The sequence below is a fragment of the Spermophilus citellus genome, assembly GCF_964194105.1.
Source record: "Spermophilus citellus genome assembly, chromosome: 14".
In the NCBI taxonomy this organism is placed as follows: Eukaryota; Metazoa; Chordata; class Mammalia; order Rodentia; family Sciuridae; genus Spermophilus; species Spermophilus citellus.
The window spans coordinates 1-128,058 of record NC_138194.1 but is presented as its reverse complement, the minus strand read 5'-3'; the positions used below and the strand labels follow the sequence as shown (position 1 = coordinate 128,058).

The window sequence follows — 128,058 nt, the reverse complement described above, 5'->3', positions numbered from 1 at the left end:
AGATGAAAGGCAAGAGAAACAATAGTTGGCATTGTTTTGTAGCCTCACAGTGTTTCCTAAGGACCAACAGTTCTGATAGCTTATAAATGTGTACAGGAATTACATAAGCAGGCTTCCTGGTGCTGGAGTAGGAGTTTAGAGATAAGGCAGGGAATGTTTAAATCAGCTTTTCATCTCTGTGACCCAAATACATGACAACAACAACTTGGATGAGCAAAGATGTACTCTGGCTCATAGATTCAGAGGTCTCAGTCTGTGGTCAGCTGGCTCCGTTGCTCTGGGCCTCAGGTGAGGCAGAATGTCATGGCAGAAGGGTATAGTGGAGGAAAGTTGATTCTTTTTCAAGTCTTCTGGTCTTCTATAAATCTTTATTTATGATCTATAGTTTCTCTTTTATTTCTCTTAACTTATTATACATGGTTGATATTCTGTGCCAATAATTGTAGACGTGTGTCCTTCTGGGTCTGAGTTTGCTGTCTTTATTCTTGATTCTGTTTACACTCATGAGAAGCTTCTGAATTTATATTTTGTGTCTGTGAATTTCCATTAGGGTCTGTAAACAAGTCAAGATGGCGCCTGGCATTTTGCCAGGGGGAGTGGTTTGTGAAGTAACGCCAGCGAACCAATAAGTGTGGAGATTCCTTATTGGTTGACTGCTGTATCTAGTTTATGTTAATTAAGATATGCTGTGTGGAATGTATATATACCCCTCCTGTCCTACAATAAACGGCTCCCACTCCTGTTGTATCAATGTACACAAGTTGTTTGTCACCCCCCGGGTTATTTTGCTACAGCCGGACTGCGGCAAATTTCAACTGTCAATTTATGTTTCTTACACCTTTAATTTGAAGTTTTGAGAACCCTTGGTTGAATGAATGTTTTTTAAAAGAGGATGAATATTAGTACCTATGGAGTGTTATGGACTAAATGGTGTCCTCCCCGCCCAAAATTTGTATGTTGAAACCCTAGTCCAATGAGAAATTTGGAAAAAGGGCCCACAGGGAAGTCAAGTTAAATGAGGTTGTAAGGGCAGATTCCTAATCCAATAAGAAGAGGAATAGTGTACATTTTATAGCTTGCAAAAGTGGTCAGAATACTTGTTAAAGTACAAATAATTTAAGTAGGTTTAATTCTTTGTTAAATTAACCTATTGTGAACCGATATGTAAAAAGTCATTACTTTCAGTCAATCGAGACCTAATAATAAAAATACTAATGCATACACACACAAATATTTGATATTTCTTAATTAGATTCTAGATAAAATTTCTTTAAAACATTCAATATCTTTAGAAAACTTTAAACAATGTATTAACCACCATTTCTTTCTTTAGTGACTGAGAGTTTAAGAAATGTAAACGTTTTAATTTGATTTTTCTTATTTTTATTTAAAATTTTTAATTATATGCTATTATCAATTGTAAACCAGTGTTTTATAGCATATAATAGCATGCATATGCTATCTTTTTAACATATTTTTCCTTTGGTATATATGTTATTAATATACTCAACATATAATTCTTAAGGATCTCTCCTCTTTACTATAATAATATTTTAAATAATAATTTACAGCCATTAACAATAATTTAAAATAGCTGTCTCTAATTGTCTATCTATATATTAAGCAGAGAGAATTCTAGGGATAATAAGAAGATATATAAAACATAATTGTAGCCTATTTTCTGTGATGAAATATATTTGACTTCCATTTCACTTCATTTAAGAAAGAAACCAAGTACAATTATTTCATGTGTTACTTTTTAAACTGATTTTCCTAAAATAGAGTCTTCAGACTCTACAAACCCTCAAGAATCATTGCTAGAAGAAACTGCAAATCTTTTAAATGAAAATATTCTCTCAGATGTTCCATCAGGGAAAGACATGGGGCAAGGTGCTGTAGGCCTCCACACCCCAGGTAATGAGGCTAGTTCTCACAGAAGCCAATAAACAGGTAATGACCAAGGAGTTGGAGGTGTCTCTGAAATCAATTGTTTTCCTCTTAAATCCTGTAGACTATTTCTGAACTATGAGCTGAAATACTCAAGGGGAAGAACACCAGGCCCTAAGACTGCTCCTGTCTGTAACTGGCATTCACAAAAGACAGACTCTAACTTCCACATTCTTTCCATTAGCAATTCTTAAAGAATCTGTTATACCATCACTGTGGGACTGGGGAATTGGAGAGAAAATAAAAACTTTTGTTGTTGAAAGAAAACATCCTCCACCCAAAAAAACAACCCCACAAAACTCCATGATTTATCTGGGGTTTTTGTAGTTTTGCTTTGTTTTTAACCCAGAAATTATGAAGGGTGAATCCTAAATTTTCTGTTTTAGTCATAGACAATCCATAAATTTATGATCTTGGGAGGATTTCAAATGGACTGTGAGGAATAACCCAACACTGCCAATATAAAGACAGACTGTAATATTTATAAACCATTTCCTTAAAAAAATTTCCCTAGATATCTACTTAAAAGTTTTCCAAAGTTATCTAAGTAAACTCTGACTTTTGTTCTATTAAGAAGATACTATGGGGCTGGGGATGTGGCTCAAGCGGTAGCGTGCTTGCCTGGCATGTGTGTGGCCCGGGTTCGATTCTCAGCACCACATACACACAAAACTAAAAAAAATAAATAAATATTTAAAAAATTCTCTCTCTTTCTTTCTCTCTCTCTCAAAAAAAAGAAGAAGAAGAAGAAGAAGAAGATGATGATGATGATACTATGCCTAAACAGTTTAAGTTGTATTTCTAAAAATCACTGGGATTATTTATAGTCATTTGTTTTTACTTTTTTCCCCACTAAGGTGAAACATGCAGCCAGCGATTCACACTACTCTTAAGGTAGATACAATGAAGGGTGACACATGTGTACACACATGCATTCACTTAAGTCAAAATATTCTCTACTTTCAGCACCCTGATATGCTCCCTACTTCCCCTTCTCAGTAGATTCCTTTTCCTTAGAGGTAACAAGTAGTCAGACTTCTATCACTTTCAATGAACTTTTTCCTGTTTTTTAACTTCATATGAATAGAATATTTAAACATATACTTTTTGTGACCGGCTTCTTTCCTTTGGTGTTAGGTTTTTTTTTCTTTTTTATTACTGGAAAGTATTGAGTAGATAGTTTACCAGTGGGGTAATTTTAAATCTCAGAGAGAGTTCTTTTTCTTTTCTTTTTCAATTTTAAAATTTAGGTTGCTGAAGTGCTAAATGTTTGTTAGACCTCTGAATCTAAAGTCTCACATAGACTAGCAATCCTATTTCAGGAGATAATTAAGGTGTAAATGACTGTAGTTGTTTGCAGAGTTTTGGTGGACTTTTAGTTGCCAGTTTAACACTTACCTTTAGATTTCTTGAACTTTTTCCCTATTTCATCCCTCAAAAAATAAGGAATTCCCCCATTCCCTTAAAGGATTACTTAATAGGACCGCACCTTCAATATCTGGTGTCTATCCTCTATCAAAGCTCTAGTGTATTTTTGCTTTATCTGTGGTTCCCTCCTTTAAATAAAAATGGCAGGACTAAACAGATAGATATATAAATTTCTCTCTCTCTCTTTATCTCTCTCTATATATACATATATATGTATATATATATGTGTATATATATATATATATATATATATATATATACATATATATGTATATATATATGTGTGTGTATATATATATATATATATATATATATACGTACACAAATATACAAACATATATACATACATATGTGTATGTGTACATATATATATTTATTTTTAAATATTTGTTTTTATTCATAGGTGGACACAATGTATTTTATTTTTATGTGGTGCTGAGGATTGAACTCAGTGCCTCACGCATGCTAGGCGAGCGCTCTACCTCTGAACCTAAACTGTAAATTGGTAATGTGGAGCTCTGTGCTAGGTACAAAACAGGTATTCAAAATACTGAAAGCAGTATGGTAACAAAACCAGATACACTTGAAAAGACTGTAATTTACTTATTTAATGATATTATCTCATTAATTAATGTATGCATATTTGTATTTTTAGATAACTATGGTTACCAAAATCATTACTTTTTAAAAACCCACATTTGCTGCAATGCTATGTTTTCCACAGGAGCATTTTTATGAACATTTCTTTGTATCAGCGAGAAAAGGTTTGAAATTGGAAAGCAAAAGTAATTTTGAAAATGCATTCAACACATTCAATTCTTGAGAGAAAACAATTAACCAAAATTTCAGTTGATTTGCACAGGGCCTGTGCTCTGCAGCTTTGCACCTATTGCTACTGAGGAGGCCTCATTGTTTTTACAAAAGAAAAGATAAATAACAAAATGTAGCCCAGTGTTCTGGTGAGAGCGCCAAGGGTGGATCAGTTAAAGTTATCCTGTGTCTTGTCACAGTCACAGTCAACATGGTGTTAGGGAGTCAGTATCCTGCCTATCCCAATGGTGACTTAGACCTGTCACACTCACATGGCAGAGATGGTCATATTCAACCTGTTGGAGAGGTAAAGGTACCCACTTGCTACTTGACTCATCCGAATTAATCTTCAAGTATTTCCTCAGACAGCCTGTACTATTAAGTCTGTTGAATTCTTGCTAAAATACCCTAGATGAAATTTCTGGAAAGAGGGTCCATGTGGCTAGACATCATTGGAAAGTTATTTCTGAATGTTTTAAAATAATATTTTCTCAATATAAAATATGTACTTAAAGAGTCCCTTTCCTGATCTGAATCCATATGTGTCTTTAAGCTTTGCATTTTAATTAAATCCAGAGAGTGTTAAATGACCTTTAGCTTTGCACCACACACTTTTTCTGGTACTATTACACATACAGCTCAAGCACAGAGCTGCAGGAGATGATTATATTGTTAATGAATGGTGATGGTAGGCGTTTTGCTTGAAAGTGAAATCAGGTAATTTTCCCTCAATGTACTAGTCTTTCATATCTTTCCATTTCAAATCCTTGGGGTTAGGAGAGGAAAAAAAGTAAATTAGTGTCTGATCCCAATTGAAGAGTCAAGAATATATTTCAGTATGTTTTTATATAGGTGCCTTCAGAAACTTACAGAAATATGAGACCATCTTCTTGTTTGAAATCATTTGTAAACCAAGCACTCAATTTCTGATTTCGGCAGCTGAAACAATAGCTACTTTATAAAAATGTGTTTCTTGACATGACAGACTTGCTTTTATTTATTTTCCTCAGTCATTCCTTTCTACACAAGTCAATGTTCAAGGTGCAAGATACACTGAGAAAAGATAGTCATTGAAGATCAGCTCCTGAATCAAACTGAGATTACAGTAGAATAAATGATCTGTTTACAGCACGGTCACTATAGAACCACAACAGGAATACTCATAAGGCATCTTTACCTGCTAATAAAACCATATTCACATAGATCTCAGAAATTTTCACGAATAAGCAGCCACCACTCAGAGACTTAGCTCCCTTTAAAACCCCAAACTGAAACTTCTGACAAGTGAACACATCAGGTACCTCCAGTTCCAAATCACAACCAATTTTCTACAGCATTGAGAAGTTGATTCTTGGACCAGCAGCAGTATCATCCGGAAACTTCACAGAAATGCAAATTCTCAGGCTCCATCTCAGACCTATTCCAATCAAAGACTAGAACTGGGAAAGAGCACCATGTTTTAATAAGTTCTCCAGGGGATTCTGATGCACAGGAAAGTTTGGAGACCACTGTTCAATAGGAACATCGAACTGAAAGAATTTTAAAAATACCTGGAAGAAAATCAGTAGTCAATAACTACACTATATATTAAGCAAAGTCACTAGACTAAATCAATATTATTAAAACTTTCCTGGTTTTCCACCTCTTCTGGGAATAATTGAGGGTCAAATAGATGAGGTTTTATCTTCCAAAGACCTATAAGTATAATAAAATGACATTCATGCAAAGTTGAATCAGTCATTCATGAAGATCTAAAATGTGTGCTAATGTCTATATTCTGGTGCATTAAAGCCACAAAAATGTACACATGTCTCATTTGCATCTCATCATTTTTCCAGGCATTCTCTCCTATTTTACTCTCTGTCTTGTCTTCATTTTTGGCTGCATGTCCAACTCTCATTGCTCTTAGTCTTCTATTTTTCAAATTACTGACTTGAAAACTATGCCCCTTTTGGAAATTGCAATGATTCCAACCTGGAGATGAGACTGTGAAAAAGTTATGCCCACCCAAGAAGCCTTTAAATAGCTTATTTTTTTCTACCTTTCAATAATGGTCCAGACACATTAGCTAGTAGTTGTTTAATCTAGCTAATGTGTCTGGACCATTATTGAAAGGTAGAAAAAAATAAGGCAATATGGATTTCTGCAATTAATATATACAATTAATATACATACCCACTTTTTTAAAAAATGCAATTTCAGTTGTAAACAAACAACAACTTTGTAAAAGACATGGCTTCTCACAGATATAAAGGCAAATGTGTTTAAACCCCAAAGCAAAGTTGCAAGGCAAAATTTGGCAATGATATTTTTTTTGGCAATGATATTTTTGAACTCAAATATTAGACTTAGATTTTTATTTTAGTGCACAGCTGTGGCAAAATGAAAAATAGTGTTAAATTGCAATCTGATAGTCCTAGATGAAAGTAAACGTGAGGACATCAGGCTCTATAGATCATTCATTTGGCTCTGCAGTGGTTTGAATACGGCTTGTTCCCACCAAAATCTGTGATGGGTTTGATCCTTGATGTAATAGTATTGCAGGGCAGGGCCTAGTGGGAAGCTGTTGGGTCATGAAGGTAGAGCCCACATGGATGGACTAAAGCTTTTCTCATGGGACTGGGTCAGTTACCCCAAGAGTGGGTTGTTATAAGCAAGGTTTTCTGTTTATTGCCTCTTCCCCACACATCCTCTTGCCTTCTGCATTCTGCCATGAGTTGAAGCAGATGTAGCAATCTGATCCTAACTTTCCAGCTTCTGGAACTTTGAGCTGAATAAATCCCTTTAAAAAATGCAGTCTCAAATATTCCCTCATGCAACAAACCAGACTAAGACATATTCCAAATTTTCTTTATGCTGTAGAGGAAACAGGTTTGAAGACATTGAACCATGATGCCCCATTAAAAATTAAGGTAGTTGCATATCCTATGCCAGAATGCCAGTGACGATGGCAGAGCCGAGTAATGATGGTCACTGATATCGATTTAAATGGCCATAGCATATACACAGACACAAGGCTCAGCAGCAGAAAAGCCTCTTTTCCCTTGCTCTTCTCTTACCTTGTCAAAATGCTTGACCCAGAGGTTTTTGTTTGTTTTAAGAACTCTGAGAAATCTATTTGCACCACTCAATCCTGTGATATCTAGAGATCTTAATTTCAGTTTCAGTCTATTCATTCTCAGGGGAGATGCCCTCTATACTTGGATCTGCCTGTCTTTGGGAGGTACTTAGATATGCCATTCATCCAGTATTAATCTTACCAAAAAAAAAAAAAGCTCTGCACTTACTAGGTGCAGGTCTGAAACAGGAAGGTATAAGTTCAATTAAAAAGTTCCACATTAAGAACCCAATTGTTGGGCAATAAGTGTGCTGTTTTCTCCAAAAAGCATTATATAAGCAAGACAATCAATATGTTAATTGCCATCTGTCTGATGCCCTCCTGTATTTCTCAGCTGGCTCCACATTCTGGTGAGAGGGAAGAGCTGGAGGGTTGAAAGCATGTTTTGAAGCCCTGTAAAACCCAAACAGGGAAACAGATTCCAACATAACATTGAAGAAAAGTCTCAACCCACCTCAGAGTCCCAATTTCTTTTTTGTCAATCCAGTATCTTTTTTTCCCTGTGTTTATTACAGGATATGTCCTAGATCCTTTTGAGGATATTTATGCCGCCCCCCCGCCCCCCGCATGAAACCATATGTGCCAGTGGAGTCCTCTAATACGCATAATCAGACCCACCTTATCCTTTGGCATGTTCCCATGCTGTGACAACTGAAATCCATTCTTAAGAAGGGAGGGATATACTCTCTAGAATCAGTGCTGGGAGGGCATGAATGGCTGCTGACCACTTGCTGACTGCAAGGAGAAAATGAAACCGGCAAGTGGAAGGGAGGTGAGAGAGAAGAAAGCATCTTAGCGGCATTCAGTCTCAACTTCTCCTGCCCAGGTATGTCCCCTTCCCAACTTGATGGACCAGCAGATCTACCCACCTTTGTCCAAAACAGTGTGGTCACTCACAATGGAAACATTCCCAACTAAAGAAATATTAAATTCTCAACTAATTAAATATCACATAAGATGGACAAAGCAAATAGCAAGTGCTTCAGTTTTTCAAATAAAATCCTTTAAAAATCTAGAATAATATTTGCTAAAATTTTCACAAAGGGGCTATTTGAAGAATAGCACTAATGTCAGTAGCAACATGGGGCAACACGTGAACAATTTCCAAGGAGAAAATGTAAATGGCTAATAAACATAAAATAAAATGAAATGCAAAATGAATTTTAGCTTATGGTCAAATATACAAATATACAAACTCATGTTGCTCTGTGTTGTATCTGACTTGACCAATAAGGCTTGGTATTCACTGTGGCAAAGTGGAGAGAGAGTGTGGATTTGTTTGTTTGTTGGTCCTGGGATCAAACCCAGGGTCTTCTGTGCACTAGGCAAGCACTCTACCACTGATCTATGTCTCCAGACCCAAGGGAATAATAGTTCTTGTGGGATTCTGAGTTAGTTCACTAACGGGAGTAGTTATAAGAACAAGCTGGAAATTCTGCATTACTCTGTGTCCTCCTGACCATGTGATCTCTTGTCCCCACATGTGCTCCTGCCATTATGGTCCCATGTATCATGAGGTCCTCACCAGAGCTGAGCTGAAGCTGGCACCATTTTTTCCTCTACAACTGTGAGCCAAATAGGCCCTTTTTTTTATGCCTCAGAGTAGAGCAGTAGAACCTGTCAAGAGTAACAAAAATGAACTAACACACTTGTGGAATGGGTATTCACATGCTTTTTACAAATATGTAAACTGCAATTTTGAAAGAACTTAGTACTCTTTTCCAAATGACTTTTACCATTTTCATCCCATCTAGCATAACTTCATTTCTAGAAATTTAGTGCAAGAAAATAATTAAAAATTACCAAAAGAATTCTTATGTCTAAAAATATTTGTGAAAGTGATCCAAACGTTTCACAATAGTAATATTGGGGAATAAAACCTGACATACCCATTTGATAAATATTATTTAGCTATTAAAGTGATACTAATGGAGAATTCGTAATTTATGGAATTGCCTTTATTTCCATAAAAAGAATAAAAGTAGAGCATTTTATATATGAAATTTATTTTAATTAAATAAAAATGCCGACCAAAAATGGAAAGAAGCTTAAAATAAAATGGTACTTAACTAAGTCAATTCAAAACAGTGAAATCATATGTGGAATTTCTTTTTTAAGCTTTTAATGCTTTTCTGTATTTTTTCCATACTATTTGCTACCTTCATTTTCAATTGTTTCATGTGAAGAATCAACATTTTTCTAATAGTATTTTCTAAACTTTTGTTTCTGAATTACAGCATTGTCTTTAGTCATTACTCACAGATTATGTTGGTAATCATAGCAAAAATCAGGCTCTTCCCTAGTATTCTTTCTTTTTACTCCTACACACATTTCCTGGGCTGCTAGCTTTGTTGTGCTGTTTTGTGACACAGTATTTTGAGAGAAAAAAATTACATGCAGATACTAAGTGACATTAGTTTATCTCCAACGAGGCAACATAATTGCAAAGAAATTCACAGCTAACCAAAACCCAATAATAACTCCTGCCCACATAAAATAAAATGTCCATTCCACTAATCACATGCTGTCTGGAACATCCTTTCTCCGTGGTAACTACCTGGCTTTCTTAGATAAGCATTTCTGATTCAAGTACACAATCGGCAATCCTGCCCAGTGTGACTGACCTTATTTAGTGTTAAGTTCTTTTGCCTGAATTTTAAATGCTTCCATTTCAACAAAATTTTAAATATATTAATTGAAAGGCATTTCAATGTATGTTTTGGAAATTTAATACTGATTCGCAAAAAAAAAAAATGTTTTTCAGAGTTAGAAATAGCATTGCTAAAATGAGTACAAATGAAGCGTGGAATGGAGAAATGGCATTGTAAAGAAAGAACAATAGGGATGCATTTTAAGCCCATATTAGCACTGTGTTGTTTGGCTGGAGGTCAGAGTGGAATAGCTCAACCATCTAGTAGAAATTCGGGGCTTCAGAGCCTAGCATCATCTCTACTACTCAGACACCTCAAGCCTTCTCTTTCTTCCCTTCTTTTCTTTCTTTCCTTCTTATACCTTTGCAGTATGAGTCTCAGTGTTCATTTCACCTCCTTCTCTTTACCTAACCCTATCCTGCATGACAATTAACAACAAACAATTTGAAATTTAGAATTCCAATGCTTTAAGATTATTAAAGCCTTTTAAAAATTGGGGAAACTTTAAGATCATGATTTGTTTAAGACTAGCCTAGCTCTGACGTGTGCAAAGTGTCTTACTGAGAGTAAGAAGAAAAACATTGACCAGTGTTTATAAAGCAATAGGTTCAAGAAAATTCAGCTGAGATCTCCTTGTCTAATGCACTCAGCTGTACTATTTGCATTTTATAATGGCTTCTATAATATTTCACACTTTTTCTATTTATTTCAAAATAGTACTTGACTCACAAATACCATTTCTGCCCATCTCTTTGATAGGAGAAAATTTCCACAAGAATTGAAAATATTAAATTGCTATTTGTCCTACTCTCTTCCATTATGAAGTCTTCCATGATTTCAGAATAAGTCAGAGGAAAAGGTCACAATTTATATGAAAAGCCAGTACTACAGGAGATGAATACTACTCACTGGGGATATTATTATGTGCAAAAGATATAATTTCTTTCATATAACATACATTGGGTTAATAAATAAATATATTAACCCTATATATATATATATATATATATATATATATATATATATATATATATATATGTAAAAGTCAAGCAATACACATATGTGATATATATGTGGTCATTTTGTAGTCAAAATGAAAACACTTTAAAATAAAAACAAAATAAAATGTTAAGGATGGTTTGTATAGTAAAAACATTGAAATAATAGAAGCAATGCTATAGATTTCAATGAAGTTCGTCCTCTCACATTGTAATCTTTGTTCGTTCAATGACTTCCCCCCAAATCACACTTTTGTTAAGTTTCAAAATTCCTTTGGTAATGTGTCTTGCAAATGGTGTCATTTGAGAAGCTCTATGCAAAATTAGACTGGGAAACAACTCCAGTTGTTTGACCACCAAGATATAACTAGGAAAGACTGATGTTAGGAGCCTTGCCCTTTAGAATTCGTTTCTAGGATTATCCTTGTGAATTTAGACCTCATTGGTGATATAGGAAAGTGAGGGTGCCAAAGTTGTACAAAGTGAAGGGAAAGAGGAGGGGAAAAAACAAAAACAAAAACGAGAATCTCGGACAGTTCAATGTGCAAATCTCAGGATGCCCCACTCTGAACCAATTAAAGATCTTAGAAATATTAAGCTCAGAATGATAATGGTGCTTTCTACAATCTGTAATTAAATATTATTTTAAAAAATTATTAATCATAAATAAATTTAAGAATGACCAACAATATTTTGAATTTTCATGATTTTTTTTCTTTTATTCTTCTCTTATAAAGTATCAAATATACCAGTGGCTTGGAAGGTTGAGGCAGGAAGATTGTGAGTTCAAATCCAGCCTCAGCAACTTATCAAGGCCCTAATGGACTTTTACTGACGATGCCTCTAAATAAAGAAAATAAAATAAAAAGGGCTAGGGATATGCTCAGTGGTTAAATGGCCCCAGGTTCAATCCCTGGTATATAAAAAAAGTAGCAAATACAAAGTTTTATCCAAAAATTATCTGATCTACTGCTTCTCTGGGCCCTAAGAAACAAAGTGTGTGGGTGAATCCATCTCTTCCCCTCTAGCCTATAATTTTCTGGGTTTATAATGGCTAGCTGGTCCCTGAAATTCTTCAGCACATTATTCATATGACAATAATTTCTGATAGCAGAAAATTTTTTTCTAGGCTATAATTAACTTTAAAAAAATTCACAAAATATTGTTTGAATTCAAAATTAAAAATTAAGGAAATTTTTGATTGTATTACTTTTATAAACACAAAACATGAGTGTTTTAAGAAAATGTCTTTCATACTTCACTATTTTAGTAGATGATAAATATAACATACAGACAGTTAAAAGGTAATTACAATCATGATAAAAGTAACTTTGAAAACATCTTCTTCCACCATGCTCTTCTGGAGATGTCCTGATTGCAAAGAATAAAAGAAAACAAAAGGAAAACTTCTAAATATTTTCAATGTTAACCAAATAGAGAGGGGAGATGGGGAACAGCAGAATCAAGTTTCTGCTGCCTTGGCTGATAGGGTTTATTGGGAGGAAAAAGGAATTTAATTCAATTATAGACAAAGGTAAAGCCTAGAAAATTTATTAGAATGAATCTATAGTCCTAGAAATTGAGAAAGCTTTAGTGTAATGATAAGGATTTATATTTATTAATACTTACCATTACCAGGCACTGTGCTTCACATAGATGATGTCATTTTCTCTCCATAACAATTTAGTAATCAACGTGATGGTCAATTTGATGTGTCAATTGATTGGGCCACAGGATACCTAGATAGCTGATTAAACATTATTCATGGGTGTCCTGGAGAGGGTTCCAGAAGATATTATCATTTGAATTGGTGGGCTGAGGAAAAAGCAGATGGTTCTCACCAGTATAAGTAGACATCATGCAATCCATTACGTGGAAGAAAGTTGAATGGTCCTGCCTGACTGCTAGCGGTGGGATAGTGATGTTCTCGCACTCTTGATACTTTTGGCTCCCAGGTCTTCAGAACCAAATGCTAATCAATGCTATTTTATTAGCTTTCCTAGGTTCTAAGGTTACAGAAGGCAGATGGTAAGACTCTCTGTCTCCATAATAGCATGAGTCAATACCTGACTATAATACTACATCACCTATTGGCTCTATTTCCTTGTTGAAACTTGACTAATACACTCATGCAGTTTTACCTTCATTTCCTCAATGAAGATGCTCATGTTTACAGATTTACAGATACTAGCTATAGAGCTACAGTATTCGATTCAAAACTTTTGAGACTAAGTGAACTTTAAAATTCAGAATTTTTTATTTATTTTATTTGGGAAAGCAATATGATACGTGAGCCATAAACTGGATAAGAATATAACCAGATATAGGATGATATTAGCAGCAAAACAGAATTCTTCATACTAAGTGGGTAAGTAAAAACTGTAAGGAGTTTGTGTCAACTCAAAAAGGGTGGGGTATTATGATCACATGGTCTAGGAAAATCATTGAGTTTTCAGAACTTTGTAGACTTAGGATTAGGGACTTAGTTTTGCTTAAAGTTCCATGATTGATCATTTGTGTATTTGAGTCTTGAACACAGTCAAAATAATTTTCAAGTCCATGAATTTCCATGGTTTCAATGAGAAAGAATCTAAGAACCAGAGTGGTCAATTATCATAGAGGTAGTCAGTGGAGAAACTGGAATTTAAACCCCTCTTTGACCCTCCAAAATACTGACTCTAAACCTCTCATTTTAGTTGCTCTGTATATTAATTATCTTGCCTCAGTTCTGCTCAAATACTTTATTATTCTTGTAGTTTATTTGTAAATAAGAATTATTAACCATGAGCTTATCCTTCTGCCCTTCAATTTTCTCAGGACAATACCCAGTTGCATTTTTATTAACCCAACCAGAAGGATACATTTGATTTCACAAAGCTGTAAGTAGTTAATTGTATTTTTTTCCCATACCAGGATTGAACCCAGGGGTGCTTAACCACTGAGCCATACCCTAGTCCTTTTTAATATTTCATTTAGAGACAGGATCTTGCTCAGTTGCTTAGGGTCTCACTAAGTTGCTGAGGCTGGCTTTGAACTTGCAATTCTCTTGCCTTAGCCTCTCAAATCACTGAGATTACAGGCATGCACCACTGCACCCAGCAGTCAATTGTACTTAGAGTGAGAGTAAAGAGAAAAACTGAGGGGTTGGGATTGTGGCTCAGCAGTAGAATGGTAGAGTGCTCATAGCCTAGCACAAGCAAGGCACTGGGGTCAAAACAACTTTAAAAATATTTTTAAAATGTTTTTTTTAAAAAGGAACAAAACTAAAAGCATGTTATATTCACATATGTGAATACATAAATTCCTTTTAATCATTTGATTTTTTCATACACAAGATTCTGATTATTAAGCAGTTTTAGTTAAAAATCAACTTATAAACTAGCTAATCACAAATACTACACATCCTAGAGGTCAATAAGTAATATTGGGAAAATATTTTTAGCATAACTATGAAATTGTTTGCTGTAGTTACATATCATTCAGAGTGAAGAAACTTTGTCACATAATAGAGATTGTGATGAACTAAAAGTCAGAAAACAGAATCCATTTATAGTCTAAAGATATTATGTAACTTTGTGCAAACCATTTATTTTCTTTCCAGTTGTCTTGTTTATAAAGAAAAACCTATTGTGAATTGTACTGCTATAAACATTGATGTGGCTGTGTCCCTGTAGTATACTGTTTTTAAGTCTTTTGGGTATAGTCTGAGAAGAGGAATAGCTGGGTCAAATGGTGGTTCCATACCTAGTTTTCCAAGGAATCTCCATATTGCTTTCCAAATTGGCTGCACCAATTTGCAATCCCACCAGCATATCCTTCAGTAGATGAATGGATAAAAAATGTGGCATATATACACAATGGAATTTTACTCAGCATTAAAAAAGAAAGAAAAAAACATGGCATTTGCAGGAAAATAGATGGTGTTGGAGAAGATAAATCTAAGTGAAATCAGCCAATCCCCAAAAAAACAAACACCGAATGTTTTCTCTGATATAAAGAGGTTGACTCATAGTGGGATTGGGAGGGAGAGTATGGGAGGAATAGATGAATTCTAGATAGGGAAGAGGGGTGGGAGGGAAAGGGAGGGGCCAGGGGATTAGCAAGGATTGTGGAATGTGGTGGACATCATTATACAAAGTACATGTATGAAGACTTGAATTGGGTGTCAACATACTTTATATACAGAGATACAAAAATTGTGGTGTATATGTGTTTTAAGAATTGTAATGCAAAAAAAAAAAAAACAAGAATAGCATTACCTTAGATTAGGTAGAGGGAAGTGAAAGGAGGGGAAGGCAGGGGATATGAGGATAAGAAAGATAGTAGAATGAAACAGATATTATTACTGTATGTATGTAGGTGACTGGCCAATGTGATTCTACAATATGTATACTCAGAGAAATGAGAAATTATATCCCATCTATGTATGATATATCAATGTATATAAGTGCATCTATTATCACATATAACTAACTAAAAAATAAAGAAAACCCTATCTACACTATATAACTGTGACATATTGAAATTATATTTAAAAAGTTGAAATTATATCAAAATTTTATAATATTATAAAATGTTAGAATCTCTTTTTTGAATACAGTAAATTTACACAAGTTGAAAATCTTTTTCTACTGGCTTTTGAAACTGGTAAAAGTGCATTTATGTTAGAAAATGGTCGGCATCATTAAAAACATTAAGGTAGAAAGAAAAGGCTGCAATTGCTAACTTCAGACATATTAATAAAAACAGAAAATGGTTGACTTGTTTGTCCAGAAAAGTGAAGTGCTTACTAATGGCCAGGTTAGAATGGCAAAGTAAAAGATGGCATTCTACATTAAATCTTGCATGAGCAATACTTTTGCTCTAAGATAAGAGAAGGTTTAACTACTTTTTAAACCATCGCATGTCCTCATAATGCATTTAAATTAGGACTTAAAACCTCCCAAATTGCTCAGTGATGATCAATGTGCATATGTACAAATGAAATGTGTTTTTATTTATTTTTTAATGCCAAGTAAGCCTATTAATAAGTAAAGGAAAATTCTGGGAAAATTTATGAGTAATGCACTGTACTCTGTACATAATTCTTATGATTGCATTAAATTTTCAAAGTATACCTTGATGGGTATTGTTACCTCTACTTTAGAGAGGCTGAGAGAGAAGATATTCCTTAATATTACATATTCATCATATAGTGGGGTAAGATTTCAACCCTGAAGTATCAAGTGACAAAGTCCAGTTTCTTCATATTCTACTAAGTTGATATTTTGTGCTTTTCTTGTTCCAGTCAGTGAGACTCTCTTTTTCAAAGGTGATGAAAGATTTGGGAATATCTAATCTTCTCAAGATTTTAATAATTTTAATTTCTACTTTATGCAGATTATATAAGATATAAGAATATTGTGAGAGTTATTCTAGAAAATCATTTATTTTCCCTCCTTGAAACTGTGAGAACTATCTACTAAATAATTAATACAGGCGTGGGAAAATGAGCAAACCAAATGAAAATTGTACGTCTTTTCCAATAATCTTAACCTTCTCTGTTTCCCCTTCTTATAACTGGAGAAAAAAGTAAATACTACCCTCAAGTAATATGTTCTAAAAAATGCACATGTATTTACCAAGAACAAAGTAGTAAACATTGTCTCTATGGGTTGCCAGAAATTACTTATTTCACAGCAACCATATTGCACTCTGAGTTGCCTGATTTCTTCTAAATGAACAATAAAATGGTATTTCTAAAAGGAGTGTTGGGAGCTTGAGCAATAACTGTAAAATTAAGGAGAAGTCAGTGGGACCAGATGTTTGTAATTACAGCTAAACTGCTGCACAGGCATTGGAAAAACCTGGCAGAGAAAAGGGAAGAAGACCTAAAGCTGACCAAAAGGCAGGAGAGAACTTTCCAGACAGTCCTAGGTGAGTTTCTTGGCAGATCGTTATCCTAAATTATACTGATCTTCAAAAAAAAAGGCATTTAGACCATCTACAAAGAGTGAAACAGTACCTTGGAGTGATTAAAAAAAAATAGCCCGTGGATCCACTGGGACTCTACTTTCGTATATTTTTACCTTCTTGAATAGATAACCCTAACAAAACATCCTCAATCTGTTAATAATAATGGCAACTTATCAATACTATATTCTAGTTAATACATCATTTTAATGAACCTCTTACAAATAAATATGTATTGCATACTTACTATGATGCAAAACCTGGGTTCTAAAACATATGTGTTGTTTCATTCAGACAACAGTCCTATGAAAGAGTGCTGCTTCCTATTCCTGTATCTCCTTTTGTAGAGGAGAGGTGGGCGGATAACCCCCACAAAGCCACACAGCTATCAAGTAGCAAAGTTGGGACCTTTGCTACTTGAGTCCATGCTCAGTGATAACTGCATAACCCAGGATAGGTTCCTGGGCAGTTCCTGGGTGTTGGATTCGTTGTCATACACTATCCGCATAATTTCACTTAACTCCTCCCAGCAACCTTCCTAGTAGCTATGTTGATGTTTATTTTACAAATGGAGAAACTGTGCTTCAGAGGATCTAACTATCTCAGTTAAGACCTTCAGCTACTAAGTGGTGAATAGAGACCATAATAAAGACCCAGACCTATCCATCCTGTCTTCTACCATGTTTTGAATATTTTCAGTTACTTCTCTGAAATTTTATATTTCATGATGTTAAATACCAGAATATTTTAAAAACATTCATAATACAAAACTAAAAACAAAAAACAAGCTAGATGTGTCTTCAATAGTTACAATTCACTTAAAATTATCTTGGAAACATGTCTCTGCAATTATACTGCTGTACACTTCATTGCCCTTTGGGTCTGGATTCCCTTCTGAGAAACAATTTTACATATATCTTTCATGTTTCACATCATCTGTCTTTGGTGTACAATTGTTCCTGTGTCTTTATACTCTATAATAGGAATGTTACAAATTGTAAAACACATTTCATCTGTTACACTCAAGAATATTTTCAACAGGATAGCACCCAATGGTATATACACTCAGTTAAATTAAAAATAAAATTTACACAAATTAAAAATAAAATTTAAAATTTGGTGGCATTTCTGCTAAAGGTTTACATACATTTTAAAAAGTACTTGGAAAGATACTTATAATGAAATAATTGCTCAGATGTTTTAGTTTGTCCTTGGTTGCTTTATTTTACAAATGTTTCAATTATTTTTTTTTCTTACTTCAGTTATTGAGCAAGTTTTAATCTGTCTCCTTTTTAAGGATTAACCTGTTACTTAATCCCACTTTCCAAATCTTTCTGATACCCTCTGCAACTGCCACCAAAACCTGCAAAGATTCATGCCTCATACCTTTAATCAGAATATTCCTTTAACCCCACATTTTAATTGAATTCTGGTCTGGGATACCAGTCTCTTGAACATTGGCTGTTTTCTCACCATCTTGTGAAATTCATGGTCAGGAAGAGATTGTCATCCTTCTTGCTCCCCACTAAAGCTCCCACGTGATTGCTTCTCTTTCTGAAACACATGCTATTACATAGAGCACCTTCTCGTTATTAACATCTGCCCACTCGCCCTTTTTCACTGAAGACTGTGGCAGTAGGCTCAAAATCTTTTTCAACCAAATGCTCATATTTATCTCTCTGATGCCAATATTCACCTTAATGATCCATCATCACAATAGAATACCTCACCCAGCCTCACCCAGTATCCTTCTCTCCTGCTCTGCTTTATCCATCTTCCCTGCATCTCTAATAAACTTGCCATCATTTCTAATGACCATACTTCCAATTCCACCTTTATTATACCAACATATATTTTACAACCATTTCTAAAACATAATTGGACTCCCTAGTCCTGTGCTCTTGCTCTTAATGTTTCCTGGTATATCAGACTTCTTTCCTTACTTCTCTTTTCATTAAGCTGGAAATCCAGGTTTTTTTTTAATTTTAATGACATAATTCAGGTGTACCTACATGTCTTTTTGCATTGTGTAGATGAACCATAAGGCTGAATGATCCACACACACCAAATTTCTCTGTGCCTTTAACAAAGCAGCAGAGCACTGCTTGAGAAAGGTTCAAAACTGGTTAGATTTGATCCATCATTAATTAATAATTACCTAACTACAAAGCCTTGAAATACCCCCCTGTAAATCTTATTCTGTTTTTCTGAAAAACTCTCCAATTCGCTATAAATATGCATGACACGAATCACACAAACTGACTTGTATACACACCTATGCTTTGTGTCATCTCTCCCACTGAAGGAGGAGACTAGGAATAACAAGATGGCAGAATATACCAAGATGTCATCCACATCACAGGTCAATGTACCTGTTTCTATGGGAACTTCCACCTGAGCATTGATAGGAACAAGGAAAGTACCACCCCATATGGGTATCCCCTTGGGAAGGCAGATATAAGCTGCTGGGTTCCTGGTTGGGAACCTTGAGCCATTCTCTCCCACTTGGCCCAATCTTTCACTTTCAACAGATCTACATTCTGGCCACTTCTCCTATATGTCTTGCTCAATTCTTTGTTTAAGATGCCAAAAACTTGGACATAGACTTGAGCTTCCTCCAGTAACATTTGGTAAGCCAGCTTCTTAAAGTCCTCTTGGGTCTTAACGTTGTCTTACTGCTTTGCTATGCCTTTATTTCTCTATTGGAATCTTCAATGGTATCATACTGGACTTCAAAGATTGAGTGTATGGTGGGCCAACTCTGTTGCTCTGGGCCCAAGGTATGGCAGGTCATCATGGGGTAATGGTGTGAAGGAGGAGAATTGCTCTGTTCATGGCAGCCAGGAAGCAGAGAGAGAAAGGGGAAGTGGTCACCGGGAAGATGAACCCTTTCCCTGGCATGACCCCAGTGACCCACTTCCTCCAGCCACGCTCCACATGCTTACAAAATACCACTAGAATGGACTGATTAGCTTACAGCTCTCACAATCATATCATTTTACCTCCAAATATTCCTGCATAAACACAGGAACTTTGGGGGGATACATCATATCCAAATCACAAAACTTTGCTTAATTATATATTTGACCTCTTCCTTTCACCTGATTCCTTCCCATCATTTTTTAAAAGGCACAATCTGTGTAAGACAACAACAACAAAAACAAACAAAATTTCATTAAAAACCCTGAATAAAGGAATTAAAAAGTATTGATTCCACATTTTCTCTCCTCAGATTCCAGTTTCCTAAGGAGTTATCTATGCCTACCATCTCTATTTTCTCATCTCCAAATTATGCCAATCTGGCTTCAATTCCTAACATTCCACCGGGATAACAACTCTTGGTAAGGTCTGTGCTAACATTGACATTTCTGAATCCAATAGATAATTCTCATTCTTCTTACTTCTCAGCTGCATTCTACAATGCTGACTCCTTTGTCTTTTTGAAGTGCTTTGTTTTATAAACTTTATGTCACAATCTTCCCATTGCGTTCTAACTGCCCTACTGCTCTTTCTAGGCCTCATTTAGAGCTGCATGCTTCTCTACTCGGCCATGTGAAATTTCCTAGATTTTATTTTAGAGCTTTACATTTTCTCATCTCTCTTTTCAAAAAGCATTTATACTCATAGATTCATGACATATAAATACGTTTACATATACACGCATTATATATGTATATTATATATATACGTGCAACATACATTTGTATTTATATATACGTGTGTGTATGTACACATACATGTATATGTGTACATGTATATATGTACATATACATGTATATATATGTAAACTCAGACCATTCTTTAAAGTGCTCATCACTTATTCAAAGACTAGTAACAGTTTATTTTGGATATTCAAAAGGCCTCAAACAAATAATGACTAACATGAATTTTACTATCTTCCTCACATTCTACCCACGCCTCTTTTCCATCTCTGTTCTTTACTTCTTTATAAAATAAACCAACAGATGGAACTTGATTTACCAAATATAATAATTGTTTGGGTGCACATATAAATCATGTAATAACTAACTCTACCTAATCATTATATGCACTCTCTCACATAGTCATCATTTCTAATAACAGAACTCATTTATCAAACCTAGGGTGGTTTCAAAGCTCTTTCCCTCTCATTTTACTTTTAACTCATTACTAATTTCATAAAGTCAGCTTTATAAATTTCATAAGCATCTACTTCTTTCTATACCCAAACACCATCTGCATGGATTCTAGTCAATGCTATCATCATCTTTTCCTGGGATATTGAAATAGCCTCCTAAGTATTCTATCCACATCTTTTTTTTTTCCACTTCATTCTTTTTAAGACAAGCTGAGCTTTTTAAAATGCAAATATAATGTAACCACACCACCTACCTGTCTAAAATTCCTTACTGTGTTGGGGATAAAAAGAAAGCTCATGAACCAAGCTCCGTCCAGCTTGTTCCTGCCCTACTTCTCCCGCTTCATCTTGAACTGCAATTTACCACCTTCCACTGCTCCAATCTTAATGGTCTTCTAGGCTTTCCTACACACTGTCAGCAAAGGTTCGAGTGAGTATGTCCTTCCACAGGCTTCCTCCTTCTGGGCCACACTTCTGTACCTTCAGATTCAACACAAGTACTTTCTCAAGATAGGCTTATTTTCTTTTATTCATTTATTTTAAGTTTTTACTTTGCATTCACTTTTAGCACAATCACCACTCCTTTCTACCATCTACCAAAATTTTAATTCCATACGTTTGTTTGCATGTTTGGTTATTTTATTAGTGACATTTCTCCAATTAGACCATGAATTCAAGAACCGTGTGTGGCTAACGCCAAGGATAGAGTTGGCAATAGTAGGCATTTAGTAAATATTTGTAGAGCATTAAATCTAAACATAAATCATTTCAGTCGTCCATACTGATAAATCTGTGGAAAAATAAATCATGCATGATGAGGTAAATAAAAAACACCATGAGATAGAAATATTTGAAAGTTCAAAGAATGTAAACTAAAAATCAATAATAAAAATTTGGTTAACAGGATTAAAATGTGCATTAATTCATTTTTAGCTCCCTCTAACTTTTCATTTCTTTCCCAATTTCATTTAGAACTAATTCCACAAATCAAGGAAAAACTGTCTCTTGTGAAACAAAAGACCAGGAAAGTGGAAAATGGAAGCTTCAAATTCTCACATGTCTCACATATTGCAAGGGCTCTGGGAAAGAGTCTCTTTTACTAGCTCAAAAAATAGAGCAACTGAGTTACAGACCCACCTCCATGAGAAAACACCATTTGTGGCTCCAGCATCACAGAACACAAGGTCCTTTGGCCAAACAGAGTATAAGGCAAGTTTCCCCAAACAACTTCACCTCCCCCTATGCCACTGGCAACAGGCTTGCAAGAAAATGTAGGGGGCTATGAGAGTGTCATTAGATATAATGAATGAAAGCAAACTGTATGATTTTTAGGTTACGCCATAATTTTTATTGACTATACTTTTCATTTATTCTTTTTTTAAAACCTCATCCTCATCTTTGAAATTTTTAGATATAAATCATTTGTTATTTGAGTTCTAAGATAGAAACCCAAAGAAATATGTCATTATAAAGGTACATGGGTTTACATTTCTTTTCATGAACACCTACTCTAAGCATTGAGTTACAGAATTTGCTTATTACAAAGAAGACTCACCTATTCTTCTTGTTGAACTTCTATTCTAACATTCACCTGCTCTCTAATTGTTTCTACTCTCTGCCAACATGCACACATAACTGGGGAGATGCAAGATTCATAATTAAAAACACCAATGCTTTCTATTTATTGACCCACTATATAAGATGAAAAAAGAGGTATTAATTTTTAAAACATTTGCTGTGTGTGTGAAAGTCAAAGATATTACTTACATGTCATGGAGTCTGTGACCCCCTTCCTCCGGAAGAGTCAACTTCATGTACAATTCTACCTGAAACATGGAGTCATCTCTAATGCCCTGAAGTCCGCTATAGGATCTGATGGAAAACCCCTGTTACAACAATGGATTCTCAGACTGTAACTACTTAGAGCCCTCCCCTGTTTTTTTATACCTACTCTCACATCTATTTTGCTAACAATGCAGTCTCACTGTATTTTGTTTAATTTTATGCCTCCTGTATTCATATTAATTATAAAACCCTAAGAATTTTAGCCTATCAAAATTCAGAGTAAGGGAATGAATGAAGACTCTTCTTCATACTTCCACCTTAATTTAGATATCTACAAGCACACTGTATCTGACATTGTGTCAGATTGACAATTCCAATTTTAATTGCTTTGCCAGGTACTCTACAAAGACTATCGCACAGTTACCCAGCATGGATGGTGTTACTGTCTTTATGTTACAGATGACGAAGTGGAGTTTAAAACAACTGTTCTGGAACAGGTAGTTGATGTGTGGCAGGATCAAAATCTGCACCCAATTCTAATCAACTCTAAACACCTTGCTCGGTCCACTACTGGAATTCTACCTTATGAAAGATAGAAGGTATACATTAAGATATTGGAGATTAGAAAAGCTATTATCTTTCTAATTAACAGCAAAAACAACTGCCTAGCCAAATCCAGGTTATCATTACATACAAACCATTACTGTTGTCTTAAAAATGGTATCAATGATCGTTAAATTAGTCTTAGATGATTAACTGAGTTGATAATTTTCTATCCAGTTATAATTATCACTACTAGAGCAAAAACATTTATAAAGCAGAGTGATCAAAAGAAGTAATTAAAGTATGCTAAAAGAAACTACCCCAAAGGAAACTCACGATAAGGATAATCAAATAATGTCGAGCCTCTAGGAAAATTATATTTTGTTTTTCTAAATTTAATAAAACCACAATCAATGTACTTAGAGATAAAATATTTTAAAATTATTTTCAAAATTTAGCACTAGAAATTGAGGGAAAGAAATTATAGCCAGCTTAGAGAATATATTATCTTTTTACAGAAATGATAAAAATCTATATAATTCAAGTCTTTGTTTAAAGAATCAGGTTCCAATATCACAGGTATATTAGAAGAGTATACATAACTTGAGGGGATGAGATTACTGAAAGGGCATATAAGCAAATGATCAAATCAAATTAGAATAAATTAGTGCATATAATCCAATTTTAATAATTCTAATAACACCATCACTCAAAGCTTATATGCATATATATATATATATATATATATATATATTTTAAATTATAGTTTTTTAAATATATGTACTCAAATAGAATAGTTTAAAGCTACAGGTTATCTAATTATTTATACCACATCTATCACATCCAGAACACATTTTCCTGTATTACATAATATTTTTATATTAATAACAGGTATCTTTTAGCAACTTTCCCCAGCCCTGGGAGCCATAGGTCTCTTCTTTGCTCTTTGCATTCTTCTGGACTCCTCATATAAGTTTGAATGATGCACACTTGTCCTTCTGGACTGGCCGTTGCATATTGTATGATTTCCTGCTTCTTTACAACTGAAGAATACTCTCTTCTACCTAGGCACTACGTTTTTAAATCCATTCATTTTGCTGTACAACTTTGTGTCTTTATTAAAGGAGCAGACCTTAGGTGTTCTTAATAAAACAAAAAAATTAAAAATATGTATTTCTTTTATATTTGTATATCTTCATATTTTTAAAGGAAGAGGTTTTTATTTCTCCTTTTCTTTTCTTTTCAGAATAGACTCCTTCTGAGGTACGACAATATGTGTTCTCTCTCTCTGTTCCTTTGCTCTCCTATCTTCCCACGCAGGAGCTCCCTCCATTAATGTCTATTTTTTAGCTTTTAAACTTTTGGAGATTTTTTTTATCAAATATGCCTCGGACATTTCTTCAATTTGTCCTTACTAAAGTTCATTCCTCCTTCACAATAAACTTCTAATTTGTCTTTCTGCTTCCAAGTTTATTGTTTCTTCAAAACACATTCTTCACTTGGCTTTCCTCAATTCCCTCCTAATTCCTTATCCCCTATTTTTACCCTATTTACCAATTCTACTTTGTTTTTAGTTATAAACACAGGAATAGCCCTAGACTTTTTCCTTAGCTCTCTTTACTTACACCCATATCAACAGACTCATTGTATTAAATATCATTTAATTGTTTTTGACTCCCAAATGTTCATACTCTGAATTTCTCTCTTGACCTCCAGATGCATATTTTACTATGAAATCTTGACATCTACATTGCAGTGTCTGTTAACTAGCTCAAACAGAATATATCCAAACACAGACTCCCAGTATCAAACCCCCCACACACACACACACAACCTATTCTTTCATAGTTTACCCCTTGTCAGTAAATACCAACAGGGTGAGTATTTCAGTAATTCAAGCCATGATAACTTTTCAAAATACTGAGGATATTGCTAGGTCAGGCCTTTGAACTAACCTTTCTTCAGTCTTGCAGTCCGCTTTCCAATATCAACATTGCTTGCTCTCACCCAGCTATTGTTTTTGCTTAAATGTTCCCTGATTAGGAGACTATCTTCACTGATCCCCTTCTTCAGGAATCATTCTTGCTTCCCTACTTTATTTTTATCCAGTGCCTTGATCAAGATTTTACTTATAAGATTTTGATACTAAATTTTATCACTTATATATTCCTACTAGAATATGAACTCAGGGAGGTTTTGTTCACTGCAAAACCCCATGCTGAGAATAGTGACTAGAACATACTAGACTCTCAATGTGTGTTTTTTGAAAGAATGAATGATGACTACTACTCTATTAAATTTAAAGATTTACTTAGGGAGCACTGGCAAGCAATCATCACTATATTCCTATCCACAGAGTATATTTCCTTATTTAAAAGAGATTATTTTCAATGTTTTCATATGGAGATCTTTCTGATCTTATAATTGATCCTGCTTCTGAAACCTCTGTTCCAGGAAATGCAGTGCCCACATATAGCTTCTTGCCTAAAAAACAGTATTTGGGATTCATCTTATACTTAGCTACAGGCAATACATACAAGAGGGTAAATGAAAAAAGTTAAAATGTTAATGATCTTTCTTCAACTTAGTCTAATTGCTAATGATTTAAATCTATTCCATAAATGTATCTTTGACATCATGATTGTCACGAATTATTTCTAGAGAATTATCCAAACTCTCTAGATTTTGGTTGATTTTGTCCGGTTATACCAAAATCAACTTTGCTTGCTGTTGGCAAGAATTAAGGCATCTCATTTTGAACACTCTGCCTTCAATTCAGTTGGACTTTAACATAATATATTAATAGGATTCTCTGTGCTCCATATTGTGACGGGCACTGAAGGAATGTAGACATGATAGTTCTTACAGAACTATCAGTAGAAAAGCTAGACATACCATAGACAGGTCAAACGAATAATGACATCATAAATATTAATGTAGTAATATAACTAGTAACTCTGAATGTTAATGATTGCTCCAAGAAGATCTTCTATGTGTACCACAAAATAAACTAGATACTATTTTGCCATCCTATGATTCACCACATAATTTTATGACAAATTGGTGAGAACCTCTGTAATGTATATTTCATATTTATTGGTCATAAAGGATATATTCCATAGAAGTATTTCAGAATTATTGAGAGACAACTTGGGTTCAAATCTGACTTTGATTATCAATGAGCAGGGTGACTGACCTTCATAAGTAAGTATGATTCTTAAAATCTTACATTTTTTTCCTCTGTTAATTAATGATTATACTATAGGGCCATGATAAAGATTTGATAAAGTAAGGTAAATAAAATCCCTAGTACACGGAGAATTTCTGTAGCAGTTATTAGTGTTAGTATTAGGACTATTTAATGAAGTCATTCTTAATGCAATCCACCTGTCTCGCCTGATGGCAAACTTTTCATTCAGCCTATTTTATGAATTCGGATATCTTTATTAACATTTGGTCACCTGTCTTATACACATAATCCTTTTTATTTGCCTGTGGCTCTCATTAGATTTACTGCCCGTAGGGTTAGGACCAGCCTTCTTTCTTTTTGCAGCTCCTTAGAGAACCCAAGGCAGTATACTTACTCCACACTGAGAGTTTTAATAAGTTTTCAGCCCCGGGGATATTTTTTCAGTTAAAATTGTTATAGAAAAGCATAGACTGACAAATGGGTTGTGAAGGCCTGGGCAGTAAAGATTTACAGCGGGACTGGCATTGCTCTTCCCAGTAGAGCAATTGCTGTGTGCTATTTCAGATATTCAGGGTTTTGCTAAATTTATGTGAACATCCGAGGCATCCATAATCCCCCCTTTATCCCATCTACTGAAGTAATCATTTCAGGAACTTCAAAATAAACAATACAAACGCAGCTCTGCCTCAAGTGTTTGGCTTCCTTTGTCTTCCTGTCTAAAAGCTCTACTCTTTAAAATTAATATCAAACTCCAAGTCTGGTGGAAAATGGCATTATACGACATCACTTAAGTGAGAAATTCTGCTATAAAACTGCTGGATGAATAGCAAAATGTTGCCAGTGGGGGAACAAACCTTGCTTCCTAGTACTTTTCATATCCCAAATATCTCCTCAAAAGAACAGTGACAAGTCTGTATGATGGGTGGTGACATGCATCAGAAGCATCGTTAGACTCAGCAATATTCTACAACAAGCATTAGGGAAGGAAACATCAAAACAAATCACCATGGTGAATGTCAAGCATCCCTTTAGATCCCACAGGGGTCTCTCAATTTGCTCTAGCAGCTGTAATATGCCTAAATTACCACCAGAGAATGCTCATTTTAAAAATCTAATTAAATATTAGGGAGGCAATACACATCATTTCTAGTGGCTTAATACCATAATGAGAGACAGTGGATCACACAGACCAAGAGAATGCTATCCCTGGCTCGCAGAGCACCTTAAGTGGCATGGAAAGAGTGAGTATATTAAAATGCAGACATGACAGTTTTATACTTAGTGATTGTTGGCCCTTCTGGTAATGAGGAAATCTTTGAGACACAATTTCCATCATAATGTAATTTGCATACATTCATTAAAACCACCTATTGCATCTTTAATTCCTTTTTCCCTCCCTAAAGGAAGATCTTCAGGTAGGAGATACTCAGCGTACTGTCCTAAGAAAGCTTCAATTGTCAGATCCCAGGCTCCCTGACAAGGAGATCATGAAGGACTCTTTCTATCTAGAAGGTTACCAATTTTAATCACAATAAACCAAGACATAACATTATTACCTCTACAAACAAATGCTCTTCCCAGCCACCAAACATTGCATGCCTTAATGATCTACTGTACTTACAGCTAAATTCTCCAAAACTATGGCTGACTGCTCCATCCCTCTATATATAATCTCCTTTCTCCAAAGCTTGCCAGTTTCCCTTTTGCTGTCATCTTCTTCCACCTAGTTCTTTCCAATTTGTCCTTCCAAATATACAGACTATTCCCAATGACCTCCATTTACAGTCCTAATAACTACCAGTTCTTTGAAATAGATCCGAAAGCTAGAAGTCTAAACAAAGCAGTCAAGTCATAACAGAATAAAACATTTTATTGTAAACCAGTGAGCTCCTAGAGTTTAGATTAGGACGTTCTGCAATAATCTTAACTTCTAGATTGAAATTCCAATTAAATAGGCTATTAATGGTACATGACGGAATGAAAGCTTAGATGAGTTAACTGGATGGAATGAATCGGAACTCTAACTTGATTTGGTCTGTCTGCCCTGTCCATTTTGATTCATTTGTTCTACTTAGACATGAAATAAAACTGAGCTATGTCAATTTCTAAGAAAGCCTGACTCTTCCATAACTTCACTCAGGTTGATTAATTCAAGCTAATACCACTAGAAATAAGACTGATACAAGACTTGTAATAGTGTAGCTCATGCATTATATTTCAACATCAATGGAGGTAAATGTGAGGTACCTTGAGAGTAAGACAAGGGACCTGGAATACATTTGTTACATCCCTCTACATTTTCCAACTCAGTTGATGCCATGTAATAGGCTGCATTTCTGAGGCACATATTCAAAAGTTACTACAAGCTGATGCTGTCACTTGGCATGTGTAAGAGACATGTAGTATGATAGCTCATATTATTGGATTACCTTAGCAGTCTAGCTTGGTAATGTCAGGATGAAGAAGTTTAAAGCACAGCCTACTTTTTATTCACAAAAGATCTTAATCAGCAGTTTACATGAAAATTTCCAACCAATTCATCTTGCTATAGATACTGGGTTTCAGTCAACAATATTTGTAATATACCTACGACACGCAAAATGTTTTTTGCTTATATGACTTAAAGATATGAGAGAGAGAGATGTTGATTCATAATTTTCAGAAATTTACAAGTTGATTAAGAAAAATGCATTGCACACTAAAATATACTTTCATAGAGTACATATCAATAAAATTCTGAGTTCATTAAATGCTCAATTCTGTAAAGTGAGTTGTGATTCATGTAGATAGTCCTGAAGGTGAGCAGCTTTGTGTTAGGATTTCTATGTTAAAAATGTAATTTAGACAATGGGAAATCTGAGAAGATAAAGTCCCATATGCTTATTCACAAGGAATAAAAAACAAGCAGTCTTGAAAAGAGAAGTCGATGGATTTCATTTACCTAGAATGAATTCAACCAAATATAAGTCTGTAAACTACAGAATTAATGGTAGAGCCTGGAAGTCTAGTTTGAGCATCATAAAGTCTTCCTGTGAACATCTCCCCCAAAATGTTTCAATTCCAGCCAAGTGTATGCATGTAATGATTCCCTACTGTAAATTGGCAAGATTGGATACCCAGATGATCCTATTCAAAAGTGTCTACTAGTGAACAATGAAGTTATCAGACTATTTGTATTTCAGTAATAAAATCAGGATCCCTGTACAAAAAGATGTGTACCATTTAGCTATTATTATAAAAAATTATCATAAATAAATATGTGGAAGGATGTCCACCACAGATTTTTTTCTTATCATAAACAACATACATATAATATTTGTATTTATATTCCCAGGAGTAAAATTAATGGATTTAAAGGCTACAGACTTTTTTCTTAAATAGCTTTATTAATGCATGCTAAGTAAAGATATATTAGACTATAGAGAAAATACAGAGTATAAAACCAGTGGATCAATAAAGTTTATCTCATTCTGCCAGAATATAACATTAGAGAAAGAAAATCAATAACACACTTCATTATTTTCCCTTTTTTTAACATTAAATTTTTCCCAGTAATGTAGTTTATTGTGGGACTTATAGGCTTAAAATTAATTTAATAAGTGTTAATTGATACACTGCAGTATATATCCTTCTGTAAACAGCCCATCTTGGATTAATTTAATTTAATTTAATTTGCTGAATAATGTAATTAAATTGTTTTCAGGTAGTGGTTACCGTGGAAAACTACCAGCAATAATAGAAACAGTAAGTGTCTGAATGAGAGATGATAATAAACTCTTATAGCACTCCAGGATCCCGATTTTCAAGGCTTAACATTATCTTTCATATGCATAAACATAAGCTTTCTGTCACTGCAAGCCCACAAGTTGTATCCTACTGTGGGAAAAATAAATGATACTTAAAATCATGTTTAATCCATACTCATAATTACTATGGAATGATACCGAATATTTTCAAAGGAAAGAGAAAGAATCCCATGTCTGTAATTGAAAAGGTATGACCTCTGATGGAGTTCAGCAGCCCAGTAGGTAGAAAATGCTTCATACCTAATAATTAAATCTCATTTCTCTTTCTTTAAGCCAGCAATCAAAGTTTTCTTCAGAGTTCTCAGTTAAAAATAAAGGATTATCTTCAACAATCAAATACATTATATTATTGACTGAACTCTGTCTAGAGTTTGAAGAATTAATGAATGTAAATGTCATATAAAATAAAATTGGGTAAACCGGATTAAATTATTTAAGGTTTTTTAAAAATTATGCACTAAGAGAGAGACTATTTGCATAAGTGTATGTAAAAGGCAGATATCTGAGAGTTAACTTGTATTGGATATTAATGAAACTGAGACATGCTACTGACGAAGCAATTAATATGCTGAAAAAATATTTCACTAGCTAGTCTGTAAAATCAATTTGTAAACTATCAACATATTTTTCTCACTAGAGTGCACTGGAAGTAAAATTACTTAATCGTGTCTCAATTGGAACACTGATTCTTAGACTAGTTGAAGAGCTATCTTGTAATTTTCTGATCATAACAAAACATTTTACATATAAGGACCAAATCCTCAGTCTGTGAAGAAATGAAAATTCATTAGTTTATATCTGAATTAATCTATCATGATTTTCTTTGAATAACTAAATTATATATAACCAATTATTCATGATAATTTATCATTAAAAAGGTGAAAGCAAATGGCTAAAAACAAAAGTGTTCCATATGACCCCTTTTTTACTAGATTAGGTTCAACACATATGACCTAATACACGGATATCTAGTACAAGAATATTAGGAGGATATTAGGAGGAATATACTTAATCTAGTACATGGATATTCACAAAAGAAAAACCATGTAGAAAGAGAGAAAATGGACCAGCAAATTTTTTTGCAAGAGTAAATTTCAGAATAGTAAACATTTTAGACACAATAACTTTTATAATAATTCAAATTTGTTGTTTTAGCAAAAAACAGCCACATATATTACATAAATAATACGTCTCAGCAGAACTATGTATAAAAATAGGTAGAAGGCTGGATGAAGCAGACAGGCCCCATTTTGCCAATCTTAGGTCTATGCTTAGAAATAAGCTGCATCCTGAAAAGTACACATCATTTCCCAGGGACTTTAACATCTTCTCAAGGTTATGTTCTCCTCCTGGTGTATTGTGACCTAGTCCTACAGTATGTCATCTGAGGTGTCCCAGATCTTACTGCTTCCCAGTTAGTATTATTCTAGTTTCCTGGTGAAAAATGTCTCTGACAAGGGACAGTTGGAGTAATCAATAATAATTTTGGTAAAGTTAGATGCTACATGTTCAAAACATCCCACATGCAATAAGTTATCAGCCTTTAGCAGTAAATTATATGCAAGATAATATGAAAAAAAATATCAGAAATAACAGCTACATAACAGGTGGTCCATTCAGCATGATAGCACTATTACTGGGGGAAAGATCACTTATCCTGCATCATGTTTCCATGTGGAGAATTTGTAATGAGAGAAAAACCCTATGCACTTCTGTCTCCTTCACTTTAGAGTATGGAGTGACTGAGTAATCTGATCAGTGAATTTGGTAGTGATTGCATAATCTGGTGGGTCTGGGAGAAGAGATTGCAGATGTAGAGATTAGCCCCTTCTGAGTCCAGTCTGTTTCTTGGAACCTGGGAAGGATACTTTGTGTTCTGCTTTTCTGCCATCCATGTTTAGTAGAACAGGATTTCCCTACCGAGGGGAAGTGTGTGCCTGATTCTAGGTAGGAAGTCAGCTTGAATGAGGACAAAGCTATTAGGAAGCCTACGGTGTCAACACATTTAAGCCAGGTCATCTAATGTTCCATCTTTTTATCATTGATTATAGTATTTGGACATTCTTAATCTTGTAAGTAAAAGTGTGTTTGGAGCTGAATTGCATCCCTCCAAACTCTCATGAAGTTTGTTAGTCAATTTTGTGTCATTATGACAAGGAGACTTATTTTGGCTCAATTTCAGAAGTCTCAGACCATGGTCACTTGGGCCAGTTGCTCTGAGTCTGTGGTAGCACAGTACACCATGTCAGGAGCATGGGACAGAGAAGCTTCTCGCCTTCGAGGGCACTCCACCATTCACCTAGTTTCTTCCCACCAGGCCCCACTGCCTAAAGGTTCCACCCCCATTCCCAATGGCACCCTTGACTGGTGGCCAAGTCTTGAACACACAAGCATTTGTGGGACACTCCTAAACCACAGTAAATGTTAAACCACAATATCTCAGAATATGAGTGTAGTTGGACACAGGGCTTATGAAAGCATTTTAAGGCAAAATAGGTCATACGTGTTGAACCTATTCTAGTAATGACATCTTTATTTATTTATTTTCGTTGTCGATGAACCTTTTTATTTTTATTTATTTATACGTGGTGCTGAGAACTGAACCCAGGGTCTCACACATGCTAGGCAAGGGCTCTACCACTGAGCCACAATCCCCAGCCCTAGTAAGGACATCTTTATAAGAGGAGGAAATTTGTACATGAATAATTCACAAAAGAAAGACCATGTGGAAGAGAGAAAATGACCTTCTATAAACCTAGGAAAGAAACAGGAGAAATCAATCTGTCAATATTTTGATCTCAGACTTGTAGCCTCCAGGAGAGTGAGAACATAAATTTCTGTTATTTAAGCTATCCAATTTGTTATGGTAATCCTAGAAAACTAATACAGAATGTGTTTATTAAGTTATATATATTTGTACTGGGGATTGAATGCAGGGGCACTTAACCACTGAGACACATCCCAAGACTTTTTAAACTTGTTTTCTTTTGAGACAGGGTCGCCCCAAGTTTCTTTGGGCCCTGCTAAGTTGCTGTTCCTGGCTTTGAACTTGTGATCCTCCTGCCTCAGCCTCTTGAGCCACTGACATTACACTCAGGTGCCACCATGCCCAGCTTATTTGTTTTTCTTTTAAGAAACAAAAAAATCTTTAGTCTGGAGTTGATAGCTCAGCATTGTGAAGTCCTTAGGTAGCAAGTTCTTTCCATGTTTTAGCTCCAGGCATCACATTTGCATTCTAGCCATCAGGAAATTAAAACAAGAAACAGGAAAGAAGTGAGCATTCCCTTATACAAGCATTTCTTCTTCCATGGCCATTGGTACAATTTAGATACTACCCACACATAGAATCTTCAAAGGAGGATGGACAATGTAGTCATTATTTTGGGAAGTCATATGCCCAGCTAAAGTCAGTGGTTACCTTAAAATGGGGAGAACAGATATTTACAAAGAACTGTGATTTGGCCCTGAACCAAGGAAAGGAAGAAAGAAGTGCTATATGATTATCTCCCAAAGTGACCTCAATTTCTAAACATAGATCACCCAGAGTACCGTAAGTAGTTCTGTGAAAAGGGGAAGAAGGAACATTTAGGACTACCTTCAAAAGACAGATGTGATTGGAAAAAAAATTTTCATAAAAAATTGAAATCTACTAGCAAGGCTAATTTGATTGTTTTTACCATTTTCCTGGTTATTACCATTTGCTAGATTCTACTCAATTATGAGGTGATCCATATTGCTCATTAAGACAGTTAAAATTCATTCTTCTTGTTTGTTACAGTTAAATAAGCAAAGCAAAACAAAACAAAACTGTCATATCACCTGACAGCATAAGAGTGATATTTTCAAGATTATCTAGTGGCCTTAGCTCTGGTCTAAACACCATGGAAACCAAAATGTAACACTACATGTATAAGAGAAAATTATTTGGAAGTCACTAGGGATAATTTCATGTGAAATAAAACTATTTGGACAAATATGAAGAGCTATGGAAATTCAAAGATACATTCTTATAAAGTAAGTCACTCCTCAATTTCAAACAAATTATAGAAAGTCTTTTCCAAGATAAATGAAACATTATGAGAATTAAAATGTCTCTATTTGAAGTCAGATGGAAGCTTCCTTGTGGAATTCAAAGAGATTTTCAAAACATTTAGAGTATGTCTTTTTTTTTAATTGTAAAATTATAAGAAGCAGGTAGGTCTTATTTTATACTTCTTCACTGGTCAAAGTGCATCACAGTGAAAACAATCCCTTTCTGCTTTTGTATTTTGTTTGCACACACTTGGAGGGTACTCAACATTAGCTTGAGGGATTGATGTTTAATCTCTAGTTTTGATGATTATGGAGGTCTTGATTAATTTTCTGTGCTCCCAAAGGATTGATTTCTGTTTTAATTTGTGATGAAATGACACTGACCTTTAATATTAGATGTTACCCACATTAACCTTTTCTGCATCCTTATCGTATACATGTCAACAGTCTTTTTCAATGCTGTATTGCAATGTCTGAAACCCTTCCTTAATCAAGGAAACTTTCTGTTTTCTATTTTGCTGATGCACAGTTCTCAAACTTCTACTACCTCTGTAGAATCTTTCATTGCTAGTGGGTGTCAGGAAATTCCTTTAACCTTCATCCACAATTTGCAATAACATCTAGACTCTGTAAGCCCATGCAATGTCAATGTTCAGTATGTTTTTAATAAAGAGGCAGGTAACTGAAGAGAAACAGAGTTTCAACGTGTATGGCCACACTTGTATGCAGCTGGCATAACAATGATACCAATTCTGCATTGTGGACACTGATGGTCTGGTGTTCTTCCTGCTGACATTTCTTAGTGTAACCCATTGTTATGGTCACCACAGCCAAAGTACAAAAACCCAGCATATCTTAGGCATTGATAAATGTTAATTGATTAGACTCTTGACTTTCATTCCACCCTGAACTATATGTTTCTTTACCATGAGCACAGCAGGGGATGTCAGGCTATTAAAGCAGAAATAAGGGTGAGTAATATCAGATCCTGGCAGCAGGGTGATCTCTATTCTTTGATTTGCTCTTTGTATATTCATAGACATAAAAGATCTTTTGACAGTTATTATTCAAGCTTTATGTAATTTAGACAGTGTGTGGAAGCATTTTGATTCTTTTTTTCCATTTATAAGAGAATAGTATAAAAATTTATGAAAATGTCAATTGAAAAGTGACATTTTACAGCCTCATTAAACATCATTTAAATTGTTTTTTAATTATGGACTAATTTTCTTTCCTTTAGCAGACAGTCTAATCCAATTTTTAGTAAAATACTATTTCATGACAGCAGCAATCACTTTTTATGATAAATATAATCATGATAAACCTTTGAGAAAATAGGTTTTTCCCATGTAATTCTGTTCTAGTTATAAGCTAAGGGCTTTTAAACTCTCTGGGATTTACAAAGTTTTCAGAAAAGAATGTGTGATGAGAGAAGATGCCCCAAAATAGAAAACTTTAATCCTCTCTCTATTCACTATTAAATACAAGTTACAAAAGGAGAATTTAACAAAATCATAATTGTTAGGGAATGGAATTTGAAGTGTGGCTGCTTTCCAACACTGAAAAACAAAAACAAAGTGAAAATAATAGATTGTATGGATATTATTATAATTAAGATTAAATTAAGGGAAAATGAGTTTTGTACTTTCTCAAGAGTATACTTGAAACACATGCTAAATATTTATAAAAACATCACTCAGATACTAAACCCTTAAGATTCCTGAAAATATTCCCTAAATCAGAAATTATACAGACAATATTTTTTGACAATAAATTTAAAATAGATTGTAGTTCAAAGACTTTCTTAAAAAATGGTTAAAGAGGCAGCAAAACTTATAGACAGATCATTTAGAAAATCATGACTTGAAAAACTACAATATAACTTAAGGGAACTTATCAAGATATGTTTGGAGGTAAATGTCTTCTTAAAAGTTTTTCATTTAAAATATCTAGGAATTAATATCAATAAATTATTCATTTAAAGAAACTAGGAACAAGTCTAAGGAAGATATGAAAAAAAAGATTAAAAGTTAAAAACAAAGTTAATGAGCTAATAAAAAACTAAACACTTAAGTGCTTTTAACAGTAGAAGTAAAATTTACAAGTCAGGTCATTTCTTTGAGTAGAGGAATTAAATAGAAAATATTCTGCCAGTTACAATGAACAATGTTAAATACTTTCAAATTGTTTTATAACTAGAGTATAATTTTAAGATCAAAATACTAGCATTATGTTTTTGTTTTCTTTGAGAATTTGGTAAGTCTCTAAAACTTATGTGGACAATTGGTAGATAAGAACACCTGTGTTAGGTACAGTGGCGCACATCTGTAATCCCAGCAACTCAGGAGGCTGAGGCAGGAGGATTGCAAGTTCAAAACCAGCCTCAGCAATTTATCGAGGCCCTAATCAACTTAGCAAGATCCACCTCAAAATAAAAAATAAAAAAGGGGCTGGGGATGTGGCTAGTAAGGGACCATTGGGTTCAAACTCCTGTACCAAATTTAAAAAAAAAAAAAAGAACACCCAAGACTTTGGAGGGAACAACGAGGGCTTGGCTGGTAGAGAAAAACTGTTCATAGACTAATCTCGGTGTGTTTTGTGCAGTCTCCAGTCTGTTTTGCAGCTTTTGACAGTTTTTGGTCCATGTAGGTCTGCATTATTCTTTGGAGACTGAGCAACTCCCAGGTAGTTTCAGTGGCTCCTTCCTTGACTACTGCACAATAGCGATATTGACCATGCCACACTTGCTTGTTTTAGGAGCCTCATGGCTGTGGCATAGGAAAGGGTCCCTAATGAGGTGGAGGAGAGGTGGGAGCCGGAGGACTGCAGGTTATTGCAAACTATGATGAGGTCCTTCAATATTTTATTCAAAGAGAAACAGTGTGTTTTGAGGCAGGGGATGGTGATTAAACAGAAATATACTTTTGACTTGTTTAAAGAAAAAAGTGTTTTACTCTTATGTTCATAAGATTAGAATATGAGATGAGAAGATTGAAAGAGGTAGGGAGGAAGAACAGAAATTAAGGGGGGGGACAAAAAGGAATAGATTCTTTCTTAATAGAATGCAATGAGAGAAATGCTTTACCTTTGTGATCCTCCTTGCCAAAACCCATAATCCCAATATGATCGTGAGAAAAATATAAAAGTTTAAATAAAGAAGCATACTACCAGTACTCTTCAAAATGGCCAAGGTCCTGAAAAATGAGAAACCCTGAGAAATTATCATAACCAAAAGACACCTAAGATGACAGACAGCAAGATGGAATGAGGCATCCAGGATGGGATCCCAGTCAGAAAGAGGACATTAGGAAAAACTAAGAAAATCCAAATAAACCATAGGCTTCATTTAATAGTAACGTATCATTAGAGTTTTATTACTTGTATTTAAGTTTCCATATTAATGATAGGGAAAACAGTAGCAGGGAGTGATGTGGAAATTTTCTGTACTATCTATTTTCCACTGATTTATAATGAGTCTAATAATAGAGTGTACTAATAAAAATGAACATAGTTCATTGAACCATATTAACAGAATTGGGAATTGCTGTTAGAACAGCTTCAGGATCCCCTAAATATTCAGGCAGTAGAGTCTGACAGCCTTGGCCTGATTGAGAGTTAGCTGTTCTGTAATATGTGAGAGCTTCATTCGATTTTCTATACCAGTGACTTGACCTCAAACTAATGAAGAATTTTAGGATTGAATGGTTCATGAAGGATAGCAATTCTCCCTGCACCAGGACAAGTAGATCCTCCCACTGAACTCAATAGAGATCTGAGTTGAATCTGTAATAAACAGCCTCGGAGAGGCCATCACAGGGAGGTTGGAACCGTACTGAATGCCAGTGGTCAGCAAGATGATCTGTGTCTCTGGGAAATAATTGTATCAGTACAGATAATTGTGAGCAAATCCAGAGCAGGCAGGAAGAAACAATCATTTTTTGTTATTTGATGTGGGTTTTCCTTTAGTCTTTCAAAAAAGGGATTCTCAAATTTGTTCCAGACCTTATACTACGTTTGTCTTAGAGCTGGGACCTTTTTTACCCATCCTTATGTACCAGGTGATGGAAAGCAGTACCAAAATTGGAGGTGATCCTGCTCTAGCACAATAGATGTCATTCTAAGAAGCATAGCAGGCCAGAATCTGAGACAGGACAGGTGGCAGATGCACAGGTGTGTGAGGCTTGAGGGGGGTACACAATGCAAGCAAGGAATTAAGAGAAATGGCATCGATGAAGATGTGGCTCCACAGGGGCAGACATAAGATCATTGACATGCTCAAGAGTCAGAAATTATCTTGCTAGGCTCTGAGAAGCAGTAATAGAGCCACTGCCACCTAGGACACTTAAAAAAATGATGCTACAGGAGACTTCCCTATGTTAAATATTTTTATAGAATAATTTTTGCTTTGCAGCAAAATCAAGCACAAGGTACCAGAAATTCCCAATATCCTCCTGCTCCACATGTACACACAGTCTCCCCGCACCAGCAATATCCCACACTCGAGTGGTACACTTGTTACCATCAATGAAGCTACTGTAGACAGATCAGTGTCACATAGAGTGAGCACTTTACACCAGCATTCACTCTTGGTATTATACAGTCTATGAGTTTTGACAAATGTGTAATGACATTTATCTACTGAGTAGTCACTGCCTTAAAAATCCTCTGTGTTCCATCTGTGTACCCTTTCCCCAATGGTCCTTTCCCGCCAGCGACCACTGACCATTTTACTGTCCCTGTAGTTTCAGCTTTTCCAGAATGTCAAGTTGTATGTAGGTGGCCTTTTCAGATTGACTTTTTTTCACTTAGTAATAATATGATTTAAGATTGTTCTTTGTCTTAATGCTTTATAGCTCATTTCATTTTAGCACTGAACAAGATTCCATGGCCTGGATGTGCCACGTTTTTTTTTTTTTTTTTTAAATCCATTCGCCTACTGCTGCAGTCTGGCACAAAATCACGAGCCACTCAAGCAGGAACAAACTTTATTTTTGAAACTGCCGCCAATGCCCGTATGCTCCACTCAGTGTTCTCCTGGACCCCCACCAACAGGAAATCCCTCCTCCAGAAGTCCCTCCTACTGCACTTCACCAACCAGTGGGAACTCTCCAAGAGTCCCTAGCAGGCCCAGGTGGACAGCAGGGGTCTAATATTCATATGAATGCAGATCTTAACATAATCATATCATCTCAATGTCTTGCTGGCTTCACCTTTCAACCAAAAATGCCATGCATCATACTACTTGGCTATGACTCTTAACAGCCTACAGAAGGAAATCTTGGCTGTTTCCAAGTTTTAGGAGTTGCAAATAGATGCTATAAATATATGCATACAGATTTTTGTGGAGATAAATTTTCAACTCCTTTGGACAAATATGGAGAAGCTTAATCTCTAGATCACGTGGGAGGTACAGTGTGTTTCCTTTTGTAGAAACAGTTGAATTGTCATTCAACATAGACCATTTTGTCTACCAACAATGTGCCATTTGGCAATCCACCAGTGATGAATGAGAGCTCTGGTTGTTTCACATCCTCTCCAGCATTTGATGTCAGTGTTTTGGATTTTGCCCATTATAACAGGTATGTAGTTGTATCTGATTGTTTTAATTTGCAAAAATTCCCTAATGGCAAACACTGTTGAGCATTCTTGCCTATGCTTATATACCATCTTATTTGAGGTGTCTGTTCAGGTCTTCGGCTCATTTTTAATCAGGTTGTTCATTTCCTATTGTTGGGTTTTAGGAATACTCTTTATATTTTGCATATAATTCTTTTGCCAGATATGTATTTGCAAATATTCTCTCCCAGTCTGTGATTTGTCTCCTCTAATAGCACATGAGTTAGGTTGAGAAATATATTGAGGCACTTCATTGGACAAAAAGGGTATTAAGAAATGTGGCCAAAACATAACAAAAAAACATTGATGATAGAAATCTAGCATGCCTAGATATTGCAGTAAAGATTAAGTGATGAGAAAAATTATTGGTATCTTCAGTGTCATACAACATTATTTCATAAATGTGGGTATGTTTGTCTACTAACATGTATCTAAAGACTTTTTTTCAGGCAATAGTAATTAAAAAGTTTATACCTGGAGCCATTTTTGTTTATTCTTCATTCATTTGCTTAGTTACTTGTTGTGAGGCTTATTTTAACTGTGTGGATTAATCACAAATTATTTTGTTAGAAATCAGCAATGAGGAGTGAAACAATAAGTGCATTATTTTTCCATGAGAAGTTCTATAATAAAAATGAAAATGTTTCTGCATTAATTTGTTTGTGTGTATGTTCTCCTCTGTGTGGCATTGATGTGTGGATGTCTGCTAAGAGTTTGGACTTAATAGATACTCTTTCTTCCTGTAGCACGAATTCACAAGAAATTAAGTTGTTTTTGACATGGAGGTTGTTTTTCACTTTCTCCTACAGAAGATATACTTTGGCAAGGTCATAAACGTTTCTAAAGCAAAAGGTGACTTATTTTTTATTTAAGAAACTATATTGACACACAATCCATGAGATGAGATTGATTTCTTCTTAAGCTTGTGAGTTAAAATCCAGAGAGGTGTCAATGACAAAGATATTATGAGTTAGATTTCATTTGAAGAGCAAATGTTAAAACATTTTTGTTTGCTTAAAATATACTGGAAAAAAATATTGGAAAAAAGATGTTAAGCCTGGCTAGTGTTGCTGAGAGAAAAGAAATGTCCTTAAAGAGGGTGAAAGTAACTATTTTCATCAAGGAGAAGATTAGTAACACAATAGAAAGTGAATATAAATAAGTAATTTGTAGAAAAGGAAATGAAATATGAAACACTTAAAATATTATATAGAAAATTAGAAATTAACTAAAAGGATTAATATTTTACTTATATCATTGAGAAGTATATAAAATTGCAATGCCTTACATTATAAAGTTTACATGTATTTTTTTCTTTATATTTTACTGTATCTCTGCCATATTTTATGTAGTGAATATATTATTTATAAATAGAAATATATAGGATAACTTAATTTTATATTTTAAAACATACTTTAACTTCTATTTTTTATATCATTACACTCAATTATGTAGCTCACATTAACGAATTGTAAATAAAAGGGACATGACTGTTATCTCAAGGCATTAGTTTTTAAAAGAACTTACCAAAATGTTTTAATAAACCAAAATATTCATAAATATATTACCTGTCTCTTGGTATTAGCTACCAGATTTTAGCACTGTGTCTCAAAGGACTTCCATTTCAATGGCATTGACAAGTAAGTGCACAGCATGAGACCCAGAAATCTCCAAGAAAAAATCCATCTTATTCACAAGTAAAAGGAATACAACCCAATTTGAACTAGTCCCCCCACAACTAGCATCTCATCTTGATAAAAAATTAAATTTTCTTGATTGCATTTTTTCATTAAAATGAGTAAAATAAAATTTCATAGGTCGGATTATCAGAATAATTAAATCAAAATGAGATCACCACACATAAAAAAATTAAAACCCATGTAGGATGATATTCAAAAGATAGAAGTACTTGGTAGCTATCTGATTACTTAGGAAATGGTAGATAGTACAGTTAAAAATGATCTGAGGTCATGATCTATTTTCTTTCTCTGCCATACATATGGATTTAATACCATTCATGTTTGAGTTCCAAGATACCATAAATTTGTTACCCTTCTTCCGAAAATTAGTCAAGTCAGAATTCTCCTGTTTGATCAGAATTGCTGGGATAAGTATTGCCATCCTTGACGCTGCTTCTTTGGTCCTTTTCCCTTTTGGTTTTACCTCCAACAATGCCTGATGTCTTTCTAAGTCTTCTGAATTCTACCTTTACTTTGCCATACTGTAGACATTGCAGATTCCTGAAATATGGGGTGGTGTCCTACAGTCCTGACAGTTCTCTGAAGCCAGCTTTCCAGTCCTGTGTTTCTACACTGCTGCTGGAACTCTCTCTGTGGTTGGTCCTGGGAGAGCTCCTGTGCACTATGCTCTCTCTATGCCCTGTGACCCTCAACACTGCCTGGGGTTCAGGTGCTCACAGGAGGCACTTACAGGGTTATGAAGGTCAGAAGATGAAAAGAATTGTTTGTTATAATTCCACATTTTAATTAAAACTTCAAAATTTGTTAAGTAAAATCTGTTATTGAATCTTTTTGCTAAAAAGGTCTTTAGGATAACCATATGTCTATGTTCTCAGGACTTAACAGAACCGTTAAACAGTGTAATCTGAACAATATAAGAACCCCATACAAACCGAAACTCATAAAAAAGTAAAAAGGATTCTATCAAAATTACACCTTGTAAAGCTTCAATGATATAAAATTTAAAAATATAATTTGAAAGATTTGATTTAGCAATTTCAAATTGAATTATATCGGGGTGCTCTTTTCTAAAGACACAGATTCTGAAGGTCTTTGTTTCTACAGAGAGCAAATTAAGGCTAGATCAGTTTAAAACACCAAGTAAGAAAATTACATGAGAAGAAGTTGTTTTTTTAAAAAAAAAGCTTGAAGGAAATATTACTGAATAATACATGATTCTTTTTTTTTAGTGAGAGAGAGAGAGAGAGAGAGAAAATTTTTAATATTTATTTTTTAGTTCTCGGCAGACACAACATCTTCGTTTGTATGTGGTGCTGAGGATCGAACCCGGGTCACACGCATGCCAGGCGAGTGCACTACCGCTTGAGCCACATCCCCAGCCCCTGAATAATACATGATTCTATGAATTGTCATGAAATCTAACTCTGTTCATGTTTGGAAACTCATTCATTTGTGGGTACTTGGGGTTAATCTTGCTTAGGATAAAATTGAAGATCCTCTCAGGGTGTCATACTTAGATTTTTATGAGTCTTTGTTAGGCAGATTTAAGTCTTTTGCTCAGAAGGAAGTAGGTAGATCTAGAAGCTTATATTCATGCTCTATTTTTGCCCTCATTCTAAAAGCAATCTGTGGTGAATTAAAAGAAAAAGGAAAATCATTGTAGTGGTTATAAATGACATTGGTGGTCATAAATTATTTAACTATTACTAGAACCCTCTCACAATGCTCAGAACTGTAACCGAGCTAAGCAAGAATTACAATAGTTTTTTATGAGGTAAGACAAGATTTCAACAAATTTCAGGTACTTTTAGTGGTTGTATATATTTTTTCTCAGACTATTGATGCTGTATTGGATGATAAGACCTAAAAAGTGGTAGATGATAAAGAAAAATATAGATTGATAATTTATCAAATGGTTTAATGCTTGAGAATTCCATGGTTAATTTTTGGAGGGAAATCTATTGCATTATTCTTCTAAATTAGTACACTTTAAAGTTGGGGAAAATTCTTAGGAATCTTGAAATTTGTAAAGGTATTTTATACCTTTATGCCATACAAAAAGAAATGCTGATTTTTTCATTTCACATAAATTTTATGTATTAAACAGAAAATAAGTGTGTTTTGCCTATTATACAGTGAGTCACCCAGAGCTGTTGTACTTTACCAAAACCTCTGGCAATCAGGCTCCTCCTCGTAGCACACAGAAAGACCGTAGAGCACATTTTATTCATCCATCTGCTGTTTGAATACTGCTATTATAATTTGCAATTCCATGAACAATTTGATGACTTAGGTGTTGAATTAATCGTGTTTGGTCTTGCATCATTTGAATTTCAAATGTGTCTCTCTAATGTATTTCTCTAACTATATTAGATAAATAGTTCAGCTAAATAAACCAAGATCCAAGAAGGAATTAATTCTTTCTTAAAGGCCAAATGACACCCATTCGTAAATACTAGTCATTGAGCAAAACAACCATTGGGTTGTTTCCTTCAATAGATACATGACAAATCAAATGCATTTTCCTTCAACAAACATTTTTAGGGCTACTGTAGAGAAAAAATCATCAGCAATAAAGTAAAATTCAACTCTATCAAGTGAATTGCATGAAACTTTTATCTTAGAAAAATCATATACATAAAAGAAACTTCATAAAAGAAACAAGAAATTATTTAAGTACACAGATGTCAGTCTTGTGTCCCCCTCACAGGGTTTGAAAAAAGGTCTACAGAGAAAAGATATTAAAACATATACTTGAATAACACACTAATGGTGATCCAGAATTAGTTAACCACACAATAACGTAATCCTTGGAAAGACATTTTTTTCAGATCACTTGAACTCACTTCTAGTTGCTTTCCTGAAACAAATACTTTGCCTTTAGTCATCAAAATATCTATTCCTTATTCCTCTCTATGTGCACTGCTATGAAATCCATTTTCATAATGAATCATTTAAGGATCATTCTAGAGACATATGCTATCACTTCCTTTTTCTTCTTCCTCTAGGTACTTCTTATTTTTTTTTCTGTATGCTTTTGGTTTTCTCTATGTTTAGAGCACATTAAAAATTGACTTTGCTTTCTTTATAATCCTGTATGGAAAATAAAATATTCAGGAGTTCATATAAGATTTCTTATTAAAATTACCTGTTATTTATCTAAGCTAAGCATTTCCATTTTTATTGCAAACTAGTTATTGTATTTAGAATAAGCAAGGGAGAAAGACACATCTTGTATTCTCTTTGGATCCAGTGAGTGTAAAATCACTATGCTGAATGTCAGAAAGTAAATCTATTAAATCTATTTAAAGGTTCAATGGTGGCAGTACATTTCTTATATTCCTGGGATAAAGTAATTTTTATTTTAATATAAACATTTGTTATAATATTAATCTTTTATAATTATAAAGGTGTTGCACTAGAATTATACAGACTCAACAAAAGTAAAAGAATTTAAATCACTTGCATCCTATAATGCAAACATAAATACTGCCATATCTAAAATGTTTCTTTCAACCTTTTTGCAATAAACAGATCATAACAGATAGATAAATAGATACAGACAGATGAGTTATAAATAGATGGACTACTGTATTATTTTAGAAAATTGGGTCATATTCTTTATAGCATTTTATATCACTTAGTGTTATATCATGAACATTTTGTCATGTCTATAAATATTCTTAGAAAATCTGATTTTTAGAAGCAATATATTTTGTTAAAATGCACTTAAATTGAGCATTCATTAATCTATTTAACAAGTATCTGTTGATCTACTGTGCATATAAATTCTGTTTGATGCATGGAGCCTGGAAAGATTTGCACATCTCCACAGACTGATAGTTCAGGAGATGAAGTACCATATTTAAGAAGCTGTAATACAAAATGGAAAGCACTTAAATGCTGTAAAGGAACATCATGCTTTACAATTTCAGAGGAGGATGAAATTAACATCCTGTTTTAGAGAGTAATCAAAGGAGCCAATGCATTTGAGCTAAGCTTTCAAGGCTGGTTGGACTTTGGACATGTGAATATGAGAAGATCAAGCATTACAAGTAAAGAAAAAGAATGAGCTCAGGAAAAGAAGCAGATGTGCATATAAAATGTGGACAAAATATCTCAGAAAGTGCAGCATAGTACACTCAGGCTTGCAGGTATGTGTCCATAGAAAGAACCATAATGACAGAAAAGACTAAGGTAACAAAGATAAAGGCAATATCAGTGGTGGAGTTTTTGGTGATTTTTCCTTTTACTTACTCATTTTCTTCTCAAATTTTATTTCATGTATAGTGTCAGAAATTCCTTTTATGAAATTGCAGACATAAATTCATTTGATTGCTGCTATGCTTTGGATAAGCATCCACCAAAGGTCCATGTGGAAAGACATGGTTGCCAGCCTGTGGCACTACAGGGTTGAGGTAGAACAATAAAGAGGAGGAGTCTAGTAGGGGGAAGTTAGGTCTCTGAGGGGGAGACTTTGAAAGGGATATTGGGACCCTGGATCCTTTTGCTATTTCACTTCCTGGCTTCCATGAGCTGAGCAACTTCTTCCAACATGCATTACTACCATGATGTGCAACTTCACTATGAGCCCAAAAACACCTAGGCCAACTGACTCTGGACTGAAACCTCAAAAACTGTGAGAAAAATACACCTTTCTTCTTATAAGCTCATTATCTCAGATACTGTGGCACAGTGACAAAAAAATTGAGTAATACAAATATTTCAATAATACTATGAGGTGGATGTAAGTATGAAAGATAAGGAAACTGAGGATACAGAGGATAAGAAACTTGATCAAAGGTACACAGTCAGTAGGTACCATCACTAGAAATCATACCAAAAATTTTGTGCTGCTTTCTGTTTCTTGTTAAAGATTTATACTTAATTAAAAATTGCAATAAATTTGTGGGAAAAAAATCAACCTGCAAAATGATAAATACTTAGAGAAATTTTATTTGTGGAAAGAAATAAAGTTTTCTATGGAAACTTTTTAAAGGAAACTAAATATATATGTTATGGTTTAGATATGAGGTGTTCCCCAAAAGCTTACAGGTGAGACAATGAAGGAAGTTTCAGAGGAGAAATCTCATCAGATTGTGAGCGTCTTAATCCAATCAGTGACTTAATCCCTGATGGGATAAACTGAGTGGTGACTAGAGGCAGGTGGGGTGTGGCTGGAGGAAGTGGTTAATTGGGGACATGGCTATGGTATATATTTTGTATCTGGAGCTGGAATCTCTCTCTGCTGCCTGATGTGAGCTGCTTCCCTCTGCCACACTCTCCTGCCAGGATGCTCAACCTCACCCTGAGCCCCGAGGAACAGAGCTGGCCTTCTTTGGATTAAGACCTCTGAAACCATGAGCCTTCAAATAAACTTTTCCTCCTTACAGTTGTTCTAGTCAGATCCTTTAGTCACAACAGTAAAAAAGCTGACTAAAACAACATGTATTTTCCATAAGTAAATATTATTTATTTTCATCTCATGAACCAATTTAATTTTTGATTCAGCCTCTGGGCACATTAAATACTATGACAATGGCTTATCCTCTTGAACAAAACTCTACAAATTGCAAAATAGGATAGTTTTCCAAGGTCCCAACGTCAAATTTGGGTCCTCTGGGTTCTTGATCTCTAATGGTTTTGACTTGGTCAAATACTGATAAAGACCTTGTCACAGGCAGGGATCAAAGTTGACCAAAGACTGGTGCTTTTGAAATTTGTTTTTATTTACCTATCAATTTGTTTTATATTTATTCTGCGAGGCAAATTCCACTTGAAAGAGTGAAGCTAAGGAATAATAAGAAAAAGTATACAAGATCTTGTTCATACATGAAGCCATTCAGAGTAGAAGCCAGATACATAGTGTTTTTTGGGGGTTCACAGTTGACCTCACTTAGAAAAAGGCCCTTTCTTCCAACATCCCCAGTATTTTGATAACAGAATGTTCTGTGTACTCCTAAGTAGAAATGCTCTGCAATTAGCACCTCTATCTTAACTTTGCTACAGAAATTATCAAGCAATGAAAATAATTCTTCCAAATAAGCCATTGCTACATTACTTCTTCTATTCAACACATGTAAGGTACTTCAAAAAAGTAAGTCAAGGAAGATATGTTCAGAATTTTCTTCAAAATAATTTTCCATGAGGATATGCAATTGTTATCAGTTCAAAGAAGCTCAGAGTAAACTTTAAGAAGCATCTGATAATTTTGTTATGAAAACAGAGAATAGATAACTGTGGTAGAACATAATGAGATGGGTAAGATTGAAGGTTAAGTAGAACTTACTCTACTAAACCAAATCTCTTCAGAGTAACTGTTTATTTGGAGAAAGATAGTTTAATTATTGGTTAATGATGTTCTATTCTACCTACTTGCTAATTAAAAAGATTAGAAATTTGAAATTAATAAATGCATCCCAGCAATGGAGAAAAATTAAAATTTTAATATAAAAATGAAGGTTAGTGATTAAAATATATAAATACTTGCTCAAATTTCACCATCCCCACCCAAGCAGTTGCAAAATATTTTGGTGTTTTTTTGTTGTTTTTTCCAAGTGTGGTATGCAAATAATAACAGCCAAATGTAAACATATTTTATATACTTGTAAATTGAGGTATAACATAAGCAAAGTGGAAAATCTTCATTGTACACCTTGCTGTATATATAACAGGTTAAGATAAATATATAAATAACATATAGTTCAAAATGTAGGACCTCTCATTATCACCTCCCATGAAGGTAACCATTATTCTGACTCAAAGTAACTGTAATTAATTTCCTTTTGTCTGTTTAAACTTTATATAATGGAACCATACAATAATGGAACCATACAATATGTACACTCGAGTGGCTGGATCCCCTCACCTAAAATTCAGTGAGATTCACCCACCTTGTTGTAAGCAGTTACAGTTGCTTTTTTAAAAATTTCTACATTATATAAATGTACTATATATCCACCAGCTGATGATGGATAATTGGATTATTTCCAGTTAAGAACTATTATAAATAAAGCTGCTGTCAGTACTCTTATGTATGCCTTTTAGTGAGCACAGACCCTTTTCCACTGAGCACATACAGAGAAATGGAATTCCTGGCAAAGAGAGTATATACATGTTCACTTTTAGTAATTCTGAGTATTTTCCAGATTGCTTTTTATCAGTTTAAACTTCCATTTAATAGATGAGAATTTCACTTCTACATGTTCAAAAGTACATAGAATTATCAATTTTTAAAAAATGTTTTATATTTTGGTGTGTATGGCTGTAGGACACCATTTGAGATTTAATTTGTATTTTTCTGATACTATAGGAGATCTAGGAGGAGAAGGAAAATTGTTCCAATCAAAATCCAAAACTTGGGCAGGTATAAGTATAAACTGACAGCCCATGAAAATGTCTCCCAAGGGAGATGGCTAATTTTATTATTATTCAGAAAGCTCTAGTAAAATTGAAATGGACAAAATTCTAAAGTAGGATGTGTAGGAAACAGCTAAATACTACTAAAAATAATGAATTTTTGAAAGTCCATGTTGGACATAACCAATGCTAATTTTAAGCTATCAAAATACTGCAATGGGGGCTGGGGATGTGGCTCAAGCGGTAGCACGCTCGCCTAGCGTGCGTGTGGCCCGGGTTCGATCCTCAGCACCACATACAAACAAAGATGTTGTGTCTGCCGAGAACTAAGAAAAAATAAATATTAAAATTCTCTCTATCTGTCCCCCCCTCTCTCTCACTCTCTCTTAAAACTGCAATGGCAATCACCCCCAAATTTAGATAATTATGGATCAAAAAAGAGGTTTCAAATGTTTTTGCAATTTCTTTTTCCAAGAGAAACCCATGTTTGTGCATTCTGTCTTTTGTATAATGAAGATTCACACATTTACTATGTAAATGGGACAGTGCAACTTGATGTAGTTAGTGTTCTCTCCCTAGACGACATCAGTCCCAATTGCCAGTTAGATTCCATGTCTCAGGTAATGCCAAATAAAACAGGTCTAACCAGATTCATAATTCAGGACTTGAGGCTGGGAAGAATTTCAATTTTGAATAAACCTCTGGGGCCACCTTTGTAAGGAAATGGCAAAAACAGTTATAGTCAGTGTAACTAAAATTTAGTGTGTGAGTTTGCAATATTTCAGGCAGCCCACAAATTCATGCATGTGAGAAAAAAAGAGTGAAGAGAGACTGCTTTATTTATATCTATAAATTCATGCAAATTTTAAGACATAGAGGTGTTTGTTTTATATTTTCAAAGTGAATAGGAAATTTTTATATGTAACTTCATTATTCTGAAACTTCATGTTAAATGATGTTAGCAAGTTCAAGAAATAACCATTTCAGTACTACAATGAGAAAGATTGGCTGGTTAGCTTGCAGAGTAATTTTAGAGTGAACTATATACAAAGTTAAAAAATACCATAGGGATTGCCTTCAAGAAAAAGACTGAATAACACCTTGGACTCTTGGTAAAATTTAAAATACATCCTGAGGTTAATGTGAATCCATTTTATAAAGATTCTAAGATGAAAGGTAAAATCAAGCCTATTTTTTTAGAGTAGCATCTTGTTTGAATTTGAACATGTGCACTCATGCACATAGAGACTCATGAGCAAAGGCTTTTGTATAATAATATAAGTATTAAAAATGTTTTCTGTCTTCCAAATGAAGTGTGATAAATAGGAAACAAAGGATGGGCTTTTGCTTTTCCTGTATGTTGTATAAGTTCACCTTTCTCTTTTTATGATTGCTCAATTTTGAATTACAATTTTGATGTTTGAATGGGATATGCATAGTTGACTCATTTGATGAAAATATCAATTAGATGTTCAAGCCCTTGAGGAATCTTCTAGGAAGGAAAGTTCCTTTATCACATTGTTCATTTTTTATATTTGCCATTTCCTTTTATGAATTTTTACTATGTATTATCTGTATTCCAATCTTTCTACGCAGCCCAAGGGATAAAAGAAATAAATATACCAATAGGGTGCCTTTGCCTCAGATGCTAACTTCTCAGTGGCTAAGACAAAACAGAAATATAAGATAAAGCAATATGACAAGTGTTGGAGGAAAGTCAATCAGAGAATTGATGAGAAAGAAGAGCTAGCTGTGTTGGCAGAGGGATCTTACAGCATTTCTGTGGGCTTTGTAATTTTCATAATTCTCTGGTAGCTGGGATTATGATTTATATTTTATTCTTTGAGGAAACCAGGACAGAAAGAACTTCATGGACCTAAAGGGAATCTAAACTGCTTGATCACAACTTCAGAAAGGTGAGTTTTTATATTTTTCAGTTGAAAATTCAGGATAGAAATGAAATTTCAATGATGTTTGTAGCAGTCTTTGAATAAAAACATTAAATTTGATTTAATTTATGGATCAATATTATAAAGACTGAATAAAAGAAAACAATTTGCAAAGTAACAAAATCAAGAAAAATTGCACATGTGGAAAGTGGTAAAAAATACTCTAAGCACTTTAATTTTTTTTAGAGACGAGAGAGAGAGAGAGAGAGAGAGAGAGAGAGAGAGAGAGAGAGAGAGAATTTTTTTAATATTTATTTTTTTTAGTTTTCGGCAGACACAACATCTTTGTATGTGGGGCTGAGGATCAAACCTGGGCTGCATGCATGCCAGGAGAGCGCGCTACCACTTGAGCCACATCCCCAGCCCAGCACTTTAATTTTTAAATTTCCTTTCACTGGGGTTTTTCACTTTTAAGTATAATACAATTAAAATATATTATTGTCTTAATATAGCTTCTAGAAGTTCATTGTTCTAGTATTTCCTGTAGTATACTAATTTAGCTAAAATCACAAAATTTAGAGATTTAAAATTGCCTATAGTTATGTCTCAATTATGGTAAAAACTGTATTAAAATAATCGAATACTTGGTGTTTCGCAGCAACTCATGTGGTGGGAACAGCAGCAGCGGCCAGGCAGCACAGTTTCGGAAGGTTCCTGAGAGCCACTGCCTGCAGCACCTGCATGAGCCTTGTGCTCTCAGCCAGGAAGCTCCAGAGGAAGGTCAGCTCTGAAGAATGTGAGGCTAAGAAGAAGCCCAAGAGGAGGTCTTACAGGCTGTCTGCTCAGACTGCTGCTGCCAAGGCAGATGCCAAACCCAGAAAGGTTTTCTTTCATAGTCAGCAAATGGAAATAGTGATGTGAATGAATAACTGTGATATGAGGTAATAAATGCAGTTTTGCAAATATTTCCAAAATAGAACTGACGGGAAGCAGCAAGTCATCAAGTTGACTGTATAAAGTGTATGTTCACAAAAGGGAGATTTTATAAGGATCCCAAAGAGGAGTTGGATATTTCCAGATGGAGCAGAGTGAGACTGAGAGGTCTGTGAAAAGAAAATAGGATTTCAGGAGGTGCATCATCATCTGCCTAACTAGAAATATATTAGGCAGTTAAGGGAACTGAAAGACTTTAATTTGACTGAAATGCACAATATATTTCTATAACAAAGGGAAAATAGGCAAGAGAGAAATTAGAGAGTACATTGCTTGGTCCTTTAATAAGCAAAGACAGGAATAACATGGGGACGTTTACATTTTAGAATAATCTCATTGGCTTTATTGCTGACGATGGGATAACAGGATGTAAGACCTATGAATGAGGGGCTCAGAGTAGAGCTTACAATATTTTAGCAGAAAGATGATACAAATTTTAATGTCATTATCAGTTACCAGACGATGTTACTTAGAGTCAACAAAATATGATTACATTGAGAAGTAAATTGAGAAGTAAAGTTGATATATGTTTGATTTGATATATTTTGACCTGGAATTTATATATTTTAAAAAACCTTTTATAATTTACACTAAGTGTTTACTGTGCCTCTATCGATGAAAAATTTGAAGGATTTACTGAGTCTGACAATTTTATTGTTTTAGCCTCCTGATTCATTAATATAAAATGTTACATTCTGCATTTGGGGTAAAATTGGGGGTTCATAACCCACTTCAATCTAATGTATGAAGTATGATATGTCAAGAGCTTTGTAATGTTGTGAACAACCAATAAAAAAAATTAAGTAAGGGAAGTATTTTTTGTTTGAATTACTGCTGTCTAAAAAAGATATTTAAATGATTATACCAAACAAGAATTTATTATGTCTGTTTTTATTATTTAATTTTCCTTTTAATGTTTTGTTATGGAAAACAAAAGTTTAGTAATGGAAAATTACATTTATTTTACATAATTTTGGAATAATTTTTAGCTAAGTTATCTAAGGCAAAAAAAGTAAAGTTTTAGAAAGCCTGATATGTGTTAGGAGGTGGAAGAACTAGAGGTGTGCAGAATTTGTGGTTAGAAACTGATCCTTCCCATCTCTTCCAGATGCTTCCCTTACTCTTACCATTTCTCCAAATTTGATATTAATACTCTCTTCTCACCTTTTTCCAAAGAGGCAACTACATTACTTTCTATGATTGCATAAAGTGATGATTACATTATATTAGATTTTGACACTAAATTACACAGTGGTGAGAAAGCCATGCTCTTCATTTGGCTTTTATTTTCACCACTAAGACAATACAAAGGTGACTTGCATTCTGTAGTCACAAGTTACTTCAATATTCCTAGTAAAACATAACAGAAACATATATATGTTTTATTTCATTAAGATCTCCTGAAGGGAGACAATTCTTTGTTGTATACTAGAGCCTTTTTCCCCAAGTTTTGAAAAGCAAAATGTCTCTAGGTATTGTCAACTCTCTCCTAGACTAAGAATATGGGGGAAGAGGCAAAAACTTCCGTGATCCAGATGCAAAAAAAAAATATTAAATGTTTAAAGATATTTCATCTTTTAAATTCTAATGAAATGCCCAAACACAATTCTCTTTTTAAATTTAATGTTTAGTTGTAGTTGGACACATACCTTTATTTTATTTATTTATTTTTATGTGGTGCTTAGGATTGAATGCAGGGCGTCACACATGCTAGGCAAACACTGTATCACTGAGCCACAAGCCCAGCCCCACTAAATACAATTATTGTCTAAAGAAATATGGAAAGAAAAAATCATCACTTTATGTGCCTGTATCTACAAGAGGTTTTGTTATATAATATTTGTATAGAAGAGGAGAATGGAAGATAAAGTTTTCCCATTCAGTTTTCTCAATCTGAATGCTCCTGTACTCTAAGCAAGACTTGTTGATTTTCCTCATAATTAAACATAATCTACATTCTGTTATAGCAACACATTCAATGAGAGAATAAGGTACCAATCATTTACTTGCAGAAAGAAAATTAACAATTTGCTTCATGTTGCTTTGAAATAACCATTTAGGTTTTTAAAAAGTACCCAAGGTTTTCACCCACTTTCTCCTTACATTATTGTCATTGAACATTATAGACAGTTAATAAAAATGTGACCTTATGTGGGGGAGATAGTATTTTCAATCAATCACTCCTTTGGATAAATGTTTTGAGTCATTCAATGGTAACTGAGTCCTTCTGCTCCACTGGCATATATGGGAGACACAATTAGGATTACTGTAATTATCAACTACTTCCTATAAGCAAATACAAATGATAGCTAAATAATCTTTAAGTGAATAATATTAAATATCACAATTATGAAAAAAGTAAAGAATATGAGTTATTTAATATTTTTTTTCGAATTACAACTCACTCTTTTGCCTGGAATTACACTACATTATGTTGAAGTAATTGGTAAACTATACTATTATGAGCGTAAATTTTACAAATATTGAAATTACTGCATTCTGAATAAAATCACAACCTCTTAAAATGGGATATTTAAAGAGGGGAAAACATTAACTAATACAACTATCTAAAAAATTTTATTATACTTTATTGGGCAGAATGCATATATTTTATGTTCTTTTTATGTGATGCTCAGGATCAAACCCAGTGCCTCACACATGCTAGGCAAGCATTCTGCCACTAAGCTACAGCCCCAGCCCCAAGGCATTCTTTTTAAGTATCATTAAGTTTACACATTTTTTTGGAAGGGATTGAGTATTTGTTCATCTATGATCAACACTTTTAGGCTAATTTTCTGTTTTAACTCAAGTTTTTAAAAACCTGCTTTTATTAACATTAAAAACAAACTGCCTGATATGTACTCAATAATTAGATGATGAATAAAGATGTAATTATTCCTATAAGTAGGATGTGGATGCACTGAAGCAAACACCAGCAAGAGTGAGGGCATGCTGCTAAACTGTATCACCTACTTTTATCATGCTGTATCCACTTTAGGGATCCAATTTATGTGGTTAACAATACTTTCAACAAATTCATTTCATCCTCACAACAATTATACAATGGGGAGATCAACTTAATCTTCATTTTACAACTTGGGAAACTGAAGAACAAAAATATCCCATAACTTATATAAAGTGGCATGCCAATAGTGGCACAGCATGGATCTGAACAGTCTTGCTTCAGTAGCAGGATTTTTCCAACCTCAATAGACACATAATTCAGTTAGCAATATTATTAAATTCTGATTCAGACTCAGTACTTCTGGTTAGGGGAAAACAACATTCTGAGTTTTAACAATCACACCTGTGATGCAGATGTTGCTAGTCTGAAGATCACCCTTTAATTAGCAATGTTCTAATCTACACTGAACAATAGTGAGAGATATGGCAACCATCAGAAACAGTTTATCCTCAGAAAATTACTCTTATGTGCAAATTGCCAACTTCTGATTTAGAACTTATGCTACTTCTTTTTCTTTCTTTTAAAAAGGGAAGTTAACAAAATTTGCAAGTATTATAGTATTTACAAGTATTATAGCAGCTGATTTCAGGTTTTGATAGTCAACATATGATTAATATAAACTTGAAACTGTTATATCTACCCCCCATAAGGCCTTCCCCTCATCCAAAAACGATTTACAATTACTCTTGATTATCTTCTTTAACATAGATTCAGCCCAAACCCATTAATATTTAAGAGTACATGTTTGTACTCTCTATACAGGAAAAGAAATTCAAGATTAACTTAGAAATCCAGCACCTTTCTAAACTTTTGCTGTTTACACAAGTGCTGACTATAAGTGGAAAAAGAAACACATCCTTTGATAAATACAACGTCAATGTCAACACATTACTAAACAACTCTCCTCCATAACTTTCTGTAAAACAAAGGGATGTTCATAATAATTTCCCTTCATGCTTACTAGTGAATTGATTTTTATACCCTAATCTAAAATATAGAATGTAAAACGTATAAACGTAAAGCAAAAAACATATATTATTTCCCTGTGTTTAAAATGCATTGGCTCACAGGCCTTCAATACTTAAAACCTAAAATACCATCAAATCATTAGAAATTAAATCTTTATCAACCTTTTTTACTAAAAGAAAAAGAAGTATTCCTATTGACATATAATCAAACACTTTTAAAATCATGCATTTAATTTGACAATGATATCTACCCAAAGGCCATCCTGGATGTGTATATTAGACCTAATTACGTAACTAAAGAATTACTTATTAATTGAAACAAAAGATGGGATTTAAGACAAATCTCCCTAGTACAAGTAATTCTGGTTTTCCTATACCTCATTCAACATTTTCTGAATGTACCCAGATACACTTAACATTTCTTCCCTGAGGGATAATTAACACTGTCACATACTTTGACAAGTTTACACACACACACACACACACACACACACACACACACCCCTTACCAAAAGCCATAATTAAATAATTGCACCTGGAAGTAACAAGCATAAAGTTTCAAAGTCTCATGCAATATTAACCCACAAATTCTAAATGTACTTATGATTGTGGAATCCCATTTTTAATTACAACATAAATTAACAAATCTAAATAATACAACTACCATAAAGCTAAAATTCTCATTTATGCAGCTATGAGTTAAAAGAAATATAATACCAAAATCTATTGCATTTTCTGGCATGGAAGCAAAAACACAATATAAATTTAGGCTTTTCTATCAAAATTACAAGAACTAACCTTCTACCCAGAAGAATCCAAAGACACACAAAAGCATCTGCATTATTTTACATATGAAGTATATGGAAAAAAGTCTCTCCCCAAAGTAGTAAGAAACAACTTCTAATTTCCTAAGAAACTTGTATTTTACATTTGTTTTTTTTCCCTGAATCACTTACACAGCCACAAAGAAACTCAGATATTAAAGAACTATAGAAGTTAAAAGATGTCCTTTTCAATAGCCAACAGTCACCAAAGACTGTGACAAAAGAAAATAGATATAAGTATTCCATGTTACTGTGCACAAGCAAGCCCAAAGTTTTACTGCTTCACTAGTTAAATCACTAAATGTTAAGCATTATTTCATGAACTTAAATGAAATCTGGCATATAAAGAGAAAAAATATGCGATAAGTGAAACTTACTTTCTATTTCACAGAAAGACTTTACTCCATCTAAAATAATCCTGTGACCTTGTGGAAACAGTCCTGGGTTAAACACTTAAAGTACATTCCTTTACCAAATGTACCAGTACATTACTGCTCTGAAAGCATTCAATATGTCCACTATGTTCTCTAGATGTACATTCATACACTGGTTTAAGCCATTTGCAGAAAATCAACAGAAACCCTTAAAAACGTTTGACCTGACATGCAACTTTAAGACATGTGAGTTTTAAATTGACAGATCTTTACATCTTTCATAATGGAAATTATCAGAATATACTCTGAAAGTCAAGTGATTCTTCCACAGAGCAAAGTTAACTTGACCTCCTAAATGGTACAGATTTGACACACCATTTGGAAGGCTAAAAGAAATACTGATTTACTTCTTCTCTAAAGCAATACTGTCCAACAAAATTATAATGCAAGTTACACACGTAATTTTGAATTTTCTAATAACTATGCTAAAATGATAAAAATACAATTTTTAAAACACTTACTAAACATGCCAAATATTATTTCAACATGTAATAAATATCTTTAAAATATTTATTCTTTTACAAATTGTACTAAGTTTTCAAAATCCAGTATGCCTTTCACACTTTCAGCATATCACACTTTCAACTAACCACAACATCCTGGTCCACAGTCAGAATGTGGCAAGTGGCTACACTATTGAGTAGTATACTTTTTAAGTAATATTTTGAGATCTGACATACCACTCTATTTATAATTAGTTCACATTTATGTCTCCTTTTTAAACTGAAATGGCTGTGACTACAAATATGAGCAAAACTGTTAATTCACTGGATAAATCAGGATCAGATCCCCCTTATCTGGGGATCTGGTTAACACACACAATAAGTAGAAAATAGATTATTCCTTATTATGTCTCAAGTAGTCTTCAGAGATGGTGCTGATCAACATGAGCAAACACAATTTGTAGCAAAAACACAGGTTAAACACCAAAACATTTTTATATCAAATCATAACACTGCCTTAATTATAGCATCCCTTCCCCTCTCATTCTTGAGCACATACTTCTATGCAATTTATTTATAATATTGCTCTTTAAATTTGACAAATTTTGTCAACCATACAGTCACCATTCAAAAATAAACAGAACACTATATAAGACACAAATGAAAAAAAAGCAACCAGCTACTTTTAATACAATTTGTCAACCAATCTTAAATTCTGAGTTCCACTGAATTTGATTCTTCTCACAATTCCAATTAATTTACTGCTAAGAATTTTCCCAAGTCATTAGGATATTTGCTTAAAATGTAAATAATTCCAACAATGTGTTTTCTAGAAAATAACAACTACAACCATAGCGTAGCACATAAAATTTGTCCTTTAGGCAAGTTACTAAATAAATCAAACAGAAACAACTATACTCCTGTTTAATGCTTTTACATTTTGTAACACCATATTCAACAATTTCTAAATTTGGAAAATCAGTTCAGATTGCACACAAGCACTAACTTTAAAACTTAAAACCTTACAGGTTTCTACAAAATACTTGTGAATAAATATATTCCACAAAAAAACAACAGAAAAATCAACACCACTCAAACAAATCTCAGCAAGAAGCACAAGATCACTATATTCATAAGTACAGAATATATGATACATGCTAAGAGTATTTTTCTCCTAATTTAATTTAATTCACCTAGGCAATTTTTGTTTAAAGCATTTGCAAAGCTTTAAGGAAACAAACATAGCTAGCTAGCCTCTTCTGCTGCACATACATTCAAGGATAATACATTCATCTCCTGATATTGTTCCACAATTTAGAAATCAAAACAACAAAATTTGTTTCTTACCTGCAGTTAGGAGAGGATTAAGGGTTATTTCAGCTAGATCCTTCTGAATTCTGTTAGTGAAATGGGAACAGACAAAAAGGATTTGAGACAGTCTACAGAATAACCAGAAAATCAGAATGCCCTCTACCATCATGCAGGTAAATGCAAGGCTGGTTTTGCCTTCAGTAATGCTAACATGGCTGCTTCCTCTTTGTTCTTAGAGGCATAACTCAAACTCCTTAACAGAAAATTGCAGCTTTTTTCTCACTTGCTGCTGTAAATAGGTAAGTCATTTACATCTGATTTGAGAAAGTCCTCCACTACTACTCAACAAAAGGATATAAAATCTATTTTAAAACTCTTTTTACCAAAGAAATTCTCTTTTCAAGCTTATATGCAAATGAGACAAAATGCAAGGAGGAAAAGCACTAGAATATTTTTGACAATGACTTCAATCCACTTTTACTGTGGTAAAAATTAGAAAGCTATTGCAAGAGCACACTAATAGTTTTGTCAATATTTTATCTGTTTAAAAAATTTTAAAATTTACAAATACCTTTACCAATGAAAAACTTCCAAGGACTATTTTAGCAATCTTAAATATTTCTTTTCTCTGATCTTAGGTACAGCATGAAAATTTATATTTCATACTCTCGGAGGAAAGAGGGCCTTGAGGTAAGGGGAAAAAGAGCATTTCTCTGATTTTCTTGAAATTTAAAATGTTTTCAAAAGTTGTTTAATGTTCTCTCCACAAGATTACAACACACTGAGAAGAATTTTAAATTATTTCAAAGACTGCTGCTATTCAATATAATATTCTCAAGTTCATCAGTGTTTGATTAATGGTGCAATGACAGTGAAAATGTATAGAAAAATAAGAACATGAATCACTACAAAATGCAATAATTGATCAGTTTTTATATTCTCTTTTTCTTTTAGTTGTGATCAATGAAAAACAACAAAACATCAACATTAGGTAATGCTATAGGTACATTTTATGTTTGATAGAAGAGTTTACTCAATAAAACCACTATCGATGATGGAGTCGCATTGATGGATTTTTTTGCCATCATAGAAAATAAAAGTCAGCAGGAAACAAATAATCTTTCACTTACAACCAACAAAATGTTTTTTCCTGCTGTTGATTTTCACTACTATGTCAAGAACATCCACGAGTTTTAAAGATGTGCAAAGTTTTAACAGCAAAGTGACACCTGAGATTGTTAATGGCTACTTTTCAGTTTTATTTGTTCTCACAAGAAAGGAGGGATAACTACAAAAAAATTATACCTATTATGCAGGATTTAAAGACTTGTTTGTAAAACTATGCAAATTTAAAATCTGCTTTCAAAAAAAGCCAAGGCCTGACATTCAACATTTTTTTAACAAATATAAACTTTTTTGATCATTTCCTTTCATGAAAAGTGACACATTTCCTTTTATGAAGCTGCCACCACAGATGCCTGGACTGACACCCACGTGGACACGTGCTAAATTCACTCAAGAGTATAACTCACAAAAGGAAACATCCCCAATGTACCATCTAATTCAGTTTCACAAATTTTCCTTGCCAACTCCTTAAACTGTCAGAATGAGAATTCAGTCTCTAGGACTCTTGCTGAAATTACCAAAGTACAGAATAAGTTTGCTTAGAAGCATAATTTTAATGAGGATGTTTTCATGCTCCCTAAAGGATGACAATTCATTCAAGTACAAATAAATTGGTCATGAAGTATTTCTGGAGTATTGCTTGGAAGACAACCTGACAATGTTACCTTTTAGCACTAGTGGATAGCTTAGCAGTGGTTTTGCTAGAGAGTTTGGTGCTCTTCTTCCGATGGGTGGCAGAAGGTTCTTTCTTCATGATCTTCAGGCTCTGGAGCAGCAGGGTCTTGCTGGTCCGAATCTGAACTGCCACTGCTGGTGCTGGGGCTGTCATCATCATCGGACATTTGCTTATCACTGGCCATCTTCTTGAAGTTATCACTTGGAAAACTTTTTTAAAGAGAAAATGGAAGAAATGTTAATCTAAGAAATCAATCAACAGCTTTTCCTTATCTTAATATCATTCCCAAATTGTATCTTTATAAAAAGGCTTCAAAAGTGTTCACATTCATTGTATGAAAATGTTACTGGGGATAGGATGAGTCTTACAATGCCAGCTCTCAGGGATTGTCCAAAATCACCCACTCACATTTTTTTTCCATTCCTTGGATAATCTATCAATTGTCTACTTTCTCAGAAGGCATGAAAAAGATTTGCAGGGGAACTTAAGGAAAGAAGTATTAACAACATATGACACACTGTAAGTAACAGATTTTTATGAAAAATGTTAAGTCACTACAGATCTAAATATTCACAGACTGACATGGGTCAGAGCTACCAAATTCCCTTTCCCAGAGGAAAACATTCCCTGGTAACCGCTCATATGCTTATTTAAGGTGAACATTCCTCTTCTATGCACGTAAAACCTTTAAACACAACACTGGGAAATTTAAAACTCAACTAACAAGCTACTCTAGCCTTTTCCACGGCCAGCAGTGAAGATTCATCCAGCCACCACCATGGGAAAAGCAGAATCCAAACTGCACTTTCTGAAAAAAAAAAAATACACACACATCATCAAGGTTCCTTGCTCAATCTTTACATCACAGGGGACATTTTATCCAAAATTAACGAAAAGAAGGGTAAAAGCCCAAGGAAAAACAACAACGCCCCAAGAACTGCAACAAACCTCTGCGCCCTCATAGGCCAGCCGCTGCTGCTGCCGGCGTCCACGCAGCTCCACGGCCCTTTGTGGGGAGGGCCGCCCACGGACAGCTCACGGTCCAGCCGCCAAACAATAGGAGCAGCCAACAGGCCCCACAGCTCGCGGACACCAGTGGCGCGGACGCCCGGCGTGAACGTAGCTGCCGCCGCCGCCGCCCTAACTGCCCACCCCCCAGGACCCCAGCCCCGCCGCCCTACTTTGCCACCTGAAGGAAGCTGCCACCGCTGCCGCCCCTACTGCCCCACACGCGGACCCCAGCCCCGCCGACTTACCTCCCAGCGGGAATGAAGCTGCCGTCGCCACCGCCCAGGCTGAAGCCCACGCGGACACCATCCCTGCTGCCCTACTTCCTGGCGGGAACGAAGCTGACGCCGCCGCTACCACAGTCCTAGCTGCCCCCAAAGACGACCTCAGCGCTGCCACCTTACCTAGCAGCAGAAACGAAGCCGCCACAGTCGCCGCTGCCGCCAACCTGGCTGCCGACCCCCACGCCGCCTTACCTCCCAGCGGGAATGAAGCTGCCGTCGCCACCGCCTCGGCTGAAGCCCATGTCGACACCATCCCTGCTGCCCTACTTCCTGGCCAGAATGAAGCTGCCTAAGCTGCCGCCAAAGCCGACCTCAGCGCCGCCACCTTACCTAGCGGCAGAAACGAAGCCGCCACAGTCGCCGCTGCCGCCAACCTGGCTGCACCCCCTCAGGCCGACCCGCCACGCGCCCCGCCGACCCGCAGTGCGCCCCGCCCGGCCGCGCGCCACGCCAACCCGCCCCGCCCCGCCCCGAGCCACGCCGAGCCGACCCGCCCCGCCCCGCCGCGCGCCACGCCGACCCGACCCTCCGCCGACCCGACCCGCCCCGCCGCGCGCCACGCCGACCCGACCCGCCCCCGCGCGCCACGCCGACCCGACCTGCCTCGCCGCGCGCCCCGCCGACCCGACCCGCCCCGCCGCGCGCCACGCCGACCCGACCCGCCCCCGCGCGCCACGCCGACCCGACCTGCCTCGCCGCGCGCCCGCCGACGCGACCCGACCCGCCGCGCGCCACGCCGACCCGACCCGACCCGCCGCGCGCCACGCCGACCCGACCCGACCCGCCCCCCACCTGCTGCCACGCCGACCCCCCACACCGCCTTACCTTGCGGCCAGAAGGAAGCAGCCGCTGCCACCCAGGGTGACGCCCACCGGACCCCAGCCTCACTACCTTACCTCGCCGCTTGATGGAGGCTGCGGCCACTGCCCAGGCTGCCCCTCACGCGGACCTCAGCCTTCCGCCTCGTGAACTATGCTGCCACGTGAACTACGCTGCCGCAGTCGTTCGCCATCGCCGCTCCAGCTGCCCTCTAAGCGTACCCCAGCCCTGCTTCCTTATCTCGTCGTGTGAGTAGTTTTGCTTGTTGTGTATAACTACCCCACATAGACTTTTGTTATTTAAGAGGGCTACAGGAAATCTTTGCCTGCTCTTATATAATAGTTGATTAAAAAAAAAACACATATCAGAGTGTCTGTTTTTGAAAAAAAAAACTTGTTTGGTGAATTACTAACAATGCATCATGCAATTTTTATCATACCCACCTTTTACCCACATAGTAAGATTGTTAAAATATTCAATAAGTTGTAGCTAAAAACATGAAAAACCACATGACATAATTTACAAATTATATAAATGCTCTTATTATTTCTTCATCCTTTCCAGAAATATTTATCAGGAATTTACTATACACTAATTAAAACTTAGTTTATCCTAATTATTTCAGATATTTCAAAAAAAAAAACTGCAAGACCCCATTTGAAAAGGGCAATATAAATTTCAGAAGTAACTACTGTTTCTCTAGTGAATAATGTGTATAGAAATCTGCTAAGGTCTTGGGGTATGCCAATATATTTGGGATGCATCAGAGAGTGCATATGAAAAAAAAACATACTATTTATCATGGTATATAAATAAATAAAATATCATACCAAAAGGTATAATATTTTATACCTTTTGGTATAAAAAATGGGAAGCTGATGTGTTTGTCCCACATGACTAGCACTCTCTACTTATGGGTAGTAAGGAACAACTAGAAAGTGAACACTGTTCTTATGATTGTGTCTTTCAGTGCTTTCTGACTTCAGATGAGGGAATAGTTTGTAGAGTAGTTAATTCTTCATGCATCCAGCTCAATGAAGGGTGACTTCTTAGTGTAGAACTTCATCCAATCAAATAGTGCATGCATTTCATCTGGGGTCAATAAGTTTCCCTCACTGGTATGTAACCTTGAGCAAGTCTCTTAGGTGCTCCTTGGTTCCTTTATCCTTAGAATTGGGACAGCAATACATTTCTGTGAGGACTTAAATGAACTCAACAGATGTTTGAGGATTTTTGAGCTCAAAGTTAGAGGAAACAAGGGAAAAGGGGAGGAGATATTTATTGACCACCCATTATAGTACATTATATCCATTATTTTATTCAAAATTATCATCTTGCCTTTGCAGAAAGTATTGCTGTCACCTTTTCTAACACTGAGATAACCGATTCTTTGGAAAAACATAATCACTTGTTCCATGTTATTTAGGCAATAAGTGATGGAACTGGGAATCATATTGACATGCAAGCCCCATATGATGCCACATGCTATTTTATAGGACACTTGTTTCCTTCCCCTATACTCCATTTCCTGAGATAAAAAGGCTGGGTATAAGAGTGGGTAATGAGTGCTAACTTTCCTGTTAATAAAATTTATTAACTTTTCTTTTTTTAATAAAAAAACTAGTTATTTTTAGGTATTATGTAATAGAAACCTTCTTAACTAAAGTCCTTCTTTTGAAATTCTGGAACATTTATGGAGGGTGCTGAAAATGTGTTTTAAAATTTGAATGACTTACTCAAAAAGCAGCTACCCATTTTGATGATCTGTCAAAAAATGATTATTAAATATTTTGGGGGGAATAATGACCCATGTACTATGTATCTGACAGGTTTAAGTCAGTTAATCTTGAAGAGTTGATCCAAGTTTACAAAACAATTATCTTTATTTGATCCTTTGTAAGCCTTTGTAATTTCTTTCTCAGATGTTTTAAGTGACTATCTTATTACCATAATATGTTCTAATATCCTTCTCAAATATTATATCATTAAAAATATTGGATTACCACAGTGAGAAACCAAAAGTCATGTGTACAGTGGTCCCAGTGGAGAAGATTATAAATGCTCACAGTTCCAAGTAGGAAATTCATCTTTACAATATAATAGAGGCATTTTATAAAATTGGCTTCAATTATTAAACTAGGATAGAGAATTAAATTCTTAGTTCTTTGTCAAAAGGAGTCATATTTGACAAATAGGTGTCTGTTAAGTAAAAAACAAATGCCCTCCCATTTGCCTTATTTTACAAACTGAACATTAATGAGGTTTTAGAGAGAGCATAGTTTGAGGCTGATGAACCATGTATATTTTGAATGTTACTTTGATTTTTCAGTTTAACAAATGAAGTATGAACATTTCCATGTTTAAACCATTTTATTCTTCCTTTACAGTGGCTCCACCCACACGGTTGAGGTATAATGTCTTATCTCAGGACAGTATACAGATTTCATGGAAGGCTCCAAGAGGGAAATTTGGTGGATACAAACTTCTTGTGACACCAGCTTCAGGTAAAAACAATCAAGGAGAGCATTAGTACCTTCTTTTGTATAGGTAGTTGGAAGTGTTGCTTTAGGGATTATTTGAAAGCTCTTTGTTTTATTTAATCTTTTGAGCTTGAAATCTCACCTTGTAATGAAAGAAATTATGTTCTCCAAAGTATAAAAAGTGATCTTGATCTCTGTGTAATTAATTCTCTTCAGATCAAATTTCCAGACCATGGAAGAATCTCTGTTCAAGTCCAATGGTGCTTCAAATGTATAATACACCTGGGTGTCATGTCTATTTAAATACATTATAATCAATTAACTTGATAGAATGTTATTCAGAAATTATACCTTATTACTGTAAAAGCTAAGTAGACATTGTAAAAATAAGTGATAAATTAAAGCAGGAAAAATATAAGTTGAACAAATTTATCAATCATGAGTATAAAGTAATATGTAAAAAATTTTAATTAAATTTTAGTTGAATTTTTCTTTCTCATATTAATGCTTCTATTATACAAGTATGATAAACTGAAGAGAGGGCATGTGGGGGGATTGCATGGGTGTCATGGAGATGAAGAAGGAATCAACAACTGGACTTTCTAGTTCAAACCCTGGTTTGGTCATTTTTAAGTAGTGTGATTCAGGAGAGGTATTTAATATCTTAGTGCCTCTGTTTCTTCTATGGAATGTGCCAGGTAATGTTAGTGACTTCCTTGTGGAGGTTTCATGAAGGTAGATTACTGTAACACTGGCATGGGAGCTTGTTATGAAATGCTAAAGATTAGGTCTCAACTCCAAACTCCTGAATTGGCATCTGAATTGTCCCTAGGCAATTCCTATTTGTATTAAATCTGAGAAACAAGACAGAGAGCTGAAACACCTCGCTTCTTGCTTGGTCACTAAAAAGGGCATTTTTTAAAATTAAGAAATACTATGCATAGGTTTATTAGAGTGACTTTCAGTTGAATGACAGCAGATGCCAACTTTTCCTGTGGTGGCCTACAGAAGTGACTCACTTGGAGAAAGAAGCTCTTGATTCTCAAGATTGGGTCAGACACTACATTTGGAGGGCGTCCCAATTTTGAATTTCTTTGACTTTTAAAAATAGTTGGTTTAGGGACTGGGGCTGTGGCTCAGCAGTAGTGCACTTGCCTGGCATGTGTGATTCAATTCTCCGCACTGCATATAAATAAATAAAATAAAGGTCTATTAGCAATATATATATATATATATATATATATATATATATATATATATATTTAAAAAATAAGACAGCATGGAAGTTTAAAATTTAAGAGATTCTTGAATACCATTATACCATTATGATTCTATCTAAATGTCAGTATACAAGTTACTAATTTGTGGTACTTTTGAGAATTCCCTATGTCAGATTTTGGAATGTAATGAGGAACCATACAATCTTAGAAGTGATTTGGATGGCTTCTGAGCCCAAATTCAACCTGATCCTTCAATCCCCTCTGAAACTGTGCATCCAAAAATGTGTGTGCCCAGCTCTTACTTACATGTCCACGGTGAAATAAAAATAAAAATATGGATAAAATGAAAATAAAAACTGGGGTGAAAGCAAATTATTTCCTGATGAGTGTTGAGTTTACTTTGCATAGTGTCCTTATTACAGTGCCCCAAGTCAATTGAACAGCTTGACACTCTGGTATCTACTCGACTAGACATAGTAAATAAAACTGCAATAAATAAATCTAGACACATACTGTTTATAGATGTTTTAGTACTTTGAAACATAGTCCAAGTATTGTTTATGCCAGTCTTTCACCATGATATACTGCAAGGATGCTAATAGCCCTTATGCAATCAAATGGTTTAATAGTCAAATAGATTTGGGAAATGCTAGTTTAGACAGAGTTTTAAACTTTTTAATAGAAGGATTCTCAAAGCCTTTAATAAAATAATACATTATGTTACTCTCAACAGAAGACTCTAATAGACAGGGTTTTACACAGAACTTTTTGTTTTTAGGAAAGCACCCATTATGAGAATTTACTTTTGGTGAATTTCATAATGGGTGAATTTTAAATGATAGAAATTTGTGAAACCAGATTTAACATCTTGGATGCAAATGCATTTAAAGAAAGGGGCTTTAGCAAGAGAAAGACCCAACTTTCTGTTCTAGTAGCAGGCAGCATGAAAAGTAACAGCAAAAACACCTTTCAAACTTAATGACATTCATTTTATTAGAATATAATTAAATATAAATAAATATAATTAAAATATATTATAATATATTAGAATATAATTAAAATATATTATAATCTGTGTTACCTTTGATTAATTTGGCAAATTTCAAACCCCTCTTGCTGTTACCGCTAGAGGAACAGAGTTTTAAATTAATTTCCCTTTTCTCAGATGCAGTAATCCGTACCAGAAACTTTTAAGTGGGCAGGCAATGCATGGTATCTTCAGCATCCTGAGCCCGTGGTGGCTAGATTTAAGATAATTCAATTGTTCATGTTTCCAAGATGCTTTTAATTACTTAGAGAGGCCATAGGAAAAATTCAAGTGTGGATAATTATGTTCAGCCTGCTCATAGATCCCTTTTCACTTTTAAGCGGAACTCTTTTCCTTGAAGAGTATATCTGATATTGAGGACCTGCTGTCTTCTGCCTTTGTATCATGGCTTTGCCTAGAGAATACAAGTCATAGTATTTTGTGATGGAAGATTTTCATTAATGTGCTTTTATCTAATTTAGTCAGTTGTCCAAGTTTTCTAGTAAAAAAAGAATTGCTGAAAATGAGAAAGTTGTCTTCCAAGGAAGTGCTATATCCAGGTACTATTTATTATATGCATTTTTATACGCCTTTACCTTTCAGTGTACATCAAAACATTGTGCTGTACACTGTAAAATACAATGAAAATGAATTTTAAAAGTGTCTTAGCCTTTTAAAATCTTGTTTTATTATTTCATAATGCACATAGTTAACCTTATGTAGAACTGTTTATCTTTCTGTTTTATTATAGGAGGAAAAACCAATCAATTGAATCTCCAGAACACTGCAACTAAAGCAATTATTCAAGGTCTTATGCCAGAGCAGAATTACACAGTTCAACTTATTGCATACCATAAAGACAAAGAAAGCAAGCCAGCTCAAGGCCAATTCAGAAGTATGTATTTATAGGTCTTAAAGAACCACTGTGGGGCTCTGTTCCAACACTGTATTTGAATCTGTTGCATATATTCTAAATGCTTACAAATGTAGATTTTTTTTTCTAGATTTGCAGAGATCTTAAAAGAATTCACTCCAACCTTCTATGTATTCCTCCTGCCTTTACCCTTCCATTTCCTTATTGTGGTGAATTCCTCCAATTCTTCAAGTTTTACTTTCCATTTACTTTCCAAATGCTCTCCCTGACATTGTTTCCTGAGTTTTACTTAGACATCTCTCCTATGTACCTTCTCTGGTTGTACTAGCTTCCCCTCGGGTTCAAATGACATCGTATCGCAATGGCCTTTTTATTTCTCTGTGTCCCTGACAAACAAGCCTATAAGGTTTGAGAAGTCAGAGGTTCAATTCCTTCTATTTTTCATTATATTCTAACTGCATATCATATGCATGGCATAATAGGTGCTCAATAAATACTTAAAAACTATATGATGATGCCTGCATCTCCTCTGTAGAATCATTCAGCAAATGTAAGTGTGCAGGGGATATTGTAACCAGGGGAGAAAGCCCTGAAGTTGCCCAATTCAGGTCTGCATAGTTCTATTAGAAAGCTTTTCCTAAAATAGAGTTTAAAATTAGTTCACACAGGCCCTGGTTCTATAACTATCAGGATGCATTCATTTATTTATTCACTCCTTTTTTGATTAAAAATATGTACTACATGTCTACTATGTAGCAGGCCATATTCTCAGTACTAGACACATGTTAAATCATTGCTTCTATGGACTGGGTATTCTAGTTACCAGAGAGGCCCTCTTCCCAGAGGTGATCTTTCAAATGTGAAGGACAAAATTCTTGTATTGTGAGTAAGAACAGAAGAAGTCTATCCTGTTTAACTTTCTGTTACTTCATTGCCAAAGAGCAATTTAAAACATAATATCTCCAAATCAACCAAATGGTACAATAAACCCCTAAGTTTTCATCATCCAGCTTTAGCAATTAGCCACTCATGGTCAGTCTTCTTCCTATATAGGGCCACACTCTCCTTACTGTTTTGATGCAAATCATAGACATTATTTAAAATAGAATCACCTTATATTAAACAACAGCTTTTTCAATTCTGCTGTAAGATTAATCCACACATTCAGGAGGCCACAGAATGTGAAACTCTGTATATCAATGTTCTGTCTGGATTTACTACACCATGTTTCCTATATTCTTCCTTCCCTGAGTAATGTTTTGTGTGAACATTTGGTGACTTTAAAAAAAACCTAAAATGAAATCAAACAAAACTTTGTTAACCTACTACCTCTTGAAACATGTTAACAAAGACATTTGGTATATTCACCTATCAGTGGGATGTACAGATGTTATAAATATTATATTCTTTTGAGACTCTCATTGTCCACAAGCTCTGGAAAAGTTTTTTAATATTATTTTTAGTATAAATAAACCTCTTCTTTTATTCATTTTTTAGCATCTTATATCTCTATATAAGTGAATGAAATAATTTAAAGTCGGTGAGAAGCAGTAAAAGGTGAAATGATTTGTTTAGCTGGAGTCTGAAGGTTTTGCAACTGTATATTTCAAATATCCCACCAACAGAGCAGTAGAAGAAACAAAGGCCCTAAAAAAAAACTTTCTCAGTAGCTACTTATTCAAAGTACTTAAAAAGAAATTCATTTGTTTACAGCTTGATTAGCTCTGAGGAATAATTGTAGCAAAGGTCTAACTGGTTAGCTAGAAAAATTATATGCAGACTTTTTATTAGTTATGTTATTGTTACTGGCAAGAAAGAGGGATTAGTTTGACTTAAATAACAGTTTATAAGAAAGAAATTCAGTTAACTTTTTCTTGGCTTGCTTTCCTTTTTAATGTTGCATGTCAGTTATATTCTTCCTCCATGTAAGATGGAGTTAAAGTCTGGTTTCTATGACTTGAAAAATTTCAAAGTTAGATCCAGGAAAATTGTGGTCAAGACAAAGCTTTGTGGGTATAGGTTTGCAGCTAGTGCAGGGATTTGGATTCTTTATGAGCCATCTTCTTTTGGATATATAGGAAACCTAAGAAATAACCTTTGGATTTTAAAGACAGAAGAGCATGTCCAAATACAGGATATTAGGCGTCCAAATCTGCCACACATGACAATCTCTTCCAGTCTTGGTTTCCTCATCTGCAAATGAGGATGATGGCATGTATGTAATGTTGTGTGGATTAACTTCAGCACATAGTAAGACATAGTAGTTACTGGTATAAACCACTTTGCTCACGACAGTTTTTTAGTTATGTCCTTCCATGAATAGGATAGCAACTAGGTGTGATATATCTGTTGCACCTTCTAGGTGACCCATTGACCCAATTTTCAAAGTGATTTATTTTTCTTTTTTTATCCATAATTGGGGTTATGGTGTGTCATGGCAAACTTTCTTTTCAGTGACCATTTTTCCTTTTTGCAATGCTCTTTTGCTGATCTCTGCCTGCAAAATTCTACCCATGTGACTTAAATGTCACCTTTCCAGTGAAATTTCTTCAAACTCCATCTTTGGAATTATTATTCTTTCCCAGATCTATTTCTACCTCCGGCTGTACTCATCACAATTTTTCTTATATTAAATTTGCCAACATATATTCTTTGAGAAAATATAAGTAATTTGGGGCCAAAGTCCATATGTGGGTGGAGTTGAAGATGTAGATTTGGAAATTATCCATGGGGAAGATGAGAACTTAAATTGTGTGATAATAAAATTACAGGCGGAGTTTACAGAGATGCAAGGCAGCTTTTGCAGATGATCTTTTTTTTTTTCCTGGAATGAAATAGAAAAAGATCCAAAGAATGAGAATATAAAGGAGGGGTTAGCCAGGATAATGCCTTTGGAAAAGCTGAGAAAAAGATTTTTTAAAAAGCTGTTTTAGTCAGTTTTTTCACTGCTCTGACCAAAGGATCTGACAAGAACAATCTCAAAGGAAGAAAAGTTTATTTGAGGGTTCACAGTTTCAGAAGTCTCAATCCACAGATGGCCCATTACCTTCCTTGGGACTTTAGGTGAGGCAGAACGTCATGGTGGAAGTATGTGGGTGGAGAAAAGCAGCTTGGGACATCTGCTCAACAAGGACAAAATATAAACCTCAAGGGCACACCCCCAGGAACCCCCCTCCTTCAGCCACACCTTACCTGCCCACAGTTACTACCTTTTAATCCTATGAGTGAATTAACACATTGTTTAGGTAAATACTCTCATAATCCGATCATTTTACCTCTAAGCTTTCTTGCATTGTCTTGTACATGAGCTTTTGGGGGACAACTTATATCTAAACCATAATAAAAGTGGTGCTCCAAAGGGCCCATGCTTATAAAGAAGCTAGAGAATGAGCTCTAAAGTGAATGTAAAACATTAGTTCAGTAGGACTAGCATGATCAAAGTATCTTACTACTGTTTTTTCTTTTAAATCTTGTAATTTAATTTCTGGGTACCAGAAAGCCAAGGAAGGTTTTCACAGACAGAAACAATAGGGTTGGAGTGAGAATTTCTTGGTGGATGACAGGTCTCAGACTCTTTCGGCAGAGGGATAGAGGCCAGTGGAAAGAAAGAGGTGGAGGCTATGAGAAGGACAGGAGCCTTGGAACCACATCCTGGAGAAGACAGCAAGGAAGGGTGGGAGAGAGCCATTGCTTTCCCCGTGTAGCCTACCCGGTCCTAAATGTGCTGATTCTGTGAGGTGAATGTACAAGTAAATGAAGTTTGTTGCTGTTGGCTTGCTCCTGCATAGTCACAGGGCATTTTGTTTGTGCAGAACTTGCCATTTGGTGGTGGTCTTGAATGACTCCAACTGTTTAAGCTTCCAAGCAACAGCAGGAAAACTGTTGTGGATTTTAAGCAGAGAATACAAACAGAAAGTTAAACTAATGGTGTTAAGTTGGTAGTGTATCAAAGAGCCAAAGATCATTTTTGGTATCTGTTTCCTATTAATGTGACAAAGAAACACTACCCTTTGTTAATAGAGAAACATTTTTTTAAGTTTGAAAGAAAACTGTTATGGGGTTCTCCTGTTGCAGATGGAGTCATTTCAAAGGAAACTATTCATGGCTAATATCTTTCTAGAAAGGGGGTCAAGCTCATAGGCCAAGTCCAGGGACATGAAGATATGGCATATATCCTAGGCCAGCACCCATTGTTTTTATAAGATGTGTTTTGGCCTCCTGGCTTTTTATACCCTTGTGTATGAGATGGGAGTAATATGCTAATTTTGCAGCAGGTATGAAGGAAGAAATTTATTTGATACCTCTGCCCCTAGTCGGTACTCAACGCAAATTCCTTAAGTGCTTTCTGCACCTTCTCCTGAAAAGGTTGAAAAAACTCAGCAGTTCTAATATTTGGGGATGTGCTTGTGCCATGGAACTGATTTCCATTAATATTCTAAGGGTTTTCAGGGGTTTTAGTAAAAACTTATTGAATATTTTTTTCTTTTGGACCTTAACGTATAGCTGTATTTCTACTTTTCTTCCAGTTAAAGATTTGGAAAAAAGAAAGGATCCAACAAAGCCCAGAGCCAAGGTTGTGGATAAAGGAAATGGGACTAAACCCACTGTACCAGGTCAGACTTTCTTTTTTTTTTTTTTTGATTGGCTCACTTTGGGAGTTGGTTGTTTCAATGACGCAGGCTGTACATGCATGCGTGGTTGTTGGTGGCAGCAGAAGAGTATATAATCGACTATAAAAATCACCTTTGGGGCCTTTCCACCCTCTTCCTTCCCCAACCTAATGACAGTCAACACTTGGGCGCATGACCCCCTGGTCACCTCTCTTCACATTCATACATGTGCAGCCTTCCCATTCTGGTCTTTGTTCTGTGCCTTGCTGTTTCCCGTGGGTGCTTTCCCCATCCATCTGTAGAGGAGTCAGGTGGGCAGTGGTAAGTCTCTCAGGCTCTCCCATTACAAGCCTACTGTTGCATTCAGGAGGAAATGGGAGAGCTTGAGTGACCTTATGCTAGTTACCCCAATGATTGTGTCTCTAGTTCCTCATCTGCAAAATAGGAACAGGACACCTCAGAGAATTGTTTGGGATAAATCATGACGATATGCATAAAATAGTCAGAATGCTGCCCACCCTGGAATATGTTAGGTGTTATTATTAGTCTACCTCATTTTTAAAAAAATGGCCAGATAATCTTTGTGGGATAGACTATGAAATGTACTGCTCATTCCCCTATGATTGGGCATTTAAATGTTTTCTAATTCTATCATAAACATACTGCAATGAGCGTATTTCTAACTGTGGCACTGCAGGGCTAAAGGATTTGCAAATTTTGTACTGCCAAATTTAGAGTGTGCTAAATTGTCTTAATTTTTTCTATAATTTGTATTTCTACCAACAACGTATGACAGTGCTTATTTCTATATATTTCTAACATTTGAAATACACAATATTTTGAATTTTTCTCAATAATACTTAATTACTTTAATTTTCATTTCTCTGATTACTAATGAAAGTGAGCATTATTTTTTATCTTAGTAATCATTAATATTTTTTTTCCTGTTCATTTTTGTTTTGTGTTATCATTATTTGGGGGCAGGGGTAACAAGGGATTGAACTCAGGGGGACTTGTCCACTGAGTCACATCCCTAGCCCTATTTTGTATTTTATTTAGAGACAGAATCTCACTGAATTGCTTAGCGCCTGGGCTTTGCTGGTAAGCTGAGGCTGGCTTTGAAGTTGCCATGCTCCTGCCTCAGCCTCCTTACTTGCTGGGATTACAGGCATGCACCACTTCGCATGGCTTATGTAATTGTTTTTTATTAATTTTTTATTAGTGCATTTTATTATACATAGTATTGGGGTTCATTTTGACATAATCATACATGCATAGAATATGATTTGCTCCCTTTCAGTTCCTAGTATTTCACTTTCCCTCTCCTCCTCCCTCTCCCTGTTCCCTTTCCTCTATTCTACTGGTATTTCTTCTACTTATTTATAGTTTTTTTAAAAAAATAGTGCATTATAGACATACATAAAGGTGAAATTCACTGTGGTCTATTCACGTATGTACATAGGAGAGTTTGGTCAATTTCATTCTACCATGCCTCCCTATCTTCTTTCCTCTTCCTTCCTCTTCAATCCCCTTCCTCTTCTCCACTGACTCCCTCCTGTTTTCATGGGATTCCTTTCACTAACACACACACACACACACACACACACACACACACACACACACACCTCTTTCCCCTTATTTTGGAGATAGCTTTTGAATATAAGAGAAAATATTCAACCTTTCACTTTCTGGGTCTGGCTTATTTCACTTAACATGATGCCCTCCAGTTCTATCCATTTACCAGCAAATGCCATGATTTCATTCTTCTTTAAGGCTGTGTAATGCTCTTTTGTGTACATATACCACCACATTCATCTTTTGAAGGGCACTTAGGTTGGTTCCATAATTTGTCTAATTGTGAATTGTGCTGCTATAAACATTGATGTGACCATATCCCTATGTATGCTGATTTTAGATCTTTTGGATATATAACAAGGAGTGGGATAACATTCCTAGTTTTTTTGAGGAATCTCCATACTGCTTTTCAGAGTGGTTGTATTAATTTGCAGTCCTAACAGCAGTGTTTGAGTGTACCTTTCCTCCCACATCCTTGCCAGCATTTCTTATTATTTGTATTCATATTTGTGTTGTCTTTTCAAAATGAATATTTGGTGGCAAAAATATTTGTGATGAGGTACCTTTTAAAATATTTTCTATTTAATACCTGAAGTTCTATATCTAGTATTATTATTTTTTGTCCCTTGTCAATATCTGGAATTGTTTTCTTATTGGTTCTTTTAAATATTATGCATTGCTAATTATCTGTAATGAAATGGAATGTACTTTATTTGGCCTTTTTTTAGAAAAAAATTTATTATGATCACTTAAAAAATGAGTATTTGGAAGATTTCTAAGTATATTGTATATAAAACCCTTTTCTGTTATATTGCTATTTATCTGCAAATATCTTCTCCTGGACTGCCATTGGCTTACAACTTTTGCATCTCTCTTTTCTCTCTCTCTCTCTCTCTCTCTCTCTCTCTCTCTCTCTTTCTTTCTTTTTTTTTTTTTGATGCTAGGGATTGAACCCAGGGTTGCTTTACCATTGAGGTACATTCTCAGTTCTTTATTTTTTTGTTTGTTTGTTTTTTTGGAGACAAGGTCTCAATAAGTTGCTGAGTGTCTTGATAAATTACTGAGGCTGACCTTGAACTTGTGAGGTTCCTGTCTCAGCCTCCTGCATAGCTGGGATTACAGGCATGTGCCACCATGCCTGGCTTGCTTTATTCTTTAATATATTTTCCTTTCCTAACATCATGAACTGGATACTTATCTCATTAATTTTTGGTCTTTCTTCTTTTCTATTATATGTACTTTAAGGCTATAAATGTATAAGTTCTGCTTGAGCTGTATCATATAGATTTTGATATACAGAATTACTGTTATCTAATTATTACTATATTCTTTGATTCACAAATTACTTGAAATATGTTATTAATTTCTAAACATGGAGATATTAAACATATTTATTTGTTATTAATGTCTAACTTCTTTGCACTGTGGTCAGGGAATATGGTGTATAGGGAAATTATTTGAAATTTGTTGAGACATTTTATTACTTAGATGTTGTCAGTTGTTAAAAACATTTTATTATTTAGATGTAGTCAATTTTTAAAACCATTCCACATGTCCTTGAGAAAAATGTGTTTTAGTCTCTATCACTAATATTTATCCATTTACATCTATAACTCTTGCAATCTTGCTTTCAATAATTATAATGATAAATGAATATGCAATAAGAGTTATGTTTTCTTAGTGGATTTTTCTTTTTCTTGTTTTGTAATGATTTCTTTGTTCTTAGAAATTCAATGTTTGCCTCAAAGACTATTTGGTCTAATACTAATGTAGGTGTAACACCTTTATTTTGTTTAGTACTCAAAAAATACATCCATTTTCTGTTCTTGAACTTTCACTCTATTTGTGTTCTCAGGTTTAAGGTGAGTAGTTTTATAAAGAAGATTTAGTGGCATTTAAATATTCTGTCTGACAATCTCTGTGTTTTACTTGATGACTTCAGTTCACTTGGTAGAAGTTACTGATAATTTTTGGGCTTACCATTTATTTTGTGCTACTATCTCACATTTTCCTATCCTTTTTTTTTCTCCTTTATGGTTTACTTAAACTCATTCAAGTTTCTTTTTTCTTTAAATTCTTTTTATCCCTCTATTGACCTGAAAGGTATTTGTGATTTTCATATTTTCTTGTATGATTGTAATCAAAAAGTTAACATGCATATGAAACCTAAGATTAGCCCAAGATTCATCAATATCTTTATAGTTTTCCAACAGTGGAACATTTACAGTGCTTCTCTTATCTATCTTTAGGTCTGTTGTATTGTACATGTATCTTACACCTATATCACATGGTTCATTCTAGCCCATTCTCCTTCCATATTTATAACACCAATTTCAAGAGACGGAGAAACATGGCTCCCAGTATCCTTAATGCATCTCCTTCACACTCATCCATAGCACTAGTTTCAAAATGGTTAATCCACGTACACTGCCAAACTGACAAACCTGTAACTAGAGCTCAATCTTTGCCTTTAGACTGGAGTTTATGAATCTATATTGAAACAGAGCTTGGATAAGTTCTCTTCTTCCCTAGTCACTGTTTTTGTTCTTTATATTTAATATGTTCAGGCTAATTTGTAGATATATAAAACATTAATGTGATTCCAAAAGTAAAAAATTTTAAAAGGGAAATAGAAAGAAGTATTGCTTCCCCTCTTCCTTCTTTCTAGCTTCATGGGCCCTTTCTAAGTAGGCAAACCCATTTCTTCCTTTCTTTTATTTTTTATTTACTTGTTGGCAGTGCTGGGGATTGAACCCAGGATCTTGAGTGTGCTAAGCAATTGCTGTACTATTGAGCAGCACCTCCCCCCAACTCATTAGATTTGGACTTATCTTTTCTGTACTTCTTTTTGTATATAAAGATTTGTTAATAGTCTTCATGTAGGATTGTGTATGTAAATTCTCAGCTGAAGTTTGTATCAGCATTTTTTGCACTCAGTGGAATGGTGATGACTCCCATGAGGTGGGGTAGGGGACAGTGAGGATGTTGAGGGGCCTGGTTGTGTGGGGGGATTGTCTTAAAAAGTGGATTATAAACAGTGACAATCCAGGCCAGCTTAGAGCTCCCAAGGAGTTGAGTGGGGAGCACTAATGGAAGCCATGGAGACCAGGAGACCCTCCCCATGCAGGTCTTTCAAGCAGGATTTAGCATAAATATCCCTCCAAATTGTGTTAGCCTCATGATTCTCTTCTAACTGTGCTGCTCATTGTTTGCCTTACAATCTATAATTTTCTGGTACAAGAGACTACTTTGACAGTGGCTCAGATATAATCAGACATAGTTCACATATTTTAGAATTTTAGTTTAAATGCAAAGAGCTGAGATCCTTAGCAGAAGTTGTGATGCAGTTAGTTACTTGTTTTTAATCTGCTGTACATGTTTCTTCAATAATCTAAAACTAGCTCGCAAACAAAAGCGGAATTTGCCTTTGAGCATAATATTGGCACATTTGCATGATGGCTATTTCTTCATTGTGTCCAAACAGCTTTTTCTAGTTATTTTTGGAGTTTTGCATAAGAACGCAGAACCTGATTAAAAAAGATTATGAGACAGATAGAAGCAGCATGGGGTTTCTTTCTTTCTTTCTCTTAATCACTTTTTCATTTGTGATCACTAATTCTCATTCTCTTTCTGTCTCAAGTTCTCTACAGTACAGAGAAGGGTGGGTCCTACAGCTCTCACTTTTTAGGGGAAAAGTATGAGATGAGTTTGTTATTCTTTCCAGAAGTCAGCAAACTATGGCCTCATGGGCCATGTTCAGTCCTCTATTTTTTTTTTTCAGAAAGATTTTTTGGAACACAGCTCTGCTCATTCCTTTACATATTGTCTATGGCTGCTTTCCCACAATATCAGAGTTGAGAAGTTCCGACAGAGATCATATGGCCTCAAAAGACTAAAATATTTTCTGTCTTGTCCTTTTTAGAACAAGGTTGCTGATTCTTTTCCTTAGAATGTTTAAAACTTTTGAATGTTTTGGAATAGAACCCTTCACTATACTGAGTGATTAATTGCTATTCCAAGGACAGCGTGTCTGTTTTGCTACTTCTAGTAAGAATTGTATAGGATATACTCTCATTTATATACCTTTGAAGGATTCTACTTATATGCTCACATTTCATTTTATTTTATTTTACCTGAAACTAGAGAACTCCCAGGAGTTGGTTGTGAGGATCGAATGAATTAATATATGTAAAGTACTTGGAACATAGTAAATGCCAGATAAGCATATGCTGTTTAGAGTGCATATTCTATATGAGTTGATGCCATCATAGCTAATCTTTCATGTTGATTTAACAATGACTACATAGCTGAGGTTTGATAATTTCCGCCTAGTCCTGAGCATTGAGAGAGTGGCTGGGGAGTAAATGGTGAGCATGGTCACCAAATTCTGCCCTGACAGAGCCTCAGTGGCCCAGTGGCAGCTTAACATATGTACCCAGTGCCTCCTCTTGCTGAAGAGCCAGTTCTGAAGTAGACACAGTCATTATAGTCGAGTGTGACAATCTTTAGAATTTGAGCTGAGCTCATGTGCCTGGAATCCAATTTTGTGTTTGCTTCTGCTAGGAATCCCTGGCTTTAAGCTGTGGACACATGATTATCCTCAAGGTGTATTTTCCACTTACTGGGATCCCATAAAGGCTTAATGGTCCTTGACTCATAGTTCACAGATGGATTTAAAATTTTGTCTCCTTTCCTGCTAGGTATTCTAGGCCTTGGATCTGCTAAACCCAGGGCTGTGAGCTCAGCTTGAACAGATGGAGATTTAAATTTCAGTTAGGCAAAGGTCAGAAGATCAGCTAAAGCACAGGGTATGGATAGGTGGGTTTCACAGGTTAATGCCAGTTAGATCCTGACTCCACTCCTAGAAGCAAGGGGCAAGGGGCTGGTTCTGGTCATAAATGGGACATTGGGGTTAAGCTGTGGGCTGAGATTCATGCAATAAAAGGATTAGAATGATGCCTGGCTCGTTGAGTATCCTCTGGAAGGGATTTTTCCTTCTCCTCCTCCTCTTCCTCATTCTTTCTCTTCCTCTTCTTGTCCTCTCCTATTCTCTCTGTTAATGTAATTACCGTTGTCTAGACACTCCCCACAGCCTTCCAGCTCAACTAGGGTGGGCTAGAACATCGTTGCTAATCAGTTCAGGGGAACAGGAGGAAATTCTGCCTTTGTGCCTGGACCCTGCATTAGGGAAAAGGCCCCGGAGAGTGCATCACCACAGGCCTTGGCCACACACAGTTTCAACATTCAATTATACTCTTCACAAACTCGGGATCCTCCCATTCAAGAAATGAATATAAAAAGTGCTCAGGGCTGCTAAAAGCCATGGGATGCCTGGCAGGAGCAAACAGAAAGTCGGATTTCAGGCACACGAACTCAGCTCAACTTCTAGATTGCTGCAGATATAAAATGAGTGAAGAATTCACAACCAGTATTTCAAATCAAAAAATAAATCATGAGCTGAGTAAGAGTCAGAGGACACATACTGGGTGGTCTCTGGATTCAATGAGTTTCAGTTATGGAACTATTACCTAAAGATTGTATAATAAAGAACAATATTAATAAGTAATAGAAGTATTCAAAACAGAAGAAAGAATAAAAGACTATAACAAAGGATATCGATAAATTTTAAAAGGGACCAAAAAAAAGAGTGTATATTAAAAGATGGTCTCACTCACTACCATGTTATTGAGACTATGGGACACCAAGGACAAAGAGAAGATTTTGAAAGAGGAAAGAGAATCAAGTAGGAAGAAAAGGACTTGTTGAACCCTTTTTTAATTGATGGAGATTTAGTTATATGTGATGATCTGTTCTTCAGTACCTTGAGATGTTGAATAAAACCACTCTTTTTATTTTATTCCTTTATTTATTTTCAGTATCAGGGATTGAACCCAGGGGCACTTAACCACTGAGCTACATACGAAGCCCTTTTTTGTTTTTTTATTGCAATCTTCCTGCCTCAGCTTTCTGAATCCCTGGGATCACAGGCGTGTGCCACCACACCCAGTAAAACTACTGTTTATAAAAAGTAATGTCAGTGACTTACATAAAACCATGATAGCAGAGATAAAAGAGGACAGGAATCCCTTCCAGTGAGAATACTCCTAGTCCATAGCATTTCATGTGTTGTCACCTAAATGGAAGAAGGCAATTGATATAAAACTTGGAATTCACCCTGTTTACACATGGTTCCTCACAGAGCTAATTGAAATCCTTTAAGTTCTCAGGATCTGTGTGAGAACTAAACTTTTCTTCTTTTAGACCTAGTTTCCCTTTTGTTTATGATCTGCCTTCACTGAACAATTCTAGGTGATATATTAGTCAGGAATCTTTTGACTTCAGCTGAAACACATTCCAACTAGTTTAAGCACAAAGCAGTCCATGAAGAGTTACGTCTTGTTTAACTACAGGACACGTTTGGGGAAATGTGTCATTGGGTAATTTGGTCATTGTGCAACCGTCATGGAGTGTACTTACACAGACTAGGTGGCTTGGTGAATGATCCAACCATTTTCAAGTGTTGTATGTACACGTGATTGTACACGTTATGCCTTTGTATGACTGGTGGTGCACTAGGCTTGTTCACACCAGCATTACCAGAGACACATGAGCAATGAGCTGTGCTGTGGCATTATAATGGCTATGATGTCTTAGGAACTTTGCAGCTTCACTATAGTTCCATGGGAGCGCCATCACCTGTGGTCCACTGTCGATGGACATGCTGTTTTGCAGTATATGACTATATATGCAACCTCGTTGGATCTCTATCAGAAATAAATTTTGGTGTAGTCCATCTCTCAGGAATTCTGGAGCTTGTCAATTGTTAACTTCCTTCTTGTTGAAGGATTTTTTATTGAACATCTTGTGTGTATACCTTCAGGGTTGACTGCATCAAATTGAGCAGGTGTTTTGGCTTCAAAAATTGTGAAATTTTACAATCTATTTGTTAATGATTTGGAGTAACAGGGATGACTGAATTGTTGCATTTTGCAGAAAATCACCTAAAATCGCCTAAACAAAAAAAAAGTAGACATATAGTCAAATCATATAGTACTCTATGCAGAACTGCAAATAAATGGAAATGTCATGTGCTGGCTTTTAAAGTGGAGCAAATGTCATTTTAAAATAGAGGTGGTCAGACAATGTAGACAGGTAGATTTTGGAGAGGATATGTAAGAGATGAGGGGGATAGAAATTGAATTGGAAGTCTCAGAGATGGGAATGCTTTTCAGGAAAACAAAGGTAATTATATTGGGACAAAGGGAAAAATAAACATGGATGAGTCAAGTGGAGTTGAATCCAGGAGAGCCTTGAAAAGCACAACACATAGTTCAGGTGTAATTCGGTAGGTGGGGCAGGGAGGAAGTAATCATAAACACCAGTGCTGGAAGTTCCTGTAGCTGAGTCAGTTGAGAGGTCCTGAATCTGAGCATTCCATCAGGGGTGGTCCTGCACCTGCTTTCGTGAGCAGCAATCTCACCGTTTCCCCAAGCAGACATCCTGTCTGTAATTGAGTGGAGATCCGTCTCCTCGTACATGCCTTGTGGGCATACAGAATGTTCCTAATCCCTCTTCCGTATGACAGCCCTTTCAATATTTGAAGACAGCTGTCATGTCTTCCCCATATCCTTACGGTTTAGAGCAGAGAAGAAATGTGATGAATGTGGTGTTTAGTAATTGCCAGTTACTATGAAGAGGGGCTCTGAGTGACAGCCGGAACAGTCTTCCTGCTGTAGTGCAGCCATTCAACTTCACACTCCTGGAGGCTGTCATGGTAGAACTCACTCCAGGTCAAACATAAAACCATGGCTTTGATTTCATTCTGTCTTTAATTCCAAGGCATGGGAAGCTTTCTTTCCCTCTTTCTTTTCTACCTTTTCATCCTCCTTCTCTCCTTTCTTCCTTCTCTCCTTTCTAATGCTTCTCTTTGTTGATAGAACCTAAACAGCACAACAGCTAAACAGTTCAGGCTTTGCAAGTCAGTCCTGGATTTGGATTTGGTGTTTCTACTTCTCAGTGTGTGACAATGGGCACATTTTAATCTCCCTGGTTGCTTAGCCTTTCCTCCTGAATGAAGGGAGAGAACACCTGCCTTATAGGATTGATATTGAGCATAAATGGAAAAGACAGGTAGGTAGAAAGAGGTTTATGATATGGAATTGGATTGCGTGATTATGAAGCTGAGGAGTCACAGCCACAACCTGGAAGCCCAGGGGAGAGCCGAGGTGTCATTTCAGCACACAGAGGTTACTGCGAGTTCCCATTCAAAAGCCAGCAGGCTTGACACGTAGGTCTGCAGGCAAGAGAAGACTGATCTCCCCCCCCCCCCCCGAGGATCAAGGTAGGAGCAGCTCTGGCCCTCTCACCCATCCTTTTTGCCCTGTTGAGCTGAGTTTGTGAGTTGCTCCCACAGCAGAGCAGGCAATCTGCTTTGCTGCTCACCCAGAAACAGCACATTATTGACACATCCAGAATAACGTTTGGTCAAATGCATAGGCACCCGTGGCCCAGTCAAGTCAACACAAGAACTTAATCATCATGCTTAATCATCATGTATATTTCTAGGAAGAAAGAAGTTCTAGGAAGAAAAATAGAAGCAGGTAAAGGAAGAGAATATTGGGGGAGAATTGTTTCACATTAGCATAAGTCATGGATCACAGATGCTTGGAAAGGTACATCTCCACCAAGACTGGGTTAAATGAGCACCAAGCTCACCTTGTTGAAGATGAACTCCAAGTATAGCTGAAATGAGCCCCTGGCTCCACATCCACTAGTCCAATGTTATTTCATATGACAGTGACCATTCATGCTGCCTTGTGAGGACAACTGTGGTAAAGAAAGCATGGTGCATTGGAAAAGGCAGATTGGACCAAACATTTAGAAGACCTGGTGTCCTGTCCTAGCTCGGCTAGTAACCAATGAGTCCATCACCGATCCTCTCTGAATCTCAGTTTCATTTTCCAAAAAATGAGGACAATAGTGGTTCTTTGTGGGAATGATGTGAGAAACAGAATATGCCAATGTATCAGAAAACTCTTAGAACAATTTGAGCTCTTGACAAATAGAAAATGATCTTAACTCTTTTTTTAAAAAAATGTCTCTTCAGTGAGAAGTCTGTAGCCAGTTATGGCTTGGTAACAGTGAGCTTCCAAGAGTTCTACTGCACCAAATTCTTAGGGATTTTCTTTTGCTTTTGGTTAGGAAACTTGAAGTCAACCTCACAGGAGACTTAAGTGAAAAATTGTTCTGCAACCACAGTTTTTTTTTTTTTTTGTTCAAATGTCTTGATTAATGAATGGCCTTGCTAGATAATTTGCTAGTGGCATAGAAAAAATAATTCAAAGCCACTAAATGAATCCTAGACTAGTTGTGGTGAAATAATTATGAGGTTTCCTGACTGTATATTAAGACAGTATGAGTAAAAATAGCACACTTTTGCTTTTCATTCAGCTTAGCCACTAGCATTGGGAAAACATCAAGGAAGATAAGCAACTCTGATAAAACCTCCCTGATCTCTAAATAACTGTAGCCTACTTTCCCAGTGCAGTTGCCTGGCAGGGCAGGAGGAGACACCACATTTAACTGAACTATCATAGTTCATTTCTTTAATGCTTAAATTATGAATTACATGAAAACATAATTTTTTTAAAGAACACAATTCATTTAGTTCACATTCAATGATGTGACAAGAGTTGAGCAGCCCAAAGGGTCTAAAAAGGTAATGCATAAAATTCCTTACTTCTCAAAGTGTTCGAGGTCTAGTCAGGGAGATAGAAATATTTGCAAAATGCAATATTCCATTGTAACAAGTACAGTAACTATATAAAAATGCAAGGAAGGAAATGAGGGTATTTAGAGTCCCATCTGGGGGCAGTGGGAAAAGATTCATGGAGGTAGTGAAGGGTAACCTGGGTTTTGAAGGATGAGTAAGAGTTTACCTGGCAGAAAAAGTCCTGTAACTCCTGTAGTCCTTTTTATTTTTTTGTATTTTTATTAACTTCTATGGGTGAATATTTTTCTCCATAAATACACTGCAATCATTTCTACATAAACCCAAACTAGATCTTTAATCTAAATGCCATTAAGACAAAAGAACTAATGTGGCTTAAAGGGAAGACTTTTAATTTGGTAGTTTTATGCCATTTTCATTAAAAGGGCATCCCCACCCTCACATGTAGTTACTCTTTATAAGATAATAAGATTTTGTTTATTTTTATAGGCCCCTTAACAATCTGAATGTATGTTGTCTTAATATAGTTATTTTATATTACTGGGAATTTAAACTGCCTGTAAGAGGAAATTTGTCACATTCCTTACGTTCCTTGTTCCCTAGAACAGTGCTCTTGGTACTACACAGTTAATATATATATATATATATATATATATATATATATATATATATATATATATATATAAATTTCATCTGGAAAATTAGTTGTACAATCTCAAATTAACAGACACAGATTTAGAATTTTTCATTATGTTAATAACACAATTAAATTAGTATGAAATTATCAGTAAGAGCCACTTTTTACAGGCTACTTTTGCACCAAGTGCATACCTTTAAAGGAGAAAACAGTTCTGGACAGACAGTTGGAGATGCTTGTAGACAGCACATATTAGCTGCAGACACAGCAGGGCAAGCCTATCTATAGAGACACTGCTTTATATTAGAGGCTCCCCCCTCCCTCCCTCCCTCCCTCTCTCCCTCCCTCCCTTCCTTCCTTCCTTCCTTCCTTCCTTCCAAATATTAAACCCAGGGGCACCTTACTACTGAACTACATCCCTAGTCTCTTCTGTTTATTTTGAGATAGGGTCTCACTATGTTGCTGAGGCTGGGCTCAAACTGCGATTCTCCTGTCTCAGCCTCCCAAGTCTCTGGGTTATAGTTGTACACAACCACAACTGTCCCCCCCCACACACTTTCTAAGTGTATATGCTGTAGAGTGCCTTCATGAGATATGGGACATGTTACCTGGGTTCAAATCCACGCTTTGCCACTTAGCTACCTGACACCTTGGGCAAATCACAGAATTCTTATATGACATACTTTTCAGGACTGATAATAATAGTACCTGTCTCATAGTACTATCTATTAAATCAACAGATTGATGTGAAGGGCACACCATTTAATATAATGATGAATGTAGCCTTCAGATATGGAATGGCAGGAAACTGTTAGTTCTCCCAGGCTTCCTCACCTTGCAGCTTTAGAAGGTGCAGAACTGAGAACTGTTCTTTTTCTACTTGTGCAGTTGTTCCTTTTGATTCTATCTGATATCAGACAGCTGTGAGAATTGCAGTCTGCCTCATATATTGAGTGTTGCATTTAGCTGTTAAAGCATATATCTATATTTTTACTCTTTCTGTTTTTTTTTCAGAGTTGTGTTTTTGATAAAGTTCATGTTCTGCCAAAAGCTGAAATAGAATATAATTCAAGGGGTCATTCTCCTTATCCCTTTGCTTAACTTTATTTTTCTTTTTGGTGTATGCAAAAACTTACTGACTAGGATGTTTGTCAAAAAAATTGAAAAAATCCAAAGTGTACAATATTTCTCTATGTTTTAACTGTACATACAATATTGAGGGCAAAAAGGATTTAGTTTATTTAAAAATGAATCACTGAATATTGGTTCTTTTTAGTTGCTGATAAGACATTTGTTTTATTTATTTATTTTTATGCGGTGCTGATAATTGAACACAGTGCCTCACACATGCTAGGCAAGCACTCTACCACTGAGTCACAACCCCAGCCCTGAATATTATTTTAACAATAAGAGTATATTACTTATTCCTCATTAATGCAATTTAAATTATATTTTGCTACATAAATTATATTATGCAATATTAACCTAGTCCCCCAGGCATATGTATTTTTTCCCCTACCATCTGATTCATTTTAAGTCACTTGCGTATTTTCTTTTTGATTGGTCTCTTTCCCTTAATGAATATTGAGATGGATAAGGTGTTTGCCAGTGGAAGGTGATAGTATTTGTCTTCAGTTTTGAAACGGGCTTGTTTTATCATGACAAGAATTTGGGTATATTTCTCAAAATATCTACTAGAGCAGCTAGAATAATGTTTGAGATGTGTAATCATAGAACTTGAACATAACAGCTTTAAAGCTCTTTAAATAGCTTTGGTTAGGAAACTTGAAGTGTCTAGATGCCTCTGGCAAAGATAAACCTGCTGACAGGACAATTGTGACACTTGTCTGTGGGCAGGTCCACCCACACTCACCTGCCTGAAGACCTATGCGCTGCCTTTGTGCTTGTTACAACGGATAATAGCCACTAGGTTTCATTGTGTTTGGATTTATCTTAGAGTAATAACCTGGGTTTAGGACTTTTGGGGAAAAAAGTTTTTATAGTTCCCTTGTGAGTGTGTAGAAAAATCATACTTTGGAATACAGAAACAGTAGTAGATTTTGACATCTAAAGTCCTTGAAAAGAACATCTTTCTGGTGATGTAACAGATGCTAGACTTTAAAATAGGAAACAGGGCACCAGTCTTAATTTCAAATACAATATGCTGAAATTATACCTTGCGTTTAGGATTTTGGGTGCTTGCATTATATGACATAAACATATTTTGGGTGCTTGTATTATATGACATAAGTATTTTCCTAGATAATGTCTTCTGCAAGCCAGGTAGGATTATTTCACTTTTCTTTTAATTAGTTAGTTTGAATATTTGTGTGTGTGGCATAATAAGCAGCCCACCCTTCCTCCTCAAGATCTCAGATCTTGACTACCACCCACATCTATCCACCTGGTGCTGGCACTACCCCAGATCCATGGTCCTCTCACCCAAGCAGTCCACCTTGGATCCTTTCTTTCCTGTTCCCTTGCTGTCCTTTTTACCTAAGTCTACCATCACATTTAAATGTAATGTTCTTGTGCCTACATTTTTTTCAACCACCAAATATTGCTATTTTCCAAATGGCAGTAGGTTGCTGAGATTGCTTCCTACTGCTGTAATTCAGTGAAATAGCTCATTTAATTTTGCTGTTATATTACTTTCCATTCAATGCCATAATTAATGATCCTCTCTCATATTAATGGATTTGAGTTGTTTCCAGCTTTTTACTACTGTGAACAGTGCTACTATTAAATTCCACCTACTTATCTCCCATTGTATGGGTGAAAGAATTTCCCTTGTTGTAGACTCAACAGTGGAATTGCTGAATGATAAGGTTGGTTCAATATTTAACTTTAGAAGGAAATGCCAACAATTGCCTACAATAAAAACAGTGAATTTATAAATGGGTTTACAGTTTTGAATGTTGGACAGGGAGAGAACAGAAGTGGTTAGGATGTGATGATTATAAGGGAGGAGGAGAGAAGATATAAGTAAAAAATAATGAAAGAGTGAAAGAGAGAATAATAAAGATTGACTGTTAACAGCAGAAAAGAGAAAAAGAAAATCAAGGGAAAGAGATATGTGAGTCAAAAAATATATTTAAACATTTTAAAATTAAAAATAAAAATAATAGACTACAAAGCAAAACTGAAATATATGTATCAAACTTCCTAGTCCTCATAAAAAATGATCCATAAAATAATGGCTTCAGAAATGCTAGAAATAATAATAATAATAAAATAAATGTGAATACGTATAAATGGCTCTGAACCATTAAGGTCAATTAAACAGAGAAAAGAAAAAAGGAAAAATCTTGATGAAAAGTTAAAGAATCACCTCTGTTGGAGTTCAAAGGATTTTCAGTTTCCCTCTTAGAAGTGATAGGTGAGGTTGTCTGGAGTGTGATGCTTGCTCTACCCTGGGGGTGGGGGTTTGTTAGAAAAGAGAGGTTATCCTATAGGCAGAATTCCTGGAGGCAGGGTTTAGGCTTAGATATACTCCAGGCTCTTTGCTGACTGCCAATTGGTCTGGAGTTGCTTTTTTTTTTTTTAAGTACCAGGGATTGAACTCAGAGGCATTCAACCACTGAGCTACATCGCTTTGAACACAAGGATATTGCGTTCAGCTCTATTTTGTATTTTATTTAGAGACAGGGTCTTACTGAGTTTTACTTAGCAAGCCTTGCCATTGCTGAGGCTGGTTTTGAACTTGTGATCCTCCCGTCTCAGCCTCCTAAGCTGCTAGGATTACAGGTGTGCACTACCATTCCCAGCTGGTCTGGAGATTTTAAATCTACACACCTCCAGGGCCCAGCAGTTGCAAATGCACACTGGAAGATTGCATCCCAGAGATCACCCCTTGGTTCCACTCATGTGGTGGAGGAGCCAATTCTTAGTCCACTGGATCACTGGCAGCTCCCACATTTTCTGGTCTCAGGTGGGTTCAGTCTCCAAACTCAATCTCTTCCACCCCTGCCCTTTCAAATTCCTGGCCAGGTGCTTTTCTATTTTTCTATTCTGCCATCTTGAAAACCCTCTACATTCGTTTATTGACCATGAATATTTTCTGTTCTCTATAAAATCTGTTCATGTTTCTTAATATAAATTCTTTTTCTTGGTTTAACATATTACACAGGTATTTTTCCAGCTTGTCCTGAAGGCAGCAGGATTAGAGGGAGAGGGGAGAGCCAGATGGGTTTATATGATCAACTGTCTCCTGTGTAAACCTCTCTCCATGTTTGATTTTCTCCTGGTCACTTAGGCACATTCTATGTGTCTGTCGGTTTGCCAGGAATCGGCTCCCCCAGCTGCTGCCCACTGTGCTATGCTTTCAAAATAGTTCCTTCCTCTCTCCTCCACATGCAGGTGGGAGAAATGGGGCTCTCGCTGTCCCCCACACAAGGATATTGTGTTCAGTGTGCCTTTCAGTTTAGTCAGACAGTCTTTGATCTCTAAACTCTCCTTGCCCAGACATGCCTCAGGCCTCCTAAAAATATGGGTTTCTTTAATTCCCTTATCCTTACCCTATGCTCACAGAGGGACTGTTGTGGCTCGTGCCTCTGGCTGCAGTGGCAGCTGTAGCGCTGGGGATTTCTTCCTTATTATACCTAACCTCCTGAGTCCCTAATCTGCTTTAAATATACAGTATTAAATTCCAGTATAACCCCACCCCCACCCCCATTTTTGTTCACCCACCTTGCTGAGGGGCTGCCTATCTGCTTTCTGGGTTTCACACCACAGAGCAGCCAGGAAAATGACCTCCATTCTGCCATCTTGAAAACCCTCTACATTCATTTATTGGCCATGTATATTTTCTATTCTCTATAAAATCTGTTTATGTTTCTTAATATAAATTATTTTTTGGTTTTACATATTACACAGGCATTTTTCCAGTTGAACTTATCTTTTTTTTATTTTAAGGTGTTTTTGATGAACAACTTTTAAAATTTTAATATTATTAAGGTTATCTTTTGTTTTATAGTCAGTTAATTTTATACCTTACTTGGACTAGATCTTATTGATATCTCTAAGTTACTATGACTTCAATGTGCTCAATAAACAGAGCATTCTTAATGGAGATAATTTTTCAAAACATAAAATACCAGTTTTCTTACTCCTCTTCCACATAAACAGAAAGTGTTTCTTTCTAAGAGCTTTTCTGCATTGTTCCTTAACAATTGTGTGAGTATTTCTAGCAGTTTTAGAAGAGAACTACTCTTCATTTGGGAGTAGGCTTTCCCCAGAAAAAAAAAATTAGAGAAATGGGTCCTTAAAGCTTAATCAGACCTCAATTTTCCCTGCTTATGTCCAAAACCCACATCAATTTTTATCCCATGATTCGTGGCAGTATTCCATTTTAGACTTTTCTTGGTTTGTTACAGAAGGGCTGACTCCCAAACACAAAGCTGGTAGCTTTCTTCTATTAAAAAAATGGGAATTTATTGCCAAAAAAATATAAACTATTAACTTTTGGAGTGAGGTGTACTGTTGAGCTCCATAGGAGACTGGAGTGTTTCATTGGCAAATATATTCCCCCCACCATCTGTTAAAAGTATCTAGATGTTCCATGCATATTTATTTCTGGAAAAAAAACACCGAGACCCTTTAAGGCAAAGTGGTGTGGTAGGTGCAAAGGCATATTAAGCTGCCAATGCCAAACATAGTAGTTCAGCTATTTTTCTTTAGGTTATAAACATATTGGTTTTGTTTCTTAACACACCTGTGCTTTGGTTTTCAATATATAAATTATATTTTAAATCTTTTTTTTCATATTACAAATTTAATTAGTTAGCAGGATGTACATGGTAAACAATGCCTTTTAACAACTAAAGTTTGAAATTTGAGAGTAATGCCCATCTTCCAATGGGTATAACCCTAAGTTTTTTTTTATTGGTTCTTTTAGTTATGACAGTACAATCCATTTTGATTTAATTATATGAGCATGGACTGTATGTTATTCTAATTAGGACCCTATTTTTGTGGATGTACACAATGGTGGGATTCACTATGGTGTATTCATATAGGCACATTGAAAAATTATGTCAGATTCATTCCGCTGTCTTTCTTTTTCCTTTCCTCCCTCCTTTCCCTTCATTCCCCTTTGTCTCATCCAATGCGCTTCACTGCCCCCACCCTTATTGTGGGTTAGCTTCCACATATCAGAGAATACATTGGAACTTTGGTTTTTGGGAGACTGGCTTATTTCAGTACAACAGTCTCCAGATCCATTTATTTACTGGCACATTTCATAAAGTCATTTTTTATGGCTGAGTAATATTCTCTAGTGTATATATATATCATATTTTCTTCATCCATTCATCTGTTGAAGGGCCCTTATGTTGGCTCCATAGCTCAGTTATTGTGAATTGAGCTGTTATAAACATTGATGTGGCTATGTCACTGTAGGATGCTGATTTTAAGTCCTTTGGATATATACCAAGGAAACAAACTAAGTAGGGATTTTCTGGGCCTTCAAGAGACAAAGTGGATAAACACATATGCACACACACACACACACACACACACACACACACACACAGCTTTATCTCCTCTCTTAATATGAAATTGCCTCAGAGTCAAGCAGTCCTTTGGAAGCACAGACTAGAGTATGATGCAATGCTCCTAAAGGCACTAAAAATACCATGACGTGTTAAAGGATTTGTAAAACACTTCAAGAGTATTCCCTCATGCTGGCTGTCTGTGAACAGAAGTGGTGGTTTTCAGCTAGTCAAGCAGCCTGCTCCTTATAGCAAAAACATGGCCGGTTACTCTCATCTCCCAGGATTCCTGTGGGTGGGGGACATTCTCTGGTGGTCAAGCTTCGGTCATGCCACTCCAGTCACTGGGCATCCTTTTCTAGATCATTATCTAGAGTCCTCATAGAGCCGTTTAAAAAGTCAATTACTTAGCTGGGCATGGTGGTGCAGGCCTGTAATCCCAGAGGCTCCGGAGGCTGAGGCAGGAGGATCGCGAGTTCAAAGCCAGCTTTAGCAAAAGCAATGGGCTAAGCAACTCAGTGAGACCTAAAGGAAATATAAAATGGGGCTGGGGATATGGCTTAGTGGTTGAGTGCCCCTGAGTTCAATCCCTGGTACCTGCCGCCAAGAAAAGAAAGTCAATTACTTAGATAATTATCAAGGAGAGAATCTTGCATGGATAATATACAATTTTTTTTTTTTGGAATTAGAAGAAATTCTTGGGTTGTATTACAATTTTCTTTCTCCAGAAAACTTTCTACTTTAGCAGAGATCTGTGTACCTTTCTTAGATTAAATGTTTGGCCTCGACTTTTCCTTGAATTTGGGAAAATTTCTCTTTCCTATCACTTCCTCCAGCATAGACTTACCCAGACTAGGAGAGCCACCTTTTGGCTTCCTGGCCATCTTCCCATCTTGGCTGACTGACCTACACTGGTGTTGCTAAGACCTTTCCTGGAAAGAATCTGCAGGCCAGAGCCCAAAGTTGGATGATTTTGTACAGACACTAAAACACTCAGAAGGATGAGTTGCCAGGTTGGCAGGAACCTGCCAGTATTTTGCTAACTATTTCCAGAACACTGACTCTGCTGCCAACCGTTACCACAATTTTTTCCTAGTAAGAATGCATCTAAGGGCAGGGTTGTAAAAAGATGACTGCTTTAATGGGAACTTTATTGTAACCTTAGCACTGTTATTTGAGAGACATTAAAAGAAAGTCTTTTAGAGGTTCCAACAGTAACTAACGTGTGTGCTTTTCTGGTTTTTGCTTCACAGAAGTGAAATTTTTCTGTGAAACTCCAGCGATTGCTGATACTGTGATCTTGGTTGATGGTTCTTGGAGTATTGGAAGATTCAACTTCAGACTGGTTCGGCTTTTCTTGGAAAACCTGGTTACAGCGTTCAATGTGGGCTCAGAGAAGACACGAATTGGTATATATCCTGTTACTGACAATAGTAGTCAACTATCAATATAAAACCACCGGAAAACTCTACAAACTGCCTTTTATTTAGAATTACAGTAGCAACTATACTGATGTTCCTTAAAGTGCATGTTTGGGTCAATAAGTATTTGGATCAATAAGTATTTATTCCTAACTAATTTTTGCTATGGTAATATCATTCAATTAATTATTGAATACATTTTAATTTTCTGAAAAGTCAAAATATTATTAATAACAATAATAAAGTTTTAAAGGTATTGCCTATTTATGATTTTGTCACATAGCAGCTTTTATTTTTTTTTTAAAAAAGATAGCTGAATCCAGGGAAATGTTGAAAAAAAATGGAAATAGTTTTGTTGTACAAGATAATCTTTGCTAAGTTAATGCTAGCCAAGATTAAAAGCAAAAAATTACAAATCTTTGAGTAATATTATAAATAATAAAATAATATATTTTTATAATATAAAGTCTCATATTTAACTTTTAAATAGCAATTGAGGAAAATCATTCCTTTTAGATAGAACATTAACAAATAATTCTAGACCTTTTATCTACATATGTGACCAGGGATTTTTTTTCTTTTGAATGTCAAATACCTAATTAGGTGCTAACTTCTATAGGGTTAGAAAATTTGTACCCTCCTTCTACTACTGCATACATAAACTTAATTTCTTTAATTGATGTCAGGAATTCTTTTTGAAAGTCTATAGTCAAGCCAAGAAAAAGAAAATGTTGTACAAAATTAGGCCCTCACCCCTTCTGATTTCTTGAGTGGTTGGTCTGTGACATTCTTGAGCAACACATCATTGCTTGTGGAATTTCTCATCTTTTCCAGGCCTTGCACAGTATAGTGGTGACCCCAGAATAGAATGGCACTTGAATGCCTTCAACACAAAAGATGAAGTGATTGAAGCTGTCCAGAACCTTCCATACAAGGGAGGGAATACCCTAACAGGTATGTTTCTCTCAGTCCACATTTTAAGCAACATCTCTTTCCAAAGAATAGTTGTATTACCATATTTGGCTACTTTTAAAGACTTAGCATACTGATTTGTTAACCAAAAAGCACCTGTAATTCTTAGGTAGCTCTTTGAACTCAGTGGTAAGAGTTAAACCCCAGACCTCTCATTTGTTCTGCTGTAGGAACTTCATGTCCCTGTAAGGGGTTGATTGGGCTAGAAGAAAATAAAGCAATCACCCAGGCAAGCAGCCTGCTGGCCTTTATTAGTTCATTTTCCTTCCTTTTCCACTCTTTTCATGTATATTCATCCTGACACTTAAATTAAAACAAATTTCTCTCTTATTTTTAAAGAAGGTACTTTTTTTTGCCCTTATTCTGAAATCAGTAGTTATCAAGAAAATATTTATGTATTTTTGGCTCATTAGTATTTTTGAAAAATGATTCATATAATAATATTGACATTATAATTATCCAAAGGGTTTGTGTAGTTTTGTTGTTTATAATTATATTATTATTATTATTATTATTATTATTATTATTATTATTATTATTACTTTTTGTGGGCTGGGACTGAACCCAGGGCCTCATGCATGTTAGGTGAGTGCTGCACCATGGAACTGCATGTACCTCAAGCCCTGTTCTTGTTTATTTTAACCCTAGTACAAGTTATTGCCTAACACATGATATAGATACTCAACTTCCATAATGAAGATTCTCTTATTGACTTTTTGGTAAACCACTGAAATCTTGATAATTCTTTGCTATTTTGATGCAAAATGTAGCAGAATTTTTGTTAATAAAATGGAAGTTTATTAAGCACAAATTCTGTAACAGTATTGCATTATTTCTTATTTCTTTGTGAATGGAATTTGTCTCAGAAGGTAGGAGTTTTATGATTTTAGATATGTTCCCATTACTTGGGGGGGGTGGAGCAGAGAGGAGTGGGAGAAGAGGGGAAGGAAGAAAGGGAGAGAGAAATTTTTGGGTCTTAGAACATCATGAACAAAATTGAAAGTGTAGTGATAATATTTTGGACAGGCACTAATGTGTGGGAGTTATTGTTTCATCATAAGTTTAAAGGTTTGTTTTTCTTGAGCGTAAGCTCTTTTAGCATCTGTTGCCATGAATTCAGTGTCTTTGCATCTACAGTTATGAAGTAAAATATTGTGAAAGCCCACAGTGGCAGGCAGAGGCCAGGAATCTTTCGTATGTATTCCTCTCATCTGGGGGTGAAACCACTGGGACAGTTGATTTCTGTTTATCTTTCCTCGTTTTCCTCTCAGCTCTTGCTTTGAACTACATTTTTGAACATAGCTGTAGACTAACAGCAGGACAGGTGTCACTTTCATTTTTCATTCCTATCATTAGTGCTCGACACAGAACAAGCGTCCAGCAAATTGTTGTGCAATAATTTGATAGACTGAAGGAATTCTAAGATAGCAACAGTACCCTTAGTATTAAAAATCAAAATGCACATGAAAGATACACATAGGAGAGGTATTTTGTTATCATTTGAATAAGTGAAGTGCATTATTCTATGTCGGTACATTCAATTAAGAGTATATAATAGTCTATCTCAAAGATGCACTATTCAATTACTTTATTGCCTTTATTCTGATGGATTTTAGTTTTTCTTCAGGTCTGTCAAGCACAAGGTCATTTTGAAAATGAAGATTCAACATCTAATAAACCTCTTTTAGCTCAGTAAGTTATGCATCTTGTGGTTACATTTTTCAGAATCAGAAGGCTTTTGATTAGAGACAGTAGCTTTGTGTTGATTTTTCCTTGTTTTCCTCCCAGGTCTTGCTTTGAGCTACATTTTTGAAAATAGCTTTAAACCAGAAACAGGATCAAGGACTGGAGTTTCCAAAATTGGCATCTTAATCACAGATGGAAAATCTCAAGATGATATTATTCCGCCATCTAGAAACCTTCATGAGTCTGGTGTAGAACTGTTTGCTATAGGTATGTTTCTTCCGCTGTGGATGGAGACACCCACTGATTCATTTGTTATGCAATGCAAGGGTCAGTTCCTGGAAAGCCATACACCCGAGTGCTTTCTAGTCCTGGTTCTCACAGTCAGCTGTTCTCAGATCCCAACTTCCTTGCATTTAAAATGAGAGTGTTGCAAACTGTCATGTACTGCACAGTGACAGGACCTCTAGATGGGATATTAACCATAACACATGAAAAGCATGAATTGACATAAAAGGTCAGGTGCATGTCTGATACCATTTAATTAGTTAGGACATTCTCTTTAGGATCAGTTTATCTCTTTTCTGATTGTCTAGGGCAAAACCAATTTATTATTTTCAAGGAATTAATGTCCTGCAGCTATTTAAAAAAAGCCTGGAGTTCTAGATATACTGATTTGAAACTAACCCCTTAAAAGGGAGTGTAGATATGACCAAAGCATGATATCCTCAATATGGAAATGTCATGTGAAACCCATTAATTTGTGCAATGAATTCCACTTGGAGTTATATATCAATTAGGACAGACATACTGTGTTTGGTATCTGTTTTTCACTAGTGTCCAGCCAAGAACAGTCTAAGAACAGCTGCAGAAGTTGTAGAAACTGTGTTCTTTCCTCTATTTTTCTTATCTCTATAGCATTTCTAAGCAATGGGTTCCTTATGGGGGAAGATTGCATCTTCTTCATTCCTATCACCTAACCCAGTGCTCGACACAAAATAAATGTTCAGAAAATGCTTATGGAATGATTTGATGGCCCAAGGATTTCTAAAATAGCAATATTACCCTTAGTATTAAAAATCCAAATTCTCATGAAAGATACATGTAAGAGAAGCATATTATTTTTATGCAGATAATTGAGGCATCTTATCCTATAGATTTGGCATGGTTATATTTGCCATTCACAGAACATAGAATAAAAATATCTAGGGGGAAAAGAATGTATTGTGTTCCAACTTTGTTTCAGTAAATTATACGTTTATTACTTTAATGTGTTTGTGTTTTGTGGAGGGGAAGGCAGTGTTGTATCTCAGTGGTCTGCAGGAGCGGCTGAGACCAGTTTGCAAGAACCAATTGTGCACATCTCTTCCTACATCAGTATCCTGTGACCTCACTTGGATAGTTTGAAATAAATCATAGTTACGTGTTTATACTGCAGTGATTGGAAAACATCACAAATCTAGGCAGAAAGAGGGCTGTTAAATATTTACCATATTTACTAGCACACTTATGGAACCTAAGTGGACAATAATCTAAGTGACTTTTAACTATATGATAACTTCAGTCCTTAAAATAAATGAAGAACTTAATTTAAACTTTCTTGGCATTAACATTTATCATTCTGAAGTTACACAATACATCTTTCAGAGTTATCAATGAAAGTAAAAATTCCTTTGACCCATATATTAATGTGTAAATTAATATATGTAAAATACTCAAAGCTGTGGGCATAGTAAACATTCTTCCAAGTGTTAGTGTCCACTGCTCTCTGCCCTTCTCTGTGCCCTGCTATGTTACAGAGACTCAGGATTTTGCTTGGCCTATGATAATGGAATACAGTAGATATTGTGGAAGGACTGGAACTTCCTTTTTGCACAAGGAAAATTTCAGTTGTTATTAGGCAGCAAGTTGTTTTTGAATATGCTAGAAACAAATTCCCCCTAAGCTTTCCCTTGGCTCACTCCTATATAATAATAATTTTAAATGTATGTGATTTTCATTCTAGGAATATCTCTCAATTTAAGTAACCTTATTTCACAGAAATTTAAACCAGAAGCTTTAATAGTATAGAGTCCTGGTTTAATTACTGTTGCTTCTGCAGTATTCATGAAAGCAGAGGTTAGTTTCATTAAATGATCTTCCTGTTAGGATGTACTGAGCAAAATTACTATCTAATCATTTAAAAAAAAGGCTTCGGAAGCTGACTTTTAAATAACAATCTGACATGAAATATGTCTCTTTAAAGTAGCAGATGCTTTTGACCGACTCTAAGCCTGCAAGTCTATCAGCACGGGAAGTGTAACCAGTCGGGACCGGAGATAGGAGTCCCAGTTGCCATTTGTCAGGACACAGGCACATAATAGCTTTCATTTTGTTAACAATCCATATTCTTACTTTGGCCCTTTCTTGTTTATTTTCTTTCTATATACATTCTAGAGAATCAAAGCTATTATTTCCTGTTATGACATAGAAGATTTATATTTTTCATTTTTTTCATGTGTATATTTATTATGTATTTATTTAATCATTCATTTCCTTTGATAAATGTGATTTTTTTTTTTTTTGGCAAGCAGGGATGGCGGGGAGTGGAGTTTTGGAGATCCAACTCAGAGGCACTTGACCACTGAGTCATATCACCAGCCCTATTTGTATTTTATTTAGAGACAGGGTCTCATTGAGTTGCTTAACGCCTCGCTTTTGCTGAGGTTGGCTTTGAACTCCTGATCCTCCTGTCTCAGCTTCTTGAGTCACTGGGATTACAGGCCTGTGCCACCACAGTGGGCTCATCCATCCCTTTGAGATGTGAACTCCCTACATTGTCCAGGCTGGCCTCAAACTCCTGGGCTCAAGAGAATTTTCCACCTCAGCCTCCTGAATAGCAGGGACTGCAGGTGTGCAACACCACACCCAGCATGCACGTGTTTTAATTTAAAATAAAAATTTTCATTATTTATCAAAATGAACAGCCTGGGTCAAGCCAAGCCCCCTGCAGTTGCTCTTTCCAATGAGACATGAAGGTCACCATTGTCCCTGTTGTGCTCCATGCCAGGGGTGAAAAACGCTGACCTGAACGAGCTGCAGGAAATCGCCTCGGAACCGGACAGCATGCACGTGTACAACGTTGCCGAATTCGATCTGATGCACACGGTGGTGGAGAGCCTGACGAGGACCGTGTGTTCCAGGGTGGAAGAACAGGACCGGGAAATTAAAGGCAAGTGGGTGACAGAGCACAGTCCCAGGGATGTGAGTGTCATCAAGCACAAAGTCTATGCCGGACTATAAAAACCCTCACTATTCCTAATTTCAAGGTTCTTAAGGCTCCTTTTGGTCCTAACTCATCAGAGTAGACGAGGAGCATCGTGACAAACGTTGTAGGGCTGATAGAGGGCTGCTTTGACCACTAGATTTCTTTTTTCTCCATAGTGTTCCATTTAGAACACCATGGTTTTAAAATTAATTTTTTTTTTACCATCATGTTTTTAAAATTAAACTTTAAGTCTTGTGATAATTGTGCATTCATATCCAATTGTAAAAAATACTACACAGAGAGTGCATTCTTTACCAGTTTCCCCCAATGGTAGCATCTTACAAAAACTATAGCTCCCATATCACAAGCGGTGGTACAGTCTAGGTACAGAACATTTCCATCACTGCAACTGTGGCTCCTGTTACCCATTTATAACCACCCTGACTAACATCCTTCCCAAACTCTTTCCCCCCAAATTGTTCCCCATCTCTAATTTTCTTTTATTTCAAAAATTATGTGAGTGAAATTATGCAATATATAATCTTTAGGCACATTTTTTCCCCATGCAGAATAATTCCCCAGAAATTCCTCCAAGTCATTACATGTGTCAACAACCCTTTCCTTTTTATTGCAGTGTCATATTCCCTGGTATGGATGTGTCACAATTTGTTTAATCGTTCTCACATTGAAGGATATCTGGATTCTTTCCAGCTTTTGGCTACTGTGAATAAAGCTGCTGTGAATGTTTGTGTATGTGTTTGTGACTCATCCAATCCATGAACACATTGTGTTTGTTTACTTGTGTGTTGGTTTCTCGAATGAATGTAAGTTTTTGTTTCTCTGGAATAATGCCCAGGAGTATGATGGTTGGATCATTTCCTAGTAACATAGTTTTCATTAAGAAACTGCCAAACTATTTCCAGAGTAGCTGTAGCATTTTTCGCTCCCACTAGCAGCATATAAGTGACCCAGTTTCTGTGCATCATCACAACATTTGTTATTGCTACTACTTTTTGAAATTTAGCTCTTCTGACAGGTGTGGAGAGATGCAACACTATGGTTTTAATTTTCATTTCCCTCATGGCTAAAGAACATCTTTTCACATACTTATTTCTTCATGTGTATGTTTTCTTTTTTTTTTGTTTTTTTGTTTTTTTTTTAAGTTTAGTATTCAATTTATTTTTATTTTTTTTATTGGTTGTTCACAACTTTACAAAGCTCTTGACATATCATACTTCATACATTAGATTGAAGTGGGTTATGAACCCCCAATTTTACCCCAAATGCAGATTGCAGAGTCACGTCGGTTACACATCCACAATTTTGCATAATGCCCTATTAGTAATTGTTGTATTCTGCTACCTTTCCTATCCCCTACTATCCCCCCTGCCCTCCCCTCCCTTCTTCTCTCTCTACCCCATCTACTGTAATTCATTTGTTTTCATTGGTAAAATGTTTCTTCATGTCTTTTGTCCATTTTCAAGTTGAATAATTTTTTTTGTGTGTCAGAGATCAGGTAGGAATAATTTATGTGGGTTTATTTCAGAGTTCTCTGGTCTGGTGCACTAAATCTACTTGTCTAACCCTCTTCCAATACCATCTTGAATTATTATTGCTACATAGTAAGTCTTGAAATTGGGTAGAATTGAGTTCTCCTACTTGATTATTCTTTTTAAAAACCATTTTTACTCTTCTGATTCCTTTGCCTTCCCATTAGTTATTAGAATAATCCTTATAAAAATCTTACTGAGATTTTGATAGGAATTACAATAAATCAATAATCAATTATCAAATATCAATTACCAAATATCTATATGGGGAGAAGAATCATTTTTACCTTGTTGAGTCATCTAATCAATGAATACATTTGTGTCTCTTTATTAGACATTCTTGATTTCTTTCATCAGCTTTTTATAATTTTCAGGACTTATGTGTCTCATATACTTATATCCTATACAGGTTTTGTTAGAATTCCACTTAAGTATTTAATTTTATTTGGGTGATTTTGGTTGTATTTTTAAATTTTGTTTTCAGTTGTAGACAGACACAATTCCTTTATTTTATTTATTTGTTTTTATGTGGTGCTGAGGATTGAACCCAGTGCCTCATATGTGCAAGGCAAATGGTCTACCAATTGAGCCACAACCCCAGCCCCTTTGATTGTATTTTTAATTTCAGTGTCCTCATGTTCATTGATTATAAGGAGAAATAAAGTTGATTTTTTTATGCTATGATCTTCTGATTTGTACTTGTTAAGCAGTCTAGAAGATTTTCTCTAGATTTTAGAGAGTTTCTATGTATAATATCATCTGCAAAGATGGAAATTTATTTGCCATAATTTTTATTTCCTTTGATCTCTATAAATTTTATTTCCTTTTCTTGCCTTATTGCATTTGCTATAATTTCTCATACTGATTGAATATAACAGTTGTAAGTAAACACCTTTGCCTGATTCTCAATTGTAGGAAGAAATTTTCTGATTTTCAAAGAGTTAATCCATTTCATCAGGCTTGTAGGATTAATGTGTGTGTTCTTCAGAGTATTCTCTTATTATTACTTTGATGTCTCAAGGTACTATAGTAATTTCTGTTTCCTTTCTTATTTTGATGGTATAGGTGTAGAAACCTTGCCTGTTTTCAAGTCCCTTTATCACCATGTCTGTGTATCATGTAATTGTCTTAAATATTTATGTATATATAGAGAACCACATCGGAAATTTTATATTTTCTGCTTCAACCATCAAACATAATTTAGAAAACCCAAGAGAAGTAAAATGTATCATACTTCCTTATTTTTATACTTTCTGGTATTTTTACTTTCATCGTGAGGATCTAGGTTTTCTTCTTTTTAAATAATTTTCTTTTTGTTTAGACAACTTTCTTTAAGGATATGTCTGGTGGTGATAAATTCTCTTAAATTTCCCCCATATGAGAATGCCTTGGTTTTCCCCTAATTTCAGATATTTTTGCTCAATATAGAGGTCTGGTTGGAAAGTTCTTTTCTCTCAACACGTGAAAAGTGTTGTGCCTCTTCCTTCTGGCTTCTCATGAGAAATCTGTCATTGAAATGGTTCTCCTTTTCTAGGAAAGGTCTCGTTTCTCTCTCATTACTTATAAGATTTTTTTTCTTTGAGTTTAGTTTTTCAAAGTTTTATTATAGTATATCTTAGTATGAGTTTCTGTGTGTCTGTCTTGTTTGGGGGTGATATACTCATTTTCTTGAATCTAGAGTTTGTGTGATTTGTCAAATTAGGGGCCTTGAAGATGCCTTATTTCTTCAAGTGCTTTTTCAGCCCGGACTTCATTCTCTTTTCCTTTGGGAATCTGATATGAGTAGGTATTTCATTATAGTCCCACATCTCTTTAAGGCTCTGTTAATTTTTTAAGTCTACTTTTCTTCTCTTATTCAGATCAGGTAATTCTATCAATCAAGTTTATGCTGCTGTTGAGTTCATTAACTTTTTATAAAAATGTTGGTTGTTACATTTTTTTTATTTCCAAAATTTCAACTTGGTTCCTTTTCATATTATTTACTTTTTACTAAGATTTTCTATTTCTTTGTTGAGAGTTTTAATTTTTTCATGTGTTTCAGCTGTTTGTAATTGTTCATTGAATTGTCCTCTGATGACTGGACTCTGATTTGTCTGGTTTCCTCTGGTACTGCTCTGGCAAGGGAGGTAGGGGCACTGCTTCACTTTTGCTAGGTAGGAGTAGAAGTCCAGGTTCTTGACTAGGTCTCCTTTAACATCTTAGAAGAAGAAGCTATTTACTAGCCTTCCACTAATGCCACCCTAGTAGAGGAGCAGGAGTCCCTCATTATTTGTCCCTGGGTGGCTTCCATCAACACTGCTGTGGAAGTGACCTCCTTACTGCTGAACAGTGGTGAAAGCTCTGAGTCACCACTAGGTCGTCCCTGACACCCTCCCAGAGTGAAGAGGTGGCCCTGGTTAGAAGACGAGGCAGGCTCTTTATGTGGTCTCCACTGATATCACAGGTAGGGGGGTGGTAGAAAGGATTTATTACTCCATGGACCACCTTAACTGGGGTGCGGGGATGAGGTGATGTTGATTATAGCAAAGAAAGGGTAGAAGCACTGACTCCCCATTTAATCTTTGCTGTCATGGATGGTGTGGACACAGCTTTTTCTGTAGTGTTTTCAGGACTAGTTAATGCCTAAAAATTTTCTGTCTTGGGAAGCTGACTTTTTCAGGTCCTCTCACTAGAGAAAGCAGGCTTTGTTGCAACATCTTTCTTTTGTCTTTATCTTTTGATGTTTTGGGGTTGCTAGATACTTTAGTTCCATGTCTGGAATATATGAGCAAAAAAGAAAGCAGGAAACTCACCCTGGGGATATCACTTGAGTCCTGCAATCTCCCTGCCCCCTGCTTCCTACCTTTCCTTTAATTTCAGTGTCTTCTTCTGCTTGTCTCTCATATAATTTTCAGAATTTTAAGTTATACTCAGAAGGAGGAATAGAGAAAATTACATCTGCTTTGTCTTCCCAGGAACAAATTCATCATGGATTTTTAACATTCGCCCATCATGATATCATTGGTCTGCAGGTTGTACCTGGCTTATGTGATCTGGAAGAGGGGCCAATGTTGAAGTCTTATTTTAAGAGTCTGGTTTTGTTTCCTGCCTCTGTTGTATACAGGAATGTGACATGATTCTATTTGGCTCATGTCCTTCTCTTGCCTGTCATCCCCTTTTCTCTGGGCCAGATCTCTTAGGATTGAGTTCGGTATCTAAGCATTAGGATCCTGAACAAACTTCTCTGGGCTTCAGAGTAAGACTACTTTAGATCCCAGCTTCTCATGCACACAAAAGAACTCTACATGTGGTTGATGAGAAAGCATGCGATACAGTTCCTGGTCATAGTTAATGTTCAAAATTTTTGTGATTATTAAAGTCCCTTGGGTAAGTGCTCTTAAAGGTAGAGAAATCCTAAAACTCAAACTTGTTATTCTTGTTTTCACCTTTTATTCTTTCTCCATTTGAATTTTACATGTCCAAAGTCTTTATAGAACTATTTGTTTTAACAGGTATATAACATGCACAAAATGCTTACCTAGTATTTTGACTCAGAGTAAGCATTTGGTATATATTAGTTGCTTTTTCTTCTTTTTAAGTTTTTTTTTAAAGAGAGAGTGAGAGAGGAGAGAAAGAGAGAGAGAATTTTTAATATTTATTTTTTAGTTCTCGGCGGACACAACATCTTTGTTGGTATGTGGTGCTGAGGATCGAACCCGGGCCGCACGCATGCCAGGCGAGCGCGCTACCGCTTGAGCCACATCCCCAGCCCCTTTTTAAGTTTTTATACCAGACATTTCTTTAAGCCTTTATGATTGAGGCTGTATCATCTTATTCTAAAAACCAAATGCTCCAGGAAGCCCAGATACCAATCTGAGCTTTGAGACATACTCCTAGTGAGACCTTCATCAAATTCATTCTTTCTTGTGCCTTGGTTTTCTCACCTACAAAATGTGAATTATATTAGTAACTACTCAGAATGAAATGAGATAATACTTATGAAGAACTCAGAAGGATACCTTTAGATTGCACACATGCTCAATTAATGCTCTTTTTTATTGTTCATTAATAATACTCTTAAATGTCTTTAAGAATATTCCTGGGAGTCAAGGACTATGTCTTATTTAAGTTTGTACCCTCAGAACCTAGCATTGTGCATAGTATCTAATGGATACTAAAATGTTTGAACTATTGCAGACATTAATAATTACATCAACTTATCTAGAGATAAAAAATCTAAGAGGTAGTACAAAAGCAATAGTCATTTCTGACTAATGAAATTTGTTAGGCTTACAAGGATAACTTTGGGAAAATGGTTTATTTGATATATTTCTTTGCTTTAGCCTCAGCCCTCACCACCATTGGGCCACCTACGGAGTTGATTACTTCTGAAGTCACAGCCAGAAGCTTTATGGTTAACTGGACTCATGCCCCAGGAAAAGTGGAAAAATACAGAGTTGTGTATTATCCCACCAGAGGTGGAAAACCACAAGAGGTAAGAAGGAAACAGTATTTTTAAGCTATACTTTTAGTTCTCTGAAGTCTTCTATAATAATGAGAACAAGACCCATGATCTGAAAGATGATTCTGTCACGAATATTTTGAATCCTTTGAAATACATTTCCATGTGTCTACATTGTTCTCCCATCTCTCTGAATTATGGTGGTTCCATCTTCTTCTCTTATCCCTCTATCAAATAACTCTCAGGACTGATCTAACTTAGCTTATTCTTCTTCTTAAAGCTAGTGAGTTCTAAAGTAAAACTTATTAGGGGCCAATTATCAGGCCAGCACCTCTTTTGATATTCATTCATTTTTTTCCTACTTGGGAGTAATGAGATTTCTGTCCTAGTGAAGTCTTTGTGTTTCAAATTATGAGGTGATATGATGGACAAGTCCTCCAGGATTTGGAATTTCCTAAACGTTTGTAGAGATCAGTGCAATTAAAAAGTCATAATAAAACAGCTGTGGCCAGCATTTTTCAGGGGTTGGCCAACACAGAAGAGAGCACCTTTTGCCAGATGATTGGGTCCTTCCCAATCCCTACTTTTGATACTGCTGTTCACAGGGAATTAATTAAAACATGGTGAAATCCCCATTTCCTTTTGTTGTTCTAACCTCTGATTGACCTCGGCAAGTTTCATAATTTTCTTCTGTATTATTATTGTTATGGCAGGATTTGCAATTTTTTTTTTCCTTTCAAGTATTAAAAATAAGAAGTAAATCATTTGGACAAAAAAACAACCAGAGTGCTTCCAATCATTCTATCTTTTTCATGACTAATAAACCTTTCAGATGCTTTCTAAATTTCCAAGGAAAAAAATAATTTGTCTCCTATTATGTAGTGGATATGAGTAGGATAATGATTATCTCAGGAATGACACAATTTCCATTAGATAAGAACTAACAAATGACTTTGGCCACATTCCATAAAAGATGCTTCACTTTATGTGGTAATTTAAGGAGAGTTGGTGGCCATAAGAGTAAGGAGGATGTGTTACAAATAATAAAATAGCCAATGAAATGTTTCTTGCTGGGGAAACTTTTGCCTTTTGGGTTGTAGTTCTGCATGTGAGATATCCCATACTCTCATTCCTTAAACTCTCAAACTGTTCTTCAAACAGGTGGTGGTGGATGGAAGTTTATCTTCCACAGTGTTGAAAAATTTGATGTCTTTGACTGAATATCAAGCAGCGGTATTTGCAATATATGCTCACACTGCTAGTGAAGGCCTGAGAGGAACTGAAACCACACGTATGTATTTAATCCTACACCACTTCTCACTTGGCCAGCACTGCTTAGGTGGACTTCCTACATCAGGCTGCTCAGGTTGCACTGGTATATATCCTAAGGCAAATTCATAGAAAATAGTTCTCATGCCAATTGTGGTACAGGTCCCATGATGTAGCTGCTGATTTTCAGTGCCACATATGGAAATGGGTGTTATAACTCTCTGGAATGTTTAGGAAAGAGCAACCTTGGTGGTAAAGGGTGCAGAAATACTCATTTATTTATTAAACAAATGGCTCTTAAGAACCAGGAACTGTGTTAGAATATGTCAGTAGAAGTAGAGTGAGAGTTCTGTGGCTCTTCTGTCCAGTAGACTACCAAGAAAATTATGTTGCATCTTTCTTTATTGTTCATATCATGGTCATAACCAGATTCTGAATACTATGACCATGATCACACATATAAACAACACACACAAGATACATAACTCATGGGAAGAATGATGGGAAGAGATATTGTTTTTAAAAAGATCAACCATTCTTTTAATAATTTCAAATAATGAATTTCTACTACATGACAGACACTCTGAAAATTTTGTCTAAGAATATCTACCTCTGATGGAGCAATAAGAATTTAAAGAACACAAAGAACAATATTCCAGGCACTATGGTAATCATTCTCTATACATTTTTGGATTTATAGCTGACAAGAATCTATAGGTGGGTGTTATGCCTCAACTTTGCAAAAATATTTGAGTGGCCATCCTTGCTCTCGAGGATGTTTTAGTCTAGTAAGGGGTGGGCATGCAAACCAAGGACATATAAGCACACTGATGCAATGAAGTGCTGTAGACACATCAACAAAAGTTTGCAAGTGTAAGCAAAGTTTTGAGTTTGCCAGCGTGGTGAGAAAAGTAGGCAGGGCCACATTTTGAAGGATATAGAATTATATTTGAAAACAACATTTCATGTTTGTCGTTAGCATTAAGCTAGGAGCTTGCAACTTATCCCGTTCTGCCTCCTGCTTCAACATGGCCAACCTTATTTCTTGGTTATTCCATTTTTCTCAAGGATACTTATAAATAGCTGAACATTAAAATGAATCTCCTCTTGCAGTTGCTTTACCCATGGCTTCTGACCTTGAACTATATGATGTGACCGAAAACAGTTTGCGTGTCAGATGGGATGCAGTTCCTGGGGCCACAGGATACCTGATCCTCTATGCTCCTCTCTCAGAGGGCCTGGCTGGGGATGAAAAAGAGGTAACCTTCTGTGTCCTACTGTAGTCCTAGAGTCTTTGACTTTTTAAAGATATCTATATATCTATTCTATAAATATTGAGTGTATAGAACTTAAAAAATTCAGATTAACAACAAGAAAAAAATTATTTGTAATCCTACTACCTAGAGATAATGATTTATTAACATTTAGCTAACAGTCTTTATAAATGCATTTTTTGGGGGTATCAGAGATTGAATGAAGGGGTGCTTAACCACTGAGCCACATCTACAGCCCCCTTTTGGTATTTTTCCTAGAGGCAGGAGCTCACAGAGTTGTTCAGTTCCCTGGTAAGTTACTGAGGCTGGTTTTGAACTCGTGATCCTACTGCCTCAACCTCCTAAACTGCTGGGATTACAGGAATGTGCCACCACACCTGGCTCAAATGCATTAAAAAAAATTTTTTTTAGTTGTAGTTGGACACGATACCTTTATCTATCTATCTATCTATCTATCTATCTATCTATTTATGTGCTAGGCGAGTGCTCTACTGCTGAGCTACAACCCTAGCCCCACGAATGCATTTTTAATACAACAAATGAAGGCAGTTTTGTAGCTTGCCATTTTCATCTCATTTAATGTGAATATCTGTCTGTACCATTAAAGAATATTTTATGTAGTCATTTTGCATTTATAGTATCCATTGTTGGTTCGTACAGATTGTGTTTATACTCATATTATTGGACATAAGAGATAACTTGTATAAATTATGCTTGACATTCTTAACATTCTTTGCATAATTGTGAATCTTTGCATAATTGCCCAATTATTTCCTTGGGATATATTCCCATAAATGAAGTTTCTTTTTTCATAGGGGCATGCAAATTATTAAAGCTTATCTTAGATATTACCAGATGGTTCTAGAGGAAGTTTGTATAATTTGTCTTACAATATACAGTGGTTATTTCACCCATGAATACTGAATCATTATTATTTTTTTACTAATTTGAGACATAGACAAATATATCTCATTGGTATGAATTTTGCATTTATTCTAAATCATGAATATTTGATTTCTAAATTATTTCTTTCAGTACTCAGGACTCATTTTTAATGTATGAGGGGCGGGGATTGTTAGAATGCAAACATTCATAGAAAAAAGAAGTGTCTTGACCAAGCTGTGGGGTAGAGAAGAGAGGCAATTTGGACATTGGTTCTCTAAGATTGTTTAAAAACCTGCCTCTGCTCGCCGAAATCAGCAACAATTAGTGAAAAATATGGTGAATCTGAGTATCCAGAACAGAGCATTGATGATCTGACTTTTCTTATTACCAAGACTTAAAAAATGTTTTCCATTCAGATGTAAAGTTGATCTTAATTGTTTTGGTAGAAGAAAAAGTTAAAAATGATGCTGGAAAGATGCTTAGCTACACTAGAAAAGAGAAAAATCATAATTAAAGGAGTGATGATTCCAACAGACTAGTGGAGATTTCTTGAGTCTGTAACAGCATGCAGCAGTGAACATGTGCGAGACAATCACTCCTCTACTACTGCAGGTGTGGAAGCTGCTGCAGCCGCTTTGAAGGATATCTTGAAATTTCATCTGTTAAAGATACGTGCTGTCTGGATGTGTATCATAGGGAAGTGTTTTCAATTTTTTTTTTCAGTGAGGCTACTTGGTCAGGACAAAACCTGGCAAGGAACTAATATGACCATGGGTAGAGGAATGGAAAACAGTAATGTAGTTATAGAAAAGACGCTCATAAAAGAATTAATAATGTAAAATCTGTCTCTATGCATCAATGAATCTTGAAACATTATTGACAGAGAAAAAATAACAAATTATAAAAAGATCATGTTGATAGGGTCTCATGTGTTTTGTCAAACATATAGGACCATAGATTGTTATCAGATTCAGACACATATGTACGGAATTAAAAAAAGATTATATATATATATATATATATATATATATATATATATATCGCCAAAAGATTGAGAAAAAACTTCTGTTTTATTTGAATATATTAATTCTTTCTAAAATAAGAACTGAAATCGATATGACAAAGTTTTCATTTTGAATTTAAGGAGGTAAGGGATACACTGGGGTGTATTATATTGTTTTCTATACACTCATGTTATATGATGTAATATTTAAAAGTTTAAAAATCTAATTTGTCAGTAACACTTGTAGTTGTGGGGCTAGAGACAGTTTATGAAGTTTTTTCTTTCATCCTTTTCAAACAAAGTGAATACAATTGGCTCTTGGTTGTTGCACAACTGAGATTATTGGCTAGTTGACCAACTGCAAAGATTAGAAATAGTATCTCAGAATCAAGAAGCAAATTGTTAATTCAGGTATCAAGGTGGGCTTATCATTTCTGAACACTAGAAGGGACCTGCAATCCAACCAGATATGCCTCATATTGAATGGAGTGGTAAAACTAGCCCAACTCAATTGAGCTCCAAGTAAAAACTGGGCATCTGGCCAGAGCACTGGTTAGAATTAGCAAGTAGTGACAGATGCCCACTTAGCCCTGCCTCCAGCATGCTGGCCTGGCTTTTTATCTCTACAGGATATTTCTGATTCAGTTCCACCCACACTCTTCTGGGGCCCAGACGCCCAACATTGTTCTTCTGGTTGGAATTTCCATTTTTCCAGATGCAAAGAGTTATCCTAATACAGGATGCATGGGTATGTTCAATTTTATGTAGTTCCATATTATGTGTTCCCAATATAAAATACAAAACAATTTAAAAAATGATGACTGAAGCCTATTTGATATAGAGGTTGTGAGGAGATACAAAGTCTTACTCCACAAAGCCTCACCTTTGAAAGTTGGATCAGCAGGAATAAACACATTGGGCAAATGATCTAATTACATGTGTTCTTTTCAGATGAAAATTGGAGAGACCCACACAGACATTGAGTTAAGTGGGTTGGTCCCCAATACGGAGTACACAGTCACAGTTTATGCCATGTTTGGGGAAGAGGCCAGTGATCCTGCTACAGGACAAGAAACAACATGTGAGCATTTTAGTCATTTTGATGAAATACTGTCATAAAAGTTCAAATAAATGTTAGGATTGGAAGTACCAGTTTAGGTTGAAATCTTTTAGAAACCTATTGTAATATAGAAAAATGCGTATTTTATCTAGGGGAAAGAAATGCATTTTTTTAAAAAAAGTATATACTTTTTAGTTGTAGATGGACATAATACCATTATTTAGTATTTTTTTTAATGTAGTGCTGGGGAATGAACCCAGTGCTCCACACGTGCTATGCAAACACTCCACCATTGAGTCACAACCCCAGCATGAAAAGGCATTTTTTTCTATCTTGTATTATGAGTGAAATGGATATCAGAACTGAACTTGAACATCCTTCAGATAATTCCACCTGTGTCTCTGACTGAATCCAAATGCTGAATCTGGATGGAGAAAGAAGAGCCCTATAAGGGTTTCGAATCACAGCAGCTGGGATGGGAATTTTAGCTTAGGTCATATTTCAGCTGGGTGACAACGGGCAAGTATTGTAATTATTAAAAGAAGAACAATATCTTACAACAAGTGGTTGATATGAGATTCGATACAGTACTACATGTGAAAGCACTTAGCACATAATTACTCAATATCTGTTTTCCACGCATCAAGACAAATAATTTTTTTTCTAAAAATCTTTGCTATCCTTTTATCTGAGCCTATTATTGTATTTTTTTAATTGACTAAGAAATTTTTGGCAAGGCTAGTCTTGACTTTTTGTTTGGTTGATTTTTGCCATGTTAGGGACCAAACCCTGTACTGCACATGTTAGGCAAGTGTTCTATCACTAAGCTACATGCCCAATCCTATAGCTAATTTTTAGTAAATATATGGACTTTATAATACTTTTAGGAAATGTAGACATTATCTATATTTTAAATATATGTCAATAGTCTGTTTTATGTAACTACCCTGATTTACTAATAAGTCTTCCCATAAACTACTGAAAACATGATTTTATTCATCTTTTGAAACATAGGAAATTTCAGGAGGTCCTGGGTACTTTCCCACAACTCTGAGCCTTGGAAAGGGATGAGAGCAACTTTCTGTAGTGCTTGGAAATTCTACTTGGGAAATACATAACAGAAGTTTAATGCTAAGGAAATATGTTTTCACACCTTCATTCTACGTTAATTAATGCTATGTTCTCACACTTCAGAGAAAGACTAATGCAATTAAAATAGCAAACAAACAAACAAACAAACAAAACAGGGACAGAAGAAAAGAAATGAATTTTACTAGAAAGTATCTAATATGCCACTTGACTTGATTTACAAAAAAAAGAAAGAAAAGAGGTACTAAAGGTGATGTTCTGGGTAACAGTCCCTGAGACTGGCATTTTTCTGTATTAAGGAAACTGGACTTTGTTATGTTGCCAAATACAACTGAATTGCAGAAAAATATAGAGTGAAGTGTTCAGAATGATGCTTATATTGCTTTTCTCTTTCCTATACTTTCTCTCTAGTCCCTTAAGTATCAAGAAGGTCACTGACTCCTATTAAGTTCTTTATTAACAGTAAATCAGTATGTATTACATTCAAGAAAGAATTGGCATTTGAGATAGGGAGTATTACGCCTGTGACTATGGCCTGTAATTCTCAAATTTGTCTTCAAGGTTTTTCTATCAGCACTGTTGGATATTGTGGAGTGTGTGGGTTTTGTGTGTGTGTGTGTGTGTGTGTGTGTGTGTGTGTGTGAGAGAGAGAGAGAGAGAGAGAGAGAGAGAGGGAGGGAGGGAGGAGATTAGCTAGCATACTGGTCAATATCACCAGCTCCTATATCAACTCCCTGGGTTAAATTCTTACTGGTCTTCTGCTCCTAGTAACTGTAATTTTGACCAAGCTACCTCCCTTTAGTTATCAATATAATGGGAATGATTACAACTTCATCCTTGCAGTCTAATGAAAGGTTTAATGGGATAACATGTTATGTGTCACACACACCCATGGAAAGTACTCAATAAATGTTAACAATTATTGATACTATAAATCTATACTTGAAGTCTCATGAAACTCTCAAATATTATGAACAATTTTCAATATGTTGAATCAGAAGAGGCTTCTTGAAGAAGTTAAAAAAAAGCTATGGAGCTAACAGCCAGGAGTCTGCAGAAATATTTCTTCGAATAATTTTAAAGTAAAGCAGAGTAAGAGAGTATTCATTTTTAATTTAGTGTCAAAAAGTCAATATGAGACTCCAGGGTAGGTAATTATTCGTTGATTCCTTGAATATTTATTGAGTATATTCTATATTGGAGACAGAGCTGGGAACAAAATTAAGCCAAATTCTTCAATCCCCTGAGATTTCAATGTGTTTAGGTGTCTGGGGGGTGGAGAGAGGTGGGGGGGGAGGTGGAGATAGCGGGGGAGGGAGAATAAACAAAAAAATGTGCAGAGAAAAGCATAAAATGAGAAAATCGCTAGGGGAGCATCGGGGTGGAAAACCTTAGCACAAAGGTGGTGTGTGTTCAGGCCTGAAGGAGGTAAGGACAGCAGCCATGCAGGTACCTGGGGGAAGAGCCTCATAGCAGACTGGATAGCAAGTGCAGAGGCCTGTGTGAGTGTGCTTGGAGGTTCCTGCACCAGAGGAGTTGCCAGCAAGTGGCATGAGCCAAAGGCAGGATGGTGGGAGAGAGAGCAGCAAGATGCCAGTGGTCCAGTTATGGAGGGGTAGAATGGTCACTGTAAGAACTAGAGAGTTGGGGGCCATTTGGACAGATTTGCCCAGCGGAGCAAACGTGTATGGCATTGGGTTTTACAGGAGCCCACTGGCTGCAGTTAAAGACCATTGAGAACTCTAAGCCAGGTGGGGAGAGTGAGAAGTGGTCACCATCTGGATATTTATTGAAAGCACTGATGGTGGATAAAAAGTGGGTTGTGAGAGAAAAGGAATCCAGGACGACACCAAAGTTCTGGGCCTGAGTGACAGGAAACATAATGTTTTCCATTTGCTTAGAAGGAAAGACTGGGGAAGAAGTTTGGGTCAGTGGGCCAGGTTTTGAAGTTAGTTGGAGATGCCTAGTAGACACCCACGTGGAGATGGCAGACGGCATCTTCCTCATTTTACACACAGAAATCATGGAGCTGAGAGGTAAAGTGGCTTTGCCAGAGTCACATGATAGTCAAGTGAAATAGCTGAGATTTTGTTTCAGTGTCCTTGTTTTTAATCCGTTAGGATTTTTATTTACACTAGGCTATAATGATAGCACTGACCAGAGGAAAAAGGCACAAAATACTACTTAAATCTTATTTATTTCTAGGGATATATATCTTTATTACTATAATTCTTTCTCTATCAGGAAAACTTTTTCTTTGCTAAGTAGACGCCTCACTGTTTATTTTGGATTATAAATTCTTATCCTGGTGACATTTTTCATATGAAATAGTTCAGAAGATAGTGTTTCTTGTCTTTTTTTATATGATTTAAAATTCTAATTATTTTCTATTCCATTTACTGCAAAGTGCCTTTATCTCCACCAAGAAACCTGAGATTCTCCAATATTGGCTCTAACAGTGCTCGATTATCCTGGGACCCTACATCAAGAAAGATCAGTGGTTACCGGATTTTATACACCAGTGCAGATGGGACTGAAATCAATGAGGTAAGGTACAGAATAGGATATGAATTTTTCAGGCCACTGTGTGGAGTTATCAGCTGCATATCCAAAGGCTACTGGCTTAAAGCAATACTAATTATATTCTTTCATCCTTTCTATGGGTCAGAAATTGAGGCTTGCATGTGCAGTTGTAGCTGCAGGGTCACACATGAAGTTAGATATTAGCTGGAGTTGGCATCTTCTCAATGGCTTCTTTTTTCTCATGATTGTTTTTGGTTATGCTTGACAATAGAATTTATTTTGATATAATTATACAAGCATGGAATATATCTTAATTCTAATTAGGACCCCATTGTTGTGGATATACACAATGATGGAATTCACTATGGTGTATTCATATATGTACAAAGAAAAATTATTTCAAATTCCTTCCACTGTCTTTTCCTATCCTCCCGCCCTTCTCTTCATTCTCCTTTGTCTAATCTACTGAATCTCTATACTTCCCTTCTACCCCTTATTGTGGGTTAGCTTCTACATATCAGCAAAAAACATTTTACCTTTGGCTTTTTGGGACTGGCTTATTTCACTTAGCACAATAGTCTCCAGATCCATCCATTCACTGGCAAATTTCATAGTCATTCTTCTATGTGGCTGAGTAATACTCCATTGTGTATCTGTACCACGTTTTCTTTATCCATTCGTCTGTCCAAGGGTACCTAGGTTGGCTCCCTAGCTAGCTATTGTGAATTTGTATGTCTGGTACTTGCTCTGAGAAGACTGGAACAGATGGAGTAAGTCTCTAAGTAGAGTTTTCACATGATGCTTCTGGCATGCAGCTTTAGGGGAGTTGGCACAGGAGTCCACAACACATGTCTAGGGAGAGAGAGTACAAAGTGGAAGTTACAATGACAGGGCTCAGAAGTCATTTGATATTTCCTCCACCACATTCCATCACTAGGAGATGTCTCAAGCCCCTGCCTGTATAGAAGGCAGAGAAACAGATACCACCTACCATAGGAGGCTTGTCAGTCACGTACGAGGAGCATGTATGATGGGAGATGTACACTGACGTGACCATCTTGGGAAAATGCCATCTTCCACCGTGGATGAGGCTGGGAAAGTGTGTACTTTCATGGACGAATAAACTAGAAACAGAGTCAACATTATTCAGTTTATCTCTGCTTTTGATTAAACTGACATCTGAAAGAGTTAGATGAGACAAAATTAAAAAGATGAACAATTCTACTTTTGTATAGAAAGGTGCTTTCAAATAATAGAACTTAGTAAACTCATGAAGAATCAGAATCATGCGTGCAATGACTAATACTTTCAGAAATTCTTTCATTGAAACTATGTTTTGGTAAGATAGCAAGGTTATTTTTATTTTATTTTTCCTCATCTTGGTCCAGGAAGTTAGGACAAAGAAATATGTTGGATTGCATCATTTCTATTTTATCATCAAATAAAGCAAGTATTTTCATATGTCAAGATAAAATTTTTCTACAGTTAAATCTAGGCAATAGTTTACAGAATGCACCTTCACAAGGGAACTTGTATATAATGCATGGCCCATAAATGCACATTTATAACCTACAGGAGTACAGCTCAACATCTCTCATTAAGACTACATAAATCCTGAGGGTAAATCATTTTGATGAGTTGGGGTCATTGGGACTAGTTGCTTTGTGTTTGAAGACAGGAACCTAGAGCAGTAAAAACATTGAAATGAAAACCACTGAGTGAGAGGTATTTCTCTTTCACCTGTGATAAAGAAACCACTTTCCCAAGAGTTGCAAACCTAACCCTGTAGGAGGATCAGATGGATAAAATAAATGTGCACAAACAGATACACCTGCAAAGAAATACACTTTCACCTGTTTTTCCCGAAACATGAGGTTAACTTACACTATATATTGCGTTCCCATTTTGAGGACATAGATGTAGAAGAAATTCTCTACTGAAGGGCAATTTGAGACCAGTGATCAATGATAATGGATAATGGGCTTTGAAGAGCACAAGTGCCATCCAAGATACAGCAGGTCTCAGCTCCTACTATGCCCAGGGAGCTGCCAGGTCATGGGACTCTTGAAGAGATAGACAGACTTCTATTTCTGTATAAATTTTACCAATTTAAAAATTGAACATCCCAAATAACATGACAGCTATATTCACCAATAAATGTTTCTTTATTGTGGAGCCCGCTTCCTTAGCAATAACTTCTATAAAATAGAAGTACACTTTCATATAGGCAGGCTATATTTATGGCTATGTAATATATAACATAAGTATATAATGAAAAAGACTGTTGTCTTTGTCCATTCAAGCTGCTATAGCAAATTGCCTAGACTGGGTAACTTAGAAATTTACTATTCATAGCTCTGGCAGCTGGGAAGCCCAAGATCAAGGTACCAGCAGATTGGGTGTCTGGTAAGGGCAGATTGCTCATCATGGACACCCACCTGTGTCCTCACATGGTGGAAGGAGCAGATGATTCCATAGAGCTTACAAGGGCTCTAATTCTTCATGACCTAATTACCTCCAGAAGGCCCCTTTTCTTAATATTATTACACCAGGAATTAGTTATCAACTTATGAATTTGGGAGGGGGAACACAAAGATTCAGATCCTAGTAGCAGTTACGGCCTCATCTAGTATTTTGCGTTTTTTATTTTTGCAAAGAATGGCCCTACACAAATATAATTGTTTAGAATGTATGAATGACTTTTTTTTTTATTTCTGTTCAACCTTAGGGACGCCATTAGCATTTGTTATCTCTAATTTGTGTTTTTCTGGGAAATTAGAAACTATGCTAAAATTGAATTTAAAATATGAATCAATGGACTCCTAATGAAGATCTAAGAAAATTTTATTTGAATAGAATGCATTAATGCTGCTTGGATTTTTAAATATTTATTTTGACTGGTGCATATATTTTCTCATTTCTTGATCCTTTTTTTCGGGGTGGGGGGGAGGTACTGTTGGTTAAACTCAAGGGTGCTTAACCACTGAGCCACATCCCCAGCTCTTTTTTGTATTTTATTTTAGAGACAGGGTCTCACTAAGTTGCTTAGGGCTTGCCAAGTTGCTGAGGCCAGCTTTGAACTCATGATCCTCCTGCTTTAGCCTCCCAAGCTGCTGGTATTATAGGCTTGTGTCACCATGCCCAGCCCTTATTTCTTGATTCTTTAATAGTTAATTTTGTTTCCATTAACTAGTAAAGGACACTTTGACTATTTCCAAGTTTTCTCAATTATGAACAAACCCACTATAAATATCTATTGTATGTTTTTGTATGGATATAAGTCAACAACTTTTTTGGTAAATATGAAGGCACTTATTTATCTGATAAAAAGTGGAATATCCATATCGATATCTATTTATCTATATGTCTATCTATATTCATATATAGGTTATCATAGTATATTGACATTATTTCTAAATTCCTCACAATGATATATACATACTAATTTATATGGATTCTTAATCCCCAGAATTAACCCATTCTAATAAAAAATAAAACTAATCATCCCATGGTATCTACATTGGTATTAACCAATATATAATTTTATAAATAGCTTACTTAAATACGTAGTTTTTTTAAAAATATTTTCATGTTTTTAGCTGAAGAGTTGTAGTTTTCCACAGGTGGGAAAGGAGACATTTCACTAGATACCATACATTTTTAGAAAATCTGCCTAGATGCAGAAACTTCAGTTATTAGAGTCCATAAGGAAATTACATCTTTAATAACAAAAAAATGTGTTTTGAACAAGTGCAAAAATTATTATCTTTTAAGCAATAAATGTTGAAAAATATTCTCAATACAGCACTTCCAGAAGTACATATAAGGAACATGCTTGGGATTTTATTTTTCACCCACATTATTTATAAAAGTAGTTATACAAAGAAATAAATGGGGACTTCAACTTTGTCTTAAAACATGGGCTACTTGTCACTTGTCTCTCTATGTTCATGTTGACCTTCTGTTATGCCATTGTTGGAAGGGTGTGGATGATTCTATGTAAAGAATGACTTATAAGGAATCATGATAGTTTTAAATAATTTAGAAACTTTTGAATCAGTAAAACAAAAGACATATTTTGGCTAATAAAAGTGAAAAATTCAGGGCTTGGTCTATAGCTCAGTGACAGAGTACATTGTATAGAGATGTTGCTGGAAAAAAAAATTGATATTCTCTATTGATATCCAATTTTTAATTTCTTTGATTTATGGTCTATTTCTTATTGTTTATTTTCTTCTGCTTATTTTAGATTTAATTTCTTTTTCTATTTGCCTAAGGTGAAAGGTGAAATAATTGATTTTATCTCTCTTCTTTTTAATTAAATTCAGCCATTGCTTAACCACTGAACAACATTCCCAGCCCTTTTCTACTCAAGGCTATAAATTTCCCTTTATAGTAGTACTTTTACTGCATTTCACACATTTTATAAATTGTGTTTTCATTTTTACTTTTCATAATATTTTTAAATTTATCATGAGAATTCTTCTTTGGTGCATGTATTATTTATACATATGTTTTTTTATTTTCTAAGCATTTGACAATTTCTTAGTTTTCATTTGTTATCAATTCATGGTTTAATTCTATTGTGATTTGAAAGTAGATATTTTAAGATTTCTATTCTTTTAAAAAATGTAAATTAATTTTATGGATAAAAATGTTTTATTTTGGGGAATTTTTCATGTGACCTTGAGAAGAGTTTGCACTTTGCCTTTGTTGGAGGAGGAGTCCTGTAGATATTGATTATAATGACATGATTGATAGTATAATTGAATTCAACTATGTCCTCATTGATTTCTCCCTGCTGGACATTTGTTTTTAAATAGAGGAGAGCTGGATGCTCCAACTAGGTCAGTGATTTCATAATATATAAATATAATATATATATTATATATAATAATAATCATATATAATATAACATTATATTTATATAATTTCATATTATATAAAAATATAGTAATATATATTTAATAATATAATTTCCATATATGAATATATAAAATATATAATTATTTTATGTATATTATATGTATATATTATGAATCTACTGTCGTAGTTGGAGAATTCAGCTCCCCTCGATTAAAATAGTTATAATTTATTATATATAGATATAATATATTATATATTATAATTTTTATGTATAATATAATATATTTTGTTGTTATTGTTGTTGTCTTCTACTCTTTCACTGCCTTTTATCATTTTAATTGAGTATTTTATGTGACTGCATTTTCTCTCATCTCTTAACATATGAGTTATACTTTCAAAAAAGTATTGCTGCTTTTAGTAGTTACCCTAAAATTTGCAATATCCATTTACAAATATTTCAAATCTATTTTCAAATAACATTGTGTTGCTACACAAGTGGTGTGACTACCATATAATATTAAAACAATCTTGTTTACTTTACCCTTGCTGCCATAATTTTACTCATGCATAATTATATATTTTACTTATGCATAATTTTCTAGAATTTGAAAATAATATCCCCTTAGATATAGTGGATTGTTATTGTTGATTCTTTTTTTTTTCATTTACCCAATTCAATATTTTCTGAGCTTTCTGTATCTGTGAGTATTTGATATTAATTTCGAGAAAGTCGACATCTAGATTATTTTAAATGTTTTCTGGTTTGTCTTTTTTTTCTGGTATTCATATTATGCATTTATTACATCTTTGATAGTATCCCACAGTCCTTGGTATTCTATTCTCCTTTTTTACTTCCAGTCTTTTATCTCTTTGATATTTTAGTTTTGGGAGTTGCTACTGACAAATTCTCAAGTTCAGACTTTTTACCACAGCTATATCTATTCTACTAATATATTCCTCAAAGGCATTGTTAATTTCTGTTCCAGTGTTTTTGATCTCTAGAATTTCTTTTTTTGTTTGTTCTTAGGATTTCTATCAGTCTCTTTACATTGCCCATATGTTCTTATGTGCTGCCTACTATGTTTATTGGGGAGAAATGAATTACAGTAGAGGGGGTAGAGAGAGAAGAGGGAAGGGGAGGGGAGGGGAGGGGGGATAGTAGAGGATAGGAAAGGCAGCAGAATACAACAGACATGAGTATGTCAATATGTAAATCAGTGGAAGTATAACTGATGTGACTCTGCAATCTGTATACGGGGTAAAAATGGGAGTTCATAACCCACTTGAATCAAAGTGTGAAATATGATATATCAAGAACTATGTAATGTTTTGAACAACCAATTAAAAAAAAAAGAATAACAGCATGCTGGGGCCGGGGATGGGGGTGCAAAATGACAGTCAGTGTAGGTAATAAATTATAAGATCAGATGGGGACTGGTTCCAAAGAAAAGAGATAAAATGCTAAAACCTCCAGAGCCTTTTCCACTCCTCCTCCACATGTTGCTAAGGTTACCTGCCTCCAGGTTCTTCCCTGCAGAGAATTTTAGGAGTTGTTAGTAAAAGTCCCTTGTTCCACTCCCTTCCTACTGTACCCCTGGGCAGCTTTGTTCCCACCAGTCAAGATGGGGAGGAAAAGCAGGAGAATAAAGGAAATCTAAAATGTATAAATGGTGCAGAACCCCCCCTCTTCCTCCAACACCCAGCTCTGTTGCCCCTTCTCTTCAGAGAAGTCTATCTCTGTTCTACCCTTTGAATAAAACTTGCTTTCTACTCTGGCCTCAGTGTTTCTTGGTGTTCAATTTTCACATCAGGGAAGCAGGACTGGGCCCTGATTCTCATCATCAATATCAATATTAGTCATGATTGTTTTAAATTTCTGGTCTAATAATTCCAATATCCTTGCCATGTCTGGTTTTAATGCTTGCTCTGTCTCTTTAAATTTGTTTTATTTTGCTTGGTCATTAGATATGTCTTGTATTATTATTATTATTATTTTGATAGTTGGGAATGGTACTCTAAAAGGAAGGAACTTCTATTAATAGGCCTTTTGTGATATATTGGTAAGATTGGGTGGGAGGGAAAGTGTTCTACAGTTCTATGATTAGATCTAAGAAGTCAGCCTATGCTTTTGGTCTGTGAACTTTGTAGGCATTTCTAGTTTCTCCCTTTTCCTTGTGTAGTACAGATTGGATAGTGTATTTTGGAATTGAGTATTTTCCTTACCCAGGTCATTAGCCTTTGATAATCCCACAGGCTTTGGTTAATTAGCTTCTCCTGAAGGCAAGGAGTATTAAGAACAATAGACTAATCTGCTAGATTTTAAAATGATTCTTTTGTCTCTCCCCTTGACAGAGCATAAAGGGAATTTTTCTTTGATACTTACTCAGGGAACCTGGTTGGTCCTAAAGGTAAATCTCACAAGACTGGGTTGCACGTTTATAATTGAGTCTCTCTGGAGTTTTCACTCTCCAAATTGTTGTCACCAAGCCCCTACCCATTCATCACTTGTGGTTCAGGCTTTCCTACCCAGAACTTTGTTCCCCTGAGAGCTTGTGTTCATGAGTCCCTGCTCAAGTAATCCATGGGTCCCTGTATTTACCAGTCTTTTCAATCTTGGAGGCAGCTTTGTTCTGGCTGTTCTAACCTCTATTATGAAATGATGAAACCTTATTTTTCAGTCTGTTTAGTTTGTTATTGACTTTCAAGCCCTGTACATCTAGAACTGGAAATTGAAAGCTACCTTATGGTTTTAAAAAGTAAACAGCACTCTTTTTATAGACATTCCCAAGATATAATTACATAACTCAGAATGGTTTTTGAGAAGATTTGGAATATTGAGTTAAAAACATTTGGAGATATTTGAGATGTTTTATGTAATTCTATGTGATATAATAAGTATGTAAAAACACAATTGTCTTTGTTCCTTATCAGATAAATTCATACCATAGTTTAATCCAGACAAAGAATTAAAAAATGCATTTCAATTTCTTACCATCTTTTTGACTCACAAAGAATATACCTAATTATTTTTAAGTATTTAATTGCTTGTCAAAAATAATAGGAATAAAATTTGTACGGAACACTGATAACACTTTTCTAAAATTATTTTTGTTCTTCAGAGTTTCTTGTGTATTGCTCTTTTACTAATACATTGTGACAGGTACTGTCTGCTAAATCAACTCCTGGATGAATAGAGAAGGAATAAGGAGTCTGTTGAGAGACACCTTGTATCAATGTCAGTGTAGTGAACACCATTAATTTGATAGGAAAGGTGTCTTGCCCTTTTTTACTCTGATAAGTTTCAGAGTGTCAGTGACATTTTTCATACCTTTCCATGAGAGAGACCAAAAAAAAACGAAAGCCTACAGATAAGAACTTACATTTTATCCAGTTTTTGAAAGTGCTTGATTATATTTAAAAGGTACAAATTATTTGTCTTGCTTTTAATCTTACTGAATATTTAAGGCTTCATTAGTTAATATCCTGAGTATTAAATAAAAAACAATAAAAATTCACTTGAATAGGCTTATAGAATTTTCAGTTTATAACAGATGTGCTCAGTTAGTTTGAATTTCTTCTGAATAAACTCTGAGCAGTATCTACAACTCTCCAAAAAGAAGTTCTAGAATGAATGCCTTAATTTTGGAAAAGCTTCAGTATAATAAATAATCTATAAATTGACTTGTAACCCAAGAAATTAACATCAAATAAACATAACTATAAGAGCTTAGGACTACATTAGGAAAACCATTAAGTATTTTACAATGACAAACACAATTCAAAGAAACGTAGTTCTGTCAATGTATGTAGTTGCATGGCATACATTAAATTTATTTATATCTTTCTTTAACTACTGGCTTCTTTTGTTTTCTTTTCAATATCAGAAAAAAATGGTAATCTGCAAGTACTACTGCAATTTTTATTTTTAAGTCCCTTTTTAACCTACTATTAGTAGTGTAATTGCATCATAATGAAGTTTTTTTTAAATATTGATCTAGGACCATCTGATTGTTGCTCATTTTTGCAGATCCTGCAGTCTTTATCCTTTAGCCTACTCAAATTCCCATGGCCCCAGCTACAGATATTTTAGTGTTTTACTCTGTGAATTGTTTGAAAAATCTCTTTATTCTTAGTTCCTTTTGCATGAAAAACAACAAGATAAGGTATGGATAAAATATTAAGTAGTCTATCAAAGCACTTGACAGAGTCAAATAATTCCATAGTACTTTATTATATAAATTTTTTATTGTACATTTCACTATTTTTAATATAAAGGACAAATGCTACAAAGTTACATCTGTGTATAATCTTATTTGTGTGAGCACCAATGTTAATAATTATCTGTTGTATAACCTAATGTTAATTCTATAATAATTCTTTTCTACTTAGTATTTATCATGCTATATTTTAATTTTAAACTTATTTATTGTCAGCAGAGATGAGATATTCCAATCTGACAATTTTTTTCTTTGAATCTCTAGTATTTAACATCATAGAATATGAAGCTAAGCATATACATAGTAACTAAATAAATGGAAAAATCATAACTACATTGCTTGTATTTATCAGGCTTTAGCTAGTGTTTCTAAGCCTCTAATTCACAAATTCGATGATTTTAGCCTCCTTTATTTCCCACTGCCAATTTATGAAGACAGTGCTCAGGTAATTCTAATTAAACAGACAACAACTGAAGTTTATTCTCCTAAAAGGTAAGTCTCATTATATATACTATCATAACATAATATTTACTTTATTATCTGAATGAAAAAATGTGAAAATAAATTTATGATTAATTTATTTTTTCATTCAGTATTCTAATATAATAATTATTACACAATATGAAATTTACTCTCCATAATTACTTTTTTTTTGTAGTTCTGGGTATTGAACCTAGGGCCTTGTGCATGGGAGGCAAGCACTCTACCAACTGAGCTATATCTCTAGTCCCATAATTACTATTATGTCTTCATTTTAACCTTATTTCATTTTTATCTGAACTGGTATGATTAAACAAATATATTTGTTTCTCTTTTTCTCATAAGAAATATCTCCTCTATAATCCCTCAATTGCTATTTTTATTATATAAAGAATTTAAAGTATATTTTCCTTTACTATGTGGTAGATACAGTGATGCACACTCACCAAAAAGTTTTCTTTTTCTCTCAGATACAATCAAACACTATATTTCTGAACTCTTTTTTGAAGAGTTGCATGTAGTTATAATCAGTGATATGTGAAAGGAAATTTTATCAACCAATCCTTGAACTAGTATCTAAAATCACCTATGGATTTTCAATATCTTCATTTTCCATTTTATCCTCAATACCATCAGAAAGGAAATTGCAGATCTTAGAAAGAAAATACTGAGATACCGAGTTCCTTGGGTCAGTTCTTTAAAGAAGGATGCCTGAGGGTTTTGTTGGAGCACATCTGCCTCATTTGGGTGGTGTTTTTGAGTGAGTAATAAAAGTTTATTGAATTATGCCATTGAGAAATGTAAGATTATATACTATGGCAACATAGTTTAGAATATTTTGACTAGTGCAGGGACTGGTATCAGATAAAGGTGCTATTTTGGCCATAAAAAATAATCTGTAGGAGTAGTTTAGCATTTAGGCAGCAGATGGGTAGGAAACTAATATCACAGGCTAGAAACTTTGAGATTCATGTTTTACAGTTGCAAAACATTTGTTAAAACTGTCATCTACAATATTTTGTAGGCAGAAAAATGTATTCACTTGCCTGACAGTTCTAGAGAAGAGCCAGAAAATAGAACTTTAGGAGTATATGCTGACTACAAATGACTATTTTTGGAAGGGTGTTTGTAGGTATTCTGACCATGAAAATGTACTGGAAAGCATTCCTCTGGTGAGCAAAATCCTGAGGGGTGACTGGCACTCTGTTTCCCATGCTTGGAATGCCCAGCAGTTTCTTCTTGAAGGTAGTAAGATAATTATACAGGTGCAGTATCTAGTTTCTATGGTAATATCTTTGGAGAAAAGGTCTCTGTGTTGTAATTAGCCTGTACTTTGATCTCAGTTATCTAGCACCTGGGATTAAAGGAATACTAAATAATAATGTAGTCATGGTGTTAAGGAGCTTTGTAACTTTTGATACAAATCAACGCAGCTACTTGGAGGGGCAGCCACTCTTTATTTTCCTTTCCTGCCTATTCATCCTGTCTCTGTGTCTCCTTTTATTTTCTTTACAGATGTTGCAAAAGATGGATTAACCAGAATGAATTGACTGATTTGAAAGAATTCAGAAGTTTAATACTTTACAGGACTAGAAAAGTTTGTGATTTTTACAGTAGGAAATAGATGTGAAGGGTGATTTTGAATAACAATAGCCCTGTAAAAGTTAACACTTGAAAAAATGACTTGGAATAAAATTTGAAATTCAATTGGTTTTTCTATATCCCCTGTCACCCAAAACAATGAAACACTATGAAACATTTGTTCTTATGAAATTTGTCTCATGATTTCATACCTTTGTGCAATCAATATTGTAAAATCTCTTTCATCTGCAATTACTTTCTTCCCATTATCCAATAAGATAAATGTTTTTTGAGATTGAACTCAGGGACACTCGACCACTGAGCCACATCCCCAGTCCTATTCTGTATTATATTTAGAGACAGGGTCTTACTGAGTTGCTTAGTGCCTCACTTTTGCTGAGGCTGGCTTTGAACTGGCAATCCTCCTGCCTAAGCCTCCCAAGCAACTAAATGGAAAGACTAATCATGATTATTTGATAATCATGATAAAAACATATATGGTGGGCTGGATTTGTGGCTTGTAGTAGAGTACTTGCCTAGCATATGTGAGGCATTGGGTTGATTCTCAGCACAACATATCAATAAAGAAAGAAAATAAAGGTCCATCAACAACTAAAAATATATGTATATTTAAAATACATACATACATATATATATATATATATATATATATATATATATATATATATATACAGCAAAAATAGCTGTTAAAACTAATGGATAAAATGTTGATGATGAACAAGAAATTTACATTGTTAAAAGTATGCTTCCTATTCTTAAATTGCTTAAATATTACACAAGTAACAGAGAAATTTAGAGGGTGCCATTTAAATAAGTGATTAAAATTTGCATCACTAATAAGTGCCAAATTAATGTCTTATGACTCTTTATTTATTACACTGAAGAAGAAGCATTAACTTAGTATTATTGTACAAAATGTGTATCCTGATCTAAGTGTTAAAGATCTATCTCCCATACCCAAATGGAGGGTCATTCTATAAATAAATAACATGTTCTTAAAGATATGAAAGTCTTGGAAGACAAAAAAATAATAAATTAATCTAGACTAAAGGACATAAAAATGGCATGAAAGTTAATATAATGTGATGTGTAATCTTGGATTGAATATTTGTTCAGAAAATTCTAAGGGGCACATTTTTAAAAACATTTTTTGAAATAAATTTGAGTAAAATTTTGGAGTTTGCTGATTTTGATAGTTTTATTAAAATTATATAAAGAATATTTTATGTTAGGAAATACACATTACTGTGTTTAAGAAAAAGGTATCATGTTTGTAAACTATTCTCATGTGGATTTTAAAATAATGGTGATGGTGTACATATATGTATATCAATGTGTATACATACATACATGTGCATATATACTTGTGTATCAGAGAGAATGATAAGTCAAATGTGGGAAAATATTTTAATTTCTAATAGGACTATCTAAATGAATGAAGACTATTTGAGAGTTCTTTACATTTTCTTGCAAGTTTTCTATAAGTAAAATCTTATTTATATTTTTTAATTTATAAATAAGCCTTACTTATTTGTTTAGTTCAAATTTAATTTGCATTATTTAGTTGTTTAGCTCTAAGCATTATACGTGTAAGAATCAACTAATCCAGTAAAAGATGACAGTACAGCAGAAAATGTGTGATTTCCAAAGCAACAACAGCTATGAAAGAGAGTTTATACTTTAAGAATTGACAGCATTTTTTAAAATAAATTCTATTCATCGTCTAGACATATTTATTACTGAAATTCATTTCTTATTTGGGGATATCAAGAATCTTTATTTAGTGAAAAGAAGATGAAAAATGGAAAGGTTTGTTGCAATTTCAATAATGGGACCCAGTGAGTTAGTAGGACGGCTCTAAGGACTTTGAAACCTCCTTTCCAATGTAAACATTGCCTGGAGGAAATCACATCACACTAAAATTTGCCAGAATGTTATTAATGAAGGCTGTGTGCATTTCAGCCCAAATTAACTTTGACATTTATTTTACACACCCTAAAACTGATTCTCTGGCAATATCATCAGAGGGAAGGATTGTTTCTATGCACATGTAAATGAGACAAGCTAATTGCAAATCATGAGACTGTAGGAGAAAAGAAATATAAAGACTCTTACGCATAATATGAATTTTCAACATCATTTCAAAATATCTCAGATTCACAGTGCAAGAAATAGATTTAATTTCTATAACAGATTCTCAAAGTAATCATAAATCAAGCACTTATATTCAGGTTTTTAATGTGTCCTAATAATAAGCTCAGGATGGGAAATTAATGTTATCATCTTCTTACTAATTGTGCTATGTGAATATATCTATCATAGCTACATATATTTTTCAATTAATCACTTACTTAACACATTATTTGTCTCCTAAAAATATAAATGTGTTGATTGCAAGCACTTTTGTGTATAAATTAAAATTAATGTCAGGTTATAGTACCAAACATTGAAATATGAATAAAGTTCAACTATAAAATGAATCATTTATTTTTCTTTAGAATACTACATATTCATTTCTTTCTATATGTAATTAAAATTATATCTTCATATCTCTCATAAAATAAGATTCAGTTTGTTCTAATTTTGACAATGAATGAAAACATGGGACCACTTTTTTATTTATTTGTGTATTCATTTATTTATTTACTTGAAAACTCAAGTTATGAAAATAGTTTATCACTTTCTCATTTGCCTTTGCTTGTAAACCACATTGAGGATAACCTACAGAAGGAAATAACTTATATAATAACTATCTTTATTATCTTAAATCTGTTTTATGAACAACATTTGTATTTTTATAGACGATTGCTTTATTCTACAAAACATGACAGAGTCAAATTGCACTTACAATTTATTTTCCTTAATTTATCCTCTATTTTTTGCTCTATTTTAGGAAATAAGGTTAAAAAATGAGCTAGTCAATAAATGTAACATATTAAATCTCTAAGCAAAATGCAAAGAATAAAAATGGTTTTGTATTTTGGTAAGAAATGTATTACAAGCCATTCTCTCTCCCTTGCTCTTTCTTTTGGTATATGTAT

The 128,058-nt window shown here is 35.3% G+C and overlaps 2 protein-coding genes across 2 annotated transcripts; one reads left to right on the top strand and one right to left on the bottom strand.

The window, feature by feature from the left end:
* Positions 1–51,528: 51,528 nt before the first annotated feature.
* LOC308633445 (uncharacterized protein) lies at positions 51,529–62,387 on the bottom strand. Its single transcript, XM_081266265.1, has 6 exons — positions 62,165–62,387; positions 61,937–62,092; positions 61,405–61,488; positions 60,670–60,889; positions 58,916–58,965; positions 51,529–52,044 (listed from the first exon to the last, which is right to left on the bottom strand). Exons 1-6 carry the CDS (start codon positions 62,223–62,225, stop codon positions 51,968–51,970), a joined length of 648 nt encoding a protein of 215 aa, XP_081122391.1. The 5' UTR covers positions 62,226–62,387; the 3' UTR covers positions 51,529–51,967.
* Positions 62,388–62,944: 557 nt separating this feature from the next.
* On the top strand, positions 62,945–113,876 carry LOC308633189 (collagen alpha-1(XIV) chain-like; the record flags this gene model as incomplete). Its single annotated transcript, XM_081265732.1, has 13 exons — positions 62,945–63,008; positions 65,179–65,295; positions 68,270–68,413; positions 72,919–73,005; positions 92,689–92,844; positions 93,691–93,810; positions 95,617–95,781; positions 98,561–98,722; positions 104,631–104,782; positions 105,911–106,040; positions 107,132–107,277; positions 110,132–110,261; positions 113,737–113,876. Coding segments are annotated over 13 exons (1,713 nt in total), but the record flags the coding sequence as incomplete, so codon positions are not given.
* Positions 113,877–128,058: the final 14,182 nt, after the last annotated feature.

What these genes read in the sequence shown, in the direction of transcription:
- LOC308633445 (XM_081266265.1), bottom strand. Translation starts at nt 62,225, where the DNA reads ATGGTGTCGACATGGGCTTCAGCCGAGGCGGTGGCGACGGCAGCTTCA. An exon ending in AGCTTCATTCCCGCTGGGAG is followed by an intron (nt 62,093 to 62,164) that starts GTAAGGCGGCGT and finishes TTCTGCTGCTAG; the next exon opens with GTAAGGTGGCAGCGCTGAGG. An exon ending in TAATCCTCTCCTAACTGCAG is followed by an intron (nt 52,045 to 58,915) that starts GTAAGAAACAAA and finishes TTCTTTTCACAG; the next exon opens with ACCTCTCAGTCTCACTCTGC.